This window comes from Lepisosteus platostomus, chromosome 5, assembly GCF_059453375.1.
Source record: "Lepisosteus platostomus isolate fLepPlt1 chromosome 5, fLepPlt1.hap1, whole genome shotgun sequence".
Lineage (NCBI taxonomy): Eukaryota > Metazoa > Chordata > Actinopteri > Semionotiformes > Lepisosteidae > Lepisosteus > Lepisosteus platostomus.
The window spans coordinates 39,159,907-39,304,085 of NC_142615.1; the positions used below are offsets into that span (position 1 = coordinate 39,159,907).

At 41.1% G+C, this 144,179-nt stretch overlaps 2 protein-coding genes, 3 long non-coding RNA genes and 5 other non-coding genes across 10 annotated transcripts in view; 6 read left to right on the forward strand and 4 right to left on the reverse strand.

Annotated features, from left to right (window-relative positions):
* The window catches only part of LOC148666343 (uncharacterized), a 5,882-nt gene extending 2,426 nt beyond the window's left edge, over nucleotides 1-3,456 (forward strand). The window contains exons 2-3 of the mRNA XM_088631725.1: nucleotides 1,278-1,590; nucleotides 2,946-3,456. Of these exons, the coding sequence (XP_088487851.1) occupies nucleotides 1,286-1,590; nucleotides 2,946-3,234 (594 nt within the window). The 5' untranslated portion in view covers nucleotides 1,278-1,285 and the 3' untranslated portion in view covers nucleotides 3,235-3,456. The remainder of the gene's footprint in view (nucleotides 1-1,277; nucleotides 1,591-2,945) is intronic.
* A 35,182-nt stretch (nucleotides 3,457-38,638) lies between these two features.
* On the reverse strand, nucleotides 38,639-38,710 carry trnaw-cca (transfer RNA tryptophan (anticodon CCA)). Its single transcript has one exon. It is a non-coding gene; the product is annotated as a tRNA-Trp (tRNA).
* A 2,317-nt stretch (nucleotides 38,711-41,027) lies between these two features.
* LOC148666345 (uncharacterized) lies at nucleotides 41,028-43,999 on the reverse strand. Its single transcript, XR_015936632.1, has 4 exons — nucleotides 43,915-43,999; nucleotides 43,329-43,387; nucleotides 43,107-43,221; nucleotides 41,028-42,546 (listed from the first exon to the last, which is right to left on the reverse strand). It is a non-coding gene; the product is annotated as an uncharacterized LOC148666345 (long non-coding RNA).
* Nucleotides 44,000-50,207: 6,208 nt separating this feature from the next.
* On the reverse strand, nucleotides 50,208-50,279 carry trnaa-cgc (transfer RNA alanine (anticodon CGC)). Its single transcript has one exon. It is a non-coding gene; the product is annotated as a tRNA-Ala (tRNA).
* Nucleotides 50,280-53,674: 3,395 nt separating this feature from the next.
* LOC148666347 (uncharacterized) lies at nucleotides 53,675-73,237 on the forward strand. Its single transcript, XM_088631705.1, has 2 exons — nucleotides 53,675-54,311; nucleotides 69,733-73,237. Exons 1-2 carry the CDS (start codon nucleotides 53,735-53,737, stop codon nucleotides 71,934-71,936), a joined length of 2,781 nt encoding a protein of 926 aa, XP_088487831.1. The 5' UTR covers nucleotides 53,675-53,734; the 3' UTR covers nucleotides 71,937-73,237.
* A 4,607-nt stretch (nucleotides 73,238-77,844) lies between these two features.
* LOC148666348 (uncharacterized) lies at nucleotides 77,845-78,680 on the reverse strand. The gene is made up of 3 exons (XR_015936635.1): nucleotides 78,393-78,680; nucleotides 78,102-78,128; nucleotides 77,845-77,969 (listed from the first exon to the last, which is right to left on the reverse strand). It is a non-coding gene; the product is annotated as an uncharacterized LOC148666348 (long non-coding RNA).
* Nucleotides 78,681-87,128: 8,448 nt separating this feature from the next.
* LOC148666349 (uncharacterized) lies at nucleotides 87,129-90,329 on the forward strand. The gene is made up of 3 exons (XR_015936623.1): nucleotides 87,129-87,194; nucleotides 88,778-88,925; nucleotides 89,007-90,329. It is a non-coding gene; the product is annotated as an uncharacterized LOC148666349 (long non-coding RNA).
* Nucleotides 90,330-92,689: 2,360 nt separating this feature from the next.
* On the forward strand, nucleotides 92,690-92,761 carry trnaa-cgc (transfer RNA alanine (anticodon CGC)). The gene has a single exon. It is a non-coding gene; the product is annotated as a tRNA-Ala (tRNA).
* A 1,762-nt stretch (nucleotides 92,762-94,523) lies between these two features.
* On the forward strand, nucleotides 94,524-94,617 carry trnai-uau (transfer RNA isoleucine (anticodon UAU)). The gene is made up of 2 exons: nucleotides 94,524-94,561; nucleotides 94,582-94,617. It is a non-coding gene; the product is annotated as a tRNA-Ile (tRNA).
* A 17,205-nt stretch (nucleotides 94,618-111,822) lies between these two features.
* trnal-aag (transfer RNA leucine (anticodon AAG)) lies at nucleotides 111,823-111,904 on the forward strand. The gene has a single exon. It is a non-coding gene; the product is annotated as a tRNA-Leu (tRNA).
* The last annotated feature ends 32,275 nt before the right edge of the window (nucleotides 111,905-144,179 follow it).

The following is a 144,179-nucleotide window of genomic DNA, read 5'->3' on the forward strand; positions in this document are numbered from 1 at the left end:
GCTCCTGCAGGTCTGTCTTGGGTTTCCTGGACAGTCCGTGCTGCTGAGCAACATCTACGCCCACAATGGGGAAGCTGAGCGGCTCGCCTTCTTCAAGCAGCTGGAGGCGAGCTGCTTTCAGCAGCCAGGGCTGGTCGTCGGAGATTTTAACTGTGCACTGAGTGCGCTCGATGTCGCGGTTGGGATGACCTTTAAGAGCAGCGCTGCTCGCAGCTTCCTGGAGCGCAGTGCGGAAGCTCACTGGTTCGTGGATGCGTGGCGTCAGGCTTATGGTGCGCGGAGGGACTTTTCTCGGCGGCAGGTCGTCGAAGGTGTCTTGAGACAGAGCCGGATCGACCTGTTGCAGGGGCACATGAGTCTCTTCCCGTGCCTGAGCCGGATGCACTATGTGTTCACGACCCTGAGCGACCATGCTGTGCTTCACTTCTCTCTAGCAGGGGCACAGGAGGACCGGGGCCCCGGCCTCTGGTGCTTTAATAAGGTCAGAAAAGCTGGTCAGGTGGGATAATCTCAAGTACGGCATCAAAGAGTTCAGCATCTCGTATGGCCTGTCCCAGGGGCGGGAGAAGGCCAGGCGGGAGAGAGAGCTTCGGGCTCGGATCGCCTCAGAGCTCGGGCTCCTGGCAGATCACGGCGGGGGCTGCGAGCTCTTGCTGGAGCTGAGGGGTGAGCTGCAAGCCCTGGAGGAGGTGAAGTGGAGAGGAGCCAGGGTGCGCAGCAGAGCCCAGTATCTTGCCAAGGGCGAGAAGAGCACGAGGTTCTTCTTCGTCCTGGAGGAGGAGAGGCAGCACAGCTCCTTCATCAAGGAGCTGGTGGGAGAGGACAGTGTGCGGCTCTCTGCCCCTGAGTCCGTTAGGAATGAGGTGTTTTCTTTTTATAGCGCCTTGTTCCGGTCCGAATGGGTGGATGAGCAGCAGACCCAGGCCATGCTGGCCAGGGCGAGTACCTGCCTGTCACAGAGCGATCGTGAGCTCTGTGACAGTGCGCTGAACTTGGAGGAAGTGCTTGAGGCACTTCGGGGCTCGTCTCCTAACAAGAGCCCAGGGTGGGACGGGCTCTCCTCCGAGCTCCACAGACACTTTCAGCAGTCCCGGGGGCCCCTCCTTCTGGAGGTGTTCCAGGAGATTGCCAGGACCGGCGCTCTGACCCCATCTATGAGAAGGGGGGTGATCTCTCGTCTACAAAAAGCAGGGGGATCCCTCCCTTTTGAAAAACTTTCGCCCGATCAGCCTGTTGAACTCGGACTATAAGATCCTAACTCGTGTTCTCTCCCTCAGTTTCAGGAATGGTTCTGCCCAGGATCCTGTCGCCTTCGCAGACCTACTGCGCCAAGGGGAGAGACATCGCGGACACGGTGTGCTCCATCAGAGATGTCGTGGACCTTATGCGGGAGCAGCCGAAGGGCGGATACGTCCTGAAACTGGACCAGGAGATGGCCTTCGACAGTGTGGAGCATTCCTTCCTGTTTGAGGTCTTGAAGAGCTTCGGCTTTGGCGAGGCCTTCATCTCCTGGGTGAGGCTCGTGTACAAGGGGATCATGAGCTGTGTCAAGGTGAACGGTTCCCTCACGAGCTTCTTTCCAGTGACCAGGTCAGTGCAGCAGGGCTGCCCTCTGTCAGCTCTACTCTACTCCTTAGCCCCTGGGTCTGGCGATCCCCAGTAAGGAGGGGGTGTGTGGTGTCACCTTGCCTGGGGGCACCGCCACCTCGTTGATATACCAATATGCTGACGACACCACACTTGACGTTGGCAGAGGTGGCGGAGATCTCGGCCATTTTGGAGGTGGTGCAGGCCTCCTGCGCTGCCTCGGGCGCCAAGGTAAACTTGGAGAAGTCTGAGGTCATGCCAGTGGGGAGGGCAGACCCTGCCCCGCTCCTCGGCTACCCTTTCAGGGTGGAGACGGGTCACCTGAAGGTCCTTGGCGTCTACATTAGCGCTGATGAGCAGGCCACTGGGCTTCTCCTGTGGAAGGAGAAGCTCATTAAGATGAGGGCCAGGCTAAATCAGTGGAGACACAGGTCCCTGACCCTAAAGGGAAGGGTCCTGCTCGTTAACACACTGTGCCTGTGCCTCTTGTGGTACCCAGTGTCTGTAATGCCTCTTCCTGAATGGGTAGAGAACGAGATTAGGCAACTTGTGGTGGGATTCGTGTGGGAGGGGAAGCCTCCACGGGTTGCTCATGACACCCTCATTGGGGAAATCTCCAGGGGTGGGCTGAAGCTGTGTGATGTAGGCCTGAAGCTGAAAAGCTTTAGGCTGAAAGTAGTGAAGAAATTCCTTGACCTGGATAATGTCGACATTTGGAAGATTTTTAATGGTACGCTACCTCGATGACTTGTGGGGGCTTGGGGCAGGAGACCCTCCTGATGAGGCTGACTCCGGGGCTGGTAAAACATCTGCCCCCCTTTTACAGGGAGGTCCTGCTGGCGTGGGGGGAGTTCATGTCCCAGCATGTCTCCTACACGCCGGAGACCCGGGCCCAGCTTCTGGAGCAGCCTCTGTTCCTCAACCCCCTGCTGGGGTCTCGATGGAACAGGCGGCTCTACGAGGCTGGCATATCCAAGGTCAAGGATCTTCTTTATGAAGTAAAGGACAGTTTTCTGCCCACCCAGACTATTGTCGACGCTGTCCGAGAGGTCAACAACAAGCTGCCTGTCAGTAAGATCCATCAGGATTACGAGCAGCTCAAACTCGGTCTCCCGGACAGTTGGCTGGAGAAGCTCCGTCCACAAGACGGGGCAGCAGGCCCGGCCTGGCCGGAGCTGAGGGTGAAGTGGGGGGACCGTGGGGTGGACCTCCTGGAGTGCACCACCAGTATATTCTACAGGCTGATGGTGGCGAAACGGTTCAGTGTGCCAATCTCTGAGGAGTTCTGTGGTAAGATCTTCTGCCACCTCGAGCTGACATGGATCTGGTTATGTCTGAGGCTGCCTTTCCTGCCCTAGAGATGCAAGCAGCTGGACTTCATCCGTCACAACTGCGTTTTCACCAAGATGGTACTGCAGCGCTTCCATGCTGAGGAGGACTCCCTCTGCCCTGTGTGCAGGAAGTGGAAGGAGGGGCTGCTGCACCTCTTTTTTTTCCAGTTGTGATGGATTGAAGGATTTGAGGGCGTGCTTGACGGATCTGCTGGATGGCCTGTTTCGCGCTGTCCGAGGAGCTGTTCTTGACGGGGTGCCCTGGAAAGAGCTGTTCCTCTTTGGATACCGTGGGTCTACATCCCATAACCTTTAACGGCAGATGCCTGGGTGAGGATTTATTTTAAAAGTAAACATTTTAGTAAAGTCCGTTATATTGTTAAAATCTAAATATCAATTTTTTGCTTGTGCTTAAAAGTTATCACTGCTAAATGTGTCTTATTCAATTATTTTAACACTTTTATGACCTATCCACTAAAATATAAAGACCAGCCCCACAATGCTCTTCTCAAAAAATAAAATAAGTTACATTTTTTGATTCAATGTAATTTCTTTTCTAGGCAAACACACATCATTTGAGGTTTGGGTTGCATGTGAATATTTTTAAGGTTTAAAGACTTTACATTCACGGTATGTGGAAAAGTATTTCAAACTTTTGTAAAGCTGTTGAGAATTTCTCATTAAAATTAAGCTTACGTATTTTAATTCAACGTGATTACTTTTCGCTCTCGATAAAACACGTGTGATTTTGGGGCAGGGGGATATGGTGGGGCATTCTACAACATCACAACCATTTGAAAACTGTCTTGAGCTATGTAGGCATGGTTACGGATTTGGAGTTTATGCTTAAATGAGCCGACTTGCCGGTTTTGAAGTGTGACACCTTAGCTGTCAGGCCCCGATATTGACTGCTGCGAAGATGGCTTCTTTGAGTAGTGAATCATCGGATTCCTCTGCTATGCAAACTGAAGAGGTAAGTTGCTAAAATATTTTTTCTGATAATGGAATTGTTGTTTCAATCTGCGCTTAGCGTATATCATTTTCAACACTTCGTCTTCTTTTTAGCAAAAGCTGACCCCGCACTCAGTGGTGTGTGACAGTGGCTGTCATGTGAGCACGTACGGGGAATCTGGTGTTGGTGAACCGTCAACGACTGATGATAAAGAGTCGCTACAAATAGTCAATATTAAACCGCGGCAGTTTGGAGGAAACGAAAAACTCTAACACAAAAGAGGCATTAAAATGGTAAATAGTTTAGGTAAAAAGCATGCCTATTTATTTTGTTAAGCCTTCCTTTTCTTTTTTCCTTTAATAGAATAACGAAGAGGTCGACGCATCAATCTTCTAACTACCATCGAGCTTGAATGTTTCGTGTCTGTGCATATGTATTCGCCAAAATGTTAATAATGATGATGTTCAACTTAGTTTAGCTAATGATGGCTCTAATGAGCCTGATGCTATGGATCAGATTGTAAAGTCGGTGGAATGTTGCATCTTCAGCCATTGTTTAAAGGGGGTTCTGATTGATGAATGCGAGGCCTGTTTGATTAATCATCCAGGTCAACGGGGTCACACATGCCTGGTTGACGGGTGCGCGGATGGGTACGAAGATGTGTCGTTTGCTGCGTTAGAAATTTATACGTCTCTCAGTTTAGCCCAAATTTTATCGGCTGTTCTGTACATCGCCAGGGGCCTGGGTGCCTATACCATTACAAATCATACTGAGCGGAGTATAAAACACTTGCTGAGAAACATAATTGACAACCGATCGCCATATGGGTGTGTACGCTCCTTACTTGAAAAGGTAGATGGAAAAATACTAGACGTGACTTTTGGTGCATTGCAAAAGAAACATTATACTTATTTTTACACAAGAGAAAAAAAGATCTATGTAAAACCATGGCTGTGTTTTAGAGACGGGTGAGCCATCGTCCAAAGAATGAAGAATTCCGAATATATAAGTTAGAATTCTTACAAAGAGTTCTTTACACCCTTCTTTCTGCAAAGCTTGAAATTAAAATCAATAAACAGAATGCTCATGTCCTTGAATTTGTTAAAGAGATAGATGTGTATGTAAAGAACATGAGTGAAATTACTGTGATTCTGATGTTTTCAGATTAGAAACTGAAGCCTGGCGGATTCAGCGATGTGTATTCCAAAATACAACGTATTTTATATAGAACCTGTGGTTACACCGTCCCTCTGATCACTCAGGCAAATTTATTTGATCTGTTAGACAGAGTTGCCCAGTTTGGTGTTCATGGCTATAGAAATGGCGAGGGAAAATTTTTCAGATGCTGCTGAGTTTCTGAACAATGTTGGGGTGATAGCTACAACTGATTTTCTGCACCAACATTTAATTGGTGATTGCAAGCAGTAGTCTGTAACGTGTGTGAAAAGTTCAAAAGTGTATACTGGGATGTTTCCTTTGATGTTTCTGTGTTTGAAAACCTACTGATGAAGTAAAGTGGTTCACATTTCACATGTTATTTGTCCTGCGAGTTCTTTCCGTGAGACTTTGTGTGTGTGTGTGTGTTTACACGCCCTTGCTGTATTTTGAGACTTGCTGTCAGGGTCAACCACACTGTCACCGGACCCTGGCTGCAACAGCCCACACCCCGGGATCTCGCGGCCCACTTTACTCAGTGTGCGTGCGTGCGTGCGTGCGTGCTTGATGTTTTTTGAGACATGCTATCAGGGTCAACCAGTCTGACACCTGGCTGCGGCTGGTGCCGCTTACACCCCGGGAACTCGCGGCCCTCACCAGACTCCCCACACACCGCCGTAACGCCCCGATTCCTTAGGGTTATAATAGAGCGCGCTGAAACCTACGGCAGACTTGATCACCTTCCAACCCTCGTCGCTAATACGTGCTTGCATACACTTTCATACACTTTATAAATTGAGGGGGATGCGATGGTGGGTATTTGGACCCTGAGGCCCAGGGAGTGGAAGGCGGGACAACAACACTCATAATGACACACCATTGGCTCTGGAGGGGGCGGGACATCCACTCGTAATGATGCACCATTAGCCAAAAAGGGGGCAGGACATGTGCCCATGGCGGCCTCCCATTGCCTGAAAAAGGGGGCGTGGTACCTGTCAAAAAGTTTGACGAAAGGTGTCACTTTATTCTACTCCCAGGCCAAAAACAGCCCTCGGCTCATCAACTCAATCTGGAACTCCTGGTCTCACAACCGCATTCCCTCGGTGCTTTCCTACCACCCTAACCCAATTTCTATCCCCAGGACCATCATTAACAATGGCTCCATTGTACAGGACGATCCCTCCATCGGTACTCTTTTTTCCCCGACCGCCCAATCATCTCTTATCGCTGACCACCACATAAGCTTCTTGTTCACAGCTCCCTCACACTTGGCACCTTCCCCTGCAACAGCACTCGCTGCATCACTTGCAAATACATATCTAACGACATTCAGGGCATCACAGGACAATTCCGGATAACCCTGACAACATCCTGTATCTCATTTACTGTATCGCTTGCAAAAAATGCCCAGCTATCTACATTTGGGAAACCGAAAGGAGTCTAGGAGAACGCTTCAGAGAACATATTAGGGCTGGGAAGGTTAAAGATTTCTCCAAGCCCATAGTTTTTCTTTTCACCTCAAATGGCCAGGATCTCTCAATGACTGACTTATTTTAATGTAATCTTCTCTATTCTCTTGCAGGTCTTGACTTCATACCTTTCTTCACCTCTCTCCACTTTGCACTTCCTGAGTGGCCTCTCTGCCGCTCCTGCCTCCTCCCCTCTCCCAGCTTTTGTTCTTCTGTGCTATTTAATCTTTGTAACCTGCCCTGTCTTTCTCACACCTGAAGGCTTCACAGACGAAACGTTGAGTTTTCTCTCTTCTCTTTTCAGTATGGAATAAACCTATTACTTGTTCCTTTGCAGACTACACATGCTGACATAGTTTAGTTCAGGTGGGTAGCTGCTTTAATATACATTTGTAAATGTCAATTTAAAACTGTAAAAATAGTAAGATTATAACTCCACTTTAAAATGTGGCAAGAAATAGACACATGGCAGGCTACACCCTGGAAAGGACACCAGTCCATCACAGGGCAAAGATATAAAAAATAAACATATAGGCAGCACATATCAAGCCTTACAAGAAATCATTAACACCCTCAACACACACCACAGGTCCATTAAACTCAAATACACCAAGCATGGTAGCCTGATAGACTTCCTAGACACCACCACATACAAAGTTTCTTCCTTCAACAACACAGACAAACTGGACATCAAGGTATTTTTCAAAGACACATTCACACGGCTTACTGCACAAGGATAGCTTCCACCCAAAGCATACTTTCAAAGGACTGGTAAAATCACAACTCCTACACTTCCACAAAATCTGTACACAACAACAAGACTTTGAGGAAGCCAAATAAACACTCTTCCAAGCTTTATGCCAGAGAAGATGCACACAAAGTTTCCTCAAAAATGTGGCACAAACATTTCTAAATAGAAAAACTCCAGATGACAGAAAAATACCCCTCAACACATCATATTTTCAACTCAGCATAAAAACCAACCAAAAACCATGATATTAGAAAACACAAACATACTGAGGGAGCACAAAATCATATCTGCACACAGAAAGAAACAAAAACCTTTAGCATTAATTAGACCAAAGCAAGCTAAAACCTGTACACAACAGATCATATACACCAAGAGCCAAACATTTCATAACAGAAAACAACTATCCAAAACAAAGAAACTAAAGAAATCTTCCAGTTGCAAAGGGCACTCTCAGAAAACATCAATAACGCCATCTACAGCATCCAGTGCAAAAAGTGCGGGGTGACCTATGTGGGGGGAACGGGTAACTCCATCCGAACCCAGCTGACAACACAGGTAAATCAGGAACCACGGGACTGGAAAGCAACCCCAACTGGACAGAGACAGAAAGAAAGAAAAAGGAAAGGGAGTGGATCAAAAGACTTAATACTATCTTTACACAAGACCTGTACATCAGAAAAACCGGGAGGGTTTTAGTCGTTGGAAGGAGAGTCCTCTCCTTGTCCCAGATGGTCCCCTCTCGGATAAAGTCTGGGAGAAGGAGCTTCGTTCCCCTCTCCTAACTAGCCAGATCCTACAGGGACTGGAACTCTTCACCATACTAACACTTACGCAACAAACAGAAGAATAATTGAAACCAATCAGCTATGGAAACTCGCACAGCTTGCACAGTCCTACTAGGGAGGAAAACAAAAGACCCTGATTGCTTATTGAGATGTTAATGGTCCATGCATAATCCCCACCAGGGAAAGCAGAAACAAATTCAACTGAAACTGCTCCTACTCATACAGAAACGAACAGAAGGAACACAGACCATAGCATACAAACTAGCCCCCTTACAAAACAGGATAAAAACAGGCCAGCATGGACACAGTGTTCCAGAACAATGCCTAAAGAAGACCCAGGCAGAAACATAGTGACACACAGAAAGGCAAGATTGTCTTCCTATGGAGCCACAGATTCTACAGAGGTAAAGCTGCCTAACAGTGGAAACCTAACGGTGTCAACGAAGCTTTAGGCATTTAAATGGTAAGTATGGATTAATCCAGAGTTGACAGCGCACGCAACCGTACGGTCACCCTCCACACTGCCTACACACCAAGCATGTCAAACAGACAGGATACCTTCCAACAAGGAACCAGGATCATCTACAAAATGATCCAAACAGTCCACCATTAACAAATTGTTATTTATACAATCCAGACCTTTAATATTATTAGTTCTAAATGTCACGACCACTAACCGGCCCAGACCAGCTCCTAAGAGGTCTAATCAGTCCCAGCAGCAGGGTGATAATTACAAACGCCGCCGCACGTGTTAATTCTCATCAGACGCCTTACTGTGCGGCAGGCTGCATTATTTAAGCCTCCCTTACCCGCATATCACTGCTCGGTATTGAGTTCACTACGTGTTGCTCTACATAGCGTTGCTTTCCCTTTTGCCTACTGGATTTTCTGACTTCGCCTTTTGCCTTTGGACTTTGTTTCTCATCTCGACCCTTGGATTGTTTGCTACCAGTGACTATTTTTCGGTATTGACCCTGCAGCTCTTGTTTCCACCACGTACCTGTCTCTCGTTCTGGATTGTTCGCCACCAGTGCCTTTACCGGATCTTGACCTACCTTATGCCTTCGGACTACGACTCAGCTCCTGGATTTGCTCTTTCCGCCTACTCACCGCCCAAGGTTTCCTGCATCTGCATCGGATCCTTTTCACCACAACCTAGCTTCGTTACAGAATACCGAGCCTTACAGTATGGATCCCGCGGATGCACAAGCTCTTCGCTCCCTCCTCCACCAGCACTCCCAAGCTCTATCTCAGTTACAGCAGTCTCTTCAACTTCTTACCAATCACGTTGCCTGGCTTTCGTCCCCCTGGTGCCCCCAGCACCTTCTACTGCTCCTCCTGCAGTTTCTTCCGCTCAAGCCGCCCCGCCCACCCCCCCCCAACCTTACCATTTGTTCTTCCTGAAAAATATGACGGTAATCCTTCTGGTTGCAGAGGATTCATTACTCAATGCTACATCTCTTTTCATCTGCATCCAGAGCGTTTTCCTACGTCGCAAGAACAGATTGGTTTTGCGATCTCCCTGTTGACAGGCAAGGCTTTGGATTGGGCTTCTGTTTTTTTGACCAGAGCAGATTCGCAACCCATGGATTTCAATAGCTTAGCGGATCGTCTTCAGGCACGTTTTTCGCAGAACAATCTGGACCTGGTTCACCTTCGGCACTCGGCAATTCAACAGGGTGATAGACCTCTACAGGATTATGTGGAGGAATTTCAGTCTCTTGCCACAGAGTCCATCTGGAACCCAGAGGCGCTTGTTTGCCTTTTCTGTAAGGGTTTGTCAGAGAAGTTGAAGGAACACTTGGTATTCATGCCAATCCACTCTCATTCCCTGGAAGCAGCGATCTCCCAGGTCCTGGAATTGGACACCCGCATCAGAATCCGGAAAGCAGACAGACCCACTGGAAGCAGACATGGCCCTCCCGAGGCATCACTTCCTGCTTTGCCAGCTCTGCCACATGCTCCTCTTTCCCTTCAAGAAAAGGAAAGGCGCTGCCGAGAGGGACGATGTATGTACTGTGCTTCTCATAACCATTGGGTCGCTACTTGTCCTTCAAGACCACCATCTGCACCTCGTGCTCTACCGCAGCCTTCAGCTAAGGTCAGCAGTGCTGTTTTTTCCCCAGCCTCTTTGGGCACTCTGTTTCCGGTGGAATTGTCGTGGTCTGATACTCATCTTCTGCTGTCGATTTTTGTTGATTCAGGTGCAGAAGGATCATTCATAGACGCTTCCTTCGTCCACCGATGGAATATCCCCGTGGTTTCTGTGTCACCCCCCGTCAGCATTCTAGCCCTAGATGGTTCTCCACTCACCCCTGCTCAGGTTTCTCTGCAAACCATCCCGCTCTTTCTCAGGGTTGGGGCCACTTATATGGAAGATATTTCATTTCTTCTCCTGGACTCGCCTGCCTACCCGCTGATCCTGGGCCTTCCCTGGCTCAGGAAACACGACACCCACATCTCCTGGGTCAAGAATGAGATCATTGCCTGGAGTCACACGTGCCATGCCAATTGTTGTCGCCTCCCTGTTAAGGTCTCCGCTGCTATCCTCCCTGTAGATGCTCCACCTTCTATTCCACCTCAATACGTTCACCTGAAACAGGCATTCGATAAACAACAGGCTCTCTTGCTTCCCCCTCATCGAACTTGCGACTGTGTCATCGATTTATTGCCAGGATCACTCCCCCCCAAGGGTCGCATTTACCCTTTAACCCAAAAGGAGAATCAGGCCTTACAAGACTACATTAAGGAAGCCCTGGACTCAGGTTTTATTTGCCCCTCCTCTTCTCCTGCCTGTGCTGGTTTCTTTTTTATTGAAAAGAAGGATGGCTCATTGCGCCCATGCATTGACTACAGGGGGTTGAACTCCATCACAATTAAACATCACTACCCTCTGCCTCTAATTCCAGTGGCTTTGGTGTCCTTACGTGTAGCCACCATCTTTTCAAAACTGGATTTACGTGGGGCTTATAACCTTATCAGGATACGGGAGGGGGATGAATGGAAGACAGCCTTTATGACTACGCATGGGCACTATGAATACCAGGTCATGCCCTTTGGCCTTGTCAATGCTCCGGCTGTCTTCCAGTCCTTTATGATTGATTGACAATAGGCTCTATGCTAAGCTGGAAAAATGTGTGTTCCATGTCTCCAAGATCCATTTCCTCGGTTACAGTATCTCTCCTCTGGGTGTGGCCATGGACTCATCTAAGGTAGCTAAGGTAGCAGCCATTAACGACTGGCCAGTTCCGCGCAATCTAAAGCAGATCCAGCGTTTTCTGGGTTTTGCTAAGTTTTATAGGCAGTTCATTAGGAACTTTAGTTCAGTTGTGGCGCCCATCTCTGCTCTAACTCGCAACCGACCTGGCTGAGGTAAGTGGAACCCGGAGGCGGACAAGGCATTCCTACGCTTAAAGCACCTCTTCAGCACTGCTCCTCTTCTCCGTCACCCGGATCCCTCCCGGTCCTTTGTAGTGGAAGTGGACGCCTCTGCCTATGGGGTTGGGGCAGTCCTCTCCCAGCGTCAGGAAGAAGGACAGGTTCTACATCCATGTGCCTTCTTCTCCAAGAAGCTCTCTCCTGCCGAAGTGAATTATGACGTGGGTAATCGCGAGCTCCTTGCTATCAAGCTGGCCCTTGAGGAATGGAGGCACTGGCTGGAGGGGGCTCAGCATCCTTTTGTTATAATCATGGACCACAAGAACTTGGCCTACATCCAATCGGCTAAACGCCTCAATTCACGTCAAGCTCGTTGGTCTCTGTTCTTCTAGCGCTTCAACTTCGTGATCACCTATACCCCTGAATCTAAGAATGGTAGGGCGGATGCTCTTTCCCGACTTCATGACCCCCCGGATCTGGATTATGCACCCAAACCAATAATTTCAATTAACCGTGTCATGGAGGCAGTTCGGTGCTCGATTGAGGATCAAGTCAGGCGGGCCCTGGACAAGACCACCATCCCGCTCCGTTGCCCGGTGGACAAATTGTTTGTGGTGGATAATTTACGTTCGGCGGTTTTACAGTGGAGTCATGACTCATGGTTCGCAGGCCACTCTGGGGTCAAACGTACTTTGGATCTCCTGAGTAGGGACTTCTGGTGGCCTACCATGAGAGCGGATGTAGTAGACTATATTCAAGCATGTCCTACCTGTGCCAGAACCAAGACCCCGCATGCCAGGAAGATGGGTCTCTTGCACCCCCTCCCGGTCCCCTACCGCCCTTGGTCTCACATAGCGGTGGATTTCATCTCCCCAGCAGTCAAGGTAATACGGTTATCATGGTGGTCTCCGATCGATTTTCCAAATCAGCTCACTTTGCTCCGCTCCCAGCCTTACCCACGGCCCAGGACATGGCAATGCTGTTCGTCCAGCACGTATTTCGCCTACATGGTTTGCCCAGGGATGTGGTCTCAGACAGAGGTCCCCAGTTTGTCTCGGCCTTTTGGAGAGCTTTTTGTCAGGCCCTGGGCACTCATGTGTCCTTAACGTCGGGATATCACCCTGAAGCCAATGGGCAGGTGGAGAGAACTAATCAAAGGCTCTTGCCTTTCCATGAGCCTTCACTTCATCTTCCCAAGATGACTGGTCATCTTTACTTCCCTGGGCAGAGTACGCTCATAACTCCATTACATCCTCCTCCTTCCTTTGCACCTTAGGTTACCAACCTTCCCCCATCTCTGACGCCCCTCTGGTTACGACAATTCCTTCTCTGAGACAATACATCTCGAAGTTAAGGAGGATCTGGAAGGTGGCTAGAACATCTCTTCTCAAGTCAACTCAGCGCCAGGCCGCTTTTGCCAACAGACGTCGTAGACCTGCCCCTCGGTTCAGGAAAGGTCAGTTCGTCTGGCTGGCCACAAAGAATTCACCCTTGCGCCTGTCCTCCAAGAAGCTAGGCCCAAAGTATATAGGTCCTTTCCGGATCCTCTCACGAATTACACCAGTCACCTACCGACAAGCGCTCCCCCCCACTTTCAGAATCCATTCCGCCTTCCACGTCTCTCTTTTGAAACCATTTCACCGTTCTCCCCTGGTGGCCCCTCCTGCTCGTCCACCACCTCCTCGTACTATTCAGGGGCGTCCGGCGTATACAGTTAATAAGATCCTGGATTCAAGATGGCACCATAATACCATGCAGTATCTTGTGGATTGGGAAGGGTATGGACCGGAGGACAGATATTGGGTTCCGGAGGGGGATATTCTCGACCCAGCTCTCATCACCGACTTTCATCGCAATTTTCCCCAGCCCGTGAAGGGGTGGGTGCTGTCACGATCACTAACCGGCCCAGACCAGCTCCGAAGAGGTCTAATCAGTCCCAGTTAATTCTCTTCACCGTGCGGCAGGCTGCATTATTTAAGCCGCTCTTACTCGCATATCAATGCTCGGTATTGAGTTCCCTACCTGTGGCTCTACCTAGCGTTTCTTTCACTTTGCCTTACCGGATTTTCTGACCTCATCGTTTTGCCTTCGGACTACGTTTCTCGTCTCGCCCCGTGGATTGTTTGCTACCCGTGACTATTTTTGGTATCGACCCTGTTGCTCTTGTTCCGACCACGTATCTGTCTCTCGTTCTGGATTGTTCACCACCAGTGCAGTTTACTGATCTAGACCTACCTTTCGACTTCGGATTACGACCCAGCTCCTGGATAGCTCTGTCCGCCTACTCACTGCCCCAGGAATCCTGCATCTGCATCGGATCCTTTTCATCACAACCCAGCCTACGTTACAATACCGAAGTGTCATAATCACTGAAAAAACATTTTTTCATTTAGAAAGAATTAAAAAAATATAAATCACTATGAATTACATTTAACCTGTTCTGATCTAGGTTTTCTATATACTTTAACATGCCATGTTCAGAATGTCACAACGCAGAAATGCAACAGAGAAGTTTTGTAATTACAAATGTTCTCTTACCTTAGTGTCAGAATACTAAGATGTTTTGGTAATGAGGAAGGAGGGAAAAAGTAATTCAGCAGAAGGGGTGCTATTTTGTTGACTATAAATCCTCACATGCCATGTTCAGAGGGTCATATTAAAAAAATGGTACAGTAAATTTTCTTATACTTCATGATTTTCATAATTTGTTACATTGTGTCTCACACCTTTGTGTCAGAATTCTGAGATGTTTTTTCTAAACAGGGGCCATTGCAATACAACAGAAAGAGCAATTAGCTTTTCCCTATGAATTCTCTCATGCCACATTCAGAGGGTCATATTTTAAAAATGGTACAGCAACATTTCCTGAAGTTCAGGATTTTGAGAGTCTGTTACATTGTGTCTCACACCTCAGTGGCAGAATTGTGAGACGATTTTATAATCAGGAGGGAGGGTCATAGCAATAAGCAGAAAGTGTCATCACCCTTTGCTCATCCTCCGTTAACCATATATTCTCATATGCCATGTTCTAAATGTCCCATTGTAAACTGCTATAATAACATTTCTTTCAAAATGCAAGATTTTGAGACTTCACGTTTTGCCTTTGTCTTATTTACTTGTTGTCTAACATGCCAGTTTGTGTTATTGTGAGTTTTGAAAATTGGTTTTCGATTTTCTGAAATGTGTTTCATACAAAAATGCAATTTGGATAATCATTACTTACATATTCCCCTTTACTGGAGATATGTGCAGTAATCAACTCGGATGAGTATTTTTAAAAGTGACTATAGAGAGCCATCTACAGGCAAAAGGCGGCATAACATCACAGCAGCAGCACCTAAGCTGGCGAATAAGCAGCCAACTTCAGCCTCGTTAATGCAATAGGATTGGGTGAGGTAGAAAAATATTTCTTCCTCTGAATCCTAACATTTTTGTAGGTGTTCTAGGACTTCTTGCCTCAGATAAAGCTGCCAATACATCACTTATTTCTACTCTATCAATATCAGCAGTGTTATCAGTACTGAGCCCTAAGTGTAGGTCCTGTCATCATATAAAAACTTGAACATATCGACTGCATTCACCTGAAGAAATCTGATAAAATTGAAAAATACATCGGAAACAAATTTGCGTGTTTTTTTCAGATCCAGAAGAGAATCATCATGAGACTCAAAACAGACCTGTTAGTAGTATAAAGCGACACCTTTCGTCATACTTTTGACAGGTACCATGCCTCCTTTTCCAGCCAATGGTCGTCCGCGGTGGTTGGCTGTCCCGCCCCCTTGCCAGCCAATGGCGTGTTGTTATTTGTGCATGTCCCACCCCCTCAGGAGCCAATGGTGTGTTCTTAAGGGTCGGAACTCCCGCCTTCCCCCCCCGGCCAGTCGGTCCGGAGCCTCAGGGTCCCAAAGCCCCAAGGCAGTGCATCCCTCGCTTTAGGTGTGTGAAAGTGTGTATTGGTTTGTAAGGGGACCATGTCTGCCGTGGGGTTGAGTGCGCTCTATTATAACCCTAGGAAATCGGGTAGTTACGGCGGCGCAGGGAGTCTGGTGCGGGCCGCGAGATCCCGGGGTGTGAGCGGCGCTAGCCGCGGCCGGGTGGCCGAGTGGTTGTCCGGCCAGGCTGCTTATACGCTGCACAAGCTGAGTCTCAAAAGCAGCAGGGGTGCAAGCACACACACACACACTGACTGCGTAAAGTCTCACGGAAAGAATTCGCAGGACAAACACCATGTGAAATGTGAACCGCTTTATTTCAAAAGGGGGTTTTCAAACACAGAAACAGCGCAGCAGCACTTTTTACACAAGTTACAGACTCCAGTTTGCAAGTATGTGAAATGTGAACCGCTTTATTTCAAGTGGGGGTTTTCAAACACTGAAACAACGCAGCACACACGCGTTACTGGCTCCTGTTTGCATTCAACAATTAAATGTTGGTGCGGAAAATTAGTTCGGTACACGTAATCACCACCCCGACATTGCTGAGAAACTTTGCGGCATCTGAAAAAGCATTCATAAACCCCTTCCGCTCCCCGTGTCTAAAGCCATGCAAACCACACTGGGCGATCTGATCTAGCAGGGCAAAAAAATTTGCCTGCGTAATCAGCGGGATGGTGTTACCACAGGTTCTGTGCAAAAGACGCTGTATTTTGGAATACACACTGTAGAACCCCCCAGTGTTTTTTCTGTTTGGGAGTGTTAAAAAACCTTATTTTAAAACCGCTTAGCTTTTAAAGTTAAAAGCGACTGGTCTGTGCGCGGGTCTATAGGCCGTTAACCACGTCGCTTGACCCAGTAGCGCCACCACAGCCGTAAAGGAAACCGGTGTAACAACATGTCCGTGTAACTTGTTCCATTCACCTGCAGCCCTGTGTGTAAGGATGCGCCACATGTGTGGCGTTTTTATCATAGTTATTGTAGTTTTCTGATTTTGACAGTTTAGATTTCATTGATTGTTGTGTTGAAAAGTCTTTTATTTTTAACACCGTGTAGTTTTCTGATTTTGAGATGTGGAGCATTGGCGTGGTAATAAAAAGTCTTTTATTTTTTCACACAGCCGCTGTATCGACGAGCGGCGAAACAAATGTGGCGGAAACGTCGGACCCTAAGGTGGTGACTGCATCGGAGACGGCTGTTAAGACCCTGAGCAAAGCCAGACGTGTCAAGCCTGCGGAGAGAAATCATAACGCGCCTAAAGACTTGGTGTTGGGTGATGTGCTAGATTCAGTGCGCGGTATTACACAGTCACTATCAACGGCGATCAGTAATGAGGTGGCCAAAAAACGAGCTTTAGAGCATCTAAGAGTGGTTTTAGCCGGTGTAAAGACCTTGTTTCCAAAACAGATCCAGGTTTTCACCGCTAACCTCTTAGATATAATTTCTACAGAAGATGCAGCTCTAAGCTCAGGATTTCAGACCATGATGATGATATTTCATGCTTCATTGGTGCAAAACCCCGGTGATAAATGACTAAACGTGCGGTCTAAAAAGTGTTTAAAAGACCGAGCGCTTGCCAACAGCAAGCGTTTGTACATAAATAAAAGAATTAAACTGGCAAAAGCATGTTTGTTGCGTCGTCAAAGATTCAGAGAGAGGCATCAGATTTCCCAAGGGCCGCCCGAACCACGCAATGAGAATGCCGTGGTAGAAAATAACTTAAGGCCCGAGGTTGTTGTAGCAGAACAGGATGTCGGTAACCGAGAACCGGTTGTACTGAACGATCTGAATCAGGTTGGTGGCGGTGCAGGGGCAAATAGAGACCCCTTAGTTTTCCTGGACCGTATACGTAGTTATAACAGGTCTTATAATAATTTTAGAGCAACCGAGCACCATGAAGAATTTCGTTTTGTTAATCTTGACAGAATAACCTCGTATGTACAGGCTATAGACGCTGTGCATGGTGCAGTCCAGAGAATATTGGATGAACTTTCTCCAAACATCGGGGCGAATGATTTTGTACAGCTGCGTTTGACTGCAGGTGGTTTTAACAAGCCCTTGTTCTCACGCAGGAGACACCCCGGAGAATTAAATGCTGCCGATTTTTTAAGCCACATCTCGGACCTCTTACAGAGCCACACAGAGTTTCTCACCAATGACAGCCACCGCTTAGTGGTGACGATAGTTAGGAATATGCAGGGCGGTGCCCGCCGAAGATTTAAATCCGTTCTGTACAGCCGGGTAATTGCTCAGAAAAAAGCGCACCTTATCGACTTACATTACACGGGCGGTAATCTGTGTTTCGCCGGGAGTGTGTACGGTTTGTTGAATGAGAATTGTACCGATGGGGAAATGTTACAGGGCGCTAAACGAATGCACAAAGAGTTGGGTTTTCCAGAGAATCGGAAAATTAGTCAGACATTACCGCTTTTGAAAAACATTTAAAGGTGGTCATTAAAATTTTGTACCATGACCAGGGTGATTGGAAATATTTTACAACGGGACCCACACCACCAAATTTCTAAAATACTTTTTGTTCTACTGCATGAACAGCATTTTTATGGGGTTTTAAATATTAAAGCTTTTGTGGGGGCGGCGTATTTTTACACTAACTGCCATGTGGCGTATAGCCACAAGAACGCACACGCCTGTGTTAAAGCTTGTAAAACCTGTTTAGATCCCCAGTGTTGCAAAATTGATGCCGAAATTCAGAATTGCCCGGCCTGTAAGGTCTTTTGTCGTCGCTCTCAGGGGTTGGCGAGACACTTGCGGAATGCGGCGACGGGTGTGAGTAAGTGTGAGCGCAGGGTCTTTTGTGAGAAATGTTGGGTTTATAACCTCGCAAGTCACAAATGTGAAGAGAAACTGCTCGCGTTGTAACAACGTGATCGACACCCCAGACACACATTTGTGCTACATACCGCCTTTGGACAACCCCAAAATTTCAAACAAGTACATTTTTTTCGACTTTGAATGCATGCAAGAAACAGGGACACACATACCAAATTACATCCACGCCCTTCATATTGACAATAAACGAAGCTGGGAATTTTATGGTGAAACTTGTCTAAAGGATTTTGTGTGTAAATTTATCGATAGACGTTTTAAAAACCATACGTTCATATCGCACAATGGCAAGGGATATGACAATTACCTAGTGATCAGACAGTTGTTAGCTGAAAAGATGGACGTTGAACTAATTAATCAGGGTGGCAAGATAATGTGTATGACTGTAAAAGCTCTGAACATCAGATTTATCGATTCTTTAAACGTTCTACCTATGAAATTAAGCAAACTGCCGGCCGCCATGGGGTTCCCTGGGGCTAAGGGTCATTTTCCACACTTGATGAACACTTCAGAAAACCAAAATTATGTCGGACCGATGCCGCCGCCAGAACTTTACGGCGTTAACTACATGCTGCCGAGCAAGAAAGCCGAGTTTTTGGTTTGGTAAGAAGAATGCAGGGGAAGTGTGTTTAACTTACAGAGAGAGTTGAAAAGTTACTGCCAGTTGGATGTGGCAATTCTAAGAGAAGGCTGTATCAGGTTTCGGGACGAGGTCATGAATATGACCAGACAGACACGCGTGACTGAGTCAGGGGCCGCCTGCGTTGTCTGCATCGACCCCTTTCAGTTTGTGACAATCGCTAGTGTCTGCATGGCCATGTTCAGACTTATGTTTTTACAGGAAGAGACGATTGCGTTGCTACCCCATGAAAATTACCACCGCCAGCAAAAACGATTTTCTACACCCAGCATTCAATGGCTTATGTACATCGAACACACAGAGCCCGTTAAAATCCAACACGCGTTAACCACGGCCGGTGAGTTCAAGGTTGGCCCATATTTTCTGGATGGTTATGCTGTAATTGACGGAGTGCCGACAGCCTTTGAGTTCAACGGTTGCTTTTTTCACGGTTGTAGCGTTTGTTATTGTAAAAACGATTTTAATCCGCTGACAAACACTACTTTTGGTTGGTTGTACAGAAAGACAATGGTGAAAATTAATTTTCTCAAAATGAGAGGTTTTAACGTGCGTGTTTTGTGGGAGCACGAGTTCAGAGACATGCTTGTTGAAAATGGAGACTTGGGTAAATTTCTAACAGCTGCGCAGTTACCAGAGCCTCTGCAACCGCGCGAGTCGCTTTTTGGGGGGGAGAACAAATGATTTGTTTGCATTACACAGTGCAGCCCGGTGAAAAAATCCATTACTATGATTTCACCAGTCTGTATCCATTTGTGAACAAAACTAAAAAATACCCACTGGGGCACCCCCGAATAATTTATAAAAACTTTGGAGATTTAAAACAATATTTCGGTTTAGCAAAGGTGAAAAATTACCCACCCAGATGTTTGTACTTTCCAGTTCTTCCAACCAAAATTGACAAAAAAACTGTCAACACTGTCGTACATGTGGTGAAACAAAACAGACCACCCCCTGTGATGATGAAGATCGCGCCTTGACTGGTGTCTGGTGCGCCCCTGAATTATGGCCTTAGATCTGGGGTATAGAGTGGGTAAAATTTATGAAATTTGACATTTCGAAAAGTCCTCACACAATCTTTTTACCGACTACATCAAACTGCATCTGAAAGGGAAACAGGAAGCTTCGGGGTTTTCAGAGGGGTGTACAGATGTCGCGAAACAAAGATATATCGGCGAATATTATGAAAAAGAGGGTGTCCGGCTGGACCCCGGCAACATTAAAAAGAATCCGGCCAAAAGACAGCTTTCAAAAATTGCCTTGAACAGTTTGTGGGGGAAGTATGGGCAAAGAGACAATTTACCACAGACCACCATTGTGAGAAACCCCGATGAATTGTTCAGGTACTTATTTACGCCATATCATGAGGTGTCAGCCTGCGAGTTTATCAATGAAAACACAGCCTGTGTTATGTGGAAACACTAAACACCACTATACAGGCCATTCAAACACTAACATTTTCATCGCTAGCTTTACAACCGCCTTTGCCCACTGGGAGTTATACAATCTGCTAAACGCTTTGCAAGGCCACTGTCTGTACCACAACACAGATTCCGTTATCTTTGTGAGCCGGGAGGGTGAGTGGAATCCGGGGCTGGGTGACTATTTGGGTGAGCTGACCAGCGAAATTGATGCTGGACAACACATCACCGAGTTTGTATCAACAGGACCCAAGTCGTACGGGTACAAGCTGTCTGATGGGAAAGCCTGTTTAAAGGTGAAAGGCATTACGCTCAATGTGAACAATTGTGAAAAAGTTAACTTTGAGAGTCTGCGGGACTTGGTTTTTGACTATGGCGTTAACCCTTATGCAGAGTGCCGGGAATTTAAACACATTTCTATTCAACAGCCGATGATCGTGCGTGTTAAAAAGGATTGGCGCAGTGAGACCCGGACCTTAAAGAAAACCCAGAAGGTGGTGTACGACAAGCGGGTGCTGCAAGAAAATTTGACATCGTTGCCTTACGGATATTAACACGATGGATGTCAGGTTAAAACACCCTTTTTCATGCATTTTGTCCAGACCCTCAAATTGCGGTAAAAGTTATTTTATAAAACAGCTCTTGGAGAACAGTGATACCGTTATGACTCGTAAACCCGAAAACATAGTCTGGTGTTACAGCTGCTGGCAACCTCTATACGCTGAGTTGCTTGTGAAATTTCCATACATTCAGTTTATAGAAGGGCTACCGACGTCGTTTTCCGATGACCAGCTACTGCCACCGGATAGAGTAAATTTGATTATAGTTGATGATTTGATGGAGTCTGCGTGTGAAAATAATGAGATAGAAAAAGCTTTTACAAAATACGTACACCACCGAAACCTCAGCATCATGTATATCGTCCAAAATGTGTTTTATCAAGGCCGGAAAAGTAGAACCATAGCGTTAAATACAAAGTACACGGTGCTGTTTAAAAACCCTAGATATAAACTACAGATTACAACCCTGTCACGGCATATGTATCCCGGTAAAGCCAGATTTTTTTGGAAGCGTTTGACGACGCTACTAAAAAACCTTTCGGTTACTTGTTGGTGGATTTAAATGCCGACACCCCAGATGACTATCGCTTGTGAACAGGTCTTTTCCCCCCAGATGTACCCGTGGCTTATGTATTTAAAGAATCTAAAAGTCGGTGATCTCGCAACCACAGACTCAGTCAAAAAAACACGTCCGGGCCGTCGTCATGTCTTCACGCGTTCGGAGAAACCTGACACTTACATTTTCTGGTAAAAGCCAGCCCCAGTCACCGGAAAGCTATTCTCTGTGGGGCTTCAGATGATCTTGTACAGGCAATAGCTAACCCTGCTAAGCAGTTTGGGACCCTGGAGAAAGCATAAGCTTTTAAAGACTTTGAGTCAAAAGGGTCTTTCTCTTAAAAGAAAGAGACTCTTGGTGAACCAGTCTGGCAGTTTTATTGGGACACTGTTGAGTATTGTAGTACCATTGATTACGGAGCTTCTACAACACCGATAATGGACCACACTGAAAAAAAATGTACCTTGTACCTCAAAAACAGCTCGATCGATCCTAGACTGGTCCGGCAAAGAAACCGATGTGAGAAAAATAACAACCCGCAGGTTGGATGACGAAATGAGAGACATTTTTCAGAACTCGCATCTGCCTGAATATGAAAACGTGAAATTATATAATCAGGTGTTACAACGGTATTTGACATTAGTATGCCAGGAAGTTTCTGAAGAGGGGACTTTAACTATTGTACGACCCGAAAATGCACCCGCCGATCTATCGCACGCATCACCACAACAGCCGTCATCGACCGACGCTGACTTTGGGTATATTTTAGACAGCGCGTCTCAGTGGTTCCAGAGAAATGCCGAGATATTGTTAAAGACTATGGCACGCAATAAACCGTTAATAGCCTGGAATTAAAAAGGAAAATTTGTGTACAAGGGGGCACCCGTTGAGGGCTCTCACATGATTGATCTTGTCAGGGCTCTCACACAACAGCAATCAGTTGAGGCCAGTAAGAAGCTAAAAGATTGGGATGTGTTCACAGGGGCAATGGCCGAAATCAACGTACCGGGCACCTTGCTAGCCAATGCTGGTAACTGAGAGCTACTAAAACTCAAGTCTGCCCCACTGTGGTGTGCAGCGTCTGTCAAAACTTTAAAACCCCATGTCCCACCCCCTTTTCAACCAATGGTGTTGTTATAGGGTGGATGTCCCTCCTTCCCCCACAGAGCAGTAGTGTGATAGAGAGGTTTAACCAAACTATTAAAACAAAAATGGGGAGGTACCTGACACACAAAAACACCTTTCGATATATAGATCTGTCTGATCTTATTTACTTTTATAATCATAGTTACCACATGACTATTAAACGACCCACGGCTTCTGTTACGACTGATAACTCCCTTGAGATGTGGAGAACCGTCTATGGCGAACACTTTAAGCGAAAACCGTCAAAGTTTTCATTTAATGTAGGTGATCATGTGCAGGTGTCCAAAATAAAAGGGAATGTTTGAGAAGGGGTATGAACAGACCTTCACAGATGAAATTTTCATTGTCAAAGAGCGGACCCCGGCTCTGAGACTCTATTACAAACTGCAGGACTACGCAGGCGATGACATTAAGGGCTCTTTCTACGCAGAACAGCTACAGAAGATAAACCCCAATTCTGAGAGCGTCTATCACATCCAAAAGATTAAAGCAGCCAGGGGGCATGAAAAAAACAAACAGATTTTGGTAAAGTGGCGCAGATAGAGCGATAAATTCAATAGTTGGGTAAAGGCTTCCGAGGTCAAAGAAATATAGAGGTGCTGAAAAATGAACCCCAATGTCTTCTAGGTTACGCTGGCCAGTAATTCATCCTCAAAGATGTTTCCAAAGAACACCAGCGTGTGCTTCACAGAGCATCTGGCAAAGGCGATTGACCTGGACAGGAGCTGGGAAGTGGGTCTGGTCGAGCTGCACTATCCGCATACGCTAAACACGTTTGATCAGGATGAAGATTTTCTGTCCATATAGTCTAAATCGCTGATGAACATGTACCTTACCTAGAGGGTACTACTGCAACATCGATCAGCTCATACATGAAATGAAACGTGCTGTGGAAAAAGTTCTGTTAAACCTCTCTATTACACTAACCTTCACATCACTGGCCATAATGAATTGTTCAATATTCTCACATTTGAGAAAATTTTGGAAGGTCCTGTTAAGAAATTCTTTTCTGTCATCAGTTTGTAGCATTTTAGGAGTACGACCCTCTTGAAATATATTTCGGAAATCACTTGTCACGACACCTCCAGACTTTTCAGTGGCACGGCCCAGGCATATTTAGACAACATGTCTATATGTGAGGAGATGTAACAGAAACCATCGTTGAACTCACTGTAGTCTCTCATGTTCACCAAGTCGGCCTGCCACTGCCAGTCCATTTCAGGTACCAGCGTCCTGCTTCTCTTAAAGCTCACACGTGCTGGCTTGTGTAGAATATAAGCCAGCTGGCCGGACAACCAGTCTGACACACAGCCGCGGCTGGCGCTCACACCCCGGGAAGTTGTGGCCCTCACCAGACTCCCCACGCTGCCGTAACTTAGTTGGCAAGACCTGGGTTCGAGCCTATACAGTGAGGCACAAACTAGGGCGGGAGCGGCAAGTGCACAAGCCCTAGAACCTGAATCCATTACAATAACAAAAGGACAGAATTAAATGGGGTTAATTTCGAAATCGCAAATATGAGATACCATAGCGCGTTTTTTTTCCACTTCCTGGCGGAAACGGGCTTCTGTAGTTTTGTGTATTCTTGATGCATCACAAGGAGGTACAGATGCAGCCATTCAAAGTGCACGGTACAGACACGTACCGGAAGTAATTGGCTACGGCATCGCGCATCGTACCGTATGATGATGCGGGGTACTGCGGTATGTGATTGGTTGACCGACAGGGAAACTCGTAGTCCGTTGGTCTGTCGTAGAAAGACTTACAGTACAGTAAACGTCTTTACTGTGCCCGTTGTAGATATTGAATTTTACCACTGAAGGGAAATCTTAGTAGCTGAGCATAAAAAGAATAGGAGCTCAGTCAATTCTTATGGAATGGGTTTTCTTTCTTCTTTTTTTCAGCATGGAATAAACCTGTTACTTGATTCATATGGATGCCTGGTTCCGCCGGGGATTCAAAACATTTTTTATTTTATTTTTTTAATCGGGTATCAAAGGGAATAGGCAGTATAACCCTGTTCATGCACAAACTGTGGCATGTTACATTGATTTGGGTGTCTCCTCTTGCCAGAGAGCTCTAAATTGCATTTTGAGCGCAGTTTTTGACTTTTTTTAAAATTGCATTTTGGGCACGGACAGCACATACAATGGTTAATGAACTGCGCCAAGAAATTTAAAATAGTATTCTTTAGGTGTGAGGGTAGGAGTGGACAGCAGCAGGCTTAATCAGCAAACCAGGAAAACAAAGAACAGGACAGGTGAGACGTGTATCCAGAAAGCGAGTGATCAGAAAAAGGAAATGGTGTTACGCCCAGGTTTTCGACCCAATTGTTTTAACTTGCTAATGCATCAGACACATTTCCTGGCGTATTGTGTTTTAAATAAAATAGGAGTGTCTTTCCCTGGCATTAGCTCATCGGTATGGTGTAAGTTTTATCTGTACCATATCATACAGTATATAGGTACAGAATTCAAGCTGCACCACTGTATCGCTTTGGTAAGGAGACGGACAATGACCAAAATCACGAAGACTCTCTCACACCAAATAATGAAGATGAAAAGAAACCGGAAGTCAACACGGGACATTGTACAGCAGTTGGCTTCGATGGACATCTTCGTTTCTGAAAGCACAGTGAGACAGCATTATAAAGGGGAGAGGAGGCAAAGAGAATCTAAACCGAGGACGATTCAAAGGTAAATAAATTTCTAAAAATACCTTTCTTGCATGTAAATACAACTACGCACATTATTTTTAAAACTAACTGTTGATCTCTTTTTTTTTTCCAAGTCCTATTGTGCAAGCTATCGACAAACTGACTGATGAAAATGATGAGCTACCGGCGATGCAAGTCCAAGGACGGCTCTGGGCTGACCTCGGTGCGACCATTAGCCCGACATCGATAAGAAGAGTACGCAGGAGGCTTGGATGGAGATACAGAAAAACCAACACATGCCCCATGATAAGACTAAAAAACAAAGAGGAAAGACTCAAGCAAGCGCTCCAATGGATTGAACAGGGGGAGGCATTTCAGGATGTACTTTTTACCGACGAAACAGTGGCTCTGGAACAGTTTTCAACAATGGCATTTTGCAAAAAGGGGAGACATGTGGACAAGCCAAAGCCCAAACATCCACTGAAGGTTCACATCTGGGGGGGTATATCTAGAAGAGGCCCGGGACCACTTCTTATTTTCGAAGGAATTATGGACCGTGTATTCTTCGAGGAAGTCGTGGTCACACACCATGCCGCCCCATATATCAGGGAGCAGTTTGGATCAAGGCACCGTCTCTTTCAAGACAACGATCCGAAACACAGAGCAGCAAGGGTGAGGCTTATAGCAGAAGGAGTGAACTGGGTGAAAACTCCAGCCGAATCACCAGATCTAAATCCGATAGAGATGGTTTGGCATTCGTTGAAAGACTACGTTCGGAAAACTGCTAAGCCCGTCACAAAGCAGGAACTGATCGATGCGATCTATAAATTCTGTGAGGAAGAACTGACCGAACAAAATTGTAACAATTTTATTAACAGGCTGTTTCGTGTTCTTCCTAGGATTGTTGACCAGGGCGGAGGACATTCGGGAATGTAAGTCTGAGAAAGAGTCTCACATTTGTGGACAGTCTGTCCACAAACAAAACATGTAAAAAAAAGTAAAAAAAACAATTACTTTTTGTCAATGAAAACCGGTGTGTGTGTGTCTCTCTCTGCTGGATGTCCCTCTCACTCTCTGCTGAATGAATAAAAGCATTTTATTAAAAATGCATTTGGGTTTGTCTGATATTTACTTTGGTCCCTTTTAACTGTTTTTCCATCTACTTTATTGCTTTGAGATGCCACTTTTAAAGGTGAAATGTTAAATAAAGTTTATTATTGTTATAGAGAAACATGATCAGGTTTTCCCTGGTTCAGAAAAAAGACGATTAAAATCTGTAATCTTTGCACTTGTATGTCATCGGAAAATACAATCAGTTTCTGCTTTGTGTAAGGATGGTTTGGTGAGAAGGTGAGAAAGTGGTGAGAAAGCTGTGCTCCTCAAAGCGCTTTACAGGATAAAAACAATAACAACAATAGTGGCTGGGCAAACGATTTTTTTTTATCGAAATACAAAATGAGATACTGTATAATGATGTGCATGAACAAAGTTATACTGCAATTTTCCTTAGATATGCGATTAAAAAAATATTTTTTTTTGAATCCCCGGCGGAACACATTCCATAAGAATCAGCGCTTTACAACCCTTACTGCGTGCGACTGGAAAAGAATTTGTGATCGTATCAACGAAATGCTTCGTAGAAGGAGGCGCTCTTTTCCTCTAGTCTAACCACAAACAAAACATTCCTGTTAGACAAGAGGAATTGAAAAAAAACAATTTTGTCAATGGAAACCGGTGTGTGTGTCTCTCTCTGCTGAATGAATAAAAGCATTTTATTAAAAACGCGTTTGCCTGGTATTTACTTTGGTCCCTTTTAACTGTTTTTCGATCTACTGTATTGCTTTGAGATGCCACTTTTAAAGGTGATATGTAAAATAAAGTTTTTTATTATTGTTATAGAGAAACATGATCAGATTTTCCCTGGTTCAGAAAAAAAGATCTAAAGTGCTACACATAACTTTCTTAATTCAATGTATTTAAAGCAGTGAACTACTGTAGGTGTAACATAACATTCAGACATACAATCGAGAATAGTTTTGTGGTGTTTGTTTAGATGAAACTTATAACGTAACAAAATTAAAGACGATTAAAATCTGTAATCTTTCCACTTGTACTGTATGTCATCGGAAAGTTTCTGCTTTGTGTAAGGATGGTATCAAAAAGCAATCTTAAGTGGTGAGAAAGCTGTGCTCAATGTATTTAAGGGACTTAAAAGTAAAAGGAGACGCTTCATATTGCTTGACTTATTTTAAAAACTAAGTTATAAATGCAGACGCTCCCTTGGTGCCGCGCCGGGTGTAAATATCAAAATATACATTCGCCCCAGGCAGAGGCCGAAGAGCGCCCGGCTGGGGTGCGTGGGGAAGAGCATTACAGGAATGAAAGGCGGGGTATAGGAAGGCGTTCAGTCTGGGCAGGTATAGATTACACTTTTCTAAAACGTACTTGAAAAATAAAAATGATTACAATCTAATCCTTCCACGTTTGATCCCAAAATCCCAAGAGATATAAATCTAAACGGGTAGAAAGTTATGCTGAAAGTTTATTAAGATACTTAGAAGACAAAGATACTATATCAATTTATGTTGCATTAGCCTGATTATGATAAAAAAAACACATAATTAAACACACGTTTGCGATTTAAATCAATATAAATGTTTATATTGTAACGCATACTGTCCAGCCTCCATTTCTCTATAAAAATTTACTGTTGCACACACACACACAATAGAAGCAGGAAGCAGAAGCAGGGACCGTTGTCAGAAGGCAAGAAGGTGACTATTCATTGTTATCAAGAATGACTTAGAATCGATCATATTGTGATATTTTGAAATAAAAAAGTCAATTGACTGTCCATACTATCGCTATTCTTTTTTTTTCAAAGAAATGTTTGTTAAGAGAAAAGTCCAGCACCAGCTGGATTTGAACACACAACCCATGAGTTGGTAATCGGGCACATAGACCGGTAGGCTACAAGGGAAGTCACATGAAGAGAGAGGCGAAACAGCCCTACACAGCCCTGTCACAGATCTCAATCTCAAGAAAGCGTTGATACATACAAGTATCTTTTAATACAGTCTTTGCTGTGCTCTTGAGGATCCTTGTGATATTTTGAGCTCTAGTTTAATGATAGGTGTCGCATTTTAAATCATTTTCGTAGTTAGAAATTATGAAACGCCCTGTTAAAAGCAAGGGAGTTTTTATGCCCGTTGAAGTAAAACTAAATGCCTGACAAAGTATGGCTTGGACAGATTCCAAGTGCTTGTACAAATGTGCTAAAGAAATTATACTTTGAGTATACAGCTTGTCCAAAGTCATTCATTATTAATACTATTAGTAATATCTTCGGTAAAGGCTTTGATGCATAAATATTTCTGATAAAGGTAGGTTGTGTACTTTTGTCCAACTGAGCAATCTTGCTTTCATAAAATCTACCAACATTTTAATGACTGATGATTTTTACAAGGTGACGCGGATAGTTTCCGGCATGGCATCAAATGACGCGATTAACCACGTGATAATGCGTGACACCGCAACACGCCCACCGGGGTATGCTGCGGAATACCCCACCCATTTTGAATGGCTGCATCTGTACTCTTCTCTTTACCGCACGTATGGAGTTTGGGTCTGATCGAGCTCGTTACTCGTCACTCACGCAATCTACTACTTTCATCTAATACAGCCCTTTATTTGGCTTTTAACTCCACCTATTACCCCTCACACTAAATGTTTCAGAAAAAGGGTTTTAATTTAAGCTCTGCCCAGCAGTGTTTGAGCAGACAGAAGAAATAGAAGCGCCATTCGCGCCAGTTTAGCATAGTAACCACTAACTCCAGTTATTAATTATTATTATTATTATTATTATTATTATTATAGCAAAAGAATCCCAGCTTCTGCATAAAAAAACTATTGATATAGTGCATCCCCAACACTGGCTGGAGACGCTGTGTGTGTCCGGGCTCAGCGGTTATATAGGACAGGACTCGGCGAGCTGCAGGTGAAACTCATTGCTCTGCGCTCCCCGTGCGGAATGCGCGTCTCCTCCCTCCAGACTCGTCACACCGCCTTCTACAGCGGGAAAAAAAACTCCCCTTTACTGTCTTAATACATCCCTCTTAAATCCCAGGAACATTGGGTTTCTCTGTTCGAGATTACAAGCGGAAACAATTAAAGCGCTGAAAGCAGGAAGTTATTTCTGCTCGTAGGCATGAACGTGTAAAAATACATTTTCTGATTCCTAAAACCTAATAAAATCCATGTAAGTCTCCCTTTTGTTCCCAATGCACATAACTGAATATAAACCAGTCAAGTTCAGGTACTTTTCTGATGTATATGAATACACTAGTTCTGGCGCAGCTGTTACAACAAAGATACTTACGAACTATTTTTTTCATACGAGCTCTTGCCGTTTTAAAATTGAATATTTTTTCATTTCGCTAAATCACACGAAACACCAACAACACTCATCATAAGCATCTGACCTATCACATTCCTGAATTTTAAAAGTATTTAGTATTTATTTTTAACTTGTTTTATTTTTAAAAAAATGTATACACCTGTTTTACATATCCTTGCCATTTTTGGCATATTGTAAGTGGATTGTAACTTCAAATTGATAATTCCTGATCTTTATAACTGTGTATCATTTCTTTTTACCTTGTTTTAATATGTTTTAATTATTTTTGCATTTTATAGAACTTTTTTAATATATTGAGCATTTTAGCATAATTTTAAAATAGGACTATCAATGCTCCTGACTTCTAAACCTGTATTTATTCTGACATTTTTCTCTCCAACTGCAGATGAGGAGGGATGCATTTGATTTTAAATTGGTTGATTTTAGGGGAAAATGTACATTAATTTCTTTGTACGTATCATCAGTGGGAAACTTGGCATTTTGGGATGAATTGCAATCTTTACTGCAAGACTGATATAGAAATGACGGGAGATTTAAATGACACATTTGATAAATCAGACAGGCACAGTACAACATCTAAAATGGCAGAACCCTCTAAAGTACTGAAATATTTTAGGCACATTCATAATCTACGAGATGTTTGGTGGTTACTGTGTCCTGCTACCCTTTCATATTTTTTAATGTGCATGAATCTGTCCCACTTCTTTTACTAGTTTTTAAGGAAGATTCTGAAATATCTGATTACGAGATCAAGCCAGAAAAAAAATGATGACAATTAGTAAGAAGAAAGATACAATGTATTGACAATGTAATATGCTTTAAAGGATTAAAAGGAAAATAAATACTTTATCTATGCAAACTAATTCAACTGAGCTCCTCTTAACACTATAGCCTGAAGAATTGCCAAAGCACAATGTATCACTTTAGGTGACACTAAGGGAAGAGGAACACAACACTCAAAACCACAAACCACTTATTTTCAACAGCAAAAATATGCTTGAAAATATTTGACAAAAAAAAAAGAAACCTTACACGCATGGAAACCAATATTTATCTGCTAGGGTAGAATGCAGCAGAGAACAGTAGGGCAGAAGGTTAGTGTAACTCTATAGTGCATCACAGAGGCCAGTCTCTTCCCCTCATTATGCAGGCTGACTTGTTCACAGTGAACTGTCCTCCAGCGATAGTCAGCTGCAATCACTGACATCAGACATGATGTTAATCACTGTTAACAGTTAATCACTGTTAACTTCTGCGTAGACAACACCATCCCCACCAAAGACGTACACTGCTTTTCAAATAACAAACCCTGGATCACCAGCGACCTGAAGGCTCTTCTGAATGACAAGAAGAGAGCCTTTAGGAGGGGAGATAAGGAAGAGGTCAAGCGTGTACAGAGGGAGCTAAAGCAGAAGTTAAGAGAGAGCAAGGATGCCTACAGGAGGAAGGTAGAGGACAAGCTGCAAAGGAATAGGGTGAGAGATGTATGGAGCAGCATGAGAGAGATCACTGGCTTCAAACAGGCTGGGGTTGCAACAGAAGGGAACCTGGAGATGGCCAACAAGTTGAACCAGTTCTTTAACAGGTTTGATTCTGGGTCCTCTGTGGCGCAACACCCATCCCCCCACAGCCACACGCTCCCTAACCCTTCACAGCTGCAACTGCCCAACACCTCCTCCATCCCCCCACAAACATGGCCGCCTACAGCTACAACCCCCGACGGCTGCTCACCCACACATCCCCCACAGCTGCCACTCTCCAACACCTCCGCCATTAACACCTCCGGCACTGAAAGCACTATGAGCATCATCCCCCGGGCCAGGCTGACCATCACAGCTGACCAGGTGAAGAAGGAGCTGAAGAGGCTGCACGGGGGTAAGGCCACAGGACCAGATAACATCTGTCCCAGAGTTCTGAGGGCCTGTGCTGATCAGCTGAGCGGAGTGCTCCAGCGACTGTTCAACCTGAGCCTGCGCTTGGAGAGAGTCCCGGTGCTCTGGAAGACATCATGCCTGGTCCCGGTACCAAAGAAAGGGCGCCCCTCTGTCCTCAACGACTACAGACCAGTTGCACTGACTTCTCACATCATGAAGACACTGGAGAGACTGGTCTTATCCCACCTGAGACCCATGGTCAGCTCATCACTGGACACCCTACAGTTTGCCTACCAGCCCAGTGTTGGTGTGGAGGATGCGATCATCTACATGCTGCAAAGGGCCTACTCACACCTGGACAGGGCTGGCAACACTGTAAGGATCATGTTTTTCGACTTCTCCAGTGCCTTCAATACCATCCAGCCCTTACTTCTAAGGAGGAAGCTGGAGGAGATGCAAGTCGATGCCTCCATGACCTCGTGGATCACTGACTACCTGACGGGCAGACCACAGTCTGTGAGACTTCAGAACTGCGTGTCTGAACTGGTAGTGAGTAACACAGGGGCACCTCAAGGGACAGTTCTTTCTCCATTCCTCTTCACCCTCTATACTTCGGACTTTAAGTACAACTCAAAGTCATGCCACCTGCAAAAGTTCTCAGATGACTCTGCGATTGTTGGATGTATCAAGGGTGAGCAGGAGGAGGAGTACAGAGGACTGGTCAGCAGCTTTGTGGAGTGGTGTGGGGTGAACCACTTGGAACTGAATGTTACAAAGACAAAGGAACTGGTGGTAGATTTCAGGAGGAAAAAGGTCAAACCTACTCCTGTCTACATCCATGGGAGTGGCGTGGAGATGGTGGACTCGTACAAGTACCTGGGAGTGCACATCGACGATAGACTGGAATGGTCTAAGAACATCGAGGCCATCTATAAGAACGGACAGAGCCGACTTTACTTCTTGAGGAGGCTCAGGTCCTTCAATGTGTGTAGTAAGATGCTACACATGTTTTATCAGTCGGTGGTAGCGAGTGCCATTTTCTACGCAGTGGTGTGCTGGGGCTCTGGGATTAGAGCAGTAGATTCCAAAAGGCTGAACAAGCTCATCAGGAGAGCGAGCTCTGTCATTGGGTCTGACCTGGACCCCTTGGAGGTAGTGGCTGAGAGGAGAATGATGTCCAAACTGGAGGCCATCATGGACAACTTCTCCCATCCCCTCTATGACAGGCTTGCAGGAATGAAGAGCACGTTCAGCAATAGACTGATTCACCCACGGTGCGACAGGGAGCGCTACAGGAGGTCATTCTTGCCGTCTGCCATAAGACTGTACAACGCATCCACCTTGCGTCTTGGCAGAGGCAACAGCGACAGTGACCTGTTTCTGGACTAAACGCATATACACATATACTGCTACATCTGTTCTCTTTCTTTTTCTTTTTCTTTTTCTTTTTCTTTTTCCCGTTTACAACCACTTTTGTGCAATATATGCCAGGGACCTGTGCAATACATTTATATTTATATTTATATCTATGGTTACATCTATATTTATATTCATACGTGTGATACGATTTTCTGTGTACTGTTCTGTTCTAGTTTCCTCTTGTGTGTCCGGACTGTGAGTAACTCTTGTATTGTATTGTATGTATTGTACTATTAGTATATAATTCGTTACACTGTGGCTGTGTTGTGTGTGTTAAGCTGCTGTTGCACTGCAATTTCCCTCACGGGATCAATAAAGTATCTATCTATCTATCTATCTAATACTCTGACAGCACTTTGGCTGATTTGGTTAATGCGTTTTCCTATTAAACAGGAGATCTTGAGTTCAAATCCCAGTGGTGCCTCTCTTCCTGTCTTGTCTTATAGAATGTATCACTATGGATGATCATGTGCGGCTTGATTTTGTTAAATGCAAGTTTTCATTTTCTTTTTAGAACAACTTGCTTTTCATGAAATTCATACAGCTTGCGAAAGATGAAACACAGATCTTGCTTATCAGTGCAAAACAAATATCACAGGCCGGCAAGAATAAAGTCTTTTTTTTTACAAAAAGCTTGCAAATGGAGAAAAGGGATGCACATGAGTCTCTGGGAGCTGTTAATTGAAAGGTTAGTGGTTCGAGCCCATTTCTCATTATTCTACTTAATTGGATTTCTTAGTAAAACCTTAACCCACTTGATATTTGCAGGAAATGCAGTTTTTTTTGTGTGACGAACTACAACAAGTAAACAAGTGAGTACATTAGTCATTATCACTGGGAATGACCAGTCATGGCCAACATTCAAGGGAATCGTATTCAGTCACGGACTTTGACCTTCAAATGGTTGGCGGGAGAATTCATTTATACTCTCGTTGCACCCTTAGTTAAAATATTTAAAATTACAACACAGATTTGTTGGAGAACTTGAAAAGCAAAAAAGACAGTTGGACAGCATGATTATGTTACTTCAGCCATCTACATTGGAGAAACAGGAAGGAGACTCGGAGACCGCTTCAGAGAACACGTCAGGGCTGTGAAGATTAAAGATCTCTCCAAGCCCATTGTTTCTCATTTCACCTCTGACGGCCACGACCACACTAATCTCTCCGTCTGTGTTCTCAAAGACTGTTTTCCGAACTCATACATCAGAAAGACCACTGAAACTAAAATTATTCTGCAGTTAGGATCACACACTCTCCCTTCCCTTAACGACAGATTACTGTTCTTTTAAATTTTCTCCATTCATTGGAAGTTTCATTTCACACCTCTCTGCACCCATTCTGACTTCACACCTCTTGATTGGCCTCTCTTTCTGTCCCCTGCTCCCGCCTCTCACTCCTCCTCCCTCCCAACCTTTGTTCTCCCGCTACTTTACCTTTGCCTACTGCCCTGTCTCTCTCACACCTGAAGAAGGCTCCACGGCCGAAACGTTGTGTTCTCTTTCTTCTTTTTTTCAGCATGGAATAAACCTATTACTTGTTCCTTTGCAGCCTACGCATGCTGACGCAGCTACCCACCTGAATGATTATGTTAGGACTGTACATTTGTATTTCAATACTTTTGTATATTTATCTTAATTTTAATATACATGTAACCATAAATGCTGTTCTATATATATATAAAGATTGTTGTATTTTATAATATTTTAGCAGAGTGCACAAGGGGGTCTATTATACCTTGCGAAACATCCAAGACAACTATAATAGAGGCTCATATTTTAATAAAATTTGCTTTAAAAGAAAACCAAAATTTGTATGAAATCATCCCTCAATATCGACGTTCAGTTGAAGGATTTGAAGAAGCAACAGCGATAGGTGAGTACATTGATTTTGGACCCATGTTTGCATCTGAATAATCTTTCCTCCTGGAAAGAATTAAAAACAGGTCTGTTTTGAGTCTCATGATGATTCTCTTCTGGATCTGAAAAAAAAAACAGTGCAAATTTGTTTCTGATGTATTTTTCAATTTTATCAGATTTTTTCAGGTGAATGCAGTCGATGCGTTCAAGTTTTTATATGATGACAGGACCTACACTTAGGGCTCAGTACTGATAACACTGCTGATATTGATGGAGTAGAAATAAGTGATGTATTGGCAGCTTTATCTGAGGCGAGAAGTCCTAGAACACCTACAAAAATGTTAGGATTCAGAGGAAGAAATATTTTTCTACCTCACCCAATCCTATTGCATTAACGAGGCTGAAGTTGGCTGCTTATTCGCCAGCTTAGGTGCTGCTGCTGTGATGTTATGCCGCCTTTCGCCTGTAGATGGCTCTCTATAGTCATTTTAAAAAATACTAATCCGAGTTGATTACTGCACATATCCTCAGTAAAGGGGAATATGTAAGTAATGATTATCCAAATTGCATTTTTGTATGAAACACATTTCAGAAAATCGAAAACCAATTTTCAAAACTCACAATAACACAAACTGGCATGTTAGACAACAAGTAAATAAGACAAAGGCAAAACGTGAATTCTCAAAGTCTCAAAATCTTGTATTTTGCAAGAAATATTATTATAGCAGTTTAAAATGGGACATTTAGAACATGGCATATGAGAATATATGGTTAACGGAGGATGAGCAAAGGGTGATGACACTTTCTGCTTATTGCTATGACCCTCCCTCCTGATTATAAAATCGTCTCACAATTCTGCCACTGAGGTGTGAGACACAATGTAACAGACTCTCAAAATCCTGAACTTCAGGAAATGTTGCTGTACCATTTTTAAAATATGACCCTCTGAATGTGGCATGAGAGAATTTATAGGGAAAAGCTAATTGCTCTTTCTGTTGTATTGCGATGGCCCCTGTTCAGAAAAAAACATCTCAGAATTCTGACACAAAGGTGTGAGACACAATGTAACAAATTATGAAAATCATGAAGCATAAGAAAATTTACTGTACCATTTTTTTAATATGACCCTCTGAACATGGCATGTGAGGATTTATAGTCAACAAAATAGCACCCCTTCTGCTGAATTACTTTTTCCCTCCTTCCTCGTTACCAAAACATCTTAGTATTCTGACACTAAGGTAAGACAGACAAAATCACTCATCACGAACATTTGTAATTTACAAAACTTTACTGTTGCATTTCTGCGTTGTGACATTCTGAACATGGCATGTTAAAGTATATAGAAAACCTAGATCAGAACAGGTTAAATGTAATTCATAGTGATTTATATTTTTTTAATTCTTTCTAAATGAAAAAAATATGTTTTTCAGTGATTATGACACTTCGGTATTACATAAAATATGCTTCAATGCCAAAATAAATAATAATGGAAAAAATACCCACAGTGGACATTCATAGTTGTGATTATAGGAATGTTATATATCAGGTGGGTAGCTGTGTCAGCATGCGTAGGCTGCATAGGAAAAAGTAAAGGATTATTCCATGCTGAAAAGAGAAGAAAGGAAACATAACGTGTTGGCCGTGGAGCCTTCTTCAGGTGTGAGAAAGACAGGGCTGTAAGCAAAGATAATTTCCTTTATCTTTGCTTACTGCAGTTTAAAGACTTTAGGAAGTTTTACGGCTAACAGCTCCACATCAACTTCCTTTTATAACTAACCTCATCAGATCCCTCAACTCCCAACTCTTCCAATTTCTCACTTCAGAGAAGGATAAAAAACTCAATCATCCTCTACAGAGAAAAACCATCAACACCCCTACCACCTCCACCAATCCTAACCTAATCCTTGTTTTTACTATACCCTCTGACCTTTCCCTTTCACCCCTTTACATCCTCAGCTAACTTATTTTAAAATTACAATAGACTGTATAGTGTGTATGTTTAAAATTAAGGTAAATATGTAAAAATATCAAAATCCAACTGCACAGTGCTATCGTAACAATGCTTGTCAAGTTCTCAAACAAACCTGCATTGTATTTTTAAAATATTTCAGCAGAGGATTCAACTGGAGTATAAATGAAGATTCGACGATATTTTTTTTTTCTGGGGAGTTGCAATGTTGGGCATTATTGGACATTTCCCGGTGACCCTGACACGTGTTAAACACTCGCATTTCCTGCATATATTAAAATGGTTATGGTTTCGCTGAGAAATCCAATTGACTTAAGACACCGTTTATACTGTAGAAGAATCCCATGCCTGGGTGGACTCGAACCACCAACCTTTCAGTTAAAAGCCAAATGCGCTAACCGATTGCGCCAAGTTTTGGGTTAAACAAAACTCTCTTACCGTTTATTTTGCCAGACGGTAATATTTCTGCTGCACTGATAACCAAGAATTGAATTTCATTTTTCGCAAGCTGTGTGAATTTAATCAAAAACAAGTTTTCCAGAAAGGAAATGAACACATGCATTTAACGAAATCAAGCCCTTTGTGATTGCCCGAAATGATACGTTCTGTACTACAAGATAGGAAGAAAGACACGGCTGGGATTTGAATCCCGGTTCTTGTGTTTAATAGAGAAGCGCTTTAACCAACTAGGCTACGGTGACAGGACAACCATCCCCTTTTACAGCCGCTTGGACACACCGCTCTGAGACATCTGCGTTCAGTAAGCGCTGAACCTGCGCTCAGAGCAAATTGCCTCTTTTACATAGCAGCCCCGACACTGAGAAACGAAGAGAACTGGGTTTTATCTGGCATTTTCATGTCCAATGCGTTTGATATCTCCCAAGGGCGACAGAGTTCTTTTGCGACACTTCTTCTTTTTTATTTCTGTAGCTTTGATAAAAAAACGAGAAATCGTGCAAGGGAAAAATGTCTTTTTTTTCATAGAGAAAACGTGCACCAGGAAATGTTGTGTTGAGAAGAAATGATTTAACATGATACGTGACCTAATTTATCGGAGCAATTGCTCAACCAGCAAGGTCTGGAGAGGTTGGAGAGTCTGGTGGATGTGATAATTATACGGTGTTGTGAAAGAAAACAGTCTTTCTTTGAATTCTCAGTCAATCGGAATTTCAGTGCAAAACATAAACCCCTTGTCTGATTTAAAGAGATTATATTTTAAAACTCATAAAAAATCAGAAAACACATGTTTCTCACTTTGAAATTTTAGACGGAGCGGTGCATTACTAGTAGCGGCGCTGAGCATACTATGGGGAAATTCAGGGTATGTGAAATCCCAGCGGTTTAATAAACAACGCGTCTGATTTCGGATCATAAGATTGTAGGTTCGACTTCTACCTGGCTCGTGTACATTTTATTCAAGCTCCTCAGTAATAGATGTATATTATGTAATGAACCGCACCTGAAAGCAAACGTTGGGTCTGTTTCCTTTGTTTTCCAGCATGAAATAGCAAATCGTTACAAAAAGCACCTGCTAATGTCCAATAACGGGTTTTTTTTTTTTCAAATTACATTTTCAGGCTTCAGGCACTTTTTAATAAAACAAAAGTGTCCGGAAACTCATTAACTTTCAGGTTTGCTTGAACCTGTATTAAAAAAAGTTATCTGAAACTTCCGGGATTCCATTATCTGATGTAGCTGTCTCTAAAGTTGGACGTGATGTTAAGCAGATGTGAACTGTGCCTTTTCTCTTAAAAAAAAAACAAGTTCTTTTTTCCCTCTTCACTCCAATGCTGGAGACTGTAAGCCTCTGTGAGCTCCACACTGCGTGTCCTGTACTGCTCTATTTTGTTTAGATTATCTATGTGGTGTACAGATAGAACTCAACTGCATGGTGTGAATTCCGTGTTCAGGACCAGCAGAACCTGAAAAAGTAACAGCTGACCTCGACGTGATTTGAACACGCAGCCTCCTGATCTGGAGTCAGACGCGCTACCGTTGCGCCACGAAGTCACGGCTGTCCGTGCCTTTGAATTCCCCAAAGGAGACAAATCAGCTTCACAAAAAAAAAATCTCATGTGAAGTGCGCAGCTCTTCCGAAGAGAGTCTCTTCTTACCACATTTTATTCTTCCTGCGCAGCTCTTGTGCAGGTGTTGTTCTCAATTACAGATCCAGGAACACTGATTGTTTTTTCTATTTTTTTAAATTAAGTGCCCCATGGTGCAACGGTAGCACGTCTGACTCTAAATCCCCAAGTTCATTTTCAAAGTATATCGGAGTCAACTGATACTGATCAGGTTCTGCTGCTACTGAACCCGCAGTCTTCACCTTAAAGTTAAATTCCCCAAGCCTTTTGACCTTATATGTCCATCCCTTCTCGTCAAAACTCGTATTTTCACAGGGTACCCTTCAGAAATCGCAGTATAGAATGAAAAAACTCCAGTAGATCTCGGCCGGTGTTGGTGATTTTCCTTTTAAAATAAATGAATCTCTGGAAATTTTACGGAGTGTATCACTTTCACTGAGACCTAGAAGTGTTAAGCTGTACATGCGTCTTTGTGGCTCAGTTGTTAACCAAAAGGGTGGTGGTTTGAGCCCTTCCAGGGACGCTACGAGCCTTTTAACGTACACACCCTCCTCACTTCATTTCTCCACGGCCGGTCTTGTACCGCTAACAAATAACCGGGGTAAAGTTAGCTCGAAGTTCGAAAACGATTTTGGCACGCCTGTAGCGCTTTCACGAAACCTCTTAGAATTGCGAGAATGCTTGTTTTGTGTATAAAATACATTGTGGATGCTTTCTCAGCCTTTACTTTTTCGTTTTTATGACATTTTTTTGACCAAGCACGAATATTCTTTTGTCCATATCTTCGCAATGGAAGCACAGAACGCCGTCAAACCAAATGCATTTTAAAGACCACGACTTGTGGATATTTCCACACTCTTTACATCAAACTATCAGTGAGCTAATTATCTTTTTTTAAACCTCCGGTTTTTCATCGATGCGTAATTACGCACGAACTGGAACCCGGGGGACCGCTGTGTGCACACGTTCACAACGCGAGAAATACTGTTCAAATCGCTTCGTGCGAAAAACCCGTATATGACCATAGGAAGCAGAACAGCGCAGTCTCCCATTACCCAGACTGTAAGCACGGGAATAAAGCTTTGTTTGACTTCTGAAACCCTTCCTTTACGTCCTGTTTTCATTCAGGTAAGGGTCAACTATATTGAAAATACTACTGACAGCAGGAAGATTAAAATATTCTTTACTCAGCATCTTATTAAAAACAGCTCCCATGATGTTCAAACCGATTTTTTACACAGAACACTGACACAGCTTTGCATTCTGAATCTCTTTTTCTCATGCTTTTATTTAATATGGCACAATGCACTGGGATAGGGGTATTCTGTTCACAAACCCATAGCATTTAAACCACAGCACCCACAATGCTGCAAGTGTTTTGCACACTAAGCGGGTCCTCTGACTTTTCCCAGCTTTATTTTGGGTTGTGGAACCTTTCTTTATATTTTTTAGGATTTTCTGAAGATAACACTACAGGTGGGATGGGTGGGTTGTCTTCATGGCTCAATAGCATTTCAAATACAGCACCCACTCTGCTGAAACCAAGTGTTTTACACACCAGACAGGCCCCCGAACCTCATACAACCTTACTGTGGCTGTGGCCCCTGTCTTTATTTTGTAATGAGTTTCTGAAGATAACACTACAGGTAATACACTGGGACAGGTGGGTCGTCTTCATGGCTCAATAGCATTTCAAATACAGCACCCACTCTGCTGAAACCAAGTGTTTTACACACCAGACAGGCCCCCAAACCTCATACAACCTTACTGTAGCTGTGGCCCCTTTCTTTAATTTTTTATGATTTTCTGAAGATTACACTACAGGTAATACACTGGGACGGGTGGGTCGTCTTCATGGCTCAATAGCATTTCAAATACAGCACCCACTCTGCTGAAACCAAGTGTTTTACACACCAGACAGGCCCCCGAACCTCATACAACCTTACTGTAGCTGTGGCCCCTGTCTTTATTTTGTAATGAGTTTCTGAAGATAACACTACAGGTAATACACTGGGACGGGTGGGTCGTCTTCATGGCTCAATAGCATTTCAAATACAGCACCCACTCTGCTGAAACCAAGTGTTTTACACACCAGACAGGCCCCCGAACCTCATACAACCTTACTGTGGCTGTGGCCCCTGTCTTTATTTTGTAATGAGTTTCTGAAGATAACACTACAGGTAATACACTGGGACAGGTGGGTGCTATTCATGAGTCAAAAGCTTCATCACAACATCTGAAAATTTTAGATTTTACATTCTTTTTATTTCCCATGTTTCGTTTAGTTTTTTCCTAATTTCACATTTTAAATAAGCTATATCTGTAATCACAATGAAGGTGTGGTATGCAGTCTTGATGATGTGACTGTGTAACCATCAGGCACGAAGGAGAGAAAAACAAAAAACTCCAAAGGAGAAAAAAAATCTCTGGGGGTCCAAGGCCTGATGGTTGACCTCCCCTCCAGGTCCTGGTTGTGTATGACAAATAGTTACTAGAAACAGTTCACATGCACAACCATGCAGATTGACACGGTGAATTCTATTTCATATATTATGTGAGACTAGATGTTAATGTTGAGTGTGTCCCATCCACTGGGTTGAGCAGTACAGGATCTTGAGTTTTGTAGGCTGGGTTCCTTGCTTCAGAAATCCAGGAGGATCCCTTGTCATGGGGGACGGAGCTCAATATCAACCAAAGGCACCGAAGAGAGAACAGTGGGAGGAATGGTGTGGAGAAAAATAAATGGGTTAGACACAGAAAAAACAATTGCAACGTGGTTGTCTACTTACCCACTTGATATCTATGTTTCTGCACCTCCTAAAGAATTAGATCACTCGGGATAAAGAAGACTACAGAGACGATGTAGAAGACTACAGCATTGATAAATATACTTGTAGGTATGGGGCATCCTTAAAAAGGTCTGACATATATTTCCACAATTTAGGGGCTGTGTGCCTAAATGCTCAATATGACCATAGGAAGCAGAACAGCTAGCTCTGCTACCTGCTTGCTATTGTTAACGTAATCTGTTCATCGATCTAGACAGCATCCTACAACTACCTTAACGTTACTGTAAGAAAAGTCACTGTGGTATCACTTTGGTTCTAGGCTGTTCTTTTTGATGAGTCTCCACTCCTGGAGATGTACATGGTATGATATTGAAAGCCGGTGGGGTTCGGACTTTGATGATGCGATTGTGTTTTGTTGTTCCGGTTAGAATCCTTTAAGCACTGTGCCCCGTCTGAAGGTAGATAGGGTACTGTTTTGGAAACCTAATAATAAGAAATCACCCTAGAAACACTTCTATTTGATAGAAGCCAGTTTTCTTTTATCTTTCTCACAACGGAGTGGAATTTCTTGATTAATCTATCTTTCTAGGATGGATACAATTTTATCTGGAAATCATTTCATGTTGACATACTGTCGATTTACATTTCTTTGCACTACTACAGTGATGTTAACAGTGTGTTAACATGATTAACTTTTTTACTGTTTTCATACAGACTTTGTTTGGTTTCTGGCAATAGATAACAAATGGTTTCTAGTGATTTTGTGTTCTAGTGTTTTTCATTATTTTTTGGCAAAGTGTACGAAAGTTTACTCTTACCCAAGATAAATTTTGGGGGGATATTGAAACTTGTACTTACGTGTCTTTTGGAGGTGAATTCTGCTGAGAACACATTGACAGTCTTGTTGAGTTTCCAACATGTCTATTATGTAATTCTTGGGAGTAGGGGGTGGATGCTCACTCATCAACAGTGCCTGAAATATAAAACCGTAAGAAGGGTTATGAACTGCAAAGGATCCAAGGAGTATAAATGGGTCACAGATCAAGATCTAGGTATTTGCACAATTTGCCAGATCTCTCCTAATCAAACTCCTTTTTTCTTACTTTGTGTTTTTACAGCAAGACATTATATTGTTTCTGTGCTAAATGGCAAGCTCTTTTAGGTGTTCATGGTCGTGTCTTTGTTTCTATACTATTGGAAAGAAACCTAGTAAGTGATTTGATGCATCCATGTCTAATCATTAATCTGACACAGTAATTCTATCTTTGAGATGCCTGTGTCATGTAATAAATTGCACAGATTATCAGTAATCTTTTATGTGTGCCTTCTTTGGTGTGTTTTTTTAAAAGTTATCTCTAATTTATAGAACCATTAATGCCAGAAGACAAGCCTGCAATCCAAACTTCTTAACAATAACAAACAATTATAACGTCCACTGAAATATGTCATCCTATGTTTCTGCTGAATCTAAAACTACATGTCCTGCTTAAAAAACCCTTTCATAGTGATAGTTTGCATGCAGAGCATACTCACCAAACTGGGGTTGGCAAAATGTACATATCCATGATACTTCATTCTTTGCGCTTTCATACTCTTCTTTTGAGATGCACAATTCATGGAACCAGTTTTCACAACTGTCACACTGAATCTACACGGACAGTAAACCTTATATCAGTTCAGCTATCACATTTCAATGGTATGTTTTGTTAGTATGTGTGTACATTACACATACAGATAGAGATGATGTTCACTTACCCAGTTTGTCTGCCGCACCGGTGTTTCTCCATACATCAGGCACATGTCCTGGAGAGGAGCTATAATAAACATGCCAAATAGACTGATTTTTCCAATGTTATCTACAGATCATTGTTGCATAATTGAAGACAGTTTGATAGAGACCTTTTCGTATGCACTTTCCTGATTAGGTGTTCTACTGCTTCTTAAACCGCACATTGTCATGTCTCAGAATACTCCTGTCAACACCTGTTACCCTTTTTTGTGTCAGCGTGTGTTGCTATGATTTTAAGGGGGCACATGATAACACAGCTATGTTCAACCAGCTTGCTGCCTTATGGGCAATTTAGACCCACACTTTTCCCAGACAATGGTTGTGTCAACCACGACGAAGGCCAAAGTGTCATTGAATTTTAACTGTGTGAAATGTGATTTAATTAACTTTTCATCACTGTGTTATATAGTACAAAAAGAACACCCAAATGAGTTCTTCATATAAATAAATTGAGAATCTTTTTCATTCAGACTTGTTACAGAGACAGAACATGCTTCAGGAAAACAACATACTCCAATAAACGTAGGCAATGAGGATCAAATAATAAAATACCTGAAGCTTCAAGAATTCTGATTGACAGGTCTTTCCGCAACTTTCTTATTTCTTTGGCGCTGCTGTTTATTTCGATGTATGTTGGAATATCTGGGAAATTGTTCATGATGTCTGTGCCCATCTAACAGACAAAAGTTTGTCACAATTATTTCCCTAAAAATCTCTCATACAATAGTTTTGAGACAGTCCAAAATTTCAGCGTGGAAAGGTTATGCTGACCTGCAGCACAAAGACCCCACAGCTTGAGGCATCTGCTTGCCTGGTGTGACCAATCACGCTTGGGTGCAAGTTGATATTCAACCAGTCTTCTTTTTCCAAGACGTTCCTTCTCAGCTTGAAAAAGTCCCTGTGAATCCAAACAATAGGTTATTGATAAATGAGGAAATATTTGTCATGCTGAATTTGAACCTGAAATGTGTGTGTGCCCATGCAGAGTTTCACCACGAAACCAATGCTTGATTTCTTACCTGAACCTTTTTGCCGCTGCAGTGGAGTCTGCCATCTTGTCACTCCCCATAGGGTTGACCACAAAGACTTTCTGGGATGGAGCATACAGATACTGCAAGAAACAAATGGCCCGTCATCAGACATGAAGTTGCATTTAATGTGGGGCAAGACACACAGGCAGTTTCAGGAATTTCATGTTGTGAAAACAAAAGTTTTTTATATATATATAATATTTATATATTATTTTACATTTAATATTTTGCAAACCTCGGCAAAGACAGTCAGAAAATGACCTAACAGTACTTTTTTTCCTACATGACACTTTGACCTGCTTGGTTGTCTGTTCATTGCACAGCAGTATTCACAATAATAATTTAGGAAAAGTGCACTGTCACCATTGCCTTACACTCACTATCCATGTCCACCTTTTTTAACAGGAGAGGAACACATACATTGTGACTGTAATTGTTTTAGATGCAACAGGGATAATCACTTGAACTGTGTAATGGTTCCAATTGTAATTATAAACCTATGCTGTTTTGGATTACCTGCACCACACTTACCAACAATTTCCAATGGACACCAGTGTTAAAAAAGCTAATAATGGCTTTGTAGTGTTCAGAGTTGACCCGTAATGAAAAGAATGACAAGATTAGCACAACAGGTTGCCTCACATGGATGATGTGCTACCTTTGAATTTTGATTTCTGACTATAAAGGTAGTTTTTTTAGGCATCACCATGGGCACAGTTGTGTCCTGTTCTGATTGCTTGTAGCTCTCCTTGTTTCTCTATTGATAAAACAATTATTAGTTAGTAGAAAAACCATGTTTGCCCCTCACCAATGTAATCCATCAAAATTTGTGTTTGATGTCTTTACCTTGAACAAACGTTGTCTAGCCATGAGCTCTCTATTCCCACTCATGATTATCCCAGTTGTGTAGTGGTTCATTAGTAAAGCCTTCTTCCCCAAGTCCATGGTTTCTTTCACTACTTGAAAGTTACACTCAATGGTCTTATGGAAAAAGCAAACACAATTGAAGATGTGATTTCACGCACCCACACACATTTGATTGGACAAAGCTCAGAAACCTTAACAAGTGCATGCAATCAAACACTTTCATCTTACCTCGCCTATGAGCCACTCATCTGGTTTCAGAGACACAAACTCCGAGTGTCTAAGAATATGTGTCTGCACTGTGCATGGATGGCAAAACTGCAACCACTAATTCACTCGGATTGATGTTCCAAAGGGCGTGAACCTTAAAAAGATTTACCAAGCCAAAAGCATACACAAGAGATCACTGGAGCTAACATAACGAAAATTGAGATTATACACCACTGTCAACAAGTATAACAAGTTAGAGAGAAACGACAAAGAACACCTACAGTAGTAGAAGATGACATTCATAAGCTCTGAAAAAGAAGTGAATGTCCACATAGAAAAATATTTGAAATACAAACCCTACCTTCTTTCTGAAATCTGTTTTCTCTTTTATAAGTTTTGAGATGGGGCGTGCATCACAGTGTGGTGTGATCACTTCAGTCATGCCCGCGGCAGCTTGCTTGGGTGACACTTTCCCTTCTGCTTTGTGCTGCCATTCTTTACATTCTGTGGTTCCTGCTTTCCCCTGCTGTACTTGCAGGCTGTTGCTGTCATCTGGCGATTTTCACTTGTTTCGATATTTCTATTGCTAACTTTTTTTTTCCTGTTTTCTCATTTTTTTGGGGATTGGAATTTTCTGTGGTGCGCTGTAGAATTTATTTTTTGTTTCTTTGCCTACACCTGGTGCTCTCTTTGCCCATTGTTCCTGTGCATGTTCATGACGTGTCTTAGTGGTGATCAATGGTGCCATCAAAACCTTTATGGGGAGATCATTTTGGATTATATGTTCTCTGTACCACCCTAGAGGGATTTTCTCATTATCGTAATAAACTCTGCTGGCCTCAGTTTCCTCCTGTGCTGAAGTATTGATTGCTTGACAATGCCAAACCAGGTCTCAACATGACAGTTAGTGGCGCTTGTTTGTGCTACCTCTGACATCGATATGTCTTTTTTGCTGTCTGAAGCATATCTTGCCAGGTCACCCAACAAAATTCCACTCCACAGTGGAAATAATGCCATGTATCTTTGCAACAGAAATCTAATTATGTCTTCACAGAAATAGGGGTTCACATTGTGTTGTGTCCCATAGTCATCATGTCCTTGAACTGATATGCTGTCTTCATAAATACCTTTGAACTCCACAGCGAAAGGAGAGCGGCCCAGGCTGCCTCTCATTTTTGGGTATAGTACCTCATCTGTGTCTTTGACTTCTGCTTCCTTTTCCATCTGGTCTGGTGTGGTTGTTTGAGAAATGTAAGCGTTAAGGAGGCAGACAGTAGATTAGACTTCAGTTGTGAACCTCCTGCTTGAGAGTACAATACACATGTGTTTGAAAACATTTCTGTAGACACTCAAAGTTCTCCAGAAATGTGCTGTTTTGCAGGATGGCAAAGGAAAATGTTGCAAAGTCTCGCAGTGCTTTGTCTGTTGTTTTTTTACTAATTGCTTGAGAGACAGCCTTTATGACCTGGGCAGAGCAAGGGTGCAGAACAGTGAACATCTGAAGTTCTGTGTACTTAAGTTTGCCTTGGCAGACTTTCATTGCACGATTTAAGTATGCATGGTATACTGGTGTCCCCATTGAAGGCAAAAAAACCACTATGAATCAGGGCCCAGCTGTAGTCAGTTTCTACATGCTGCACTCTCTTGGTAGTACATGTTGAGATGTCAAACATGAATTTACGTAGCCAACGTTCTATACTGACAATGGTGTGGTCAGTTGTCAACATTTCAGACACTGGTAATGGAGGCTTTCTTTTCCACCTCCAGGTAACGTAAGACTGTATTACAAAATTATTTTGTTCTCCGATGGAATTTTTCTGACTACCCCTCCTGTCGCATCCAGGTAAAGGCTGACTTTCTCCTTCATCTTTAGATGGGCAATAAGAATTCACATACTCTGTTCTGTGTAAAGATAGACAGCAAATGTGTCTAACTGCAAAATCTGTATATATCCTGAAAAATGGACAGTGTCGAAGTCGCATGCTTTCATATATTTTTGTGCCATATGTAATTCAAACACTGGATCATAGGGAATGTGTTTACTGTTCCTGAACTCTGATGAAATGACTTTCAGGACATTCTGTGTTAGTGGTTTAGATAAATTGCCTGCTGCAATTTCAGCAAGCGGAGTTCTGCTCAGGTTCCTGTAGTATACATTGCTGATTCTTTTTGTGAGGGCACTGGCAATCTTGCGACGATAAGGCTGACGTGCTTGTTGAAATTGTTTCCCTTTTACTGTGCTGTATTTGCCCTACTTGTACAACATCAATTGTGATGTCATCATTGCCCATTGGTTTATGTCTTGTTATCATTATTTACATTATAGGAACTGAAGGTACTGAAGGTAGGAACTGAAATTACAGACTGCTTTAATCATCAGAAATGTTTTTTTTCTGCTGTTCTCTTTCCTGATGTATTGGTATTTGAAGGCTATTGGGCAGCAACGATTTATCTTCCTGAACTCGCTATATAACATCTGGGTCCATGGTCGTCTTCGTTTAGATGTACCTTTTAGAGGTGCTATTTTTCTCCATTGTTCAGCCTTTAGACATACTTTGAAAGTTTTAGGCACAGACATAATCTTTCTTAATCCCCTTTTATCCTGAGGTGACGTCCCAGACGAGCTTGCCCCCTGGGAATATTCACTGTGCTCTTCAGGCTTTTTTTCTGATTCTACACAGATTTTTTTTCTCCCTCTAACATGTCACCACTGTCTGTGCTGCCGTGTCCTGCCCATGCATCTTTTGTATCTTCTGATGAACTTCTGAGCTCTGTGTTGCCTTCCAAACTATGTCCCTCACTTTGACTTGAAATACTGACTATAGATTGTGTACTGTCATCTGGTTTGGAATCCCTACCAATACTCTCTTCTTTCTGCACCCTAAGCACTTGGGTTCTTACTTTTTTTCTATCTTCATGCCAAATCACTGATAACCATTTCTTGTTGCTGGGGCAATCCTCTCAAAGGACTCTGTTTGACAGTGTTGACCACATATTGTCATTCCAACTCATTTTTTTTTAGAGTTTAGAAAACCTCAGAAATTCGTTCATCATATTCCCTACTCCACCAGCCCTTGACCACAGGTCTGAGGCGTAGTGTGGTGCAGGTACTTGTCCCATCCTGCTCTTGGTCCAGGTTGGAGGGTTGCACTGATTCTGAGTCTTGTTAGCTGGTATGGATGGGTTTGGGGGTGTTGATACCAGAGTGGTCCAGGAGGGGGGTGCAGGTGTCTCGGGGGCATTCTTGATTTTCTATGACTTCAGGTTGATTCTGTTGGTTCTGAGCGTCTTGGTTATATACGCTTGTGTGTATAGATGAAAAAGCTTTTGAAGAGCACCTCATTCATCTCGGTGGAAGTTGCCATGTTCAAAAAATCCTAAAAAGAGAATTAAAGTTTCACACAACAAAGCATGACTGTGAAAGGTCAGAAGGCCTGCCTTGTGTGCACAACACTTAATTACAGTAAAAAAATCATGAAGCCATGAAGAAGACCCACCTGTCCCAGTGTATTACCTGTAGTGTTATCTTCAGAAAATCATAAAAAATAAAGAAAGGGGCCACAGCCACAGCAAGGTTGTATGAGGTTCGGGGGCCTGTCTGGTGTGTAAAACACTTGGTTTCAGCAGTGTGGCTGTTGTATTTGAATTGCTATTGAGCCATGAAAAAGACCCACCTATCCCAGTGTATTACCTGTAGTGTTATCTTCAGAAAATCATAAAAAACTAAAGGTTCCATAACCCAAAACAAAGCTGGGAATAGTCAGATGACCTGCTTAGTGTGCAAAACACTTACCTGCAGCATTGTGGGTGCTGTGGTTCAAATGCTATTGGTTTGTGAACAGAATACCCCTATCCCAGTGCATTGTGCCACATTAAATAAAAGCAAGAGAAAAAGAGATTCAGAACACAAAGCTGTGTCAGTGTTCTGTGTAAAAAATCGGTTTGAACATCATGGGAGCTGTTTTTAATAAGCTGCTGAGTAAAGAATATTTTAATCTTCCTGCTGTCAGTAGTATTTTCAATATAGTTGACCCTTACCTGAATGAAAACAGGGCGTAAAGGAAGGGTTTCAGAAATCAAACAAAGCTTTATTCCCGTGCTTACAGTCTGGGTAATGGGAGACTGCGCTGTTCTGCTTCCTATGGTCATATACGGGTTTTTCGCATGAAGCCGTATTGAACAGTATTTCTCGCTTTGTGAACGTGTGCACACAGCGTTCCCCCGGGTTCCAGTTCGTGCGTAATTACGCATCGATGAAAAACCGGAGGTTTTAAAAAAGATAATTAGCTCACTGATAGTTTGATGTAAAGGGTGTGGAAATATCCACAAGTCGTGGTCTTTAAAATGCATTTGGTTTGACGGCGTTCTGTGCTTCCATTGCGAAGATATGGACAAAAGAATATTCGTGCTTGGTCAAAAAAATGTCATAAAAACGACAAAGTAAAGGCTGAGAAAGCATCCACAATGTATTTTATACACAAAACAAGCATTCTCGCAACTATAAGAGGTTTCGTGAAAGCGCTACAGGCGTGCCAAAATCATTTTCGAACTTCGAGCTAACTTTACCCCGGTGTTAAACCGAACTAAATGCTTTGGAGGTACATCTAAAACAGCAGAGCAACACTGTAGCACTTCGTGTGTGACTGAACTTAATTGTGTAAACCTGGCTCTCTATGAACACCGACAAAGAGTTCTCACTCAACAGAAGATTGCGATGTGAGCACAATAATATAAAGCACGTGGAGATGCCAGGGATTGAACCCGGGACCTCATACATGCGAAGCATGCGCTCTACCACTGAGCTACATCCCCAGTAGTGTGTGGTAATGGAGAATGCCTGCAATTTCCCACTTTCGCGTTTCCTCTACTACAGAATAAATTCATGAGAATGAAGAAATAAGGAAGGAAAAATAATCGCATTGAAGCTTCCAGAGACTGGGCAAAAACGAATCAGTTATTTTTATATCCAGTCACACGGGCGACAGTGGTTAATTCCTCGACGGGGGAGTGCTTTTTTACCTCCTTACTCTGCTGTCTTTTAATTCTGTTTTCTTTGAAAGCTTTTTGCATCTTTTAAGTGCTCTCGGTTAAACTACGCATAGAACAACAGCAGTACTGATGATTTTCATGGACCGATGCACACTTCTGTACAACTCCAGTGATAAAGCCCTGTCTGTAAATATTGTAGAAGAACGAAAAAGGGTGAAACAACGCTCCAACCACAGGAATGGTAACCGGAAGGATCGTGTTCTTATTTAATATGTCATTTTGAGATGCCTTGTCAACGCAGACAGGTGTTAGAGCTGAACAAATAATTTATAGTGGTGGTTGTAAACATGGAACGTTATTTCTATACCAGGAAGAAAGGATCAGACTCTTAAACTCTTTAACTCTTAAGTTAAAAGAGACAAAAACGACACCTAATCACAGCTATTAATTAAAATGACATCACAACAAAAGAGCAGAGCCTTGAGTGAATCAAATTCGTTTTCATTAAATGTCTGTGTCTTCATCACTTTGACCGGGGTAAAGTTAGCTTGAAGTTCGAAAACGATTTTGGCATGCCTGTAGCGTTTTTATGAAACAATAGCTTTGTATATACAATTGCTCTGTGTATAAAGTACATTGTGAATGTTCTCACAGCCTTCAGTTTGTCTTTTTATCCCACGCACGGATATTCTTGTGCCATATCACATATCATATAACACAGAATGCCTTCAAATCAAATGCATTTTAAAGACCACGACTTTGAAAATTTTCACAACCCCTCCATAAACATATAAGTGAGCTAACTATCCTTTTCTGGCATTCGGGGTTTTGATTGATGCACAATTACGCACCATCTGGAACACTGGGGGACCGCTGTATACATACGTTCACAACGCAGAAATACTGCTCAATAGAGTTTCATGCGAAAAACCCATATATGACCATAGGAAGCAGAACAGCAGTTTCCAATTACCCAGACTGTCAGCATGGGAATAAAGCTTTGTTTTATTTCTGAAACCCTTTCTTTATTTCCTGTTTTCATTCTGCGGGAAAATTCCTATTCTTTACTCAACAGCTTTTTAAAAACAGCACCCATGATGTTCAAATCATGATGTCCATGATTGTTTACACAGAAGACTGGCAGAGCTTTGGGTTGTGAATCTCTTTTTCTCATGGTTTTATTGAATGTGGCACTGTGCACTATGATAGGGGGATGCTGTTCACAAGCCAATAGCATTTAAACCACAGCACCCACAATGCTGCAAGTAAGTGTTTTACACACTAAGCAGGTCCTCCGACCTTTCCCAGCCTTGCTTTGGGTTGTGAAACTTCTTTCAGTTTTTGTTATGATTTTTTCAATACGGCACCTATAAGACACGCAATACACTGGGATAGGGAGGTCCTCTTCATGATTCAATAGCATTTGAAGCACAACATTCACAATGCTACAACCAAGTGTTTTACACACCATACAGCTCCCCTCACCTTAAGTGTTCTTTCTTTTCTAATGATTTTTTTTAATATAACACTACAGGTAATATACTGGAATAGGGGGGTCTTCTTAATACATGGGGTACACGGGGATAGCGCCTTAAAAGGTGGCTTCTCAAAGCTCTTTACAGAATGACAACAACAATAAATAAAAATACACAAGATGAAACACAATTACAATATATAGAGGAGACCGTGGATGGTGGTACTAAGAAAAGCAGAGGGGTGAAGAATGGAACCAGTTCAGTAAAGGCTTTTCTAAAGAAGAGGGTTTTGAGTCTGGATTTGAAGTAGTTTAGAGAAGGTGACTCTGTGATATCCTTGGGGAGAGAGTTCCAGGGCTTGGGGGCATAACAGGAGAAGGCCCTGTCACCCACACAATGTAGATGGGCTTGGGGAACAGTTAGGAGAGCAGAATTAGAAGAGAGAAGGTTGTGAGGTGGGGAGTAGGGTGATAATAGTTCAGACAGGTACTGAGGTGCCAAGCCATGCAGAGCCTTATAGGTGAAATGTTGTCAAATTTGTAAACCTGAAATTATTTTTTGTTCATATAGTCATTAAGATCCAAAAGACTTGGGCAGAGATTCAACGAGCCCAGGCATAGAGACTGAGTGTCGAGCGAGCAGGAGCTGTGAGGAAGGAGACTGCGAGAACATAGATATAGATACTTTACACAAAGTACAGACAGTACATCAAGACAATATACTGTACAAACAGTAGACAACGTACAAGTAAACAATGCAGACATGTAAACAGTGACTGCAGACGTGCGGAATAAATAAGAAATTAAGGTAGATGTTTCTATTAAATTAACGGTATTCGAAATGTTGTAAAAAGAAAAGCAATTTGTTTTGTAAAAAAAAATGAGAGATAATTTTTATTTTATACAGGAAAGGTGTGCGTGTCAAGTTGATCTTTTCGGAGTGCACCATTTGAAAATATAAATTGGAAGTTAGTTTGGATAACTCCTGATGGATATTGTATTACAAATAAAGCTAAAAAGATATAATTTAAAATTGTTCATAGGTTTTATCCAGTTAAATAAGTACTGTCTAAATTTAAGCATGAGCAGGATGATTTGTGCGTTTTTTGTCAGGTTGAAAGGGAATCTTTGGTACATTTACTTGTAAGGTGTGTGTTTGTGAAGTTGGACGGACTTGCAGAGTTTTTTTGTAGGCATTTAAAGGTGTTTTTTTTAGGTTTAAGGACTTTGATATTGTACTGTGTAAGAGAACTTTTTTTAAAAAGAATTTATTTATAGCAAATTTATTAGTAATTCTGAGTAAATTTCACATTCATAAATCAAAATGGTCCAATAATACTCCCCTTTTTAGTACTTTTCAGATGGAGTTGAAATATTATTTAAATTCTATAAAAATGAAAAAAAATGCTTAAGCAAGGAAAACATTTGATACATGTAAAAAATATAATTTACTTCGTTACCTCTGCCAGTTAATTTTTTTTTCTGTTCGTGTTTTTTTTTCTCTTGTATCTGTTTCTGCTCCTCTAGTTGTATTTGTAAATTATTTACACATTTAATAAAAATAAATATAATATAAAAATATACTATAATATAACGCAAACATCTATTCTGGACTATTTTTTTCAGATTTTTATTATTCGAATAATATTATTGTGGTTTATAGCAACGGTCACTAAGGAAGTTCATCTGATAACCCGGAAGTCCTCTCTTTGACCACATTTCGCTTTCTGTGTTCAAGCCCATGTGTTTGCAGCCGCGGCAGCTGCAGGACTTGTCTGTGTCTTCCAGATCGACTCTGAAAAAAATGGAGAATCTGTTGCTTAATCTGGAAACTGAGGCGCACTCTTTCATGGAGATTGTGCTTAAATCGATCGTGCACGAAGTTTCGGAAGTTTTCCGAAACCTGACAGATGATTCCGAGAAGTCGATTGAAGAAAAACTCCGCTGGATCTCCCAGGTTCTGGCGAGACGGGTCTTGATTAAAATCATGTCTGTCGACAATGTTTTCGGGACCGAAATTGCGCAAATGAAGCAGGAAAACGAGCTTCACTGTTTCGTGGAGGTTTTGCTCAAATCGTTCGTGTATGAAGTTTCAGAAGTTTTCCGAAACAGGATGTCTGACTCTGAGAACGAGTTTCAAGACAAACTCCGCAGCGTCTCCCAGATCCTGGTGAGTCGGGCCGTGATTAATATCACACAGTGTGTGGAGGACAGTTTCGGGACAGAAAAAACGCGAATGAAGGAAAACGAGACCTTTAAAGTGCGACTGCAGCTGTGGAAGAAGGAGTCGGGAGCAGGAGATCAGGGAGGGACAGATCATGTTGGACTCATGCCTCCCTGTGAAATCACTGCAGAAACAAATGAAGAAACGGAGCCGTCGGGTAAGTGCAGTGACTTTTAATTAGTAACGTTTGTGTTTAAAAACGGTTTTTTTAACTTCCTCACTGTTGGAGAGATGCAGAGCGAAGTAGGAAAGGTTTGTGATGTTGCCGAGGGATTCTTTTCTGCGAACTAAACTAGTTGTGGTCGTGTTATATTCTCATTAATGTTATTGCTGTTCTTTAAATGTGGACAGAAATATGTCGTCAATTGATACACTTTCTCCATGTGAAAGCCAATTTAGGAGACTTTGGAGTCTTGGAAATATGTTTGTGGGCAGATTATTTATCGACGTGGCGGTAACTATATCTTCTGTGCAGTGTTAATGTACTGCATTGTACAGCAGTGTCCAGTCAGCCAGTGTGTCTGTATGAACCCCTCTCTCTCAGTGCAGTGTTAATGTACTGGAGTGTCCAGTCAGTCTGTCTGTATGAACCCCTCTCTCTCAGTGCAGTGTTAATGTACTGAAGTGTCCAGTCAGTGTGTCTGTATGAACCCCTCTCTCTCAGTGCAGTGTTCATGTACTGAAGTGTCCAGTCAGTGTGTCTGTATGAACCCCTCTCTCTCTCAGTGCATTGCTAATGTACTAGAGTGTCCAGTCAGTCAGTGTGTCTGTATTAACCCCCCTCCAGTGCAGTGTTAAATACTGGCAATTTAGACAGAACAAAAGTTTTCGCGAAATTACATCCCCGACTGTCCTCCGCTGCCCTTTTCAATCTTCTGGAGAGCACAAAAGAGTCTTACGAAAATTATTACAACTTTGTTCGGTCAGCTTCTCCTCCTAGACCCTGTTAATTGCTACGATGAGTTGCTTTGTGCTCTGTTTTGCCGTCTTCTGAATATAGCCTGAGGAATACCCAACGAAGAAGTGATGTACAGATGCAGCCATTCAAAATGGGTGAGGTATTTCACGGCATACCGCGACACGCCCACCGGGGTATCACGCGGTATCACGTGTGTCACGTGACTAGCTATCCGGCGTCGCCTTGTAAAACCGCCAGGGGGAGCTTAACCTCTCATGTACAGCATTCGAGCCTTTAATTTTGAACTGTGTATTACAGCATGTTAATCATCAGTCATTCAAATGTTGGTATATTTTATGAAAGCAAGATTGCTCAGTTGGACAAAAGTACACAACCTACCTTTATCAGAAATATTTATGCATCAAAGCCTTTACTGAAGATATTACTAATAGTATTAATAATGGATGACTTTGGACAAGCTGTATACTCAAAGTATAATTTCTTTAGCACATTTGTGCAAGCACTTGGAATCTGTCCAAGCCATACTTTGTCAGGCATTTTGTTTTACTTCAACGGGCATAAAAACTTCCTTGCTTTTGACAGGGCGTTTCATAATTTCTAACTACGAAAATGATTTAAAATGCGACACCTATCATGAAAAGAAAAAAATACACACCAGTATTCCATTTCTCCCTAAACATTGTAAGCTTTGAAGTCTTTAACTAACGTGATACCGGAGTCAACAAGCATACTTTTAGAATTTGATTAAAAGGGAATATAATATGGAATCGCGTATCTCAAGAATTTAATAACGGTATGATTATATCCGTGTACTGCGGCAGGGCTGTTTCGCCTGCCTGCTTATGCGAGCTGTCTTGTAGCCTACTGGTCTATGTGTGTGACTACCAACTGGCAGGTTGTTTGTTCGAATCCAGCTAGTGCTGGACCTTTCAGTTTTATTTATTTATTTTTTAATCGCGTAACATAAACATATTACCGTATGCAAACTGTACTGTATACAATATGTATATGTTTATTTAATGTCTTAACTGTGCCCGTTTAAGTATTGAATATTCATATCTAATTTTACCACTGAAGGGAAATCTTAACATAAACATACAGTATATGGCTGGTCTCGGTACTTTAAAGAAAAAAATACACACCAGTATTCCATTTCTCCCTAAACATTGTAAGCTTCGAATGAAACCACTAAATAAAGACATAAATATAGAAATCTTAAGATTTGTTTTATTTAATGTTGGTAGCAGGATGAACTGTCAGAGTATATATTTTGTCGCAAAGTTGCTACAAGATGTTAACAGTGAAAAAGGTATTTAGAAATGAGTTATTTCAAGATGAAAAAGAAAACATACACGAAACATGGTTTCATTACGACCAGAATCGGTCTTGAGATATTTTTAACTTGATTTACAGTATTTGAGAGGTATGTCTTAACACCGATACTACAGTGCTTAAGTACTGCTCACGTATATGTTTCTAGGTTTATATTATGCATTTCATACGGTCAAATTACTTTTGAGCAACTAATAAGAAGCGCGAAACGGTATGCGTTTTAGTTTTGTTTTGTGCTGGAACCCGTGGATTGATTAGAGATATCAAGTACATACAAGTCATTTTTTAAATGTTGTAGTTCGTCTTGAAAAAATGTTACGAGTACATCATCTATCAACAATTAGGTTCTGTTTCCATATTGCGGATTTTGGTTAGGTACAGTATTATCAAATCCAGTGGCGCTGTGTGTTACTTTACTGAGTCCCAATCTGTGATTGAAACCTGTAAAACCGGTTTAATTCGTCACAGCCAGCACTCTTCAGGTGTGAGGGTCTTCTGCTCAGAATGAAACGCTAAAATGTTTGTGTATATTCTAATATATTTTCATTGTTCAAATATACATTAATATACATTAAGTCTGACTATCATATAATAAGTTAAATACAAAACTAAAGAAAAAATAGGGTTAAATATAATTCAAAATATTTTGCCACAATGTTAACTGTTTATGAATAAAATGTATTAACTAAGGAGTAGGATGGCACAGTTGTTAGTATGTTTTTTGTTTTGTTTCTTTTTCATAAATACAACAGTAGTACCTGATGTCTCAGTGGCTTTCAAAATTAAATTATGCATGCAAACCTGTGAACTAGAAAGATAACTAAGATTTTAATACTAATTAAATGACCGCGGGCACTTTCCACCCCCTCTACATTCTCAGAGTAGAACAGACTAACCTTCTAATGAAAGACGGTCCACCCCCCACGGACAGGAAAAGTGCCCACAGGCACTTAAACTTAATATGGTCAGTAACGGTAAACAGTAACATGGTAAGAAGGAGCACGTACAAACGTTTTCGAAATAACCACATGTAAGACTCTGATCCTAAAAATGGGATTTCTATATGTCTTTATTTAGTGTTTACATTAGTGACAAAGGCTAAACTTTTAGCTTCAGTAACGTGTACATATCTCCCCTTTTTATAAAACGACTTGGTTGAAAACTGTTCCAGAGCCACTGTTGTTTCATCAGTGAAAAGTACATCATGAAATGCCTCTCCCTGTTCAATCCACTGGAAAAAAGAAAAGGAGCATAAAGCTTCTGATGGTCATAAACGATATTCATTTAGGAGCAGCATCAGAGGTATGTTTTTAACTGCACTGCATTGGAGAGAATACCATAGTGTGTTTTTTTTTTTACTCCCTGGCGGAAACTGGCTTCCAGAAGAATCAGTATGGCTCAGAGATTAAATAAAACTTCACAGACATTAACGAAGAGCATAACGCGTGTACTGTATACACTGCAAGTACAACCCAACTCTCTGCAGGAGTGCTGGCTGTGACGAATTGAACCGGTTTCACGGATATTTTCAAAGTAGGAGGCGAGATTTCCAGCAAAAGACCCCCCCCTCAAAAACTCAGTAAATACAGTACTTACTAGTTAAAGGCTAGGCTCCCGACTATGGCGAAAGGAACCCTTCTTTCATTAGAAGACAATGAACATATTTTAGCCCTGAATGAATTAATAGCAAACATGGTTTACATAAAAGACATTTTTCCAAGAAAGTTTAGCCTTTGTCACTAATGAAACCACTAAATAAAGACATAAATAGAAAAATCTTAAGATTTTTAAAATACATGACTTTGCTAAAATTTATTTGAAAATAAAAACAATTACAACCGCCAGGGGAGAGAGAGAACAGGGGAGGGATGTTGGTTTTGCATAAGGGGCGGGGCTATGTTTGGGTATGTTTGGGAATGTGTAGTTACATGTTCTGGCTGTTTGTGAATTATCGTTGTTGAGTATGGAGTGTTGAGGTATTGATTTTGTGTAATGCTTTATGTTGAAAATTGAGGTGGATTTTGTTTATGATAAACAGGATAAACTGGGATGGGAGGAAGGTTTGGTTTTGCATAAGGGGCGGGATTATGATAATTGGAGGACTTTGCGAGTGTAAAATGGTTTGATTATTTGATTTTGTATTGTGGTTGTTATCTATGTTTTTGGTTGGTATTATGTTTATATGGTTGTTTTTGTTGGTTGGTTGTTATTATGGTTATTAATAATACGATCTATAGTTGAAATCTGAGCCTAAACAAAAAGAAAAAGCAAGTGATTAGGTTTATGAGCAATCTAATTACTTATTCGTTTAAAAAGCTATATAAAATAAAGTTTATTATTAATTTGCTGGACAGAGCGGTGAACATTATTATGCATAAGACAAAGATAACGATCCTGATCAGTTTAGAAATCTGTGTACGCTGTAAGGTTTTTACTTCTTAAACTTTTAAAATACACGTTTAGAATTGAAAGAAATCCTCTTCCTGGTATAGCAAACCAGCACGTCTTTTTTCTCCAATCAGAGGGGTGTCAGATGGTGTTAGCCAATCACCATTCTGCGTTGGGTAGCAACGGGTGACTGTTCTCAGGCGGAACATGTAAACAGCTTAATGTTCGTGTTAAATATTTTTTTTTAATTAAAATTCATTCTATACAGCAATCGCATATTTGGGTACCGTTTCATAAAACTTTCATGCTTAAAATGTTTAGGGAGAAATGGAAGACTGGTGTGTATTTTTTCTTTAAACTACCAAGACCAGCCATACACAGTACAGTTTACATACATACAGTAATGTTTTAAATTAATATCGTTTATGACCTTCAGATGCGTTATGCTCCTCTTCTTTTTATGCTCAGCTACTAAAATTTCCCTTTAGTGGTAAAATCCATATAAATATTCAAAACTAAGCGGATTAAAATGTGCACAGTAAAGACATTAAATGATTAAATCTTTGCACTACCAACCAATGCACCACGAGTGCCCCTGTCGGTCATTTTGGCCAGCCAATCACTTGCCCTGCGGTATGCTCCGGTGCCCCGCGGTGGCTAGTGGGTAGGTTACCGTACCGCGGGTTTTTACCGCGCATTTTGAATGGCTGCATCTGTAGCTGGTGTAGTAAAGCAGGCTTAATTATTATAGAACCACTAGTAAAAGTAAAATATTATTTTTTACGGTTTTAAAACTGGCATATTTTATGTAAAACAAAATTACATAAATTCGACTACCTTCGGTTCGGGAACAAGTAAAGGTTTATTCCCTGCCGGAAAGAGAAGATACAACATTTCAGCTGTGGAAGAAGGTTTTGACGCCTGAAGAAGGCTCCACAGCCGAAATGTTGTTTCTTTTCTTCTCTTTTCAGCACATGAATATACCTCTACTTGTTCCTTTGCAGCCTACGCATACTGATGCAGCTCCCTACTTGAACTACTTTAAGTATTCATGCTGTATGTATTATTTATATCTGTAGATTATGTAATACTTTCAGATTCATCCTGTTTGTGTTCTAGGTACAATGTTTTGACGTACAGATTTGATTTCGCCACCCCATTTTGGTGAATATAATATTGGTTAACCTGCAGTATATTTTGTAGATGGAATATTTAATAGTAGACGTATTCAATAGTACAAAGCTTTGAGGTTCAGCCTAGTTTGCATTGAAAGAAAGCGAATGAATGATTTTCCTCCTACTGTCATTTGTGTACTGGGATAGTCGAGTTGAAATGTCTTTAGTAACACAAAGCCGCGGATAAACAGGGCGGTATCACCAAGTTTTCCCTTGTTTACTTTGCCTGTTTGGAGTCGAGTCTGCTCAACACGAATGAACAGAACGCGTCACTCCCTTTTGGTTCAGGGATAGACGCGGTGAGATTCAAGTTCATCAGCCTGCCAATGGAAAAAGGATAAAAAACATATTTAAGAAATTCTGTCCACATGCACTCAGTCACTGCAAAAGCAGCAGCAACCACAGGAAGCGTTTTGACCCGCGTAACAAACCGGTGACGTCACTTGGGGGGTGTCCCATGCCCCCCTTTTTGTAACGGTGCCTCTCAAATCCTTATGTACTTGAAGTCCACACTTCTTATGCTGTGTCGTGGAGGTGTGGACCTGGAGGAAGGGCTTAGGGTACAGTTTGAAAACTGGGACATGGTCTTATAATGTTAGTGAATAGGGAGGACAAGTTATGCCATGGATCAATAAAAAAATGTGTGTTGAATGTCTTTTAAACCCTCTAACATTGACACAAGAGCAGGATTTGTGGCTTCTGCGGTTCGGAGCCTTGCATTTTCAAATGTGCTCATCTGTGTGACAGTGAACCCTTTCTCAGTCTGTCTGGGGGGTGGGGCTCAAGCTACTGTTCCTCAATTTAACATCTGAATCATCCTCACTACCAGATAGGGCTTAAGAGCTCATGAATTTAAAGTGAATATTTAACAGGTTGTGATATGTACAGTGGTGTGAAAAAGTGTTTGCCCCCTTCCTGATTTCTTATTTTTTTGCATGTTTGTCACACTGAAATGTTTCAGATCATCAAACAAATTGAAATATTAGACAAAGATAGCACAAGTAAACACAAAATTCAGTTTTTAAATGAAGGTTTTTATTATTAAGGGAAAACAAATCCAAACCTACATGGCCCTGTGTGAAAAAGTGATTGCATTATACATTTGTATAAAAAAATTCAGATTAAAACAAAGATTTTGCATATTCTTTGTTGTATGTTTATATATAGTTCAGCCACAGAACCAGGAGAATATGTCTCCTTCTTATAATAATTATTGTGGTTTTGTTTTTGTTACTGGGAGATCTTGCTACATAGTGTAAATATATAAAACCATTTTCTGTTGCAATTCAAGGTTCTGGATCGTACAAAAAATACTTTTCCTTGCTGAAAGTCTAACACACAAGAGAGAATGGTGATATACATAGGAAAATAGGTACCAGATGATAATTTGTAGCGGCTTCTTGAATATTTATCTCGCAAGAGACACTTTTTTGTGGAAAATATCAGGTTTTGATTTACTATCATGTGAACTCTTGCTCTTAAGATGGTAAGAGATTGCATCTGGTATTGCATGTAGTTAAATGGTAATTCTTTTATTTCCTCTGTTTCCTATATTGGGAAAATAAAGTATATGCTCAGTAGAGGGGCAGAGTTTTGAGTAGTGTAGTGGGAATTTTCTCTAAACACATAAACAAACAAGCAGAAAGAGATTCTTCATTTGAATAGTAAGCTCCGTGAATTTGCCCCCCCTACAGACAGCACAAACAATGAAACTCACCTCATTCTTTAGTACTGGGATTGTGCCGGTTTGTGCCGTTGAAAATAGCGTTTTTGCTGCTTTCGTTCCCGATATATAGCGCCTTGTTTTTCCGGTGATCACGTGACCATGCACAGTGACTTTGACCTCCAGTAACCCTGTCTGCCAAGTTCAAGCGCTCTGTTACCGGCACGAGAGTAACAGTTCCGCAACTCTTTTCCTCTGTTTGCCCAGGTAGGGGGCGGCGGTGGATTTTGCATTTAATATCATTATCTTCTATGTGTTTGTGTGAATAGGAAAATTACATTTGTCTCCAATATCATACCCGTATCAGAAGAGTTTCAGGTGTAGCCTTAAAAAGCGACATTAGCAAACAATTGTATGTTCTTACAAAGAGGCTTTAACGAACAAGTCTTAATACCTCATAGCATTGACCTTTTTTAAAAATCTGAAGAAGTATTCAGTTTCGTATTGTCTCCTTCTTAAATAAACATAGGCATCAAGGGATGTGTGAAGATTTTTTTCTGTGTTTCTGGTCAGACCTTGGTATAGAATACAGCGTGAGGGCACACCTTGACCACTGAAGACACAGATTTGATTGTCTTTGTTAGATCATCAAATTTATCCCAGATGAAGTCGTGTCTTTTGCAGTATGCAATGTAATGACCTAGGATATGTTTGCTGGCAGGTGGGCAGACCGCAGTGACACCTCTTAATTTGAAGGTCTTCCAGTTTAATTCCAGGTTATGTGGAAAATCTGAAAGTTGACTCTCAAAGATATTTTGAGACTGCACAGTGTTTTCTTCATGACTCAGCCAATCTCCCATGTCACCAATTTGAGAGAGACATTTGGATTGGCTTAATTTAATTTGTTTCTGTACAGCCTCCTATAGCCCTTTTACTCCTCTTGCTCTCAGCGTATTCAAATCTACAGAAACAAATGGGATATTGCGTGACTCCACAATGGAGGGGGCAACTTGGCGATGAGCGCCGACTCAGTGCTACCACACTAGGCACTGTTAAGAACACTTTTGCTATGATTTCTGAAATGTTACATTCAGCCCTCACTTGTTGTAGCCCTGACTATTTTCGTTGCACCAAAAATGTCCCTCAAAATTTTAGCTCTTAGAACATAAACATCTTTGTGCACACCTTTCTGTGCCAAATGTTTCACCAGTTGTAGATGCTATCTACAGCCTGATTAACATAGCTGCTAGAAGTCCTGCTGTCACAATAGGCACTGCATAGGCACTGACATCAAAGGCACAAGTTTTCAGTACACTCACAGTGTCTCCACTCACCTTTACTGGGGGCAGGTCTCTGCTGCTTCAGTTCCTCACCAGAGCCACTACAGCTTTTTTCACAGAACAGAATAATCTATGTGTAACCACTCAGAATGAGGCACAAGATAAAAAGATGGTTTCCGTTTTTTAGGTGGTGCAGCAAGCCCTCTCCAATTTTCCAAACAACTCAGATTTTATGTATACACCAGTTCTTTGTCCTTTTTGAGCTCTGTTTGTTTTTCAGAACTCATAACAAGTGTTCCGCTCTGCTGTTCTAGAGAGCTGGATGTGGTAGCACTGATAATGGCCCTCTCACACTGCTGGTAAACACCATGAACACCCATTGATATTCTCATACCTTCTATGGGTGCTAGGTGCTTCATAAGGAACCTGTCAACTCATGCTTCAGCACTGATCGTTTTAGGATTTTGAAATCCACCTCCACACTGGCTGAGCTTGCAGTGATGTTCACACTTTTGAAAAGTGGAACCATTAAGCCAGTCCAGAGTGGGAGATATCAAGCAAGCCTGGTGAGATGAGGAACAATCTCCGGTAGGAAATGCAGGTTATGTCTATCACCACTGTCCACAGCAAGCAACCTGCATTCTTCACAGATTTCTGTTACCCAGTCTTCCAATGCTGTCGGGCATGCATCAAGGGTACAGCTTGGCTCTTGGTCCCCTCCTTCACCTATTTCTTCTAGAACTTCTTCAGAAGAAAAAGCATTGTATCCTTCTTTTTTTTTTGGTCTAAGTGTGATGTTTTATGTGTGATTTTATAGTTTGCAGTTACACTGTTATGCATGTACATATTGATTCTTTGTTACCTTTGCAGCCCTGCAGCACTTGGGTATATTCTTTTGTCAGGTTATGTCTGGCAGCACAGCCTGAATGCTAGTACTGTTAAGTTCCTACCCTCCTAACAGTGCCTGTAGGTGATGAATCCTGGAATGAAGGGCAAATATGTAGAATGAGTACTATGGTGCAACAACATACATTGTTTAAAATACAAAAAAACAAATCCTGTCCTCACATCGACTTTCGTAACCAAACAATGTGTAAAATGTTTAACAATGTCAGAATAACAATAACAATGAACAATGCAGAGCTTTAATCCAGTACATTTACTTGGTCTCTTAAGTGTGGTAACAGTGTAACACACCAGATGATGTAATTTTATACCAACTCGGTTCTTCCTTAATATACTCTGTTGTGTGAGGGTATAACTTAATAAAGCTCACACAAAACTCATTTTATCCTGTTCTATGCTCTGTGAAGGCAGACCATAATCTATTGTCAAATGGTTACTCTACTACATTTACTACAATAGTGGAATCACCAGTTTCATGCCTGTTGCTTCTGGGACATGATACAATCAATGTAAACCATGCAAACATTCCCAAAGATGCTCAGAACTTCAAAGAGGCAGGTACTTCAACGTACATTATAAACCCCTCTCTACAGGTAATGGAACAATAGAATGGCAACAGCTCCTCAATAAGCTATTGCATGCAGTAGGTCTGATATCTACTTTCATACACAATTAAGAATTAACAATCAAAAATTACAAATATGTAGTGCAGTACATGGAATTGAAAAGCTCAAGGTTTAAAAAAAATCAAACAATTGATGAGTAGTTTAAATCCCCAGAAAGAAATAAGGATGAATGCAAAACACTGTATATTGGTTAGAACTGAAGTCTCAAACAACAAATTTACACTACTCTTTTGTTAGCTCCGTGATGTCACCCTTTAATCTCAGCGTTCATGTGATGGCTGAATCCCAAGCTAGACCCATGGCCCAGGTATTATGAGAAATGTTTAATGCAAAGTATAGAGAAGTCTGATTAACACTCAAAAATGTAACAAAAAATGAATTTCACCAAACCTGGCTTCAACTGTTCTTCTTCCAAATTTTCACGTGATTAATAATATCCTTTCAGTTATATAGTGTGTAGTGTGCTCTCTGAAGGCACCAGTTCTATAGGGTTTGGGCATTTACTGGGACAATTATTAATTGTAGCAGTAAATCACAAAATGTATTCTTTTGATGGCTTTAGAATCCAACCATGCGATATAACTCAAACAACGCACACACACAGGTACTAATACATGAGGATACATTTATTAATACATAGAATATGCATATAAACCTAACAGATCTTATCGAGAGGGTTATCAGAATACAAAAGGTATATATTCAGTCAGTTACAAAGAGTTACATTTATCAAGAGGACATACGTTCAGTATATCATTCATTTAGACCGTTTTGTAAATGAACTTGGTTATAACTTCTACATTAGATACTCAAAACAAGTACATAACTCTTAGGAATTAAATTGATATCAACTGGTTGGGATAACAATTGAATTATCGAGCTGTAATGCAGTGAAGTTGAATACTCATCCAATCTCTGGGGATTCAGATCTCCTGCGGGCACAAAGAAACAGTTTCAGGCTGTTGCTGTCCAATTCGGGCTCTCTGGCTCGGTGCCAGGCTGTGCTGTGCGGCTTGTGACGGTGCGCTGCTGATGCTCATTGACCGGCTAGTTAGTGTTGGCTTTAACTAGCAAAGTTTGCGCACAGGAGAAAAGATGACTGTGGGTCCCAGCAGGTCAGGAAGAGGACCGGTTCGTTCCTGATGAAGAGCTAGTTCTGAATAGTGATTCAGCTGTCCACAGTTCCGACCTGTTCATGAGGCTTGCTGCTGATGCTAACCTCAGGTGGATCCTCTGGTTACTGTCTGGCAACCTCCGCTCTAGACTCTTAGACAAAGGAAACTTCTGGCACTCGGACACACTGGCCATTCCGTGGTTGTCCGGGCTGGGTCGCAGGATGGTCAGGAGGCGCGCTGCGAGAATGTCCTGCTCTTGGGAGCCTTCTGCTCCTGGGCCGTCCTGCCCTGGAATTCTCCTTTGAATTCCCTTTAGAAAAGTCCACAGAATTCCACTCTGGCCCTCTGTGTTGCCTGTTTTTACCTGGAGGAACTTCAGCTCGTTCATTGGCTGAAAGTTCCATGGGCATCAGAGTCCCACGTGGGTTACTCAGCCCTACCAGTCCCTGATTTGTTGATCAAGGTGAGATATGAGTCACTTACTCCTGACACTTAGGAATGCAGTCCAGATGTCCATCTGGCACTCCCTAGACAGATAGACGCCAATGGATGACCATTGATCATGATAGCCAGGCTTAGCTAAGTGCAACCCATTTGGGAGCTGTCCCTTATCAAAAGAAAACATCTTTAAATCAGCCTGCATGAATAGTTTGATGAGGCCTAATTTGGGAAAGCACAGAAACACTTAATTCTGCCTTATTAATAAGCCTCACCGCTACAAGTGCTTCTCTTGAAACCCCAGTGAAAGTGCCCTACAGATAATGGGGACTTCCCTCCACTGTGTAAATGAAAATATAACTAAGTTTTTTACATTGTTATGGATTACAGTTTAAGTGCACATCAAAATGTTTCCGTATATGTAGATAGAAATTGATAAATTAATATTTTTTAGACCCACCTACTCACTTTAACTGCAATACCAAGGCCCATCACCACTTCTTTCATTTCAGCTTTCACATCCGCAATTTGTAACATGTCAGAGATTTTTTGGGGTTCAATTCTCCTTGTAACATGTACAGAAACAAAACATTATAATTTAAATTCAGAAGTGTGACAAGTCATTTCAAGTTTCACTTGCATGTGTAGAAATATCATGATAACAACAAATAAAGCTTACTATTTTTTTGTGGTATTCCCCATGATATAAAACAAAATAAGTTTCTCAAATATCTTTACTTTAAAATAAATTTGTGGGGACGTCAATGTAGCATCATAATTACAGTATAGCATTTCTAGTTTGTAAAGAAACTTACGATTTGGAAGAAGAGGTCTTCGCCAGAGATGCAGATAATAAATCAAACATCAACTGCAAAGGCTGGGGTCAGCTGATCAAGAGATCACAATTGAAAGATCTGGTGGTCTTGAACTTGTGGTTTTTGTATGGTGCCGACGGCACAGAGTGACGTCACGGCCAGAAAAAGAAGGCACTATATTAAAATGTAAAACATCCACCCCCACCCGACCAGACAGAGTCGGAAAACAAATTGCATTCATTGTTTTCATCACATCCAGTAATTTAAGTACCGAGTGTGTTGGTACTTGTAAACGTCCTTGTAGTCATATCTGTGTCTTCAGAGCTCAAGGTGTGCCCTCATGCTGTTTTCTACACCAAGGACTGACCAGAAATACAGATAAAAGGACTGAGCTAATCGTTTCATGTTTGCGCATAAGACCCTTGTTAATACAAACACGTGGATAATGCCAATTTTTCAAAGAACCTATATATATGTTCACTTCTGTTCTATGAAAATAAATATTTTCCAATATTGCCACGGTGTTCATGTGTGAGATGATAGACTCTTGTTTCTAGGATGTGTTATGAACTTGTGTAAACTTTGTACATACTGCCCCTTAAAAATAAAAGTCCTGAAGTCCTGGTTCCTTTTCACGTTGGCGAATGTGCTTTGCATAAAAAAGAGCAACAGTGGTCCAGAAAGTTGCAAATTCAAGTCTTTTTAAATACGTGGCTCGACAGACAGGTCGAATGTTCACACGTCCCTTGATGCCTGTTTATTTAAGAAGGAGACAATGCGAAACTGAGTACTTCTTATGATTTTTAAAAAAGGTCACCGCTACGAGGTATTAAGACTTGTTCGTTAAAGCCTCTTTGTAAGAATATACAATTTTGCTAATGTTCACTTTTTAAGGCTACACCTGCAACACTTCTGATACGGGTATGATATTGGAAACAATTTTAATTTTCCTGTTCACACAAACGCATAGAAGATAATGATATTAAATGCAAAATCCGTACCCTCACCTGGGCAAACAGAGGAACAGAGTTGCAGAATTGTTACTCTCGTGCTGGTAACAGAGTGCTTGAACTCGGCAGACGGTGTTACTGGAGGTCCAAGTCACCGTGCATGGTCATGTGATCACCGGAAAAACAAGGCGCTCTATCTCGGGAATGAAAGCAGCACAAACGCTACGTCACCCTCTGAAAAAGAAAATGTTATATCTAAGGAACGAAAGTAGCTGGGAAGTTACTTTCAACGGCACAAACCGGCACAAAAGCAGCACTAATGAATGAGACCAGTCTGGTTCCGCTACGATCTTGTAGGGGGGCTGAGAGATGTCACGACCCCGAAAAAACAAGGCTCTATATCTCGGAATTGAAAGCAGCACAAATGCTACTTTTAACGCCACAAACGTAACACTAACGAATGAGGTGAGTTTAATCATTTGTGCTGTTTGTAGAGGGGCCAACTTCACGGAGCCAATTAACCCCACTCTCTCAGTGCAGTGATAATGTACTGTAGCGTTTGGTCAGTGTGTCTGTATGAACCCCCCTCTCTCTCAGTGCAGTGTTCATGTACTGGAGTGTTCATGTACTGGAGTGTCCAGTCAGTGTGTCTGTATGAATCCCTCACTCTCAGTGTAGTGTAAATGTACTGTTGTGTGCAGTCAGTGTGTCTGTATTATGTAAATGTAATGTATTATTATTATTTCTGTAGTCTTACTTTTTACATGGTAGTTAGGTTTCTGACAAAGCTTGTATATCTAAAATTACGTATTATCAGAAACCCCCTTAAACCCTCTTATTCCTCTATGCTTAAACAACCCAAATTGATTGCGAGTATACTAGACGTGTGTTTGTGTAGCGTAAAGCTTACAGCTTTACCTTGAAGCTTTTAAGATCACATCGCCTCAGCTATCATTACTATGCTATTGTTACTCGTATATACATCCATACCAGTCCCAACGCAGATGTGGCTGTCTCTATTCTAATTGCATCTCTGACATAAGAACTTGGATGACTCAAAATGTCCTTCATCTTAACTGTGACAAGACTGAAGCCATGCTTATTGGCACCACCCATCAACTTTGTAAAATCAGTGTGAAACCCTATCTGTAGATGGTCTTGTACTTGAGCTTCAGTCTAAATTGAAAAACTTGGGGATGATATTTGACGTTCAACCCACATGCGCAGAATGTTGTCAAAACATCTTTCATTCACTTCAGAAATATTCCTCGACTACACCCTATGTTATCACTAACTGTGGCTGAAAAGTGTTGTCTAATCTTGAATCGACTAATGTAATGCTCTACTCTCTGGGGTTTCAAAATCCCCATTGAACAAACTCCAGTATGTCCACAATTCGGCAGCCAGAATCCTGACCAGGTCTAGTGCAAGTGTTCACATTACTCCTATCCTGGAGTCCTTGCACTGGCTTCCTGTCAAGTTTCCTGTCGACTTAACAGTCCTCCTGCTCACCTATAAGGCTCTCCATGGCTCGGTACCTGTCTGAGTTATCACCCTACTCCCTACCTCACAACCTTCGCTCTTCTAATTCTGGTCTCCTTACTGTCCCCCAAGCCCGTCTACATTGTATAGGTGACATGGCCTTCACCTGTTATCCCCCCCAAGCTGTGGAACTCTCTCCCTAAGGATATCGGAGAGTCACCTTCTCTAAACTCCTTCAAATCCAGACTCAAAACCTTCTTCTTCAGAAGAGCCTTTATTTAACTGTTCTTTACCCCTCTGTTCCTACTGTACTTAGTACCACCATCTACTGTCTCCTCTAACTGTGTATTCTCATCGTGCTTATATTGTGTATTTTTTGTTGTTGTCATTCTATAAAACGCTTTGAGAAGCCACCTTTAAAGGTGCTATATAAAATAGTTTTTTTTATTATTATTATAAAGGTCTTGTTTTCTTGTCCTGTGTTTACAGGCTCAGAGGCCAGTACTCTCTCTGAAGCTGGGGAAAGGGCTCTTGAACAGCAGCACAGTGAGGAGGAGTGGGGCTCCAGTCTGATGCAGGAGACAGTGCTCACTGCCGCACAAGAGAAAGAGAAACTCGGGGAGCAGCACACAGAGAGCAGACAGAGTGTCAAGGATCTGGACTCTGTGCCCACGATGAAGACAGACCCTGAGAGTGAGACACCTGGGCTCTTAGTATGTGATGATTTTACAGAGAAGATGAATAATCTGGACTCGAACAATATTACACAAGGTTGTAATGAACTGGGCTGTGTCTCTGTACAAGAGCACAGTGAAGAACTGGATGTCTTTAATCTTACAGAGCAGGACACGGAGCCCCAGTTGATTGACTGTGCAGAGCAGCAGACTGATGTACCTGGTGAAGAGAACAGTGTTGAGATACAGCACCAAGAGGAGAGTCAGTACAGGGAGGAGCAACAGCAGCTCCTACAGGGCTTGATAATTAGGCCTTGTTCTGTTCAAGTGGAGAGACTGTCATTGCACAGTCTCAAACAATCATGTAATCCCTTAGCATCTGATGACTTAACAAACAGGTTTAATAATCTGGTTACTGAGAAAATTGTTGAAAGTTTTAATGAACTGGAGAGTATGTCTGTTCTTGGGCAAAGAAAGGAACAACTGAATGAACTGGACGGTTTAAGTCTCAGAGAGCTGGAGAAGGAGCCCCAGATGATTCACACTGCTGAGCAGCACACTGAAGGTCACGGTGGAGAAAACAAATCTCAGTTTCAGCACACAGAGCAAGACCATTCCATGGAGCACTTGCAGAATAAGAGACCCCAGCACGATCAGAGGATGAGGAAGAATCACTCAAGGCCTTGCTCAGATGGAGTGGACAAACTGCCATTATGGCACAGGGAGGAGCAGCGTTTCTGTCAGTCTAGCATTTCAAAACCCTACCAGCACCTTCACACAGGAGAGAGACCATTCAGCTGCAGTCAGTGTGGGAAGAGTTTTAGTCAGTCAAGTAACTTAAAAAGGCATCAGCACATACACACAGGAGAGAGACCATACAGCTGTAGTCAGTGTGGGAAGAGTTTTAGTCGGTCAGGTGACTTAAAAACCCACCAGCACATTCACACAGGAGAGAGACCTTTTAGCTGCAGTCAGTGTGGGAAGAGTTTTAGTAAATCAAGTCACTTAAAAACCCACCAGCGCATTCACACAGGAGAGAGACCATTCAGCTGCAGTCAGTGTGGGAAGAGTTTTATTAAGTCAAGTCACTTAAAAACCCACCAGCGCATTCACACAGGAGAGAGACCTTTCAGCTGCAGTCTGTGTGGGAAGAGTTTTAGTCACTCAGGTAACTTAATATCCCACCAGCGCAATCACACAGGAGAGAGACCATTCAGCTGCAGTCAGTGTGGGAAAAGTTTTAGTCAGTCAAGTAGCTTAATATCCCACCAGCGCATTCACACAGGAGAGAGACCTTTCAGCTGCAGTCTGTGTGGGAAGAGTTTTAGTCACTCAGGTAACTTAATATCCCACCAGCGCAATCACACAGGAGAGAGACCATTCAGCTGCAGTCAGTGTGGGAAGAGTTTTAGTCGGTCAAGTGACTTAAAAACCCACCAGCGCATTCACACAGGAGAGAGACCTTTCAGCTGCAGTCAGTGTGGGATGAGTTTTAGTCAGTTAAGTCACTTAAAAAGGCATCAGCACATACACACAGGAGAGAGACCGTTCAGCTGTAGTCAGTGTGGGAAGAGTTTTATTCGGTCAGGTGACTTAAAAACCCACCAGCACATTCACACAGGAGAGAGACCGTTAAGCTGCAGTCAGTGTGGGAAGAGTTTTAGTAAGTCAAGTCACTTAAAAACCCACCAGCGCATTCACACAGGAGAGAGACCGTTCAGCTGCAGTCAGTGTGGGAAGAGTTTTAGTAGGTCAAGTCACTTAAAAACCCACCAGCGCATTCACACAGGAGAGAGACCTTTCAGCTGCAGTCTGTGTGGGAAGAGTTTTAGTCACTCAGGTAACTTAATATCCCACCAGCGCAATCACACAGGAGAGAGACCATTCAGCTGCAGTCAGTGTGGGAAAAGTTTTAGTCAGTCAAGTAGCTTAATAACCCACCAGCGCGTTCACACAGGAGAGAGACCATTCAGCTGCAGTCAGTGTGGGAAGAGTTTTAGTCGGTCAAGTGACTTATAAACCCACCAGCGCATACACACAGGAGAAAGACCATTGTAGTGGCAAGGTTTATTAAAATACAGGAATTAAGTTTGCTGCTCCCTTGCCAGTCTCTCTCTCCCTCATTTCAAGTGGTGCTTGATACAGAGAGGCCATTCCATTTGGTTCACATTTAAGGTGTTTTTCTAGCTGATAGAGTGTTCTGATAAGGAACAACTCCCTAAGCTGAGACACATCAACCACCCTAATGAATGGTCATCTTTGGTGCCTCACTGTCTGGGAGATTCCAAGGGAGAGTCTCTTCCCAAGTGGTTTACAACCCCAAGGTCAGAGTTCATGGTTACTCATCCTCACACAGGGCACCAATAAATGTAGGCATCCTCTCACGAGGCACCAATAACTGGGGTTTGTGCATTTACTGGGACAATTGTTAATTGTAGCAGTAAGTCACAAAATGATTCTCGAATGCCCATGGATCTTTCAACCAATGAGCAACCGTAGTTCCTCCAGGTACAACTCCAGCTCCTCCTGGACATCCTCAGACTCGGCTCAGACAGTCACGTAACGGCCAGTGTGTCCCAGTGCCAGGACTTTCCCTTGTTCTAAGAGTTGAGAACGGAGGTTGCCAGCGTGTAACCAAAGGATCCACCCGAGGTTAGCCCAGCAGCAAGCCTCGTGAACCCACCGCAAACGCTCACCTGATCAACGAGTAAACTATGGTTGGAACTGTGGACAGCTGAATATCAGTATTCAGGACTCGTGCTACATCGGGAACGAACCGGTCTTCTTCCTGTCTAAAGATTGTGACTTTTCTGCGTGCAAACTCTGCTAGTTTCAGCCAACACTAACTAGCAGGTCTTCAGAGAGCATCAGCAGCGCACCGCAGCAGAAATCTCTCCCTCCTTCTCCTTCTCTCATGTCGAACCAGCACTGCCTGGCACCGGGCAAGAGAGCGCCGATTGGACACGGCAACAGCCTGCTACTGCTTCTTTGCATCCGCGGGAGATCTGAATCCCCACAGAGGGGATGAGTATTCAACATTCTGCATTACAGCTCAAGAATTAAATTGTTACCTCAACCTGAGTTGATATCAATTTAATTCCTATGAATCATGTACTTGCTTTTGAGTATCTAATGTACAAGTTGTGACAAAGTTCAATTACAAAATGGTCTAAATGAATGATATAACGAAATGTATGTCCCTCTTGGTTTGTAACTCTTCGTGATTGAATATATACCTTTTGTATACTGCTAACTCTCACTATAAGATCTGTTATGTTTTCGCACATTTTTTGTATTAATAAATGTATTGTCGTGTATTAGTATCCGCGTGTGTGCGTTGTTTGAGTTATCCTGCAAGGTTGTTTCTAATAGCCATCAGAAGAATAATTTTTCTGACTTGCTGCTACAATTAATAATTGTCCCAGTTAAGCGCAAAACCCCTACATTTACTGGTGCCTCGTGAGAGGATGCCTATAGAGTGAAGAATAGGAACATGTAAGATGATTAATATACATTAATATACCCATCCACTCGATTCAGGGTTGTGGTGAAACTGGAACAATCCTGGCAAGCAGTGGGTGCAAAGCACTATCGCAGATAATGTGACACCAGTCCATCACAGGACTCACTCACACCATGGCCAATTTTCATAGAAGCCCATTAAAATCCATGTCAATACAGAACAACAGACCTCCACCTCCATAGCTTCCATGTTTTACAGTATTTTGAGAAAATCTGGAATGTACCTTTCTTGCATTTTATTTGTGTTTTTTCAGATGTTTAATCTTAAACTAAGCTGTAATGCCCAGGTCAGCAGCTGTGAAGGGAGACGGAGAAGTTTTTCATTTAATCTGCGGGAAAGCCAATTCATAGTCCTTCCAAAGACTTGAGAAGACTGCATGAGAAGTAAGCAGAATAATATATTAAATTTCTGTGGTGTCATGCCCCACACTCTACCTCCGAAACGCTGTTCTATCCCAGTCACACCCCACACTCTCCCTCGCAAACGCCGTTGCATTCCCAGAACCAATGTTTCATAATCTCATCCCTGATTGAACCCATCAGATTCCTCAAATTCTCACTCCCTAACCAATTATCCAATCACACCCCTTTCCTTTCAGTATTTAAACTCCCCTCACACACAAATCCCCACACTCACTATTGAGAAGCCTCTTGTAGTATTCTCCAGTGCGTGTTTCCAAGCCTTTTGACTGATCTCCTGTTACAAATCTTCTGCCTCCTTCTCCTTCTCTCACGTCATGCCTTTTGACCTCGCCTTCTTGATTTTTTATTTTGGATTGTTTTTGGATATCTCTCGTTACCAGACCCTTTGCCTCCCTTATCGACCCAGCCTTTGGATTTCGTCTTTGGATCGTCCCTTTGCTACTTTGTGTTCTGTAGGATTCCGGTCACGCATAAGGATCCTCCAATTCTACCTATAGGTTCCCTGACACAGACGAGGGGAGTCCTGGTGTCCGTGTGGCGGTGCAGCTGGTAAAAACGCTCCCTGTGCTGTGTGTGTTGTGGGCTGCTGGTGTTTCCGAGAGAAACGGGCTGTTTGTGTGGGAAGATGCTCTTTCCTCAGGAGGGGAAAAGTCTGTCTGGGGCTCAGCTGGAAGAACCGAGCGGGAAGGAAAGTTCTGGAAGTGCGCATCTCCTCTCCGTCTGCTTCAGTCCCAGTTACTGCGACACCAGGACAGAACAGGAGTGACGAGCGAGTCTTCTTTTGTACATGGGGTTTTAGAGGGGTTTTTAGGAAACAGCACAGAGAGAGAGGAAAGGACACCAGTGGGAGAGAGTCCTGAGGCTGATTGATGAATCTCTCAGTTCTTGTCTTGATCCAAGTTGTACCCCATCCCAGTTTAAACTGGTTTACAATGTGGGATTTCTGCACTGACACGACCCTACATGTGTCTCCACAGGAGATGGGAGTCCTGTAACATGTTTTTAGACAGAAACCCGCCAGAACAGACACATTAGAAACGACCTGGAGGAGAGGTCAGAGCAGGGAGAGTCTCTGGACGAGTATAAAAACCGGAACTTCACTTTTTATAACCACACTTTCTGATTAAAGTGTCCCGTTACTTCAATCTCAAGAAAACTATTTAAAATTTCCAGAAATTGATTAGTCGGGTGATGTCCCATTTTATTAGAAAGAGATTTGATCTCCTGACTGTTACTCTCACTAATATAATACTGTCTGTGTTGTTATCAGTTACACTTACTCCGACACCGGGACTCATTACAGCTCATGACATTAATTACAATTAATTAACTCTTTATCCTGAGTGTCTTCAGTCGTGAACAGAGGTCCGTCCAGTTTCTATGCGCTGTATCCAGTACAGGGTCACATCTTTCACACTAATGAAATGTAAAGAATGAAAACACATTGAAACAAGCAGTAAAACCTGGACTTACCAGAGAAACGGGGGAATTTATTAAAATGAGACTGTATTAAATACGAGTGACCCAGTGGGCAAAAGATGTATAATATACGTCTATTAAACGCATACTTTAGACGTCTAAATGTGGTCCGCAATTCGTCTAGAATTAAATATACGTCTATCGTTATACGTCAATTATACATCTATGATTATATGTTCATTATACATAAATGGTTGGAGTTCTAGTATACGGATAAATTTAGAGGACTGTTATACATATATGGTTAGAAGACTATTATACATATATGGTTAGAGGTCTATTATACAGATAACTTAAGAGGACTATTATACGTATATGGGTAGAGGTCTATTATACATCAAAGATAGGTTTTATAGGTGTAGAAACTAGTAAACCAAGCCAATGATTTGGCTTAGAAATGTATTCTGAAAATACACATTTACAGCTGAAAAATATGTATTTAAAATTATACATTGTATACAATCAATCAAACCACATTTTGATTCAAATATAAATTTTAAAATGTACAACTTCTATATTTCCAAGAAAAAAAAATATTACTGTGGAAGTTAAGACGATTTTTGTCCACCATTTGCAAACCCTGTCTAATTGTCCTAACAGAACCAGAAACCTATTATTTTCAGTGTCCAGATCTCCTGACTCCCTGCCTTGCATATGCATTCTTCAAGTAACACATTGCATGCTCCTTTATTTCTTTTTCTGTTGATGTAGGGTGGGACTTCAGCACTGCAGCTAGGAGAAAATTATATAATATTACTACTCAAATAAATGATGATTATTATCTTCTTGAGTATAATCTCAAAAATGAACCATTAAGGTTTACTAAGCTCAAAGCTGAAATAAACGGATAAAATTTGGCTTGCATCATAGCAGTTGAGCAATAAAGTCTGTCCTAATTAAAGAGTACCCAAAGTTTGAAAGTACAACATAGAATAAGAGTACCTTTAATTACTCTATAAAGATTTGTGTCTCCCAGGCCCCTCTTTTGTTGTTTATCTTTTCGGTTTGTGCCAACGAAGTTGAATTCTGTCATCGGTTCATTTGTCATAAGTCTGAAAACCAAATTTTCACTGAGTTTAGACATTTTTTCAAGTGAGTTTTCACTCAACATTTATTTACTCAAATATTTAGGATCAAATGTAGTACTGTAACCCTTATATTTTAAAAGACAATTTTGCAGTTTTACACCTTGCACATTCAGTGGTTAACACATAGGTATCTATAAGCTCAATTCTGTGGATATTTTAACTTGATCAAAGTAAAAATGTAATGTAAAAACATGTTTAAAAAATCAATAAGCAATACCTTGACAAGACTGTGAACACACTCTGACATCACTGCCACCTACTCTCCGAAGTTGGTTTATCTGGAAATAATATTATATTAGAAATAATATTAGAAGCTACTAGATCTTCATTAATCAACTAATCAGACATACCCATTTACACATTCAATGGAACAAACACATTTTCACATATTAACTGCACTTTTTTGCAGTATTTTCTCAGTCTATAAATACAAAGTGACCATTTTTCAAAGTAAAAAAAATTGTAGTAACTTTTTAGAACATGAAAACACTTTATTTTGCCATTAAAGGATAAGCAAGATTATACATTATAAACTAAAAATATGAACGTATGCCAGATATGGATCATTAATCAGATGTAGGCTATAAAATTATGACCTATCTGAAATAGGATATGTTGAATATGTTTGTGTAGTTTGTAGCATTGTGGTAAAAGACAACTTATTTTTATATTGTATACGAGCCTACACATAATTAAAATACATTCTGTGTAAAACTGTAATATGGGTAGTTTTATTTATTACTTTATACAATAAAAAAGACATACTTTTTGACAGTCTTCCAGGATCATTTCTGCCATCTGGCCAATCCTGGTTTGATACTAGAAATTAAAAAGTTAACAATAATCTCATACTTAACAAATCTATCATTTGCAGAGGGATCATAAACTATTCTTAAATTTAATAATTTAATTAATATGATACAAGTAATGTACTAAGTACTGAGGAGGCATGGTGACTCTGGGGTTCGGTTGAAGACTTTGGTATTATAACTTGCTTAGGGCTTCGAACTTTGCGTGGTGAGGTCCCAGTTTGGACTACCTGGGATGTTAATATAATATTGCAGATTAATTTAATATTTAAGTATGGACGTAAAATGTTCACCAGTCCAATAATCTTTGAATATAATTCGCTTATGGTAGACTGTTCTCCAGACTACAGTGACATAACCTCAGACGTAATAAAAAAAAAATTAACTTGTGAATTTCATCTCAATTTCATAGAGTTATTAGATGTAGGCAAAAAATGTAGTAATAACTTCAGGAATGTTGAAGCCAGAACTCAGCACCGTTTTTTTTCCTTGGGCAAGTTCTCACCTTTGATGGTTGGGCTTCAATAACATAAAGAATGGTGTTAACTTGTCTTTAAATATGATTGATAATGGTTATCTTCTAAGGACATTAAGAAAACATTTTAACTTTGATTGCAATAACCTACCTTTAAGCGTACTTGAACAGCTGAGTGAGGTCTGGGAGACACTCTTCCTAGGAGAGAACCTCAGTTTTGGGGGTGGCACTGGCAGCTTCAATGGCTTCTTCTTTTCTAAACAGAAAAGATATGGCAGTAAAATATTTCATATCAAATTAAATTATTTAATCAACTTGATCTGTAACTTTTTACAATAAATTTATTTCCTTTATTTTGGGAACTTTAAAGGCAGAGAAATGGACTTACTTGGAGTAGCAGCATCAGAATCAAAGTCTGTAATATAATAGAAAATTATCATATTTCAATATAATACTGAAAATTAGTTTAACATAGAATAAGCTAACCAAAATTCTTAGCAATTTCCATGATCAACAAATCTGATAAGATTTTTAACATTTTCATACAGAGCACCTTTCAAAATGACTTATTTAAAAGGGATGTAAAAAAATCAATAACAAGGTACAAGCTAAATGAGGCATCAGTTGTTATTAATAACTGGTTAAAAATATAGCTATTGAGATTGTTACTTTTACATACCATCAACGTAATCGGAGAACACCCGCTTCTCACTTTTGCGTTTTGGATTGGGTGTCTCCTCCTCGTCTTCAGCATCCGTAACAGAGGTGGTTAAATCAAAGTGATCACACTCTGATTTCTTGTCTACAAATAATTATATTTACATTACGTATGATCAAATATGAAAAAGGTATTGTTGCACTGATGCATGTACATAGACAGTTACTGTAAATATTCAATCGGAATTTATAATAATTAACAGGAATTTTCTCTTATTTTCAAAGAAAGCTATACCTGATGTATGTTTAACTTGAACGAGCTTGAAGGTAACCCAAGTATCTTTATTAGGGTTGGCCTTCTCTTTGTATAGTTTTGTGGCCTGCTTTGGATCATTCGGCCACCACACAAACTCTCTTCGGGCATCCACCCAGTTTGAGGGCAGGACTCCCTCAACCTCCCCCTCCTGCTCTATCCAAACAGCACGTGTCCACATCACCTGAAACAGACATACACATTTTAATTTTGAGTCTTAATTCAGATTGCGGTGCTGATTACTACACTTGTGTTTGCTTATAATGATTATACTCAATGAAACACATAATTCAATAATAAACATTCTGCTTTATTTATACATTTGTAGTTAGATGGTATTCACTACATGCAATTCCTCACAAACTTTAAAATTTAAACTTAACCATGAAAAAAGAGCAGACAGAAGCATCCTGTGTGAATCAAAGTTCTATGCCATGTAGAAGAGGGAAAAGGACATAACCAGCACCATATGGGAGACACACTACTTTTCTGTGCAGCTCTTTTACAGAGAGGAATTTCTCCCTTGCATGCGCCTCCAGACTATTAACATATACAATATTGAGCAGTTTTGACTCACAGGGTTCAGTGAAGAAGTTACAAGTCTGAGTCTGTCGTACAACAACACATAGAAGACTTCTGTCTGCTCTTTTCTCCTTCACAAATGCAAAGTCCTCATTATCCAACAGGAAACAACAGTCTTTTTGTCTTGACGAAATATACATCCGTCAACCAGATGCATCACAGTTGCTCTGAACTCTTTCCTTCTCCTTCATTCTCTTTACTACTTGAGCTATAGGGTTATGACTGTTCCGCACTAGTTTCTTCAAGGACTGTAAAAAGTTTTCAAATGGGAATACAGATAATTAAATTGTACCACATCCTGATGTAGATATCTCAAACTGTGCACATTATATACAACAAATGTTGGTCCATACAAATGCTGAGCATTGTCAACAAAGGTATCAAGCAGCTTTTGGGCATAGTTGAGATAGGCATTTCTCTTTCTTTCGTCCGAGTCAGAAAATGGGTGTATAGTTCATTTGATACAACATTACAAAGCACAATGGGGCCTGTATACAAAAGGAACTGGCGGAACTCTGTAGCCTTCCATCTGTCAAGCTCTGAGAGGGATCTTGGCTGTCTAGTAAATTCCCCAGGCATCTTTCCGCTAAGAATTTCCAAATTATCAGAAATTTCTTTCCTCTGCCTGACAGACAGTCGACATTTAGCTGGTCCTTCCTTTAAGAAAATAAGAATTATTTTGCCAAAACCAAGACAAGCTAGATGCAGGTAGTCAAGGGAGAATTGGCTTATGCACCCAATTCCAGCAACAGCTAAGGGAGAAAGTCTTTGTTGTTCCTTGTACTCAAAGTTCTTGAATTGTTCATCTGTATGATCATTACATGCCTCTTCCCCTGTGAAAACAACTCTTCCCTCCCAGCTCCCTTTAATTTTGCATCTTTTGCAGCCAAAGTACGAATTGTGTCCTTTGCAGCATTTCAGATATGAGTGTGCAGGGGCATCACATATAAAAGCCTTCACAGTAACATTAAATACTCTATCTTCAAAGTGAATGCCATTATTGGTGAGTAACTTTAACTCCTCTAAAAAGTCACTCACATAATCATCAACTGGATCAGGCTTGGACCCTCCACAAAATAATGCCATTATGAAAGGCTGGAATAGGTGAAAAGAGCACAAAATAGGCCAAAATTGCACAGATGTAGATTTGAAGAGAGGAACTCCATCAACATTGATACACAGGTCTACAGAATGCATGCCTTCTTGGAATGTTTTAGAAGTTGTTTTTCAGGATTCCTTTCTTTAATCCAAAGTAAATGTACTGAACACCGCATTTATCACTGATTTGCACTTTATTAGGTGTTTGTAGGAGAGTCCTGGACGTCTCAATATCTCCAATAAATCATTGAAACACTGTCTTTTACAACCATGCTTTGCAGACCAAGCTACAAGTTCGGTAGATAGATTTGGCCTTGCTGGGTCAGTCTGTGCCTCATCTACAAGGTCAGTAGATTCAGAACTGGGGTCAGTTACATCAGATTCATCAGAGTCAGACTTTTCAACCTCATTCAAGATTTCTTCTTCAGAAGTAATAACTTCTTCAGTGTACCCATAGTCATTTGAATCCTGATGTGTAATGTCATCACTGACACAAGCACCCATATCACCAGACGACTGTTCCACATTCTCGTCCTTGGTGTCATCTATGTGAAAACTGTCATCTTGATCATCTGCTGGATTCTGCAAGAGCATTTAGCTCTGCACGTCGCTTCCTCCATCAGGATAAATAGTCCTTTGACATAAAGTCTGATTTGGTGTGTCCCCTGCGTGCTGATGTGCACCCACAGATAATTGTAACACATGCAAATAAACAGTAAATAAACAGTGACTGTTGTATGTAAGGTACTGTAAGGACGATGGAATATAAAAGGAAATGGTATCAACTTTTCTTAAGAAAATAAAAATAGAAATATTGTCATTCAAAGAAATCAACATATAATTACATTTTTTTCAGGCAGGTGGCAAGACCCCCTCTCGAAACCCCTGTATGCAAAGCTGTGCACGTTTTAGACCGTACCGTACGCTCGGTAATTTCCCGCAATTCCTGTCATCAGTTTTATTTTTGGGATTTTAACAGAGATTTTCTACTGTTTACATTTATATAATCTAATTTGACTAAAAGAACAAAATGACTGCGATAAAAACATTGTTAACTTTAAAAGGGTGAGTAAGAAAGGTCACACTACGCAGGTATTTCCCTTGTATCATTGCCTAGTTAAATTTAGAACAATAACATTACTTCAGAAATCACACAGAAAGGAGTATAACACCGCAATTATTTTTTTCCCATAAAAACATATCGTTATCTTGCTGAGGCAATTCTAATTTCTAAGAATATCCATATATTTTTTGGAGAATCAGAGAAAATTATCATCACATACTTTACAAATCCATGGGGTACTATAACATTAAGGGTTATTTAGCATTGACGTTGTTAATGGTACATGTTACATACTTATTTTCAATGACCCGTTGAACATGTGCTGTTTTTTCTGATTCTCAAATTAGAGAAACAGCAAAACGATTTTGTGTAATCTTCCCCTTCACACTATTTTTATGTGCCATTTTTTGCTTATTAACATACTATTTTAATCAAAATAATATTAAGTAAGATCTGTATGTGTTCAGATAGTATTATTATTATTATTTATACTTACTCGTCAAAAGAGGATTGCTGAGATATTCGTGGACTTCTTCTACGATTGAAAAACGTGGCCAAAATGGCGACCAACGAATACTAGCAATGCATTGTGGTATATAACTGGAAAATATGCTGGGTTAGATATTTTCTCAACGTATGCATTTATTAATGTTGTCGATATTATGGTTGAAATTTAACATTGATAATACATCGCGGCTATGTGCCCCCTGCTATGTGCTGATGTGCAATTTTAACGCATACAGTTAGTAAGGATCGGTCACTGTTGTATTATATACAGTATAATGACATTATGGAATAGGATGGGGAAAGGCCTGGCGTCACAGGGTGAGGGAGGAGTGTCGCCCCTTCAGTTTTGGGCAAAAGGATTTACTTAACTTAACTTGCGCCCTAAAAAAATAGTTGTAGTTTGTCAATGGTCAGACAACACTAATTGACACTAACAGTCACTCGGATTGTTTGATGTGCAGGAGGGCTCGCCGTCTAGGAACTGCACATATCAGTGTCGTTATTGAGCGTCAACATTACGATCCTGTTTGCTCAGGTGGACAGATTCCTTGCAGTAGTTTATCATTATACTTAAAATCGTTATATAACTAGGACTAGTTATAGCAGTCTGTGCTTTCTGTTGGTTTAACAACAATGTTTTCTTAACGATTCAGAACCTCCATGTAGCTGCAAAAATGAACGCTTATGGTACTTTTCGCTCCAGGCAATACAAACCACGAGAGTGACAAAAAATGTGAAACTGAACTTCATCGCAAATACCAGATTGCTAGTCGTTATCTTCTATCATGAAGCACTAATCAATGGCATAGCTGCGAGATTTGATTTGGGTAGCTGCACCGTACAGCTCCGTTTCAACCAAAATATCACCCCCCCCCTCTGAATTTCAGACACTCCCCTACAGAGTTTTCCCCGGGCACCGCGCACTGATGGGGGGCGGGGTGTCCAGGAAATGGTATCAACTTTTCTCAAGAAAATAAAAATAGAAACTCTATAGGCACTCAAACATTTTACTGTTTTTTTCAGGCAGGTGGCAAGACCCCCTCCGCAAAACCCTTGTATGCCAAGCTGTGGGCAGTGATTGGTCGAATATACGTATATTCTAGTCGAAAATATAGCTATACGTATATATACATTGCCGCGACGTATAATCAACGTCGAATTGCAACCGTGAAATCGACGACATCAATAAACGCATATATAACGTCGAAAACACATCTAACACAGTGCCTGAGGCTTTTTACTGTATATATCGTGTGTGCCGCAACTAGGAGTATACGGCACTCTGCACAGTGTACGAAGTAAATTATTTTAGCAGTAATTAATTTATTTACACATGTATAATAAATATAGTAATAAATATAATACATTAATTAATTACTGCGAAAATAATTTACTTCGTACACTGTGCAGAGTGCATATATGCGTTTATTAATGTCGTCGATTTTACGGTTGCAATTCGACGTTGATTATACGTCGCGGCGACGAGAATATACGTATATTCGACGAATCACTGCCCACTGGGAATGTTCAATTATGCGGGTGTTTACGCCAATTTAAAACATGTCATTGTAGCGGTGAGGCTTATTAATAAGAAAGAATTAAGTGTTCTGAGCTTTCCCAAATGGTCCCATCTCTGTTCATCTCTGTGGTGCAGCCACAGAGAAACTATTCATGCAGGCTGATTTAAGGTTCCTTTGATAAGGTTTCCTAGGACAGCTCCCAAAGGGGGATGCACTTAGCTAAGCCTGGCTATCATGATCAATGGTCATCCATTGGCGCCTATCTGTCTAGGAAGTGCCAGATGGACATCTGGACTGCATTCCTAAGTGTCAGGAGTAAATGACTCATATCTCACCTTGATCAACCAATCAGGGACTGGTAGGGCCGAGTAACCCACGTGGGACTCTGATGCCCATGGAACTTTCAGCCAATGAACGAGCTGAAGTTCCTCCAGGTAAAAACAGGCAACACAGAGAGCCTGAGGGATTTCTGGAGAATTCTGTGGACAATTCTAAAGGGAATTCAAAGTGAATTCCAGGGCAGGACGGCCCAGGAGCAGAAGGCTCCCAAGGGCAGGACATTCTCGCAGCACGCCTCCTGACCATCCTGAGACTCAGCCAGGACAACCACGGAACGGCCAGTGTGTCTGAGTGCCAGAACTTTCCTTTGTTCTAAGAGTCTAGAGCGGAGGTTGCCAGAGAGTAACCAGAGGATCCACCCGAGGTTAGCACCAGCAGCAGGCCTCGTGAACAGGTCGGAACTGTGGACAGCTGAATCACTATTCAGAACTAGCTCTTCATCAGGAATGAACTGGTCCTCTTCCTGACTTGCTGGGACCCACAGTCATCTTTTCTCCTGTGCACAAACTGTGCTAGTTAAAGCCAACACTAACTAGCTGGTCAGTGAGCATCAGCAGCGCACCGTCGCAAACCGCACAGCACAGCCTGGCACCGAGCCAGAGACCGCGGATTGGACAGCAACAAGCCTGCAACTGCTTCTTTGTGCCCGCAGGAGATCTAAATCCCCAAAGATTGGATGAGTATTCAACTTCACTACATTTCTGCTCGAGAATTCAATTGTTATCCCAACCAGTTGATATCAATTTAATTCCTAAGAGTTATGTACTTGTTTTGAGTATCTAATGTAGAAGTTTTAACCAAGTTCAATTACGAACCTATCTAAATGAATGATATACTGAACGTATGTCCTCTTGATATGTGTAACACTTTGTAACTGACTGAATATACACCTTTTGTATTCTGATAACCCTCTCGATAAGATCTGTTAGGTTTATATGCATATTCTATGTATTAATAAATGTATCCTCGCGTATTAGTACCTGTGTGTGTGCGTTGTTTGAGTTATATCGCATGGTTGGATTCTAAAGCCATCAAAAGAATCAACTTTGTGATTTACTGCTACAATTAATAATTGTCCCAGTAAATGCCCAAACCCTACAGAACTGGTGCCCTCAGAGAGCACACTACATTACATCATAAATGTTAATCGACCGTCTAAAATAAAAATGAAATCGAAACATTTTATTGTCTGTGTGGTTATTATTCAAAAAAGAACGCAAAATATTATTTAAAATCAATACAATATTTTTATTATACATTCGCGGTTATATTGCTCAAGCTTTTTTTAATACGTTACATTCAAGCCATTTTATTACAAACATTTTTAACTACATTGCTCACGCTTTTTAATATACATTTCAAGTCATTTATCACAAACACACATACCCACAGAAAAAATGTTACAAAGTCAACCATGTGGGTCTAGGTATTAATGATCATCTCCTTTCTGCGGTTATCTTAGAGACCGGGTCGGGCGTTTTGACCGATGCTGCACACCCCAATGGGGCAGCCTTGAGTTTTTCAAGTAGCTCTCGGCTATCAGCGTTGGCTAGCAAGGTGCCCAGCATATTGATTTCTGCCATAGCCTCCATGAACACATCCCAACCTTTTGGCTTCTTACCGACCACAACTGCTTGCTGCTGCGTGAGAGCCCTGACAAGACCAATCATGTGAGAGCCCTCAACGGGTGACCCCTTGTACACAAATTCCCCCTTTTCATTCCAGGCTATTAATGGTTCATTGCGGGCCATGGTCTTTAACAATATCTCGGCATTTCTCCGGAACCGCTGAGACACGCTGTCCAAAATATACCCAAAGTCAGCGTCGCTCGATGACGGTGGTTGTGCTAATGTGCGTGATAGCTCGGCGGGTGCATTTTCCGGTAGTACAACAGTTAAAGTCCCCTTTTTCGGAAGTCCCCTGGCGTACTAATGTCAAATACGGTTGTAACACCTCACTGTACAATTTCACTTTTTCAAATTCGGCCAGATATGAGTTCTGAAGAATGTCTCTCATTTCATCATCCAACTGACGGGTTGTTCTTTTTCTTACATCGCTTTCGAGCCCAGACCGCTCTCGGAGTCGATCGAGCTGTTTCTGAGGTACCAGGTACATTTTTCAGCGTGCTCCATTATTGACATTGTACAAGCCCCGTAATCAATGGTACTGCAATACTCAACAGGGTCCCGATAAAACCGCCGGACTGGTTCACCAAGAGTCTCTTTCTTTTAAGAGAAAGACCCTTTCGACTCAGTCTTTATAAGCTTACGCTTTCTCTTCAAAGTCCCAAACTGCTTAGCAGATAACGGTATGTTCCCTTTCAAGGTATTCAAGGCGATTTCAGCTATGGCCTGTACAAGATCATTTGTAGCCCCGCAGAGAATAGCTTTCCGCTGACTGGGGCTGGCTTTCACCGGAAAATGTAAGAGAGTCAGGTTTCTCCGAACGACATGACAACGCCCTGAACATGTTTTTTCGACTGAGTCTGTGGTTGCGAGATCAGCGACTTTTAGATTTTTTAAATACATAAGCCGTGGGAACATCTGGGGGGAAAAGACCTGTTCGCAAACAATAGTCATCTGGGGTGTCGTCATTTAAATCCACCAACAACGAACCGAAAGGTTTTTTAGTAGCGTCATCGAACGCTTCCAAAAAAAATTTGGTTTTACCGGGGTACATCAGCAGTTTTAAAATAAGGTTTTTAACACTCCCAAACAGAAAACTACGCGAAGTAGGATCTTTCAGCGAATTAACATCCTAACAAAAGAAGTAACGTTTGCCGTAAGTGGATCATAACACATCTTGACCATGCTTAAATTATATTAACCTTTGCTTGTTGATTTCAGACGTTTTGAGCTCGTTGACCCAGTTAACGTGTTGGCGCGTCGCAGTTTATTTTTTGAAGGTCCGGGGTCTGCACGGAGAGGGAAAATACCATTAGTGAAAGAACTCAACACCGCAAATTACCAAAAAACGGTGGGGGTTTTTATTATAGACACGTTTAAATGGCCATGCTAAAAGAATGTTTTATATAATACCGACCTCTTCTCTCAGGCGATCTGATAATATGCCCCGCACCCTCTGGTATGGCGTGAACATCTGCATGTGTCTCCACAAGGTTTTGCGGTGGGATTGTAAACCCCAAACGAGGTTTTTTAAATGTGTAGCTACTTGTCCCTTCGCCCGCGTCTGTGGAATAGACACATACGAGTTTTGGTGTGGAGTATATACCCCGGTGTCTTTAAGACTCACATGGTTGTAAAGCGTTATTCAAAACATTGTCGTAAATACTCACCAGTGTTGGGCTGTGCGGTTACTGGCCTTTTTACAGCTGTGGTTTTTGGGGCTAATGGAAATGAATGGATACACACAGTCACGACCACATTATGGAGCAACTCCCTGGTAATTCCATTATAATAATTCAATATTGTCTAGTATACAAATATTATACAACGTTTTGTAACTATATCAAACATGAGACATGCACCGTGACGTTGTAATTGTCTCACAAAAAGCCGGATATACATACCGCTGAAATTCGTGGAGTCCTGGCCTTCGTCTACCAAGTCGAGCAGTGTTAAGTCTGTAAATAGAATATCTTCAGACTGTTGAAATTGATCGGCGTGATCCATTCTGACAAGTTAGGCGATAACGTGAGACTGTAAGAAATGGAATGCAGCCAAAACTTCGCCTGTTAAACCGCTGGTACTTATACACAAACCGATAAACTCTTCTAAGAAACCCCCCCACATAAACCATTAATCTTCGGTATCGTTGGGTGTGCACGTACTGGGCTGTAGAAATTAAGAAACATTTTAGAAAACGTTTTAGTCCGTTATAATGTTAAAATCTATATTATTTTAAGACATACAACGGTGTCTAAATTTCATAGCTGTTAAACGTGGTGAAAATGTGTCGCGGTGTCTGTGTTTGATTCACCAACAGACCGCTAAGAATATTATCAAACAAAATGTTTTTTATTAACGCTATAAGAAAATGTATCTGTTCTTTATAGGCACTTGTTCACAAACCAAGCTTGACGTTTTGAGGTTTTATTTTTTAATAATGTTAAGAACATTTTTGCGTGAAATACATGGTGTGCTTGTAAATTAGAAAACTTTACATGAATTTAAAATGTTTGTAAACTTTTCCCTGGGGGTTTCTCCCACTACTCTGCATTCCAGAGCCTTTAAGTAACCCCTACACACCGACCGTCTCCAACAACATCACAAATTATCTCTACTGGGAAACAATTTTAGAACATTAGGACCAATCCGTTAAAGTATGAAAAACAACACCCCATCATTTTTTGTCTGTTAATACCTTAAAGACTTTTACGCTTGCGCTGTGTGGAAATTTATCTCAAACGTTCAAAAAAGCTGTGGCGCGAATGTGTTATTAAAAATAAACTGTGTCTTATTACGTTATTTTAAAAACTTAAAGACCAACCCCTGCATGTTTAAAATTTATTTTCTGGGGAAACACATCATTTGTGTTTGCGTTGCGTGTTAATACTTTAAAACTTATAAACTGATAAGTGAATATAGACCGTTATAATGTTAAAATCTATATTATTTTAAGACATACAACGATTTCTAAATTTCATAGCTGTTAAACGTGGTGTAAATGTGCCGCGGTGTCTGTGTTTGATTCACCAACAGACCGCTAAGAATATTATCAAACAAAATGTTTTTTATTAACGCTATAAGAAAACGTATCTGTTCTTTATAGGGACGTGTTCACAAAACAAGCTTGACGTTTTGAGGTTTTATTTTTTAATAATGTTAAGAACATTTTTGTGTGAAATACATGGTGTGCTTGTAAATGAGAAAACTTAAAATTTATTTTCTGGGGAAACACAACATTTGTGTTTGCGTTGCGTGTTAATACTTTAAAACTTATAAACAGATGTGTGAATACTTTTCGCGCTCGATAAATCGGGGGGGGTCATCACAACCAATTGAAAAATGTCTTGTGTTATGTAGGCGTGTTACACCATTGGCGCATATTCTTAAACGCTCAGGCCTGACAGGGTCGCAGTGCGTGCTTGGAGCTGTCAGACACCGCAGAGGTGCTGAGATGGCTTCTTTGTGTGAAGAAACAACGGGGTCCGCTACTCTGCAAAGTGAAGAGGTAGGCGGCTAAAATATTTTTCTGATCGTGCTTGTATCGGTGCTTAGCCTATGTCATTTTAATACTTGATCTTCTTTTTAGCAAAACCCGACCCCACCCTCTGCACCCTGTGACAGCGGCAGGGGTGTGAGTTCAGCTGGGGTACCAGATGTTGAAGAACTGCCGGGTGCTAGCGATGATGCCACGCTACAAATGGTAAATATTAACGAAAAACCTTAGCTCACAAGCGCGTTAAATGCTCGATATTTTAGGTACAAAGCATGTCTATTTTGTTAAGCCTTCCTTTTCTTTTTCCTTTAATAGAATAAAGAGGATGTGGACGGGTCAATCTTCAGCCTACCGGCACATGTGACTGTCTCGTGTCTATGCTAGTGTGTTCGCCCAAATGTTAATAAAGCTGATGCCTATGTCCCTAATGAGCCCGATGTTATGCCCCAGATTGTGAAAGCAGTAGTTTATTGCATCTTCAAACACTGTTTAAAGGGGGTCCTGGTTGATGACTGCCCGGCCTGTCTGATTGACCATCCCGGGCAGCGGGGTCACACATGCCTGTCTGGCGGCTACACAGATGGGTCTGAAGACGTGACGTTTGCCGCTTTAGAAATGTATAAGTCTCTCAGTTTAGCCCGAATTTTATCGGCTGTTCTGTACACCGCCCGGTGTCTGGGTTCGTACACCATTACAAATGACACTGAGCGGCGCATAAAACAGTTGCTAAAAAATATAATTGAGGACCGCTCCCCATACGAGCATGTACACACCACAGTTGAACAGCTGGATGGAAAATTAGTAGACGTGACTGAGTTGCAAAAGAAACACTATTCTTATTTTTACAGACGCAAAAAAAAAGATCTATGTAAAATGTGAATACAGATTTCACTCTGTTTTACAGACCCGGGTGTGCCATAGTCCGAAGAATGAAGAATTTCGAATGTCTGAATTCTTACTAAGAGTGCTTTACACACTTCTCTCTACAAAGCTTGATATGCAAAACAAAGAGTCGAATGCTAATGTCCTTAAATTTGTTAAAGAGATAGATGTGTATGTCAAGAACTTGAGTGAAATTATTGCGGATCTGATGTTTTCAGATCAGAAAAGGAAGCCTGGGGGGTTCTACAGTGTGTATTCCAAAATACAGCGTGTTTTGCACAGAACCTGTGGTAACACCATCCCGCTGATTACGCAGGCAAATTTTTCCGCACCAACATTTAATTGTTGAATGCAAACAGGAGCCGGTAACGCATGTGTGCTGTGTTGTTTCACTGTTTGAAAACCCCCTGTTGAAATAAAGCGGTTCATATTTCACATACTTGCAAACTGGAGTCTGTAACATGTGTAAAAAGTGCTGCTGCGCTGTTTCGGTGTTTGAAAACCCACTGTTGAAATAAAGCGGTTCACATTTCACATGGTGTTTGTCCTGTGAATTCTTTCCGTGAGACTTTACGCAGTCAGTGTGTGTGTGTGCTTGCACCCCTGCTGCTTTGGAGACACGGCTTGTGCAGCCGGACAACCACTCGGCCACCCGGCCGCGGCTGGCGCCGCTCACACCCCGGGATCTCGCGGCCTGCAACAGACTCCCCACGCCGCCGTAACTACCCGATTTCCTAGGGTTATAATAGAGCGCACTCAACCCCGCGGCAGACATGGTCCCCTTCCAAACCAATACACACTTGCACACACCTAAAGCGAGGGATGCGCCGCCTTGGGGCTTTGGGACCCTGAGGCGCCGGACCGACCGGCCGGGGGGAGGCGGGGGTTCCGACCCACACCATTGGCTCCTGAGGGGGTGGTACATGCACAAATAACAACACGCCATTGGATGGCAAGGGGCGGGACAACCAAACACCGCGGACGACCATTGGCTGGAAAAGGGGGGCGTGGTACCTGTCAAAAGTTTGACGAAAGGTGTCGCTTTATACTACTGATGTGCAGTGTGCCTTTCCTCTTGTCATATTCAAGAGTACTCACTGTGTGAGCTCCTCACTGCGTGTTCTGTACTCTACTGTGATTTAATTTAGATGATTACGTGGAGTAGAGTGACAAGATCTACTTGAACATTTTTGGTTTGTGAAATGAAACACTAAATACACTACTGTAAATACAGGTAATGGACATTTAAAATAACCACAGTACAGCTAGAAGAGTGAAAGATAAAAGACTATTTAGAATGACATTCGCAATAGACTTAAGAACAGTTCAACCGCCCGAATAGGGACTTGAACCCTGGGCCCTCAGATTAAAAGTTTGATGCTCTACCGACTGAGTTATCCAGGTTCTGAAAGAATGTTGACACTGTCGGGATCCTCGCAAGTCACGTGTCTCTTGTGCGGAAGAGCAGTCATTACCTGACCCGTCTGGAATGACCACTGACAGACTTTATCCAGAAGCGCCGGCACCACTCCCAGTAGAATGAGTGAGAAATACAGCATGACATGGGTAGTTAAGGGGCTCCCACAATCCATCTTTCCTCACATTACTGATTTTTTTCAATAGCATTTTGACCTTTTTTCACATTCAGATTTTTTTCACATTTAATAAAATCTTTTAATCAACAACATTAAAAAGAAAACAAATGGAACATTTTTTGGAACAATAATTAAAAAAAAACTTTCAATGCCTTGGTTGTATACGTTTATAAAGGGAGTTGCAACATTGCTGAAATGTAAAGAGCATTTCTGTAGAGAAAACAGCATTTTTTCTGCCTTGATGTTAAGCTTAGAGAGTCTGTCTTTTAGAAATTATATTTCTTAACACCTTGCACAGCCTCCCGACAGACTAACAAATATTTTTTGGAGAAATTGGCTCACACACCGGAAAACACTAACGTTTATTTATGTGAGAGTATGTAAAACTCAGGCTTTAACAGATGTTCATGGTATTTCACACGGGGTGTTACCTGTTGTAGTGTTTCCAAAGATGTGTTAGCGGACCACAGATTATCTTGAATAGATTTGTGTTTGTACTGGCTGGGATTCAAACACGTCTCAATTATTTGGAAGGCGCCTGTACCACCAACGCACTTCCGAGAAGCACCTGCAAATTATCACAATCCTCTCTCTCACCTACAAAGTTATGGAGACACAGACGTCCAATGAAAACTCAAGGCTCCACTCAAGGCTTTATTCACTCAAGGCTCCACTCTTTTGTTGTGATGTCATTTTAATTAATATTAGCTTTGATAAGGTGTCATTTTTGCCTCTTAAAGGTAAAGTCTGCTCCTTTCTTCCTGGTATAGAAATAACGTGTTCCATCTTTGTTTAAAAACACCACTAAAAGTAAATTATTCAGCTCTACCGCCTGTGTGCATTGACAAGACATCTCAAAAGGACATATTGAATAAGAACACGATCCTTCCTGTTACCATTCCTGTGCCGGGGCGTTGTTTCACCCTTTTACGTTAAATCATCAGTACTGCTGTTTTTCTATGCATAGTTTAATCAAGAGCACTTAAAAGATGCAAAAAGCTTTCAAATAAAATAGAATTGAAAGACAGTCGAGTAAGGACGTAGAAAAAAAGCACTCCCCCGTCTGGGAATCAACCACCGTCGCCCATGTAACTGGATACAAAAATAACAGATTAATTTGTGCCCAGTCTCTTGAAGCTTCGATGCGATTATTTTTCCTTCCTTATTTCTTCATTCCTATGAATTTACTCTGTAGTAGAAGAAACGCGAAAGTGGGAAACTGCAGGCATTCTTCGTGAGTGGTGGATTGTGATCAGTGAGCATTTGCACATCTCTAAGTCTGTTCCATAAATTTTCATCGGGGATGTAGCTCAGTAGTAGAGCACATGCTTCGCATGTATGAGGTCCCGGGTTCAATCCCTGGCATCTCCAGGTACTTTATGTTATAGTACTCACATCGCAATCTTCTGTTGAGTGAGAACTCTTTGCTCGTGTTCAGAGAGAGCCAGGTTTACACAACTAAATGCAGGCACACTCGACGTGCTGCAGAGTTGCGCTGCTGTTTTAAATGTACCTCATTTAGTTCTGTTTAATCTTAAATTATTTGAACTAATAATTTAGTTCAAATTCAGGAAATCCAGAGATTGCTTCACACTTGTCGTGGCTGTTGCAGAAAACACCTGTTGAATCTCACCCGGGATTTTTTGAGAGATCATTCAGCGAGCGAATCCTCCTTCTGAACCGCACTAAACTGAAAGCTTCACGAACTCCTCACTCCGTGTCCTGTACTGCTCTCGTGTAAATGTGAAGCACAGCCATAAACACACTTTGAACTTTTTCCGTTTGTTAAGGTAAATGCAAAAGAGCATGACAAGTATTGATCGTATAAAATATCCATGGCACAACTCGAGAAAGTACTGAAGGACTACACATCGACTCTTGATGATTACAAGAGATTCAAGAAACACAACAGTCCGCACCTGGGTTTGGATCCTGAACGCTAGAGTTAAAAGAACATAAGTGATGGATATGACCTATAAACTCTCTTAATTGTCTTATAGTTTATTAAATAAAACAATTTCTTAATAATTTCTTACTGTTGATAGACGATTTATTGAATTTTAACAAAATCACAATTACAAACTTTTTCTGTTAAACTGTTATTCACATATTCTAACGTAGATAAACGTTAGTGTCTTCCAGTGTGTGAGCCAATTTCTCCAAAAAATATTTGTTAGTCTGTCGGGAGGCTGTGCAAGGTCTTTAGAAATAGAATTTCTAAAAGACAGGCTCCCTAAGCTTAACATCAAGGCAGAAAAAATGCTGTTTTCTCTACAGAAATGCTCTTTAAATTTCATCACTGCTGCAACTCCCTTTATAAAGGGTGTGCACACGTATACAACCAAGGCATTGAAAGTTTTTTTTTAATTATTGTTCCAAAAAATGTTCCATTTGTTTTCTTAATGTTGTTGATTAAAAGATTTTATTAAATGTGAAAAAAATCTGAATGTGAAAAAAGGTCAAAATGCTATTGAAAAAAATCAGTAATGTGAGGAAAGATGGATTATGGGAGCCCCTTAACTACCCATGTCATGCTGTAGTTCTCACTCATTCTACTGGGAGTGGTGCCGTCGCTTCTGGATAAAGTCTGTCAGTGGTCATTTCAGACGGGTCAGGTATGACTGCTCTTCGGCACAAGAAGAGATATAACATCACAGCAGCACCATTTAAGGTGGAACGAAAAACGCGAATAAGAAGCCAACTTCAGCCTCGTAGCAGACCCTGGGAGGCACGCTCAAAATAATCATCTTTCCCAGTACTTAAGAGTCATATTTAGATCGCTTTACTGCAATTTTATTTGATTGATGGGAGATGTGAAGCCATCGAGCCTGTACTGCGCTTTCACATTGAAATTGAAGCCATTTCTCATGCTTCTCTCAGTGTCGGGGCTGCAATTGCGTGTAAAGGAGGCGACTTGAAAATGTCGCTACAAAAAATCCGCCGGGTTAATTTACTTGTCCGACCACCTCCCTCCGTCCCCCTTTGCTGTTAGCACAATTCTTTCAGTTTCTTTTCTTGTATTTTCCTTGCTATTTTACTGTTGCTTTTCCCCATGAGGAGATGGATCCACAACCGAAACTGTTTTCACCCTGTTTGTGTAACGTCAGTCTGTATGAGGAGCATATTTCGCACAGCTCCAGTGGCGCAATCGGTCAGCGCGCGGTACTTATACAGCAGTGCACAGCGGAGTCATGCCGAGGTTGTGAGTTCAAGCCTCACCTGGAGCAGTGTCTTTAGCTACTGAAAGCAACTGTCGAGTTTAGATACTCTTAGGTATCTGATGGAGATAAATTAACATCAAACGAACAAGTAAAGCAGTGTCTTTAGCTACTGAAAGCAACTGTCGAGTTTAGATACTCTTAGGTATCTGATGGAGATAAATTAACATCAAACGAACAAGTAAAGGTAAAACCTTACTTTTAAAGGTTTACTTCGAGTCACAATCAAAGAAGGCTCCTCAGCTGAAACATTGTGTTTCCTTCTCTTTTCAGCATGGAATAAACCTATACTTTTTCCTTTGAAGCCCACCCATGCTGACGCAGCTCCCTACTTAAATTACCATCAGCTGTGTATCTCCAGCTGACCTGTACACAAATATATGAGAGAGGTCTACTGAGACGAGAGGAGCACTGGGCTTGATAAAGCTCTTGCATTAGATTATGTTTTTGTTGTTCCCCAGATTTGTTTTTAAATGTTCTTTTTCTTTTGAAGTTGTTGCATTTGGTTGTTTTTTTATAGTTGTTAGACAACTACAGGGATTTACCGAGGTTCCCGGAAGACTTCTCGTTTTGTGTTTGTTGTGTTTTCGGGTTACAACTATTTTTTTTCTGTTAATAGGACCCCACGCATTACTGTGGGACTAGTTAATTTTAGTTCTTACATTGTACCTGAAATGACCTCAATAACTACTACTCTGTTTCCCTTTTTTTAAAAAAAAGGCAAAACTGATGTTTTGTTTCTCCCTGTTGCTGATTGGTAGCTACAACGGGTCAGTTGCAACAAACTTGGCCTCTGAAATTTTTCAGCAGCTCTTTACTGAACCTGTTCTCAATTGCAACAAACCTAAAATAACAGCTGCTGCCCATTAGATGTTACTGAAGTAGCAGACTAAGCGAAACAATAGATTACATTGGAACTGTCCTGAATGTAGTGGAAATAATATCGTCATTAAGTAATGAACTGATGCACCACTTGTTTGAAAATTATTTTTATATTTAACTAAAATTGCTTTCCAGACACTACAATTATTCACAAGGAATTTTATCAATACATATTTTATTAATAAAAGCGTGATATCTTAATAATAAAGTTTAATGTTATCTTTAACATTAGTACTTTAGTAGCTGTATTATGCTTTTGGGAATTTCCAGGTATCCTGGTGGAGAGAACTGAAATTAAGGAAATACATATTTAAAGGGGTGTAAGTCTTAAATGTGTTCTGTCACATCTGGGTGTTAATTGAATAGATTTGTTGTATTATTTAATTTGATTTGACTCTACACTTGTGTTTCTTATGAGATAATATTGGGGATTTGCAGATACAGATAATAAGTTGTACTATACAGGCAAATGTATGGTTACCTTAATGAAGAAACTGTTATCATTACCCTTTTCAACGTTATTGTTTAAGACAGTCTTTCAGAACAGTATTCTCATGTTAGTGGCTATAGTCTAATGATAATGGTGGTGAAACAGGCGAATGTGTGGAAAGATTTGGAGATGGAACAGGAGACTCATACAGTCGATAGAAAGGTTGGGTAGGATTGCACACACCACCATGCCAGTGCTTAGTATAGTAGTTTAAAAACATAATAATTTATTTAACAACCTCAACTGCACTACTGAGAGCTCAGCTCCACTACTAGTAATACATAGCCCTTTTTGTCAATTAGATAGATGTGTTTTACTACATGTTAATTAGTGATTCTTTCCTTTTAACTGATTTAAAATAGAATCTCTATAAAACAGATAAATGTGTATGTGTCGCGCTGAAATTCACACATGAGGGAAGGCACACGAGTAAGGAAAGATATCGCGTTTAGGAAGAAATCCAGGGTGATGACCTCGGTGAATGGAAACAGCCTCATACATGAGTGGCATGTGCTCTACCACTGAACTGAACTCCCGACAACTACCTTTATCTGCAGCACTTTTAGGAAGAGTGAGGAGTCTACAAGTCCAGAAAATGTGAGGAGAATTCAGAACAGGAGGCTCTTCACCTTTCACCGGCTTTTGTTGGACGTCTAAGTGAATGACAAATTTTCACTTTTTGATTAAAGAAAATAAAAAACACCTTTCTTTCAGCCAGATTCATAATACAAAAAGCACAATGTAGTGAAGTGTTCCTATTTATTTAAATCCCAGTTCAAAATCAAATCTCATTGCCATAGTCCTGATTAGTTTAAATTTAAGCAATTAACCAGGCTTCTACTGTATAAACTTCTAGAGATATTACAAATTGTTTGAAGGGACATCATTTCAGATGGAAATTGACTTTTGTTCTAGAGGGATCACATTAAACCTTTCTTTTGGATTGAGAACAGGATCATGGTGAGATTCAAAACACATCTATCTTTGCTTCTTTCAAGGATGAATGGATTATTGAGATGCAAACATTGGTTCAAATCAAAACAAAATTGTGATATACAGTACTTCTGTTTTTATTTTCAGGTACCAAAATTTAGTCTTAGTTGTAAAATTCCATATTAATATTCAATATTAAGTGGATTCAAACATGCACAGTAGAGAAACGGAATAAAGAAGTAATTGTTTCACTAACATCTAAGTGCAACCTATAGATCGTCTTTGGCCATTGAATTGCATAAGGCACCGCACAACTTTTACTGGAGGAAATACTGTGTGTTCTGAGTGGCTGCATCTGTATATAATGTTATTCAGATAAGTTTAGGTGGAGGTCAAATTCTAACCTCTGTAATGTGCTCTCTGAAGGCACCAGTTCTGTAGGGTTTGGGCATTTACTGGGACAATTATTAATTGTAGCAGTAAATCACAAAATGATTCTTTTCAGGTACTAGAACATGAGGATACATTTATTAATACATAAAATGCATGTAAACCTAACAGATCTTATCGTGAGGGTTATCAGAATACAAAAGGTGTATATTCAGTCAGTTACGAAGAGTTACACATATCAAGAGGACATATGTTCGGTATATCATTCATTTAGACCGTTTCGTAATTGAACTTGGTTACAACTTCTACATTAGATATTCAAAACAAGTACATAACACTTAGGAATTAAATTGATATCAACTGGTTGGGATAACAATTGAATTCTCGAGCAGTAATGCAGTGAAGTTTAATACTAAACAATTTCTGGGGATTCAGATCTCCTGCGGGCACAAAGAAACAGTTGCAGGCTGTTGCTGTCCAATCCGCGCTCTCTGGCTCCGTGCCAGGCTGTGCTGTGCGGCTTGCAACGGTGCTCTGCTGATGCTCTCTGAAGACCAGCTAGTTAGTGTTGGCTTTAACTAGCACAGTTGTGCACAGGAGAAAAGATGACTGTGGGACCCAGCAAGTCAGGAAGAGGACCGGTTCATTCCTGATGAAGTGCTAGTTCTGAATAATGATTAAGCTGTACATAGTTCCGATCTGTTCACGAGGCTTGCGGCTGATGCTAACCTTGGGTGGATCCTTTGGTTACTCGTGGCGACCTCTGCTCTCGACTCTTAGAACAAAGCAAAGTTCAGGCACTCGAACGCACTGGCTGTTACGTGGTTGTCCGGGCTGAGTTTTAGGATGGTCAGAAGACTGCCTGGGAATACCAAGCTTTTAAGCTTTTAAGCGCAGGAGGCGCCCTATCCCCGCTCGCTTGCTTATTCCCCTGTTCACACGTGCAGTGCGGCTTTTCCGTCTGTTTATTTGTCAGTTTTTGCGAGACACGAGTGCTTGTGTATTAGCGTGAGCGTTTTTTATTCTGATCATGAACAGTTTTACAAGTCTGCAAAGGATCGAGGAAAGGTTTATTGCCAGCTGAAAAGAGACACAGCGCTTCGGTTGTGGAGACTTGTTCAGCTGGCGTTCTGGGAGTCGCGTTGTAGTGGCAATGCTTGTTAATAAGTCAGAATAAAGTGTTGCTGTTCTTTCCCAAATGAGGTCCCATCTCTCTCATGGCACTTAGCTAAGCCTGGCTATCATGATCAATGGTCATCCATTGGCACCTATCTGTCTAGGGAGTGCCAGATGGACATCTGGACTGCATTCCTAGGTGTCAGGAGTAAGTGACTCATATCTCACCTTGATCAACCAATCAGGGAGTGGTAGGGCCGAGTAACCCACGTGGGTCTCTGATGCCCATGAAACTTTCAACCAATGAATGAGTTCCTCCAGGTAAAAACAGGCAACACAGAGCTCCAAGACTATTCAAAGGACTTTTCTAAAGAGAATTCAAAGGAGAATTCCAGGGGTGTGAGACAATTCCAGGGCAGGATGGCCCAGGAGCAGAAAGGCTCCCAAGGGCAGGACATTCTCGCAGCGCGCCTTCTGACCATCCTGAGACTCAGCCCAGACAACCATGGAACGGCCAGTGTGTCCGAGTGCCAGAACTTTCCTCTGTTCTAAGAGTCTAGAGTGGAGGTTGCCAGAGTGTAACCAGAGGATCCACCCGAGGTTAGCATCAGCAGCAAGCCTCGTGAACAGGTCAGAACTTTGGACAGCTGAATCACTATTCATACCTAGCGCTTCATCAGGAACGAACCGGTCCTCTTCCTGACTTGCTGGGACCCACAGTCATCTTTCTCCTGTGCACAAACTTTGCTAGTGAAAGCCAACACTAACTAGTTGGTCAGTGAGCATCAGCAGCGCACCATCGCAAGCCGCACAGCACAGCCTGGCACGGAGCCAGAAAGCCCGCAGGAGATCTGAATCCCCAGAGATTGGATGAGTATTCAACTTCAATATATTACAGCTCGAGAATTCAATTGTTATCCCAACCAGTTGATATCAATTTAGTTCTTAAGAGTTATGTACTTGTTTTGAGTATCCAATGTAGAAGTTATAACCAAGTTCATTTCCGAAACGGTCTAAATGAATGATATACTCAACGTATGGTCTCTTAATATGTGTAACTCTTCGTTACTGATTGAATATATACCTTTTGTATTCTGATACCCTCTCGATAAGATCTGTTAGGTTTACATGCATATTCTATGTATTAATAAATGTATCCTCGTGTATTAGTACCTGTGTGTGTGCATTGTTTGAGTTATATCGCATGGTTGGACTCTAAGGCCATTAAAAGAATCAATTTCGTGATTTACTGCTACAATTAATAATTGTCCCAGTAAATGCCCAAACCCTACAGAACTGGTGCCTCGTGAGAGCACACTACAGGGCTTAGCCCTCTTACATTTGCTAGTTCAAAGTTGTACAACCCATTTGTATCTGCTAGGCGGCGCAGTCGTCGTGCACAAAGAACGCTTTGAAAAGTGTCAAAAGCAAGTCATTCCGGATTGGTTGTTTGTGTTTTCTGTTCAGACGAGAAATGCTGAAATGATCTCTTGGCTCCTCGGTGGTCATTTCTGCTCCGTAAAGGAATCACAGCACACGTCGGCTTCCAGCATGGTGTTTCGGGACACGATGTCGGGGGTCGGAGAGAGCAATGTCTTCCTCGTAAGTATTGTAATGCCCTCGCCCAATGGTGAGGAGGAAGAGCACCTAGGCACTCATAGTACCGCGGAGCAGGTAGAGAGCAGCAGCAGCAGTCGCGGGGGCAGACTGGGCCTGCGAGCCGGAGCGCAGGCGTGCCGGTTCCTGCCCCTGAGTCACCCGGGGGGCCAGACAAGGCGGCGGGGGCCAAGCGTTGCGTGGAAGCGAGATGCTCCGTTGAGGACCTCTACCAGCGAAGCTGCAAGGGCCTTGATCCGGACAAGTGGCAGCAGCTCCAGGTGCTACTCGCCCAAAACGAGGACCTCTTTGTGGCGAGAGATGAGGACTGCACCCGCACTGCCCTGGCTCAACACGACATCGAGACTGGCGACGCTCGAGCCATCCGCATCCCACCTGGACGCATGGCTCACATCAAGCGGACCACCACCAAGGAAAAGATCTGGGAGATGGCCGCAGCAGGGGTGATTGAGCCCTCCACGAGCCCACGACGCCGGCTGTACTGGTCCAAAAAAAAGACGACTCGTGGAGGTTCTTTGTTAACTACCGCAAACTGAACGAGGTCACCCGGAAGGATTCCTACCCAATGCCGAGGATAGACGACGCCTTGGATCACCGGGTCGACCTGGTTCAGCTCCCTGGACCACCGGCTACTGGCAGGTACTGCTCACTCGAAGATGGCCTTTTCCATCTGCCATGGCCTCATGCACTTTACTGTCATTCCCGTTGGCCTGTGCAATGCCCCGGCGATTTTCAAGAGGCTGATGGAGAGGGTGCTGGCATCGGTCCCGTGGAAACCGTGCTGTATCTGGACGACCTGCTGGTTCATGCCCAGGGTTTCGACCAGGCCTTGGCGAACCTCCAGGCAGTGCTGGCCTGCATCCGCCGTGCTGGCCTGAGGCTCAACCACCACAAGTGAAAGCTCCTGCGGCGGGAAGGAACCTTCCTGGGACATGTTGTTGGACCGCAAGGGGTGGCTACAGACCCAGGTAAGGTTGCTGCAGTGAGGGGATGGCCGACTCCCCGCACCGTCGCAGAGCTGTGCAGGTTTCTGGGGTTGGCTTTGTATTATCTGAGGTTCGTCCGGGATTTTGCCAGCATCTCTCCCCCGCTGCACTGCCTCACAGACAAGGGCCGCTGTTTTGACTCGGACTGCGAGATGGCTTTCGGTCGGTTATGTGAAGCTCTGGTGGGGGCCCCCGTGCTAGACTACCCCGATCCGTGGTTACAGTATATCCTAGTTACCGACGTGAGTGTCTCGGAGGTGGGCGCGGTGTTGGCACAGGAGGGGCCAGATGGGGAGCGGGTAGTTGCCTACTAGAATCGGGCTTTGAATAAGGCTGAGCGGAACCCGTCGAGAGCTGCTGGCGGCGATGGCGGCGGTCCGCCACTTCAGGCCGTACCTGTTCGGGACCCGGTTCCGGTTGAGGACCGACCATGCGTCCATGCGTCCCTCACCTGGCTGCTCCACTTTAAGGAGCCGGAGGTGCAGATGGTGAGATGGATAGAGGTCTTGCAGGAGTATGACTTCACTGTCGTACACTGTGCCGGATCTCGCCATCTCAATGCCGACGTTCTCTCGCAGCGCCCCTGTGAGGCCGCGGACTGCTGCTACTGCGCCCAGCGGGAGCAGTGTGAGGGGGCCGTCCGCACCGTGGTGGAGTCGAGCGCTGTGGCCACGGCCCTGGAGGGGCCGCTGGGGGTGGGTCTGTCAGACGTGGTGCAGCTGATCCAGATGTGGGGCCGGTGCTCCGCTGGAAGGCAGCAGGGGCGCGGCCTATGCAAAAGGAGCTCGCCCCTCACCCAAAGTCCGTCAAGGCCCTCTGCACCCTGTGGGAGGCCTTGGAGGTAAAGGATGGGGTGCTGCGCCGGGGGTGGCAGGCACCCCCAAGTGGCAAGATACAGTAACAGCTGGTGGTGCCACAGTCGCTCCGCGCGGCTGTGCTCAGAGTGGTGCATGGCCAGCCGGGCGTGGGGCATTTCGGCTGTAAAAAAACCTGCAGCGTGTCCGAGGCCATTTTTATTGGGGTCTTTGCCACTGGGACGTGGAGCGGTACTGCCGAACGTGTGCATGGCGCAGAAAGGTCCCCTCTCCAACAACACCAGGTAGGGGCTCCTATGGAGCGGGTGGGGGTGGACGTTTTGGGCCGAGGCCAGAAACCGCTACAGATGCAGCCATTCAAAGTGAGTGGTACAGACACGTACCGGAGGTAATTGGCTACGGAGTCGCGCATCGTGGCGCAAGATGACGCGGGGTACAGCGGTACGTGATTGGTTGACCGACAGGGGCACTCGTGGTCCGTTGGTCTGTCGTAGAAAGACTTACAGTACAGTAAATGTCATTTTGAGCATCGAAGTCTTTAACTAAAGAGATACCGGAGTCAACAAGCATACTTTTAGAATTTGATTAATAGGGAATATAATATGGAAATCGCATATCAAAAGAATTTAATAACGATATGATTATATTCGTGTACTGCGACAGGGCTGTGTAGGGCTGTTTCGCCTCCCTCTTCATGTGACTTCCCTTGTAGCCTACTGGTCTATGTGCCTGATTACCAACTCATGGGTTGTATGTTCAAGTCCAGTTGGTGCTGGACTTTTCTTTTAACAAACATTTCTTCGAAAAAATAGAATAGCGATGTTATGGACAATCAATTGACTTTTATATTTCAAAATATCACAACATGATCAATTCTAAGTCATTTTTGATAACAATGAATAGTCACCTTCTTCCCTTCTGACAACGGTCCCTGCTTCTGCTTCCTGCTTCTATTGTGTGTATGTGTGAGTAAATTTTTATAGAGAAATGGAGGCTGGACAGTATGTGTTACAATATAAACATTTATATTGATTTAAATCGTGTTTTGATTTAAATCGCAAACGCGTGTTTAATTATATGTGTTTTTTTATCATAATCAGGCTAATGCAACATAAATTGATACAGTATCTTTGTCTTCTAAGTATCTTAATAAACTTTCAGCATAGCTTTCTACCCGTTTAAATTTATATTTCTTGGGATTTTGGGATCAAACGTGGAAGGATTAGATTGTAATCGTTTTTATTTTTTAAATACGTTTTAGACAAGTGTAATCTATACCTGCCCAGACTGTATGCCTTCCTATACACCGCCTTTCATTCCTGTCCTGCTCTTCCCCGCGCACCCCAGCCGGGCGCTCTTCGGCCTCTGCCTGGGACGAATGTATATTTTGATATTTACACCCGGCGCGGCACCGAGGGAGAGCCTGCATTTATAACTTAGTTTTTAAAATTAGTCAAGCAATATGAAGCATCTCCTTTTACTTTTAAGTCCCTTAAATACATTGAGCACAGCTTTCTCACCACTTAAGATTACTTTTCAATACCATCCTTACACAAAGCAGAAACTTTCCGATGACATACAGTACAAGTGGAAAGATTACAGATTTTAATCGTCTTTAATTTTGTTACGTTATATGTTTTAGGAACGTTTCATCTAAACAAACACCACAAAACTATTCTCGATTGTATTTCTGAATGTTATGTTACACCTACAGTAGTTCACTGCTTTAAATACATCGAATTAAGAAAGTTAGGTTTAGCACTTTAGATCTTTTTTTCTGAACCAGGGAAAATCTGATCATGTTTCTCTATAACAATAATAAAAAACTTTAATTCACATATCACCTTTAAAAGTGGCATCTCAAAGCAATACAGTAGATCGAAAAACAGTTAAAAGGGACCAAAGTAAATACCAGACAAACGCAAATGCGTTTTTCATAAAAATGCTTTTATTCATTCAGCAGAGAGTGAGAGGGACATCCAGCAGAGAGAGACACACACACCGGTTTCCATTGACAAAATTGGAATGTTTTGTTTGTGGACAGACTGTTAGACTAGAGGAAAAGAGCGCCTCCTTCTACAAAGCATTTCGTAGATCCGATCATGAATTCTTTTCCAGTCGCACGAAGTAAGGGTTGTAAAGCGCGAAGTAAAGCGCTGATTCTTATGGAACGCGTTCCGCCGGGGATTCAAAAAAATTATTTTTTTGTAATCGTGTATCTAAGGAAAATTGCAGTATAACTTTGTTCATGCACATCATTATACAGTATCTCATTTTGTATTTCGATTTAAAAAATTGTTTGCCCAGCCACTATTGTTGTTATTGTTTTTATCCTGTAAAGTGCTTTGAGGAGCACAGCTTTCTCACCACTTTCTCACCACACCATCCTTACACAAAACAGAAACTGATTGTATTTTCCGATGACATACAAGTGCAAAGATTACAGATTTAAATCGTCTTTTTTCTGAACCAGGGAAAATCTGATCATGTTTCTCTATAACAATAATAAAAAACTTTATTTTACATATCACCTTTAAAAGTGGCATCTCAAAGCAATACAGTAGACTGAAAAACAGTTAAAAGTGACCAAAGTAAATACCAGACAAACGCAAACGCGTTTTTAATAAAATGCTTTTATTCATTCAGCAGAGAGTGAGAGGGACATTCAGCAGAGAGAGACACACACACCGGTTTTCATTGTCAAAAAGTATTTTTTTTTTAACATTTTGTTTACATGTTTTGTTTGTGGACAGACTGTCCACAAACGTGAGACTGTCTTTCTCAGACTTACATTCCCGAATGTCCCCCGCCCCGGTCAACAATCCTAGGAAGAACACGAAACAGCCTGTTAATAAAATTGTTACAATTTTGTTCGGTCAGTTCTTCCTCCCAGAATTTATAGATCGCATCGATCAGTTCCTGCTTTGTGACGGGCTTAGCAGTTTTCCGAACGTAGTCTTTCAAACCATCTCTATCGGATTTAGATCTGGGGATTCGGCTGGAGTTTTCACCCAGTTCACTCCTTCTGCTACAAGCCTCGCCCTTGCTGCTGTGTGTTTCGGATCGTTGTCTTGAAACAGACGGTGCCTTGATCCAGACTGCTCCCTGATATATGGGGCAGCATGGTGTGTGACCACGACTTCCTCGAAGAATACACGGTCCATAATTCCTTTGAAAATAAGAAGTGGTCCCGGGCCTCTTCTAGATATACCCCCCCAGACGTGAACCTTCAGTGGATGTTTGGGCTTTGGCTTGTCCACATATCTCCCCTTTTTGCAAAATGCCATTGTTGAAAACTGTTCCAGAGCCACTGTTGTTTCGTCGGTGAAAAGTACATCCTGAAATGCCTCCCGCTGTTCAGTCCATTGGAACGCTTGCTTGAGTCTTTCCTCTTTGTTTTTTAGCCTTATCATGGGGCATGTGTTGGTTTTTCTGTATCTCCATCCAAGCCTCCTGCGTACTCTTCTTATCGATGTCGGGCTAATGGTCGCACCGAGGTCAGCCCATAGCCGTCTTTGGACTTGCATCACCGGTAGCTCATCATTTTCATCATTTAGTTTGTCGATAGCTCGCACAATAGGACTTGAAAAAAAAGAGATCAACAGTTAGTTTTAAAAATAATGTGCGTAGTTGTATTTACATGCAAGAAAGGTATTTTTAGAAATTTATTTACCTTTGAATCGTCCTTGGTTTAGATTCTCTTTGCCTCCTCTCCCCTTTATAATGCTGTCTCACTGTGCTTTCAGAAACGAAGATGTCCATCGAAGCCAACTGCTGTACAATGTCCCGTGTCGACTTCCCGTTTCTTTTCATCTTCTTTATGTGGTGTGAGAGAGTCTTCGTGATTTTGGTCATTGTCTGTCTCCTTACCAAAGCGATACAGTGGTGCAGCTTGAATTCTGTACCTATATACTGTATGGTATGGTACAGATAAAACTTACACCATACCGATGAGCTAATACAAGGGAAAGACACTCCTATTTTATTTAAAACACAATACGCCAGGAAATGTGTCTGATGCATTAGCAAGTTAAAACAATTGGGTCGAAAACCTGTGCGTAACACCATTTCCTTTTTCTGATCACTCGCTTTCTGGATACACGTCTCACCTGTCCTGTTCTTTGTTTTCCTGGTTTGCTGATTATGCCTGCTGCGGTCCACTCCTACCCTCACACCTAAAGAATAATATTTTAAATTTCTTGGCGCAGTTCATTAACCCTTGTATGTGCTGTCCGCGCCCAAAATGCAATTTAAAAAAAGTCAAAAACCGCACTCAAAATGCAATTTAGAGCTTTCTGGCAAGAGGAGACACCCAAATCAATGTAACATGCCAGAGTTTGTGCATGAACAGGGTTTTACTGCCTATTCCCTTTGATACCCAATTAAAAAAAAATGTTTTGAATCCCTGGCGGAACCGGGCATCCATGAATCAAGTAATAGGTTTATTCCATGCTGAAAAAAGAAGAAAGAAAACACATTCCATAAGAATTGACTGAGCTCCGCTCTGTACCACGCAATGATCCCCCCGGAGTCTCTGCCCCGGGTTATTTGGGTTTTTAGACAGAGGGTAAAAAACTCTCTCTCTGGCTTGACCTCCCCCTCCATGGGTATTGTCTGTTTTGTTGTTAACAGGCTCGCCAGCTAATGTGAATCATAACCTGTCTTTCTAGCTTTTAAAGTCGTGCGATGTGTAAGCCACAATTCAAATAGAGAAAAAAGACCTGACTGACAAGATTTAAGATGTGGCTGTCAATGTTGGATTAAAAAAAACACATTACCCGACGTTTGTTGCATTGCTTGAAAAATAACTTTATTTCGAGAGACTGGATAAGTAATTCAAGTGTTTTTTTTAACTTCCTGAAAAACAACTAATAATTTAACTATACGTGCAAACGTTTTATGATATGTCACTGTTGTGAATGTCTTTGGACATGTGCTGGCTGGACAGGAGGCTCTACTGTACACAGAGAGGGGCGGGAGGAGGGGACAAGCCGATACATACTCTTAGAGTTTGATTAATAGGGAATATAATACAAAAATATAGTACAACCACTTTTAAAGGTGATATGTGAATTAAAGTTTTTTTATTATTGTTATAGAGAAACATGATCAGATTTTCCCTGGTTCAGAAAAAAAGATCTAAAGTGCTAAACCTAACTTTCTTAATTCGATGTATTTAAAGCAGTGAACTACTGTAGGTGTAACATAACATTCAGAAATACAATCGAGAATAGTTTTGTGGTGTTTGTTTAGATGAAATGTTCCTAAAACATATAACGTAACAAAATTAAAGACGATTAAAATCTGTAATCTTTCCACTTGTACTGTATGTCATGTGAACGTTTCTGCTTTGTGTAAGGATGGTATCAAAAAGCAATCTTAAGTGGTGAGAAAGCTGTGCTCAACGTATTTAAGGGACTTAAAAGTAAAAGGAGATGCTTCATATTGCTTGACTAATTTTAAAAACTAAGTTATAAATGCAGACGCTCCCTCGGTGCCGCGCCGGGTGTAAATATCAAAATATACATTCGTCCTGGGCAGAGGCCGAAGAGCACCCAGCTGGGGTGCGTGGGGAAGAGCAGGACAGTATTGAAAGGCGAGGTTTAGGAAGGCATACAGTCTGGGCAGGTATAGATTACACTTTTCTAAAACGTATTTGAAAAATAAAAACGATTACAATCTAATCCTTCCACGTTTGATCCCAAAATCCCAAGAAATATAAATCTAAACGGGTAGAAAGCTATGCTGAAAGTTTATTAAGATACTTAGAAGACAAAGATACTGTATCAATTTATGTTGCATTAGCCTGATTATGATAAAAAACACATATAATTAAACACACGTTTGCGATTTAAATCAAAACACGATTTAAATCAATATAAATGTTTATATTGTAACGCATACTGTCCAGCCTCCATTTCTCTATAAAAAATTACTCTATTACACACACACAACAGAAGCAGGAAGCAGAAGCAGGGACCATTGTCAGAAGGGAAGAAGGTGACTATTCATTGTTATCAAAAATGACTTAGAATCGATCATGTTGTGATATTTTGAAATATAAAAGTCAATTGATTGTCCATAACATCGCTATTCTATTTTTTCGAAGAAATGTTTGTTAAAAGAACAGTCCAGCACCAGCTGGATTTGAACACACAACCCATGAGTTGGTAATCAAGCACGTAGACCAGTAGGCTACAAGGGAAGTCGCATGAAGAGAAAGGCGAAACAGCCCTACACAGCCCTGTCGCAGTACACGAATATAATCATATCATTATTAAATTCTTTAGATACGCGATTCCATATTATATTAGCAGAAAAGCTTAAAACTACCACTTTTTCACACGCTATTTCACACACTAGTTAAGTACTTCGATGCTTAAAATCGTTAGGTAGAAATGGAATACCGGTGTGTATTTTTCCTTTAAAGTACCGATTCCTGGAATGACTCGCTGACACCCTTCTGAAGTGGTTCCATAAAATCTGGTATACGGAAAAGAAAGCATTGATAAAAAAGCCTGGATTCTCATGTATCTCATACAAGTATCTTTTAATACAGTCTTTGCTGTGCTCTTGAGTATCCTTGTGATATTTTGAGCTCTAGTTGAATGATAAGTGTCGCATTTTAAATCATTTTCGTAGTTAGAAATTATGAAACGCCCTGTTAAAAGCAAGGGAGTTTTTATGCCCGTTGAAGTAAAACAAAATGCCTGACGATTTAAATCAATATAAATGTTTATATTGTAACGCATACTGTCCAGCCTCCATTTCTCTATAAAAATTTAAAGTATGGCTTGGACAGATTCCAAGTGCTTGTACAGATGCAGCCATTCAAAATGTGCGGGCGATACCGCATTATTTTGCGGTAAGCTGTACGCAGTCTACTGCAAGCTACCAGTAAATACCGCGAGTTACCGGTAAATACCGCTAGTTACCGTAAATTCTCCTATAATACGACAAGCAAAATAATAGTATCCGGAATTTCCGCAAGGTGGAGCTAATAAAGCTCAACCTCTCATGTTTGAGCTGTGGCCATCAAAGTCTTTAACGAAGATATTACTAATAGTATTAATAATGAATGACCTTGGACAAGCTGTAAGTGTAAACTCAAAGTATTGCCCTGGTCAACATTCTTTTTTTCATTGACCGTCTTTGTAAAAGTAACACCACAGCTTTTCGCAATCACGCATTTGTTTCCAATCATGCAAAGTACAGTAATTTTTGAGAATCGATTCACCATGCCTTTCACATGCTCATAAAAGAGATTGATTTAGGAACATAAACATATTACCGTATGAAAACTGTACTGTATACAGTATGTATATGTATATTTAATGTCTTAACTGTGCCCGTTTAAGTATTGAATATTCATATCTAATTTTACCACTGAAGGGAAATCTTAGTAGCTGAGCATAAAAAGAATAGGAGCATATGTAATGTTGCCATAGCCAAATTAAATGTAATGTAGCTCTCTGAAGGCACCAGTTCTGTAGGGTTTGGGCATTTACTGGAACAATTATTAAATGTAGCAGTAAATCACAAAATTAATTATTTTGATGGCTTTAGAATCCAACCATGCGACATAACTTAAACAACGCACACACACAGGTACTAATACACGAGGATACATTTATTAATACATAGAATATGCATGTAAAACTAACAGATCTTATCGAGAGGGTTATCAGAATACAAAAGATATATATTCAATCAGTTACAAAGTGTTACACATATCAAGAGGACATACGTTCAGTATATCATTCATTTAGACCGTTTCGTAAATGAACTTTGTTATAACTTCTACATTAGATACTCAAAACAAGTACATAACTCTAAGGAATTAAATTGATATCAACTGGTTGGGATAACAATTGAATTATCGAGCTGTAATGCATTGAAGTTGAATACTCATCCAATTTCTGGGGATTCAGATCTCCTGCGGGCACAAAGAAACAGTTGCAGGCTGTTGCTGTCCAATCAGCACTCTCTGGCTCCGTGCCAGGCTGTGCTGTGCGGCTTGCGACGGTGCGCTGCTCATGCTCTCTGAAGACCGGCTAGTTAGTGTTGGCTTTAACTAGCACAGTTGTGCACAGGAGAAAAGATGACTGTGGGGCCCAGCAAGTCAGGAAGAGGACCGGTTCATTCCTGATGAAGTGCTAGTTCTGAATAATGATTAAGCTGTCCATAGTTCCGATCTGTTCACGAGGCTTGCTGCTGATGCTAACCTTGGGTGGATCCTTTGGTTACTCGTGGCGACCTCTGCTCTCGACTCTTAGAACAAAGGAAAGTTCTGGCACTCGGACACACTGACCGTTCCGTGGTTGTCCGGGCTGAGTCTCAGGATGGTCAGGAGGCGCTCTGCGAGAATGTCCTGCCCTTGGGAGCCTTCTGCTCCTGGGCCGTCCTGCCCTGGAATTCTCCTTTGAATTCCCTTTAGAATTGTCCACAGAATTCTCCACTGAATCCTACTGAATCTTACTGAATCTCACAGGCTCTCTGTGTTGCCTGTTTTTACCTGGAGGAACTTCAGCTCATTCATTGGCTGAAAGTTCCATGGGCATCAGAGTCCCACGTGGGTTACTCGGCCCTACCAGTCCCTGATTGGTTGATCAAGGTGAGATATGAGTCACTTACTCCTGACACTTAGGAATGCAGTCCAGATGTCCAACTGGCACTCCCTAGACAGATAGGCACCAATGGATGACCATTGACCATGATAGCCAAGCTTAGCTAAGTGCATCCCCATTTGGGAGCTGTTTAGGAAACCTTAAATCAAAGGAAACCTTAAATCAACCTGCATGAATAGTTTCTCTGTGGCTGCACCACAGAGATGAACAAAGAGATGAGGCCTAATTTGGGAAAGCTCAGAAACACTTAATTCTTTCTTATTAATAAGCCTCGCCGCTACAGTCTTAACACCGATACTACAGTGCGTAAATACTGCTCACGTATATGTTTCTAGGTTTATATTATACATTTCATACAGTCAAATTACTTTTGAGGAACTAATAAGAAGTGCGAAACGGTATGCGTTTTAGTATCGTTTTGTGCTGGGACCCGTGGATTGATTAGAGATATCAAGTACATACAAGTCATTTTTTAAATGTTGTAGTTCGTCTTGTAAAAATGTTACGAGTACATCATCTATCAACAATTACACAAGTTCTGTTTCCATATTGCGGATTTTGGTTACGTAATATTATTTTCTAGATTTCACGTTGTGAATATATGATTTGGGCAAACAGAGCCGCAAAGAAGTACATTATGGGTTGTTGTTTTTTTTTTGCAGTTTTATCTAGAACAAGCGATGCTTAAACCTTTGTCTGATTCTTGTGAAACTATCCACACGACACTTACAGTACCTACAGTATAGCACAGATCTGCAGTCCACCATTAGAATACTGTGGGTGTGTTGTATAAGCCATACCGCCCAAAAGAGTTCTAAAACAGGAGATGCATCCTCGTTTAGGAACGTGGTATAAAGTAAAAAGGTTTGGGAAGAGTCCTCCGTTTGAACAGTTCAAAATAGACGTAAAGGGGTATTTACGGACTCTTTCGAAATGTAAGAACAAGCTGTGCGGACCTTATCTTTATTTACCTTGTGTAATCGTTTTCCAAAAAGTGTAATTGTATTATAGCATGTGCCCCTGATGATTTTCTTGATACCTTATATGTGCTCTTGTTTGTATTGTATGTAGTTTTGTTGTTCAAATAAAAAATAAAAGACACAACTTTCCGGATGCGGCTGCTGTAAAAATAAAATGACATCAAGGGTGCTGTACACAGAGGTCTGAAACCTGCTTCGCAGAAGATCTTTATCCAGAGGTGTTAAAGAAGTCGAGATCTCGCCATGAGAGGGGAAGCATCTCAGAAAAAGCAGGTGCAGTCGATTCCACGGTCATAACGCCACTAAGTTGGGCAACAAGAGCAAAACCCAACTGGCTTCCTCCAGGCAAGTAGTGAGACAAAGAGAGAGGGCACAGCGGGTAGCGTGGCCGAGCAGTCTAAGGCGCTGGATTAAGGCTCCAGTCTCTGCAGGGGTGTGGGTTCGAATCCCACCGCTGCCAGGTGCTTCTGTCGAGACCTCCTTTCAGCTGACTTCAGACGAAAGGGAGGGAGCTGCTTTTTGGCAGTCTCTCGAGAAACTAAGTAAAGTGTTTAAAGATACTTTCTCAGTTTGACATCAAGGCACAAACCAAAATCCTTCTTGCGTCCTCTCAACCTAAATGCGTTTTGCCACTTTTTGCGTTATGCAGGGAACGACGTCTGCCGAGATCACTTTTGTGTCAATGCAAATCGTAGTGTCCCCTCCGCTTTAATGTTGGTTGTACTGGCGTGCTACTTCTGTCTGTGAAACTTGAATGTTCTGCTTCTTCACACCAAATCGTTGGCGGGGGTTGAGCTTGTTAAATCTTTGCGCATAGCGCTCCTTGGAAGTACTTTGTCCAAGTTCAAAAGCGATCGTGGGATTTACTTCATGCGTTCAAAAAGCATGCCTCGCACGACAGATTTAAATGGGGAATGGAGTCTGCTTCTTGCTGTTTTTCCTGTGGTTGCAGTTACAAAGTTGATCGTGCTTTCACATTCTGTTAAATTCTGTATTCACTGGCTGAGCTTCATCAGTTGGTTCGAAAAGGAATCTCTGCTTCGGTTCCAGAAAACTCATCAGTAGTGTGTTTTTTTCCGTGCCCATGGCAGTCTTTTAAAGCTGGTAGTAATGGCGGCGAAGTTAATTTTTTATCCGCTTTAAAAGAATAAGGACGGGCTTGGGCAAGCTCCATTTACCACTCTTTCAGCTAACCGCCGAACTCGCAAACTGATTACACTGCAGAGCCACAGGCGCCTCGCTTTTCTCCATTCTCTGGGTCAGGTTGAAAAAAAAACTTTGCTGGTATTAGCTGGCCTGCTGGGAGCACCTCTTCTTCACTGATAAGCAAGATTTGTGTTTCATCTTTCGCAAGCTGTATAGATTTCTTTCAATACAAGTTGTTCCAGAAAGGAAACGAACACTTGCATTCACCTGGATTAAAAGGCATGGGATTTGCCCATAAGGATACATTCTGTACAGTAAGACAGGAAGAAAGGCACCGCTGGGAATCGGACCCAGGATCTCCTGTTTACTAGGCAGGCGCTTTAGCCAACTAAGCCACGGCGCCAGCAAAGTGCTGTCCTTTGACAGCCACTTGGACACGTCTCAACTGCTCTGAGACATCTGCGTTCGGTGTGCACCGAGCCTGCTCGCCTTGCAAGTTACCTCATTTACATGCGATAGCTCCACCACTAAGAGAAAGGATGAGAAATGGCTTTTATCTGGCACTTTTCATGTCAGAGGATCTCAATCTGCTTTCCGTGTACAAGAGGATGTCCAACTCATGTAGCTAAAGATGTAGACGACAGTGCTCCACTGAAATCTTGATCTCACAACCCTCGGCATGACTCCGCTGTGTTCTGCTTTAGACAAAAGGGGGGAATAGACTTCTTTCATCACACGTTTTGCACTGTTTACGGTGTTTGCAGTGCTCTTTCTTAAATGAAAACCAGGAATCGGCACCATATGAGGTGAGACTAGATAATATTGGAACAAGTAGCCTCGCCATTCCATGCGTGATGTGAGCAAAGTGTAATTCCTGTCTTTATAATGTGCTTGTTAGAGACTTAGCTGGCACCCAGAGCGCTTTAAATCCGGGAGTCAGCAGCCCAAGACAAGAGAGCTTCCTTCGTCTATGTTTTTTGCGTGGAGGGGGGACCCATGCGTGTGCTGCAAACGATCTTAGTATCGAAGTGCCGTCCCACATAACCGATCCGAACAATCTGCTTTACAGAGGAGCACTGCCGGAGCTTATGGTTGGCAAACTGAAGACCAGGCCGACCTCTTCTGTGACTCTTGAACACTGAATCTCAAGATTGTGAATTCAAGCTCCACGCTGACGGGAAATTCCATAGGTAATGATCACATTTTCTTGCATGCTAATCAAAAGAAATATTAAGAAACTTTTCCCCATACCAGTTTTTTACAAAAGTAAAGGCCCACGGCAGATGTGTGCCACATCACGTCCGAGTTTAGTGACAACTACCTCAGAGATTGGAAGCTGGGTAGTTTCAGATCAGATCACTTTTTTATCAAAGGTTCAAGCAAACCCAAATAGTTTTGCAAGAGACATTTCAGTATCCCAGTCAAATCCAGTACGATTGCTGGATCCTTCGAATTCGACTGAACTATAGCACAGATCTGCAGTCCACCATTAGAATACTGTGGGTGTGTTGTATAAGCCATACCGCCCAAAAGAGTTCTAAAACAGGAGATGCATCCTCGTTTAGGAACGTGGTATAAAGTGAAATGGTCTGGGAAGAGTCCTTCATTTGAACAGTTCAAAATAGACGTAAAGGGGTATTTACGGACTCTTTCGAAATGTAAGAACAAGCTGTGCGGACCTTATCTTTATTTACCTTGTGTAATCGTTTTCCAAAAAGTGTAATTGTATTATAGCATGTGCCCCTGCCGATGTTATTGATATTTTATATGTGTTCTTGTTTGTATTGTATGTAGTTTTGTTGTTTTCAGCTGACTTCATATGAAAAGGAATGAATTGCTTTTTCTCAGTCTCTCGAGAAACTCAGTTTTAATGCTTTCCATTTTAATGTTGGTTGTGCTTGCGTGCTGCTTCTGTCTGTGAAACTTGAATGTTCTGCTTCTTCACACCGAATCGTTGGCAGGGGTTGAGCTTGTTATATAATAATTATAATAAATAACTTTATTTTATATTGCACCTTTAAAGGTGGCAATCTATATGAGAGCGCATGTAACAGCACAGGACACCCAGTTAGGAGCTCACACAGCTTTCAGCTCAGTGTGCAGCGCTCTCTTGCCTTCCTGAAGATGACGTAAAATTAGTTAAAATCATGTGATAGTTAACAAAGCTAAATAGTGAAACAGCCAGCACAAATGGTTGCGTTTGTGATTATGTCACTTCTCTACTACAGCAGTGTCGATAAAAGAAACTCTGAAACCACTAAAGCACTGCACAACTGAATTCGGGAGAATAATATTAGGGATTCTGAGCGATGTCTGCATACAAGCAATCCAATACAGATGCTGAAGTCTTTAAATATTGACTCTCCCTGTTGTGCTGCCTTTTCCTTGAAGGAAAACTATTCAACTGGAAGAATGTTTATCGCAGGTTTAAAACTTGCTGTTGCTATTTGGAGAAATCCACAAACTCGTGTTTTTCTTGTGTTTTAAAAGACAGCCATACCCACTGACAAAATAACGACACTGCTGCTGATTTTTTCTGGAGCCGAATCACAGTTGACCTTTTTGAGCCAATTGATGAAGCCGACCCAGTGAATACTATGGCAGAAGGTGGAAGAGCGTTCAACTTTATAACTACCGCAACCACAGGAACAACAGCAAGAAGCAGAATCAATTTCTCATTGAATGGTGCTGTTGTTTGAGGTATGCGTTGTGAACGCATGCAGAGAATCCCACAATTTCTTCTAAACTTGATAAAGTATTCCTGATGGAGCGCTGTGTGCAAAGATTTCATAAACTGTACTCCTGCTGACAATTCGGTGTGAAAAAGCAGAACATTCGAGTTTCACTGACAAAAGCTGAATGCAAGCCAAAAGCAAAATTAAATGGTATTGACAGCACACTACGATTCGCACTGACTGAAAAGTTATCTCGGCAGCTGTTGTTCCCCGCATGAAGCTGAAAGGGTCAATGAGCATTTCTGTTGAGAAGACAAATTAAAGCTTTTTTCTCCCTTGATGTTGAGCTGACAAAGACTATCTTGAAAGATATCACAATCTCTCGACAGACTGTCGAATAAATTCTTAACTGATCAAATTCTCATCGGAAGCAAGGTCTTAACATAGAAGAAACTGGCAGCAGCGGAATTTGAACCCCAAAAAGACTGTAGCCTAAAACCCAACACCTTAGACCGCTCAGCCACACTACCTTCTGCAGCACATTCCTTCCTCACATTACTCAATTAAAGAACACTGGGCTTTAGCTCTTGTCCAACATGGAAACGACTGTCACTTGGTGAAATCTCAACTTCTTTGGCAGCTCTGAATATAGTTCTTCTTTGGAGCAGATTTCAGACCTTTTATTTAATTTATAAAGGAGGGCGCATTCCAAAATGTGTAATTCCTGTTTTAGAAAAGCTCTGGGCGGTGTGTCTTCTTTTAACGCACAAACAGTGTTCTAACTGTATACTGTAGATCAGTGCAGCTATCGTACTGGATTTAGCTGGGATTCTCAAATTTTTCTTAAGAAGGTATTCAGGGTTGCTTAAAACTTGAATAAAAAAGTGATCTGAAACTACCTACTGTACCTTCCAATCTCTGATGTTGCTGTAACTAAACTCAGATGTGGTCTTTTGCAGATGTGCAGTGTGCCTTTACTCTTGTCGTATTAAACATTACCTCTGTTGTTGGGCAGAGTTGAAGGGGAACAAACTGCACAGAAAATTACAGAACGATAAAATGTTTCTACACTTCAAAATGTCCCTTTAAAACCCTCCTCACACACGTCGGTGTGGGGAGTGGGCAGGTAGAGAGGTTTTACAGATGCTCATGATATTTCTCATGGGGTGTTACCTGTTGTAGTATCTCTCTCTGCGCCTCTGCGGCTGAAGTGTGAGGTAACGTTTTGAACAGCCTCTTTGTCTTACAAAACAAGAAATGAAAATCAACTGGTAAATTGAACAGTGCAGTAATCAGCACAGTATACATTAAGAAGCAATTAAACAAAAGATTAGCAAAAATTGAAGTTGAGTAGATTGGAGTAAGAAATTAATTCTATATGTAAGCAAACGAGAACCCACGCTGGGCATGAATCACACCAATCTTTCAGCATTTCTGAAACGTTTGATTGAATTGACAAAGAAATCCTCTCCCGATCTTCATCTTTGAAAAGGTTAACCTTTTGAGCCAGCAGGTGTAACACTGCAAAGCTGCCTGTTTCTCGCAGATGTTTGAAGCTGTAGATAAAGTTTTGCTTGTTGGTGCATTGGCTTAGCTGATTAGTGTGCCTGACTAAAAAACAAGAGATCCTGGGTGTGAATCCCAGTGGTAACTATTCATAAACAGCAGGCCAATCACTGCCAATATTTATGGAGCTCAATTTAAGGATGAAAGGATATGCATGTGTTACAGCTTTCTGCAGGTGTTTTATGTTTTAGCACAAGTGTTGGCTCTGTTGCACAATGGAGGGCGTGTTGGACTTCTAGATGTTAATAGAATTAAGTCATTCAAAGGTTGTGGGTTGGAGTCCACCCAGAGTCACATGTTATTTTGATTCAGACTTTCGAAATCCTCTAGGGATTGGTGTTGATCAAGTCAAATAGAGGACTTCTTATGAGTCGACAGTCGAAAATGAACAAGCGGCCACAAGGGAGAAATTAGCACTGGACCTGGTCGGTGATCGCATTATTCCTATCCTGTAGTCCTTGCACTGGTTCCCTGTCAAGTTTCATGTCGACTTTAAAATCCTCATGCTCACCTATGAGCCTCTCCATGGCTTGGCACCTCAGTACCTGTCTGAGCTCTTATTGCCCTACTCCCCTAATCGCAACCTTGGCTCTTCTAATTCTGGTCTCCTATCTGTCCCCCAAGCCCGTCTACGCTCTACGGGTGACAGGGCCTTCTCCGGTTATTCCCCCAACCTCTGGATCTCTATCCCCAAGGATATCAGAGAGTCACCTTGTCTAAACTCCTTCAAATCCAGACTCAGAGCCTCCTTCTTTAGAAGAGCCTTTAATTAACTATTCTTTACCCCTTTGCTCCTACTGTATTTAGTACCACCATCTACTGTCTCCTTTAACTGTGTATTCTCATCCTGCTTATCTTATGTATTTTTTCATTGTATTGTTCTCATTCTGCAAAGTGCTTTGAGAAGCCACCTTTAAAGGTGTTATATAAAGTAAAGTTTATTATTATTATTATTATTAATAATGAACAGTGCATTTAACACTGAGCACACTTGGTCCTTCTTTGAGAAGGACTGCAGGGGTAGGGAACAAGCTTTTCATGTGTGTTGTTGAAGACCATATCATCGCTTTGTTGCAGGAAATGTCTGAATGCCATCATCGGAGTAAGGACAGGATCAGGGTTTGGGGAAGTCTTTTTGATGCCTGAAACTGTGTGGTTCCTGGTTGTAACGGCTGACACTCTACACCTAAACAACAGAGAACACAGTTGACATCGCTGAACTGCCTAGCGGACATTTTGTCGCCTTCTTCTGACCTGTATTTAAAGCAATTCTCTAAAAACGTGGCACATTATATCTGTGGTACCTTTATGGAGGGTGAGCGCACTCATAAGGATCATAGATTCGATCACAAGCATCCAAAAATTAGCGTGAGAAAATGACATCACGCTATAAGGTTGAATGGCACGAGTTCTCCTTTTCCCTCTGTAGAAAATGTGTGTTTTAAAGGAGATGTCATGTTATTTTTTTGCCAGACAAAGCCATGCCGTAAGAACAGTGTGGTTATTTAAATGTATTGGTATGAAATTGGTTTAAATCAAAGGAATGTAACAACAAAAAATTAAGTGCTTCTTAACACAGAGATAGTTGGAGATATTTGGCAGCAGTGGGATTCCAACTTACGTCCCCAAAGAGTCTGGACCTTTAATCCAGCTCTTAAGAGTGCTCGGCTGCATTAGCCCTGACTGCCTCATACCTCACACTGGCTCAGAGAAAACTGGGTGGCTTGCAAAGACTGGTAGGAGAGGAAAGGAATAAATACTTATTTTTTATCTGCTAAAAGAAGAAAGGAAATATTTGATAATTGTCTAGCAGTTGTTTTGATCAAATTATTGTAATGCAGTGGCAGGTACAATTAAGGTATAATATGTACATGAACTGAGTCTGAAATCTGAGTTGGTGATGGCAACTGACTATCACTGGAGGACAGTTCATCATGAGTGGGTAAGCCTGCATAATGAGGGAGAAGAGATTGGCCTCTGTGGCGCAGTGTCCAGTGACACTAACTATCTGTCCTACTGTTCTCTGCTAACGTAGAGGGTGAATGTTGTTTAAGGTGAATGTAAGGTTTCTTTTTTGTAAAATATTTTCGAGCACATTTTTGTTGCTGAAACTTTATCTTGTGCATTTGAATTAATTCCAATATTGTCACCTAATTCTATACATTGTTTCATCAGACTAGAACATTTAGAGGAGCTCAATTGCATTCATGAATTGCATAGTGATAGTATTTCTTGTTGTTTAAATATTTCAAAAATGTAGAGAAGGTGCTCCTGTTTTCACCATTATAAAAACTGTTTCACCAGTAATATTTACTCTCATAAAAGTATTGTAATTGTATTGTTCTGTGACAGTCTTGAGTGACACAATCCTTCTCTTTTACTGCACTACACTTCTCCAGGAGCCAGTTCAGCACACAAGGATCCTCAGTCAAACAAACACTGCAATAGCTTGATAAAAGACACTTCTCATCCTTTCTCTTAGTGTTGGTGCTACTATTCTATGCAAAGGAGGTGCCTTGACAAATAAAGGAGTCTTCATGAAGGTGTTAATGGCTTGCTTGTCTAACCACCTCTTCCTACTTTGCAGTGAGCACATATATTTTATTTTCTTCTCTTATATTTTCCTTGATATTTTACTATCCCTTTCCCCCATGTGGAGATGAATCCACATCCAAAACCCCATGTTTCACCCTGCATTTGTGCCAGTTTTACAATCTGTGTAAAAGCCTGCCTTACACAGGTCTAGTGGTACAATCAGTCAGTCTGTGTTACTTATATATCTGTGTACAGTGGAGTCATGCTGAGGTTATAAGTTCAAGCCTCCCCTGGAGCCATTAAGTCTTCTGAATGTTTTTCACTCATAAAAAGTTCATTCGCCGTAGCAGTTTCACTGTGACTTTGCAGGTAAAATATTTTTAATGAGAATAATATTTTGTATGCGATAAATAACCGCACCAGAAAATATTGGAGAGAAATGGCTTGTTGCACTATTTGCAGCAGACACTCAGACACAGAAATGTCCTGTCATTAAAGAAAATTTATGAAGAAGAGGTGTGACATCACTACAAAGGCGATATTTTCTGATGTCTGTCTTGGTTAATAATCATTTGCTTGGGAATTACTTCTGTCATTATTACTAATACTGATAAAAACAGAACTCACAGCTCTCTGGATGTTGGTCTGGACTCTAGAAAGTGTTTTTATTTGCAAGCGGCTCTGGAACTCAACACCTGTTGATGGGTCACTTCTGTCAGACACATCAGTGGAACCCAAGCCCACCTACACACACATTCACACACACTGATAGATATACTGTACACCTACACTCTCACACACATTTACACTCACAGACACATCACACATTTATACACACAATCAGACACTTACACACTCACATATATACACTCACACATGCTATCATCATTAATACTCACATAGACGCAGGCACTTCACACACTAACAGACATACCAACACATACACTTACAAATATAAAACTACCCACTGACAGACACCACCCACTCACAGACACACACCATACACACACATTCACAGGCATGCATTCACAGAAACAGACACTACGCATACTCACAGACACACAGACACACACTTATAGACACCAAACACTCAGAGACCTCACACGCTCACACACTAACAGCCCACACACGCACAGACACCACACATGCACAGACATGCACCCACACACGCACAGATACCACAAACACACTTATCCACAGATACACAATAACTAACACAAATATAAATACTGCTAATACTACAAAAGTAACACTATCACTAACACTGACACAAACTACTAATAATAACAGTAATGCTGTTACTAAAACTAACATTACTACTAGTGTTAATACTCTAACAGTAACACTATAATTATAATTAATATTAACATGAATATGAACATTAAAACTAAAACAATCAGTAGTGCCACTGTCATTAATACTCACATGAACACTAGCATTAAAACTACCAGTTGTACTCTCACTAATATTAACATGAAGACACTGGTATTAGTTTTAGTTGCTGCTCGTGACGTCACACCGCTCTCTATGACAAATGCGAGACACTTAAACGCGTGTGATGATGGAGCGCCTGTCGCCGTGGTTACCATTCTTATGATTTATAAACACTGGAAAAATGCATTTTAACTGTTACTTACATACATTTATAAACTTGAAATATCATTTTCTAGCTCTACGATATGTTACGATCCCTGCCTCCCGGCAACGGAGGAGGCAGACGGAGGAGGCGTAGCCCCTATCCATCAGTTCACCTATCAGTTTTCCCATTCACCACCACACCCCCGTCTCATCCTACTTAAACACCTGTCCTTCCCTACCTCTTTGCTCAGTATTGGTTTTCCTTTCGAGCTTCCTGGTTGCGCTACTTCTACTCTGTGTTCGTCTTGGTTTTCGGTTTGCGGTTTTTCCCTTTGGAATTCGGCTTTTCGGATCTCGGCTTGGATTGGTACTTTCGCTCTGTTTTGGATCACTGGCTACCTCTGGATTCTCGGATTGCTCTACGGACTACGACTTCGGATCACGCTTCGGCTTCGGTACTCGTTCCCTTTCGGATATCTTGCTTCCCCTGGTCTCTCGGCTCGTTCCTACGATAACGGCTTGCTTTCGGATTACGACTTGGCTTTGTTCGCTCCTGCAAGTGGGTTCACTCACCGGTTCGGTCCCTATTACCGAACCCGTAACAGGATACAGCTACCTAAATAATAATATGAATAATCATTGTTTAATTTTGGATTGAACATTATTAACCCTATCTATCTATAAATTGGCTTCATTACTCTGCTCTCCTCCCCACTGATAGCTGATGTGTGGTGAGCGTTCTGGCACACTATGGCTGCCATCACATCATCCAGGTGGATGCTGCACATTGGTGGTGGTGGAGGGGAGTCCCCATTACTGTAAAGCGCTTTGAGTGGAGTATCCAGAAAAGCGCTATATAAGTGTAAGCAATTATTATTATTATTAACCCTAAACGCACTATGGTAATTGGTTGATACAGTCATTATCATCCTGGCCAAATTTCCCATTGGCCCTTACCAATCATGGCCTCCTAATAATCCCCCCTATATGAACTGACTTCAATACTCTGCTCTCCTCCCCACTGATAGCTGATGTGTGGTGAGTGTTCTGGCACACTATGGCTGCCGTCGCATCATCCAAGTGGATGCTGCACATTGGTGGTGGTGGAGGGGAGTCCCCATTACCTGTAAGGCTCTTTGAGTGGAGTGTCCAGAAAAGCGCTATATAAGTGTAAGCAATTATTATTATTATTATTATTATTATTATTATTTATTAACTGTTTTCTAGATATTTAAACAGGATCAAGAAAAGAATCAGTACTCACCAATCGGTGAAGTTAATCGATTTTTCTACGGTTCTTCAGTTGAAATAATTGGTTGTCGATAGATAAGTGATCTATAACTCTTCTCCGTGCACTCTGTGCGCCTCCCGCGCTCTTTCTCTCTTTGATCCCGGCTCTCTGGCTGGTGTCTGTGACGTCACAGCGCTTATTCTGACAGAACATAGCGCGTCTCTGCTGCTTTTGTGTGTCTTTTTCAGAAATGCCAGAGGTACTCGAAATGTTGCAAAAAGAAAAGCGTTTTTTTTTGTTTTGTAAAAAAGTGAGTGCTGATTTTTATTTTATACAGGAAACGCATGCATTTTGAAACACTAAATTCTATAAATAATTGAGAAATAATAAAGCCAGGAAAACATATATGTAAAAATACAATTTGATCACATAATTTACTTCATTACCTCTGGTGGTTAAATGTTTTTTTTTCTGTTGTGTTTTTTTCTCTTGTACCTGTTTCTGATCCTCTGGTTGTAGTTGTATTTGTAAATTCTATACGTTTAATAAAAAAAAAAAGCGCATCTCTGCTGGAGGAGACTCCTGTCCTTAGCCTGTAGGGCTTTTCATACAAATATAACATCTCCAAAAAAAAAAAACTGGGCTGTGAAGAGAGGCGATTTATAACAGTTGGGGGAGGAGATTGACAAACCGAGGAATGAAATTCATTAAACAGAAAAAAAAATAGTTTACTTCACAGATTAATGCGTTACAAAGCGTACCCATGTGGAGCAGTAGAGAATGAGCACGAGTCCCTGAAATAAGCGCTTTTAAGGGTTTTACACAAATCATCAGAGTATAGAAGCCAGGAGGATCAGACTCATGTTCCTGGAGGTTAAAATGTGTATCCTGGTTTTATTTCCACCCAGCTCTCAGCTCTATAGGTAGTCTGATGATTTAAATTAACTATATAACTGTTACAAGACTTCATCTAATTGTACATTTATAAGATTGTCTGTGAGACACTTGTGAGAGCAGCTGAATCCCAGGGCTGGTGTAGAATCACCAGAGCACTGCTCAGAGCCACAGACTGGTCAACTGGTCACTATTTTAGTCATGACCATCAGACCATCGGCTACTAATAATCAATATACTGATCAGAGTGTCAATACTAGTGTTTATTACATAAATACTAAGATAATTCCACACTCACTTGTGTTATAAAACACTTAAATAACATGTTTGGAGGCTGATATACAGTAAAGAAAGTAATACTGAAGGGCTGGAAGTCCTGGAAAGGGTTAATAGAAGCTTCTTGCTTCTGCCCTGGAACAGAGCCCACAGCTGCCAGATCAGTGACCCCTGAGCCCAGTTCACAGAGAGGAGAACCAGGAGCTCTTTTATGTCTCTAAGAGGGGTGGAGAAAGGAGAAAAGGGGGAGATGTGACCTGATTCCAGGCTGTTCTGTCTGATATTGTTCATGTAGCAGCACTGATCGTCTGAATATCTTCTGGTTCTGGATTGTGAGGATAGAGAGCAGTACCGAGTTGAGCTTCTGTCTGAGTGTGAGTCTAAGCTGTGAATCTGACTGAGAAGAAAATAATGTTGTTGTTTTTTTATTCTGCCTCAGAATTTTTCTTCTTTGCCAAGTGGTGTTACATCCCCTTCAGATACTCTGCACAGACTGTCAGAGAGAAGAGGAGAGAGAGATGGACAGATAAGAGCACACGCAGCGAGAGAGACATATACGTCTTGATTTACTTTGAAGCAAGTGTTAATTTCCTTTCTGGAACAAGTTGTTTCTGAAATTCAAGAAATTCATATTCTGAAAGATAAAATACAAATCTTGCTTATCAGGACAGAAGAAATACCGCAAGAAAATGCCAGTGATTTTTCTCCTTTTAATGAAAAGTGGAGAAAAACAACGGCAGTGCATTTCCATCGGCTTGATTTAGCTTAATACAAGTATTCACTTCCTTTTCTGTAGATTACAGCCAGCGAAAGATGAAATAAAGTTATTGGTTATTCATGGTCAGTGCAGGAGAAATACTGCCGGCTGGCAGGAAAATGTCAGTATTTTATTTTCTTTAACTACAAACGTGTGAATGACGAAAAGCAATGGGAGTGTGTCTCTGTGCAGCTGTTAAACAAAGAGCTGGTGGTTCAAACCCACTCAGGGATGAGCTTCAGATTGTTCCACTGTAACCATAATCTCCGCTAAAACCTGATGGGATTTCTTTGCAAACCCTCTTGAAATTTGCATTTTACTCGTGTGGAACTACAAGTAAACAATTAAGTACCTAAGTCAATGTCCAAGAAAACCATTTTCACGTGTGGAATTAAATCTTCAACTGGCTGTCGGGAGAATTTATTTATAAACCCGTTGTATCCTTAGCAAAAATATTTTATAATTAGAACACAGATTTGTTGGAGAATTTGACTTGACAATCATTATTAAATGAGCATTATACAAATGTGCGTTGATATTTTGTATATGTACCTTAATTGTAATAAATCTAAACATAATTGCTTTGCTATGGATGTTCATTTGAAGGATTTGAGGAAACTATCAAGGATCTCAGAACAACCAAAGATGCATTTTGGCATCTGCTATTGGTAAAGATTAACGAATACAGTAAGTGTGAAGCTTGCACACACACGAGAGAAAAAAATCAGTTTTAATTCACTTCATTAAACTGATGGTGTGCTGAACAATCGTGTGTAAAACGTGTATAGCAGAGGACGGTTTCGATCCATTGATATCTGGGTTATGGGCCCAGCACACTTCCGCTGCGCCACTCTGCTGACAGCTGGCATAGTGTGATTCAACACAACTGCTCTATCTTTGCTTTCTAAAAGTGCCCGAGATGAAAAGTCTAAACGGTAAACGCAGACGTCACTTTGAGCACTTCATCTTTTATAGTACAAATATCACACACTGCTCTACCTGGGCGTCTTCAAGATCATTGTGAACCAAAGCTTTCCGAGGCAACTGATTCTTTCGTCGTTAATTCCCAAATCTTCAATGAGAATCAGTGAAACGAAAACCAAACCCATGTACACACTTGCGTCGTAGCGTGAAAGAAAAATGATGGAAGCATTTGAGAAATAACAAGAGCAGTCTGAACAGCTCCAGCCGATCAACTGCTCTACAAAGAGATCGCTCCCTCTACACCCAGTTTATAACACTGAAAATGATTCAGGAAGCACAGCAAAGGTCTAAAACCAGTGAATGCCACTGCATACATAAAATGTCAATTTTTCAAAAGTAAAATCTTAAGCTTTGAAGGATTGTCATTCATATATTTTCGTTTTTCTCTTTTTTACATAGCACACTTTCGAGAAATAAACTGTCTTGTAATTAAGGCTGCATTAGAAAATGTGTATCTAGCTTTGTTCAATTAAAATTGGGACATCCCAGTGGGCAAAAGATGTAGAATATACGTCTATTAAACTCATATCTTAGACTTATAAATGTGGTCCGTAATTTGGCTACAATTAAATTCTAATATGCATATATCGTTATACGTCAATTAGATCTATGATTATATGTTCATTATACATATATGGTTGGAGTTATTATACATACTGTATATTATACATCAAAGATAGATGTTATAGGTGTAGAAACGAGTAAATCAAGCCAATGATTTGTTTTATTCTGAAAATAAACAATTATTCACACCTGAAAAATATGTAGTTCAAATTATACATTATATACAATATTGTAATAAACAAATGTAATCATCATAAAAACCACAACTAGTAAACTTCAGTTACAAATTCTAGTAACATGGCAATATATATATATAGTAATGACAAACACAAACTAATTAGATGAACTCGCTAATATTTAACTCAAACCCACATTTCGATTCAAATATAAATTTTAAAATTCCGAATTCAGCTCACATCTGATTGTCTTGTTTTCGCCAATATCTGATCTTTGAATTCAGGGACTGCTCTGTCTGCTTTGTACAGTAATTCAAACATAGATACACATGTCACATTTTTATTGTAGATATAAAGGTGTTCTCTGTTTTCAAAGGACAGGTACTTAATTGGCTTTAGGATTTGGTTTTAATTTTGTATCGTTGTATTATTAAGTTTGTGCTTTTTGTGTTTTAACGTATTGTGAACTTATTTTTTAAACAAATGCTTACAAAGGCAAACAAGGCACACATACTGTATGTTTATACCAGCGGTGAACTTTTCAGTTTTGTTAAGTGCAAGCTACTGCGCACTTTTATGAGTATAACAGGTTCGATATAAAGTGGCAGAAATATAAAAGGGGGAAATTACCCATACTGCATGTAAAGCCCTTGCTGTGGCTGTTGTTTTATTGTTAGATAAAAATGGTGTACTGTGCATGAAATGGTGCAGAAACACAATCCTTATTTCTTCATTCCCATGAATTAACTCTGTAGTAAAGAAATCGCAAGAGTGAGAAACTGCGGGCATTCTTCGATTGTGGTGGATAGCTTGTGTGCACGGAGTTTCTGCACGTCCTTAAGTCAGTTCCGCAGTCATGGTTTGGCTTTTATCTGGCACTTTTTATGCCCAAGGAGCACAAAGAATGAAACACACCCCCTTCGTAAGTGCTGGGGTATGCTGCTGAAAATAGCGTTCGTGCTGCATAGGTGCGGTCACTTCCACGCGTCATGATACCACTAGAACTGACGACAAGAGCTGAAGCCCCCCTGGCATTGTCCAAGGCAGAAATGTGAAGGAGAGTGACAAGGTGAATGTGGCTGAGTGTTGTAAGGAGCTGGACCACTCTTTCCGGGGTCTTGGGTTCAAATCCCAGCACTCCTGTATGTCCTGGTTTTAAGAAGTTGTTTCCTCTGATTTGTAATATGATCAGTAAAAGTGCTTTTTGTTAGTCTCTGGAGAGGCTGTGCAAGGAGTTTAGAGATAAACTTTCTAAAAGACAGGCTGTCAGCTATCAAGGCAGAAAAAATGTTTTGTTTTCTCAACATTAATGCTTTTTGGCACTTTCAGCTTTACGTAGGGAACAACGTCTGCCGAGATAACTTATGAGCCAGTGCGCATGGTAGTGTTCCGGCAGGTACATTTAATATTGGCTGTGGTGGCTGCTTTTGTTTGTTTATTAAATCTTTGCGCATAGCGCTCATTCATAAAAACGTTGTCCATGTTCAAAACTGATCAGGGGATTCACTTCATGCTTTCACAAAGCACACCTTACACGAAAGACTTAACTGGGGAATTGATTGCGCGTTTTGATGCTGTTCCTATGGTTGCCTTGGTTACAAAAGTAAACGTTCTTTTATGTTTTATGCTAGAGTATCCTCTGGGTGGGCTTTATCATCAGGCTCGGATAGGTCATCAGTGCTCCGTCTCGGGAAAATAATCAGCACTGTCGTTTTTCCTGTTCGCATGGCTGTCTTTTAAAGCATATAAAATTTCTCCAAATAACGATACATTTTAACCCTGCGGTAAGTATTCCTTCAATTCAATAGTTTTACTCCGAGCAAAAAACAGCACAATATGTAGAGAGATGATATTCAAAGATTTCAACGTTCTTATTGGATTGCCTGTATGCAGATATCGCTCAGAATTCCTAAAATGATTTTGAATTCAGTTTTGCCTTACTACTTTCAGAGTCTTTTATTGACCTTGCTGAAGCAGAGAGGAGACATAATCACAAATGTGACCAGTTGTGCTGCTGTTTCTGGTTAATAATGACTTTTGCGAGTAAAAAAGAAAAACAGCTCCTTGCATAAAGGGCAAGAGCAACCAGCACACTCGCTTGTTGAGTGGGTATTTTCTGTGGTGCTATTCCTCAACTGAAAAGTTATGTGGTGAGCAAGGACCTCTGAGAAGGAGTCTGAATCCATCAAGAACACAGGAATTCTAATATCGCACTGCCATCTTGTGTACAGAGATCTGCTTCTTCCTTATTGAGTGTTTTGGTGTTTAAGAACACACTTCCTACCTCAAATGCTAGTTTCAAAAGATGTGTTACCAGACCACATATTATCTTGAAAAGCTTTGGGGATGCACTGACCGGGATTCAAATCCGGCTCTATAATTTGGAAGTCGCCTGTACCACCAAGGCACTTCTAAGAAGCCCCTGCACATTTTCACAATCCTCTCTCTCACCTACAAAGTTATGAAGACACAGACGACCAATGAAAACTAATTTGATTCACTCAAGGCTCCACTCTTTTGTTGTGATGTCATTTTAATCAGTGTTAGCTGTGATTAGGTGTTGTTTCTGTCTCTTAAAGTTTAAGAGTCTGCTTCTTTCTTCCTGGTATCGGTATAACATGTTCCATCTTTGTTTACAAACACCACTAAAAAAAATATTCAGCTCTAACGCCTGTGTGCATTGACAAGGTATCTGAAAAGGACATATTAAATAAGAACACAATCTTTCCTGTTACCATTCCTGTGGTTGGAGTGTTGTTTCTCCCTTTTACGTTCTTCTACAATATTTACAGACAGGGTTTTATCACTGGAATTGTACAGAACAAGTGTGCATCGGTCCATGAAAAACATCAGTACTGCTGTTTTTATATGCATAGTTTAACCAAGAGCACTTAAAAGATGCAAAAAGCTTTCAAAGAAAACAAAATTGAAAGACAGTCGAGCAAGGAGGTAAAAAAAGCTCTCCCCCATCAAGGAATCAACCACCGTCGCCCGTGTGACTGGATATAAAAATAACTGGTTCATTTGTGCCCAGTCTCTGGAACCTTCGATGCGATTATTTTTCCTTCCTTATTTCTTCATTCCCATGAATTTGCTCTGTAGTAGAGGAAATGCGAAAGCGGGAAACTGCATGAAACTGCATGAATTATTCGTGAGTGGCGGATTATGTTCAAAGAGCATCAGCACGTCTTTAAGTCAGTTCCATAAACGCCTCTGTTGGGCATGTAGTTCAGTGGCAGGGTGCATGCTTTGCACGGATGAAGTCCTAGGTTCAATTCCTGGCATCTCTATCTGATTTACATTCTGTGCTCATATTGCAATCATCTGTTGAGTGAGAACTCTTTGCTTGTGTTCATAGAGAACCACGTCCACACAATTAAACTCAGGCACACTCAAAGTGCTACAGTGTTGCTCTGCTGTTTTAAATGTACCTCCAAAGCATGTTAACTGCCAAATGATTTGAGTTAATTTAAAATCATATTCAGGAAATCCTTCAGATATGTCGCGGGTGTTGAAGAAGCCAGCTGTTGAATCTCACCCGGGATTTCTTGAGACATCATTCTCAGAGCTAGTCCTCCCTCTGGACTCAGCAGTCAGCAGAAAGCTGCACAAGCTCCTCACTGCGTGTCCTGTACTGTTACAAGTGCTCTAGTGTAGATGTTGATCACAGCCATAAGGAGACTTTGAACTTTTTCCGTATGTGAAGGAAAATGCAAAAGAGCATGAAAAGCATTAATCGTATGAAATATCCAAGCTACAACTCGAGAAAAACTGAACTAAACAACAGGACTAAACTACAACTTTTGATGATTACAAGAGATTCAAGAAACACAACCATCCACACACGGGCTTTGATCTTGAACACTTAAGTTAAAAGACAAAGCGAAGGATATGACCTGTAAACTCTCTTATAAAATATAAAATAATGTTCTACTTTCTTAAAAATGTCTTACTGTTGATGGGTTATTTATTGAATTTTAATAAAATCACAATTACAAACATTTTAGGTTAAACTGTTATTCACATACTCAAATGAAGATAAACATTAGATAGATAATACTTTATTAATCCCTTAGGGAAATTAGTGTTTTCTGCTGTGTGAGCCCATTTCTGATAAGAATAAAAAATACGTTATATGAATTGAATAGTTCTACTTTTTATACTTACGTAGTCTTATTAATATTTCGGTTAAATCTTTTCTTCTGTAGTAATACTAGTCCTGATTTTCAATTTTTGGACAAGGTGCATCTTAAATAATTTTGTTATTAGTTTCAGTTTTGAAAAATCGTGCCCAGAAGCTACCAAAACTGGTAATGTTCACAAGATGTGTAATGCAATAGCAGCCTTCTTGGTGGAAAACAAAAAGTATTTCTTGGTATGAATCCTAACTCTTTTATAGGCGGCATTCTAGGACTTCTCGGGTCAGAAAAGCTGTAAATGCATTGTACATTTCTACTCCATCAATATCAGCAGTGTTATCACTACCGAGCGCTAAGTATAGATCCTGGCAATACTTCACGAGATCTTTGTTAGAAAATTGTTTATTTTATTTTTTTAAAATATTTTCAATACCATCCAAAAAGTCAAAGTTTCAATTGCATGCAACTGATGAGATCTCTCTTCGATGGAAGTTATATGTACATCCAAAACACATTTCTTGTGGATCCAGAAGAGGATCATTATGAGACTCAAAACATGCCTGTCTCTTCTTTTTTCAAGGATGAATGGATTATTGAGGTGTAATCATTGGTTCAAAACCAAAATCGTCTGCTATAGCTGTTGTTTCTTCAAATCATTCAATTGATCGTCAATATTGAGGGATAATATCATACAAATTGTGGTTTTCTTTCAATCACCAATTTTATTAAAATTTGACCTTTTACAGATGTCTTGCATGCATCACAAGATATAACAGTCCCCTTGCGTCCTCAGGTAAAAGGTACAACAAAATTACAATATACTGAACAGCATTTATGGTTACATGTATATTAAAATGAAGGTAAATATACCAAGATATTAAAATACAATTGTACAGTCCTAACTTAATAATGTTTGTGAAGTTTTCCACCAAATCTGCACTGTAATTTTGAAGTATGATAGCTGAGAATGCAAGGCGACTATGAAGACCAAATTCAATGAGTGAAAATGATTTTCTTGGAAGTTGCCGATGTTGGTCATTATTGATCATTCCAGGTGATATTGACTTAGGTCCTCAAATGTTTACTTGTTGTAGCTTGAAATGTGCAAAACACTCACATTTCTTTCAAATATGAAGATGTTTTAGGTGTCACTGAGAAAAATAATTGAATTTTAGCAGAGATTATGCTTACATGGGAATCATAGAAGTGCGCCCCTAGGGGGGCTTGAACTACCAATCTTCCGCATAAGAGAAAGAGTAACAAAAACCGATGTTTTGCCAAGTAATTTGAAGACCTAGATAGAGAAACGTTATGTGAAAGCAAGGGGCGAAAGCAAGGGGCGAGCAAAGGCTTTTCTAAATCGAGGGTGATCTGCTCCTGAGTAAGTATAAACACATGAGCGTTTACTGCTTGAAGACCGCACTTTGTCAAAATACTGCTTTTTGTTAATTTCACATTATGGTATTTAGACGGGGAAAAGTAGTATAGTCCTTGTACAACTTTGATTAGCGTTTGTTATTCGGTTTTGAGCTTTGAGGGGCATAATGCAAATTGAGATGGTGAATAGAAAATGAAACAGGAATCACTTCTTGGGCTAAGAAATCCAAGAAGCATGGAAACCTGTGGATTTTAACAGTACAGAACACTCACAAATTGTAGTGTTGCTGCTTTCTTCTGCTGCTTTTATATTTTGGTCTTTGACTTTTGAATGCATACCTTACCGGAAATCTTTCTTCACTTATAGAAAGCTCAAAAAGTTCTTAATGTAGAAATCGGAGCCCATCTAAATGTTCCTTTCTGCTAATCACATTTAAGTGTTGACGAAGCATTCTCCTGCCCATCATGTTCTTGATAAGCGGTTTCTCTGTTTTCCTCCTATTGTCATTGTCAGTTAGCAGAATAAGACAGGAACAATGCACAAAAAATAAAAAAGTAGCTGAAAAAAATAAGTAAAAGACCAGAACACCCAACCAAGATGAAAGACACCAGGACTTCAACATGACACCTTAGACCACTCAGCCATCCTGACAAGCGAAAACAGAAGGTGTGCTGAATTCACCAGTAGATCACTAAACTGAGTTTCTTCCTTGAACTGATTTGCTTGTCTACAGAGTAAATTGCAAAGTCCAGGTGTGCAAAGTTCTTGGAGACTTATTCACAAAGACTTACTGCTGTAATAAATGCAAAAGGATGGAATGATGTCTGACATGATTTATCTTGATTTCTGCCTTTACATTACAAAAACCTGCAGTTTCGATAAGGGTGTGTAGACTTTTTATATCCACTGTATGGTCACTTCCTTTGTTAAGTGCCTTGGGGCAACCTAGTTATTGTGAAAGGCACTATATAAAAATAAATTGAATTTAATTTAAATGACTTAATCCAGAGCATCAAGGCACTTTACAAAACATGCATAGAAAAAATGTGTAATTCTGTAGTTTTGGAAGTAACTGCTTGAATAATCCAACTGCCACTGTTGTTACTGCTGCTTCTGCTTCTATAACAACTACTACAAGCATTACATCAGATTCTTATCCTTATTCTGATACTAATACTCCTGATACTACAACTGCTGTCATTACTACTAATAGTGATAAAAACAGGGTACTCACAGATCTCTGGACGTGGGTCTGGACTCTAGAAAGTGGTTTCTTTCAGAAGCGACTCTGGACCTCAACACCTGTTGATGGGTCACCTTTGTCAGACACAGCAGTGGAGCCCAAGCCCACCTATACACACACTCACACACAATGACAGATATACGCCCACACACTCACACACATTATCACACACTGACAGACAAACATCCAAACACTCACACACAGACACCACACACACTCACAGACACACACATAGACACTATGAATACTTATAGACACACATCCACACACTCACAAACACAAATTCACACACTGAGAGACACCACACACTCCTCACAAACACCACACACATACGCTCATAACAACAAATACACTATAAATAACACTAATACAAATACCAATTATATTGCAACAGTAACACTATAACTAAGACTTACACTATCATCCTCTCTAACACTTACACAAAATACTACTATACTAATAATACTAATAATAACAGTAATGCTATCACTAAAATCTAACATGACTACTAGTGTAAATAATCTAACCTTATCTCTGTAATTATCACTAATATTAACAGGAATACTAGCATTAAAACATTCAGTAGCACTATCATCATTAATACTCACATGAACACTAGCATTAATATTAAAACTACCGATTGTACTCGAAACATAAAGACAATATGAGTATTAGTTGCTATCCGTGACGTCACACCGCTCTTTGTGACGAAGGCAAGACACCTACAGTAGCAGTGCACAGTGACGTGGGGCCTGTTGCCGTGGTTTTACCATACTGATGATTTGTAAACAGTGGAAAAATTCATTTAAGCTTATACTTACACAAATTTATCAACTTGGAATATAGTTTTTAATAATTTATCAACTTGGAATATATTTTTTTTAGCTCTAGCATACAATTCCTAAACAATCATTTGAATAATAATTCTTTAATTTCGTATTGAACATTATTAACACTAAAGGCGCTATTGTAATTGATCGATACAGGCTGTATTGACTGTTTTCTAGATATTTAAAACAGGATCAAAACGGGAAAAGAATCAGTACTCACCAATCAGTGAAGTTAATCGATTATTCTACGGTTCTTCAGTTGAATTAATTGGTTGTCGATAGATAAGTGATCAATAACTCTCCTCCGTGCGCTCTGCGCGCCTCCCGCGGTCTCGCTCTCTGATCCCGGGGCTCTGGCTCGTGTCTGTGACGTCACAGCGCTCTTTCTGACAGAGCGGAGCGCGTCTCCGCTGGAGGAGACTCCTGTCCGGAGCCCGGGGGGCTTTTCTTACAGATATGACATCTCCAAAAATAAAGGCGATTCACAGCTGGAAATGGAGAGCGACAAACCGAGGAATAAAATTTATTAAACCAAAAAAATAGTTTACTTAACAGACTAATGCGTTGTATAGCATACTCCCGTAGAGCAGAAGATAAGGGGCACAAGTCCCTGTAAAAAGCGTTTTTAAGCGTTTTACACTAATCTCCACAGAACAGAAGCCAGGAGGATCAGACACCTGATCCTGAAGGTTGAAGAATATCTCCTAGTTTTATTTCCACTCGAGCGCTCAGTTCCTCAGCCAGTTTGATGATTTAATTAACTATATAACTGTTATCAGACCCTGTTTAACTGTATATTTATAAGAGAGATGTGTGAGAGATGCTGTATCCCAGGGCTGGTGTGGAATCACACACAGACAGGTCTTCTGTGTGATCTGACTCTCACTGCTCAGAGGTACAGACTGATCAACTGGTCACTATTGTAGACAAGACCATCAGTCTGCTGCTGCTGATAATCATATTACACTTATAAGAGTAGCAATACTGATGTTCAATAAATCAGTAAAAATAATAAGAAGAGATAATCACATATTGCTCAATTTTAAAGTAAAACACTTCTGACAGAGGGTTGGAGGAGTGACTTACAGTAAAGACAATGAATCAGGGCAGTAATACTGAGGGGCTGGAGGTCCTGGAAAGGGTTAATAGAAACTTCTCGCTTCTGACCTGGAACAGAGCCCACAGCTGCCAGATCAGTGACCCCTGAGCCCAGTTCACAGAGAGGAGAACCAGGAGCTCCTCTCTGTCTCTAAGAGGCTGTGAGGAAGGAGAAAAGGGGGAGATGTGACCTGAGTCCAGGCTGTTCTGTGTGATATAATTCATGTAGCAGCACTGATTGTCTGAATGTCCTCTGGTTCTGAATTGTCAGGATAAAGAGAAGGATGTAGATGAGCTTTTGTCTGTTCAGGAGGTAGGAGTTTGTGTAAAGTACTGAGGGTCCCAGAGCTCTGTGTGTGAGTCTGAGCTGTGAATCTGACTGAGAGGAGAATTTCTTTTTTTTTTATTCTGCCTCTGAGAAGTCTTTTCCTTTGCCAAGCAATGTTACATCCCCTTCAGATACTCTGCACAGACTGTCAGAGTGAGAGAAGAGGAGAGTGAGATGGGCAGATAAGAGCACACACAGTGAGAGATACAGATACAGAGAGGAGAAAGAGCAGGAAGACAGTGCAGGTGTTCAACCACACTGTGACCACAGGAGACAGGAGGCTTTTCTCAGCTGCTAAGGAGCTCAGGGCTCATGGCATCTCAGGCTCAGTGGGTCTGGCAGCAGTCAGGTCTGGGAGCTTCTCCTCATACTGACACTGGAGCTCTAAGAGTCAGCCTCCATTCAGACAGGAATAGCCCCTCCTGTTCAGCCCTGAAAGACACACTGAGAGAGCTGTTAGAGCCCTGAGACAGCTGTGTGGGTAGAAGACCTGTCACCCTGTAGAGCTCTGCACTGGGCTCCCCTGTGTGCCTCACTGAGAGTCAGCCTCCATTCTGACAGGAACAGCCCTCCAGTTCATCCCTGAGAGACACACTGAGAGAGCTGTGTGGGGAGAGGACCTGTCACCCTGTAGTGGTCTGAACACTGGTCTCTCCTGTGTCTCCCTGTGCAGCACTGGAGCTCTGAACACTGGGCTCTCCTGTGTCTCCCTGTAGAGCAGTAGAGCTCTGAACACTGGTCTCTCCTGTGTCTCCCTGTGCAGCACTGGAGCTCTGAATACTGGGCTCCCCGTGTGTCTCTCTGTACAACTCAGCTCTCAGCTGCCTCATCACACTGACACCCACAGCCTCACAGTACAGCCTGGCTTCCTGTGCTGGAGGAGCTCGGAGGAGCACAAACCGCAGACTCACTGCAGAGCCTGACGTGTAGCTCCAGTGAAGCTCTGACTTAAATCACCGCTGTATTAACAAGGACTGATCTTTTTTTTTCAGAATTTTGTTGCTTTTTCAAATTTGAAACGGACTCCTGCTCTGCAGCTCCTGCTGCTGCAGCTTTTATGGTGAAGCTGTAACACAAGAACTCTGCTATATTGAACAGGAAAGTTTAAATACAGCATAACTGCTAATACTACTACTGCTATCACAACTGCTGCTGCCACTGCTACTACTGCTACTACTAATACTTTACTGCTGCTTCTACTGCTACTACTGCTTCTACTGCTACTACTACCTATAATAATAAGGAAGAGGATGTGCCCTCACACTGTTCAGACTGGTGGTGCATCAGTCTATCAGTATCAGTTCAGCTCCACTGTGCTGTTAGAGAATCTCAGTCACACAGTTGGCTCCACACAGAAAGACACTGGGGTCACAGCTGGAGGGGCTGGAACATCTATTTGGACTGGAGCTGCACAGGGACAGACATGGGGTCTAGGGGACTCAACTGGAAGAGCTGCTGTCCACCAGGCTCAGTACACAGGGGCACACAGTCACTGCTGGGCTTTTTTTTCTCTTTTCATTTAAATTTTTGGTTATAAATTATCTGTTCACAGCCACAGGACAGCCAGATCTTATTCAGTCCACCTTGTCTCTGTATTCCTTTGCTGACCTGAGTGACCTCACTGCCACCTTGAGGACAGGCTCTCCTCACACTGTCCTTGACAGGACAAGAAGACACTGCTGTCTGGGGAGACAACCTCTTTGTGACTCGTGGCAGCATACCAGTCACTGGACACCGCCTGACACAGACAGCAAGAGACACAGGACCATATCAAGAACACTGAATCTCTGGCTTAATCAATGAAGTTAATAAAAACCAGCTGTTTTCTTCAGCATTTAATCTGGTGTTAAGTGAAATGTCTTTCAATTTAAAACCTTGTAATATTTAAAATGATTTTAGGATGTATTCAAAATTTGTTTTGTCTTATATATAAATTAGTTAACTTAGTACTGACCTACTATTATGTTACTTGTCTAGAACTGAACAGATTTTATGTTGTGTTAATATCTGTTCTCTTCCTTCCCCTGGAGCACCTGCAGCCCTGCTGTTTCTGTGTGTGTGTGTGTGTGTGTGTGTGTGTGTGTGTGTGTGTGTGTGTGTGTGTGTTTCCTTCAGTGAGACACAGAGCTGCTCCTGTCTCTCCTCTCCTCTGCACTCCTGGGAGTGTCTTCAGGGAGAGGAAACAGTGATGTGGCTCTGATATATTTGGAGAAGACTGAAAAGGCCCTGTCTGATTGGCGTCCCACCTGTGCGAGAGGTTCCTGCTCTCAGTCTGAAAAGGCAGTGCTGTGTGTGATTGGCGGGGCGGGGGGCTGTGTTGTTACTGGGGGTCCTGGGTGTTGAGCAGCAGCTCATTTGCCCTGTTTGCTCAGGGGTGAAGACAGGGATCTCAGCTGCGCTCTGTCTTGACAACAATGGAGAGCTGCCTGTCCATCTTCTTTCTCGCTGTCCTGGTGCTACACACCTCAGCCAGTAAGTGTCCAGTCTTCTTCAGAGTCTTGTCCAGCTGCTTAACTGAGTCATGGGATACTGGGAGTCAGGATCAGTCTCTTTAGATACTCAGCAATCAGCTAAATAAACAGAGAAACCATAATTTAACCATAAATCTCTAGGTGGAAAAGGAGTACAAACTTAAACTAAAATAAAAACTTGCAATGCTGGATTTTGTTTTGTAAGATTAGTTGCTCTTTATTTTTTGGTGATTAAATCAGGAATATATTTCATTTTCCATAATAATTTTAGTTTTCAAAAGCAGCACTTATAAATGGCAGAGTCAGGGATTCAGCAATCAGTGTCATAATGTGCAGAAAACCTGTAATTAATTTTTAGATGAAAAGGGTTAAATGTAATGTGAAAATAAGCTCAGGGTGAGAGAGTTTACTACTTTTATTTTAAACTGAGCCTTATGCGGTATTTATTGCTGATTTTCTGGTCAGTAATTAGTCAAGAAGGTATTTCATTGCCTAGATCAATTTTAGTGCTTTTTAAATTAAAAAACAGCAATAAGCACCTCTGCTAAGCAACTGGGACTTAGGATCAGGGTGTAAAGACTCATCAGTCTGCTTTATAAATGGTATAAAATCTTTTAATAATCTGTAAATGAAAAGGAGAACAAAGTAATGTGAAAATGAGCCAAGATTCAAAAGCAGAGATTTTAGTGGTCATTTATCACAGATTATTTTTCTCTTTGTAAAGAAAATAGTTAAATGCTAAAAACACTTTCAGTATTTTTGTAAAACAACAGCAGTGATTACCTCACTTTGCTGAAAGACTGGAGTTAGGATAATCAGTGTGCTTAATAAACTGTATGAAATCTGTAATTAATCTGTAGATGAAAAGAAGTAAGAAAATAATGTGAAAATGAGACCAGATTTCAAAGCAGAGATTGTACTGTTTATTTAGCATAGATTAGTTCTGCTTTTAAAAAATATATAATAGAATTGATGATCATCACATCTCTACTGAGAGATTGGGGTTCAATATCAGGGAATTCAGAGACTCATCAGTCTGCTTAATAAACTGTACAGAAAGTATAACTAACCTTTAGATGAAAAGGAGTATAAACTACTGTGAAAATGAGCCCAGGCTCAAAAGCAGAAATTGTACTGTTATTTATCATTGATCTTTTTCTGGGTCTGTTAGTAAAGAACATATTAAATTGCCTCCAACAATTTAGTCTTAAAAAAGCAGCAGGAATGATAATTAAAAAGCAGAGATTATAATGTTTTTTTTTTTATTTTAAACTGTTTCTAATTTTTTTTTAAATAGAAGGGAAGATAACTGGATCTCTGATGAGAGTCTGGGGCTCAAGATTAGGGAATTAAGAGATTTATCAGTCAGCTTGATTAACTGTGTAAAAATTGCAGATGAAAATTCATCTGAGAATTTCATATTACTTTTTACTCTATTTAATCTGCAAGTACAGTTTTTCTACAGTTTTAGTTTTACAATGTAAGGGGTAATGTGAAAATGAACCCAGATTCAAAAGCAGAGTTTATACTGGCTGTTTATCACAGATTGTGGTAAAATAAAATAATGAATTGCTTAGGGCAATTTCAGACTTTTTGTAAAAGCATGGCAGCGATAATAACTGCACTCTGCTGAGAGACTAGGAGTCAGGATCAGGGTGTAGAGAAATTTGGCTTGATAAACTAAAATTAGTAGAAATTATGTGAAAATGCATGCAGGCTCAAAAGCAGAGATTGTGCTGGTTATTTATCACTGATTGTTTTCTGAGTAAAGAACATATTTATTTGCTTTGAACAATTTTAGTCTTTAGGATAAAATGGCATGGATGATAATTCCAAAGCAGAGATTTTGATGGTTTCATTTTAAGCACTGTTTAGTCATTTATTCTTAAACAGAAGTGATGATAATTGGATCTCTGCTGAGAGACTGGAGCTCAAGACCAGGGAATTTAGAGACCTATTTGTCAGCTTGATTAACTGTTTTGAAACTGTAATATGTAGATTAAAATTCATCTGATGTTTTAACATTACTTTTTACTCCATTTCATCTACAGAGTAATTAGATTTTTTATAGTTTTACAGTTACAGTGAGCCCAAAATCAAAACCAGAAATGTAATTGGTTATGTATCACAGATTGTTTTCTGTGTCTGTTAGTAGAGAAAATAATTAACTGCTTAGAACAATTTCAGTCTTTTTTAATGCAGTAATAATAACTGTCTCTCTGCTGAGAGACTGGAGCTCAGGATTAATCTGTAGATGAGATGGAGTAAAAATTAATGTAAAAATGATTGCAGATTCAAATGCAGAGATTGTACAGGTTATTTATCAATTATTTATTGTTTTCTGTGTCTGTTAGTAAAGAAAATATTTCATTGCCTAGAACAATTTAAATCTATTTGTAAAACCACAGCAGTGATAACAACCGGACTCTGCTGAGAGACTGTGAGTCTAGATCAGATAGATAGATACTTTATTGATCCCGTGAGGGAAATTGCAGTGCAACAGCAGCTTAACACAGACAACACAGCCACAGTGTAACAAATGATATAATAATAGTACAATACATACAATACAATCAGTACAGTGAGGGGTGCACTAAAAGAGTTACTCACAGTCCGGACACACAAAGAACAAACTAGAACAGAACAGTAGACAGAAAAATCGTATCAAACATATGAATACAAATATAGATGTAAATATAGATATAGATATAAATATAGATGTAAATGTATTGCACAGGTCCCTGGCATATATTGCACAAAAACGGTTGTAAATGGGAAAAGAAAAGAAAGAGAACAGATGTAGCAGTAGATGTGTAGATGCGTTCAGTCCAGAAACAGGTCACTGTCAATGTTGCACCTGCCCAGGGTGTTGAGAAACTCATCAGTTGGCTTGATGTTCCTTTTTACTCTTTTTCATCTACAGATTAATTACAGGTGTAATACAGTTAGTATTACACCTGTAATTAATCTGTAGATGAAAAAGAGTAAAAAGGAACATGAAAAGCCCAGGGTGAGAGATTTGACTGTTTTCTTTTAACCTTGGTTTTGTGTGGTTTTTATTATTGACTTTTTCTGGATCTGTTCATAAGGAAATGAATTACCTAGAAATATTTTAGTTAAAAGATCAGAATCCTATTACTTAGAGATTCATCATTCATATATGTCTAGGTGGCAAATTTGCACAAAGTAATGTACACAATTATAGTGTTTTTTACTTTAATTGAGCGTAGTGGCTGTGTATCAACATTATAATCATTTTCTAATTAAGTAAGTTAATTTTAGGTTTCAAAAGCAGTAATAATAATAATAATAATAATAATAATAATAATAATAATAATAATAATAATATTTATCTGTCTTATCCGTCTAAAAACTGTAATTAAAGCGTAAATCTATAAATGTTAAAGGTGCACAATATTTAGCAAAAATGAACCATGGTTGAGAGACGTTACTATTTTATTTTAAATACAGCTTTGTGGTAATTTATCTGACATTACTTAAGAGATTGTTTGGTGTTGCTGTAAATTAATTGCCTACTTCTTTTTAAGTTTGTTTTTAAAAGCAGTGGGATTAATAATAATTGTACAGATGCTATTCAGCATAATTATACCATGAATGTACTTAAGCAAAAAAGTAAAAACAGGTTTGAGAGATTGTAATATTTTTTTTTTAATTCTGATTTGTGGTTACTTATAAAACTAATCCTACAACTGGGAGTCGGGAAAATATTTAATTGCCTAGAACAATTTTATTTTTGTAAAAGCGTTAGATGAAAAAGGAAGTAATGTAAAACTAATCTAATTTTTGCACATACAGCTCTTGTTTTGTAAAGCAGCAGGAATAAAAACAGCAACCTTACCGAGCCCAACAAAGGAAAATTATCATTATACCTTAAAACTCACAGAAAAGGATTAAAGGATGATGATGATGATAATAATAATAATCATTACTGGAATCTTAAGAGAAACATACATGTGCAGCCATTCAAAATGCACGGTACAAACCCATAAGGCACACAACAACCCACTGTGGCATACCGCGGTACATGATTGGCAGGCCAAAATGGTACACTCGTGGTGCATTGGTCATTAGTGAAAAGATTTAATCATTTAATATCTTGGTTGTGCATGTTTTAATCTGCTTAGTATTGAATATTCAAATAGAATTTTACAACTAAAGGGAAATTTTAATAGCTGAGCATAAAAAGAAGAGGAGCATAACGCATCTGATGATCATAAACTATATTAATTTAGGAACAAAAACATATGATATGTTATATATATGATATGTATATGGTTGGTATTGGTAGTTTAAAGAAAAAATACACACCAGTATCTCACTTTCTTCCTAAACCTTTTAAGCATCAAAGTCTTACATGTGGTTATTTTGGAAATGTTTTTACGTGCTCCGTCTGACCATATTAAGTTTAATATGTGAACATTTAATATGTGAAAAAAGTGAATCCTGTTTTTTATAGTCTGTAGCTCAAATCCTGCTTAACTAAAAATTAGAGACAACAAGACAACGTTGTGATATTAATTCAAAGATCTAAATATATTTAATGCATACGCCTGAAATTAGAGGGTGTGTCTGCTCACCAGCTCGGTGACATCACAGCCTTTCCCTCTGAATAGCTACAGATGCAGCTATTCAAAGTGCGCGGTACAGACACGTACCGCAGGTAATTGGCTGCGGTATCGCGTATCATGACGCAAGATGACGCGGTACGTGATTGGTTGACCGACAGGGGCACTCCTGGTCCGTTGGTCTGTCGTAGAAAGACTTACTGTAAACGTCTTTACTGTGGCCGTTGTAGATATTGAATTTTACCACTGAAGGGAAATCTTAGTAGCTGAGCATAAAAAGAATAGGAGCATACTGCAACGCGTGTGAAGGCCATAAACGATATTAATTTTGGAACATAAACATACAGTATATAGCTGGTCTTGGTACTTTAAAGAAAAAAATACACACCAGTATTCCATTTCTCCCTAAACTTCGAAGTCTTTAACTAACGTGATACCGGAGTCAACAAGCATACTTTTAGAATTTGATTAATAGGGAATATAATATGGAATCGTGTATCTAAAGAATTTAATAACGGTATGATTATATTCGTGTACTGCGACAGGGCTGTGTAGGGCTGTTTCGCCTCCCTGTTCATGCAAGTTGTCTTGTAGCCTACTGGTCTAGGTGCGTGACTAACAACTGGCAGGTTGTGTGTTTGAATCCAGCTGGTGCTGGACTTTTCTTTTGACAAACATTTCTTCGAAAAAATAGAATAGCGATATTATGGACAATCAATTGACTTTTATATTTCAAAATATCGCAACATGATCGATTCTAAGTCATTTTTGATAACAATGAATAGTCACCTTCTTCCCTTCTGACAGCGGTTCCTGCTTCTATTGTGTGTGTGTGTGCAACAGAGTAAATTTTTTATAGAGAAATGGAGGCTGGACAGTATGCGTTACAATATAAACATTTATATTGATTTAAATCGCAAATGCGTGTTTAATTATGTGTTTTTTAATCATAATCAGGCTAATGCATTTCTACATTTTCTGTATGAACCAGCTTAGAGGTTCATACAGAAAGACAGCTTGTGTTTAAATTGAGTGTAAGGTAATTTATGCTTCTAAAGTCATGGTCAGCATTTATTATTGTACTGTGCTGTAAACTTTTTCTGTGCTTAGTCACATTATTTTATAGTGTTTTTACTGTGTTATTAAATCCGGTGGCGCTGTGTGTTAGTTTCCTGACTCCCATGTCACATGGTCTGTGATTGAATCCCATGGAACTATGACTTTATTTTTTAACAAACATTTCTTTGAAAAAAATGAAACGTTTCCCTTGGTCAGAGATTAAATAAAACCTCACTCACACCAAACAAATTTATATTCCTAAATATCATGACATGATCGAATTTAAGTCTTTTTAATAACAATGAATAGTCACCTATGCGTTACAAAATATACATTTATATTGATTTGAATCGTGTTTTGATTTAAATCGTAAACGCGTGTTTAAATATATGTGTTTAAAGGCGATATACTGTATAAAAGCGCTGATTCCTATGGAGTGTGTTCCGCCGGGGATTCAAAAAAAATATTTTAAATAGGCTGATAAAGCTTAGACTACTGTAACTGTATTCTAGCCTGTATTACAACAGAACATTGGACAATGCAACGTAAATTGCAAAAATGCACTTGGAATCTGTCCAAGCCCTCCTACAAAAATTATTTAAACTGGCACACTGATCATTCATCTCTAAATAAACTTTATTTTATATAGCGTTTTAAGCGAATAGGTAATTAGATTGCTCATAAACCTAATCGCTTTTTCTACATAAACACAGTGTGATTGCTCTCTGAAAATGCTTTTCCTTTATATTTACAGTAGGCTCAGATTTCAACTATAGATCGTATTATTATAAACTTTGTTGGAAAAATGTATTTTATGTAAACCATGTTTGCTATTAATTCATTTAGGGCTAAAATACGTTCATTGTCTTCCAATCGAGTCGAGTTGACATTGGAAGCTTGCCACTCCCGGACTGTTAAACCAATGCATTAGCACGTCAAAGCCCATTGAGGGTATTGAGCCAGTATTGGCTTTAGTATTCCCCCCCCTCTCCCCTCAATTCAATTCAATTCAAGCTGTTTTATTTGGCCAGGGCTTTATAAAAGAGAAATGGAATACTGGTGTGTATGTTTTCTTTAAAGTACCGAGACCAGCCATATACTGTATGTTTAAGTTCCAAAATTAATATAGTTTATGGACTTCACACGCGTTGCAGTATGCTCCTATTCTTTTTATGCTCAGGCACTAAGATTTCCCTTCTGCTTTGTGTAAGGATGGTATCA

Bases quoted from the DNA above. Each gene is read 5' to 3' on its own strand.
- LOC148666347 (XM_088631705.1), top strand. From the start codon at position 53,735: ATGGAGAATCTGTTGCTTAATCTGGAAACTGAGGCGCACTCTTTCATG. The intron at 54,312-69,732 runs GTAAGTGCAGTG...CTGTGTTTACAG, and splicing joins TGAAGAAACGGAGCCGTCGG to GCTCAGAGGCCAGTACTCTC.